The 139,345-nt window shown below is 43.0% G+C and overlaps 13 protein-coding genes, 2 long non-coding RNA genes and 1 other non-coding gene across 20 annotated transcripts; 5 read left to right on the forward strand and 11 right to left on the reverse strand.

Moving 5' to 3' along the window:
- Positions 687-1,668, reverse strand: LOC110435140. The gene is made up of 2 exons (XR_002452823.1): positions 1,323-1,668; positions 687-1,217 (listed from the first exon to the last, which is right to left on the reverse strand). It is a non-coding gene; the product is annotated as an uncharacterized LOC110435140 (long non-coding RNA).
- TRNAG-GCC lies at positions 2,892-2,962 on the forward strand. The gene has a single exon. It is a non-coding gene; the product is annotated as a tRNA-Gly (tRNA).
- On the reverse strand, positions 3,390-24,946 carry LOC8080557 (protein SHOOT GRAVITROPISM 6). The gene is made up of 51 exons (XM_021466032.1): positions 24,744-24,946; positions 24,574-24,664; positions 24,409-24,463; positions 24,187-24,318; positions 22,926-22,997; positions 21,749-21,839; positions 21,574-21,669; positions 21,374-21,452; positions 21,231-21,294; positions 20,845-20,948; positions 20,661-20,766; positions 19,985-20,071; positions 19,578-19,655; positions 19,418-19,485; positions 19,238-19,337; positions 18,890-19,042; positions 18,709-18,798; positions 18,523-18,588; positions 18,300-18,398; positions 18,137-18,211; positions 17,211-17,270; positions 16,822-16,911; positions 16,155-16,276; positions 15,080-15,209; positions 14,925-15,004; positions 14,447-14,582; positions 14,096-14,177; positions 11,483-11,628; positions 11,190-11,270; positions 10,986-11,086; positions 10,261-10,499; positions 10,072-10,181; positions 9,725-9,853; positions 9,568-9,642; positions 9,360-9,493; positions 8,800-8,872; positions 8,553-8,684; positions 7,757-7,929; positions 7,531-7,653; positions 7,379-7,439; positions 7,206-7,301; positions 7,023-7,123; positions 6,704-6,809; positions 6,339-6,452; positions 6,189-6,263; positions 5,145-5,243; positions 4,695-4,766; positions 4,521-4,606; positions 4,342-4,435; positions 3,938-4,045; positions 3,390-3,859 (listed from the first exon to the last, which is right to left on the reverse strand). Exons 1-51 carry the CDS (start codon positions 24,781-24,783, stop codon positions 3,620-3,622), a joined length of 5,214 nt encoding a protein of 1,737 aa, XP_021321707.1. The 5' UTR covers positions 24,784-24,946; the 3' UTR covers positions 3,390-3,619.
- On the reverse strand, positions 27,022-29,927 carry LOC110431929 (uncharacterized protein SYNPCC7002_A1590). 3 transcript variants are annotated; one of them, XM_021451753.1, is made up of 7 exons: positions 29,536-29,927; positions 29,239-29,429; positions 29,079-29,124; positions 28,391-28,473; positions 28,190-28,306; positions 27,542-27,641; positions 27,022-27,403 (listed from the first exon to the last, which is right to left on the reverse strand). In XM_021451753.1, the coding sequence occupies exons 1-6, from the start codon at positions 29,726-29,728 to the stop codon at positions 27,570-27,572; spliced, it is 702 nt and encodes a 233-aa protein (XP_021307428.1). In that variant the 5' UTR covers positions 29,729-29,927; the 3' UTR covers positions 27,022-27,403; positions 27,542-27,569. The 3 variants fall into 3 exon arrangements, with proteins under 3 accessions (XP_021307428.1, XP_021307427.1, XP_021307426.1); XM_021451752.1 differs by having other exon boundaries at positions 27,533-27,641; XM_021451751.1 differs by having other exon boundaries at positions 27,051-27,641.
- On the reverse strand, positions 34,765-37,235 carry LOC8080559. Its single transcript, XM_021461963.1, has 5 exons — positions 36,703-37,235; positions 36,531-36,618; positions 35,776-35,977; positions 35,392-35,454; positions 34,765-35,278 (listed from the first exon to the last, which is right to left on the reverse strand). Exons 1-5 carry the CDS (start codon positions 37,023-37,025, stop codon positions 35,079-35,081), a joined length of 876 nt encoding a protein of 291 aa, XP_021317638.1. The 5' UTR covers positions 37,026-37,235; the 3' UTR covers positions 34,765-35,078.
- Positions 45,870-55,121, reverse strand: LOC8080561. Its single transcript, XM_002468463.2, has 4 exons — positions 54,490-55,121; positions 52,015-52,535; positions 47,108-51,934; positions 45,870-46,964 (listed from the first exon to the last, which is right to left on the reverse strand). The coding sequence occupies exons 1-3, from the start codon at positions 55,119-55,121 to the stop codon at positions 51,813-51,815; spliced, it is 1,275 nt and encodes a 424-aa protein (XP_002468508.2). The 3' UTR covers positions 45,870-46,964; positions 47,108-51,812.
- On the forward strand, positions 59,445-61,277 carry LOC8080562. Its single transcript, XR_002449189.1, has 3 exons — positions 59,445-59,719; positions 59,851-59,950; positions 60,080-61,277. It is a non-coding gene; the product is annotated as an uncharacterized LOC8080562 (long non-coding RNA).
- LOC8085484 (pheophorbide a oxygenase, chloroplastic) lies at positions 61,478-65,125 on the reverse strand. The gene is made up of 7 exons (XM_002468464.2): positions 64,402-65,125; positions 64,074-64,309; positions 63,859-63,985; positions 63,260-63,396; positions 62,955-63,114; positions 62,457-62,735; positions 61,478-61,963 (listed from the first exon to the last, which is right to left on the reverse strand). The coding sequence occupies exons 1-7, from the start codon at positions 64,780-64,782 to the stop codon at positions 61,709-61,711; spliced, it is 1,575 nt and encodes a 524-aa protein (XP_002468509.1). The 5' UTR covers positions 64,783-65,125; the 3' UTR covers positions 61,478-61,708.
- Positions 69,479-70,574, reverse strand: LOC8080563 (cyclin-dependent kinases regulatory subunit 1). 2 transcript variants are annotated; one of them, XM_002468465.2, is made up of 4 exons: positions 70,421-70,574; positions 70,192-70,272; positions 70,031-70,091; positions 69,479-69,919 (listed from the first exon to the last, which is right to left on the reverse strand). In XM_002468465.2, exons 2-4 carry the CDS (start codon positions 70,242-70,244, stop codon positions 69,770-69,772), a joined length of 264 nt encoding a protein of 87 aa, XP_002468510.1. In that variant the 5' UTR covers positions 70,245-70,272; positions 70,421-70,574; the 3' UTR covers positions 69,479-69,769. The 2 variants fall into 2 exon arrangements, with proteins under 2 accessions (XP_002468510.1, XP_021313674.1); XM_021457999.1 differs by having other exon boundaries at positions 70,192-70,267; positions 70,421-70,559.
- LOC8080564 (aquaporin TIP1-1) lies at positions 75,959-78,190 on the forward strand. Its single transcript, XM_002465814.2, has 2 exons — positions 75,959-76,279; positions 77,285-78,190. The coding sequence occupies exons 1-2, from the start codon at positions 76,147-76,149 to the stop codon at positions 77,902-77,904; spliced, it is 753 nt and encodes a 250-aa protein (XP_002465859.1). The 5' UTR covers positions 75,959-76,146; the 3' UTR covers positions 77,905-78,190.
- On the reverse strand, positions 83,058-89,735 carry LOC8085485 (ras-related protein RABC2a). The gene is made up of 6 exons (XM_002468466.2): positions 89,336-89,735; positions 88,316-88,384; positions 88,123-88,188; positions 86,989-87,110; positions 86,581-86,709; positions 83,058-83,629 (listed from the first exon to the last, which is right to left on the reverse strand). The coding sequence occupies exons 1-6, from the start codon at positions 89,472-89,474 to the stop codon at positions 83,522-83,524; spliced, it is 633 nt and encodes a 210-aa protein (XP_002468511.1). The 5' UTR covers positions 89,475-89,735; the 3' UTR covers positions 83,058-83,521.
- On the reverse strand, positions 94,288-97,325 carry LOC8085486 (E3 ubiquitin-protein ligase MIEL1). 2 transcript variants are annotated; one of them, XM_021458875.1, is made up of 13 exons: positions 96,801-97,325; positions 96,631-96,703; positions 96,443-96,530; positions 96,266-96,325; positions 95,918-95,950; positions 95,761-95,838; positions 95,592-95,690; positions 95,481-95,521; positions 95,266-95,348; positions 95,076-95,167; positions 94,908-94,977; positions 94,787-94,828; positions 94,288-94,690 (listed from the first exon to the last, which is right to left on the reverse strand). In XM_021458875.1, coding segments are annotated over exons 5-13 (642 nt in total). In that variant the 5' UTR covers positions 95,920-95,950; positions 96,266-96,325; positions 96,443-96,530; positions 96,631-96,703; positions 96,801-97,325; the 3' UTR covers positions 94,288-94,555. The 2 variants fall into 2 exon arrangements, with proteins under 2 accessions (XP_021314550.1, XP_002468512.1); XM_002468467.2 differs by having other exon boundaries at positions 95,592-95,635; positions 96,809-97,324.
- LOC8080566 (protein PYRICULARIA ORYZAE RESISTANCE 21) lies at positions 105,951-107,034 on the reverse strand. Its single transcript, XM_002468468.2, has 3 exons — positions 106,990-107,034; positions 106,657-106,738; positions 105,951-106,562 (listed from the first exon to the last, which is right to left on the reverse strand). The coding sequence occupies exons 1-3, from the start codon at positions 106,999-107,001 to the stop codon at positions 106,171-106,173; spliced, it is 486 nt and encodes a 161-aa protein (XP_002468513.1). The 5' UTR covers positions 107,002-107,034; the 3' UTR covers positions 105,951-106,170.
- LOC8080567 (tankyrase) lies at positions 111,357-113,905 on the forward strand. The gene is made up of 5 exons (XM_002465816.2): positions 111,357-111,671; positions 113,001-113,092; positions 113,162-113,240; positions 113,327-113,424; positions 113,517-113,905. Exons 1-5 carry the CDS (start codon positions 111,503-111,505, stop codon positions 113,703-113,705), a joined length of 627 nt encoding a protein of 208 aa, XP_002465861.1. The 5' UTR covers positions 111,357-111,502; the 3' UTR covers positions 113,706-113,905.
- On the reverse strand, positions 119,126-120,861 carry LOC8085487. Its single transcript, XM_021453560.1, has 3 exons — positions 119,805-120,861; positions 119,587-119,705; positions 119,126-119,518 (listed from the first exon to the last, which is right to left on the reverse strand). Exons 1-3 carry the CDS (start codon positions 120,859-120,861, stop codon positions 119,126-119,128), a joined length of 1,569 nt encoding a protein of 522 aa, XP_021309235.1.
- On the forward strand, positions 124,357-138,753 carry LOC8080568. Its single transcript, XM_021453564.1, has 17 exons — positions 124,357-125,264; positions 125,569-125,766; positions 126,466-126,549; positions 127,013-127,072; positions 128,092-128,136; positions 128,532-128,731; positions 128,828-129,328; positions 129,452-129,545; positions 129,868-129,957; positions 130,867-130,929; positions 131,026-131,100; positions 132,940-132,990; positions 133,573-133,707; positions 133,869-133,976; positions 134,080-134,145; positions 136,916-138,181; positions 138,301-138,753. The coding sequence occupies exons 1-17, from the start codon at positions 124,479-124,481 to the stop codon at positions 138,751-138,753; spliced, it is 4,275 nt and encodes a 1,424-aa protein (XP_021309239.1). The 5' UTR covers positions 124,357-124,478.

Here is a 139,345-nt window from a genome sequence, read left to right on the forward strand (position 1 = left end):
GCAAGAGAGACAGTAAATGCAAATCCAACAACACTGGGGCAGGGGCGTCCCAGCCAAATGTGAGGCCCGGTTCAAAACAATAAATGGAGGCATAGCATCTATTGTTAAAATCTAAAAAAGATAATAATATATTACAAAGTCAATGTACAAAAGATTAACTAAATAAAAATATGGATTATGCATGGAATTTAATTATATCAGGCAATGATCTCTCTCTGGCGTCTTAATCTGGGTCCGGCCGTCTAGGATTGCTACTAGGTCTCGACTCTTGAGCGACGAACAACACCAAGGGCAAGGAACAAGTCTAAGGGACGAAGCCACAAACTCACGAATGGTTACAAACTTATGTGAAGAAGAATTACCGGCCATAGACTTTTCTAGCTCACAATTATGGACTCAATGTGCTTTCTCTCGAAGGGAATAGCATACCACATTTATTGGATCTATGTGACTAATTTACTAATTAAAATAAACCTAAAATTATTATATATACTTAGAACATTTAGTAAAATTTGGGGTCCATGAATTTTAGGAGCCCAGTTCGGTCGCACAGCCCGCACGGGCTCCGGGACGCCCCTGATTGGGGATGGGAGCATATGCCCTCCAACGCATATTTATCTTTTCAACTTCACATGGCGATAGATGCACGTATTACATGAAGGAAATCAACATTTGCACACCACATATACTATATATCAAATTCATTCATATTATTCATTCATGACATCTGTGCTCAACACGACAACACAGTGTAACAAAGGAGAGCAGTAGCACAACTCCAAGACCATCGACTATAACTATTAGAACACGCGATAAACATGTATACAAACACCAAAGGTCAATTATAGCATCATACATACCACGCACTTCCATCATAACCTTCCAAGAACAAGAACACAAGGTTACTCACCCTCTCCCTGTCCTACCATCACCGACCGTACCGTCATCAAGAGACACCCGGCCCGGCCCCCAGATAGATGAGAACAATTGCCAAAGGATACAAGTTGCCCTACCTTAGTAGAGAGGTAAATAAAACTCGCCGCCGCTGTCGTCCTCGACGGCGATCGAAGCCATGGCCATCCATCACTCCTCATCAACAAGGTGAGCAGCAGCAGGCAGCTCCATGGCGACGATGAGCCCACGCCGCCCTACAGCTAGGCGCCGCGCCGTCCCGTCGAGGTGCGCGCAGCTTCCCATTGCCAAGACCAAGACACGCGCTGCGCTCCAGAATAAGACGATGACCAGACCATGCATATGATGACGACATAATAATAAGCTGGTAGATAGATAGTAGATCATTGCGTGCGTGCGTCCGTGCTTACATGTATGGTGTCATGGAGCAACTAGCTAGTCTGCCGTGCCGGCTGCCGGCCCCCTGCCGCCCTGGGCATACGTACGTGGGCTTAAGAGGGGGGAGAAGAGGGAGCTCCCATTGGGCGCTTTTATGTGGAACCATTGCTGCCTCTTTGAGGATTCGAGGGGGCTTTAATTTCCTTCCCAAAGCCAAATTAAAGCCACCCTTTGCCAATGCCACCTAAAATAAAATCCGTCGCCCCGGATTTTGCACCGAACCCCATCGCCTTCGCGTGACCCACGATCTGGTCCCAACTCCCAAGAGGCACAGCTCAAAGGACGGAGCTTTTCGCCTGCTGCTTTGGCGCCCCTGATCTCAGTGAAGCAGCTTTGCAATTCCTGGAGAAACGAAGGTGCGGGCGCGCAATAATCTCTGCCGGTGCCTGCGCAACGTGGGAAGGGGTATCTTCCGGCGGATATGCGGCGAGCATTAGCGCTTTCTCGGGGTGATGCTGATGCCACCAACTCAACTGCAACTTTGGCGTGGCTTTCTCGTTCGTTCGGTCTTTAGTTTTGCTGCCTGCGCGCGTGGTGCACTTTACCCCGGGGCGTCCACATGCATGAGCATGACATATGAGGCCGGCCGTGGCGGCATCTTGGGGATATCCGACGCGAGGTGCCCTCTCCGGGTCCCGGGGTCCGGCAGCGCGAGTGAGTGCATGCGCGAGTGTTCCTCGCTCGATCGCCTGGGTGTCCTGGCCTGCCTGGCTGCCTGCCTGCCTTTTCGGTGATGCGTGCACGTTTGTTAGGGAGGAGCACAGGCGAGCAGTAGCGGCGGCTTTGGCTGGCCGGCTAGTTCTCGTGTTGTCATGGCTGTCATCATCATCAGGCTCTGCAGTGCTCGACGATCGGCTCTTTTGTTTGCCAGAGTGACAAATGTATGCTCAAAATCCAAATCAGATCTCGCTGAGAGATGATGCGTTGCATGGTGGAGGGAGTGGTATGAGCTAGTCTGATGAGGCTCTTGAGCTATATGGATTTATTGGTTTGGTTTGGAATTATTCGTGAGGGAGACTGTTGGATGGATGGATTGAGCCGTCAGTGTCCTCGCCTGCTTTATGTACCAAGCATTTGCTCGACAAACTAAAGAGAAATGATGAGCTTCGGCAACTTGTGCAGTTCAGTTTTCGACATGTGCCTCGCTCTCCATTAAGGCGCTGAGGTTGGGTTGGTAATTAAACCCGACCGGAGCACAGTAGTTCTGCAGCATGCATGTAGTGATTTTGTAGAGTGAGATCAGATCATCAGATGGAAACTAAACACAGTTCGCTTGCCTATTTACAAAATATACTGCCACTGTACTGTATGTTTGTATACGTCACATGCATGACATGTATCAGGCTACTAGTATGAGTAAAATTATCCATCAGATCGACTGAGGTTTGTCCCTCCTGATCCTTAAAAGAAAATACAAGAAGTACTATCATACATACAGGAGAGATGGAAAGGTCAAATACGATAACATGATTCCACTGATACACTAATATCCGTAACGATTTGAATATGAATAAGCCTCTGCCAAACCAAGCTCGTAAAAAGCACCAGTGGTCTAGTGGTAGAATAGTACCCTGCCACGGTACAGACCCGGGTTCGATTCCCGGCTGGTGCAACGTTTTTGTTTCAACTTTTTTATTGAAACAACATTAGAGCAAACAATGCACGCTCTTTTTGTATACTTGTGTCATGTTTTTTTCTTCTTCTTGGGCATAGTTATGACCCAAACTCGGCATATGCTGCCAATGCGGAAGTGGTTCACTAGAATACAACATGTTGCCCTAAATACAACCGGTTACCGGTCAGATGCTTCCACCTTCCAGAAAGGAAAACTCGGTGTAACTCCTGAACTATTGAATAGCCGCTGCTCGTGGAAGGCTAAAACTATGGACTCATCAGCGTGCTACGCGGCTCTCAATGCCCTAGAGGCAACAACGTCGCTTGGCTCAGAGGCGAGTAGGAATGAAGGCAGGCAGCTTGTTCGCAAATTCGCAAAGAGGTTTAATTTTTTTGGATGACAGGTGAATATCCCACCGTATTGATTGAAGGCATATATTCGACATGTTACATGGTTATGTTAAAGAAAATTCAATAAATAATCGTCGAAACGTGAGCTTTACAGGTGTACTGAAGATCTATTGACATGACATAATAAATTTGCTGTACTATTCCTATTTGCAAGGGGAGTACAACATATACACAAGCCTGCACAGCTAGAACACTGTACATATACAAGTAAATTTACATGATTGATCGGCTTCAGTCAGCTTTATTATTGCTCTACTTGCGCATCATTTGGACTTCCTTCTGTCTGTTCTTGAAATTCAGATGGTGTCTTGCTATTAGAATCGCCACTCTGGGAATTGCGTGACAAATCTGCTCGGTCATATCGTGAAACCAATGACTTCAGCATGTTAGATCTCTTAATCAGAATGCCCAGTGCAGATGATGCTGCCGCTCGAACGATTGCGTCTGGCGATTGGCTCATTCTACCAACTAACGTAGCAAACACCTGACACAGAAGAATGTTAATCAATTCATTGAGAACTACGACTAAATAAACCACCAGAGTCTAGTCTAGTATTAATACCTGGGAGAAATAAGGAGCGATGAATCGCTGATCATCCAAAAAGGATAGCATGCAACTCACCAAACAAACCGCGTTTGCTCTTATGACTGGCCAAGGTGCATCAAATGCCTAAAACGCAAAAACAAGAGTCGGCTTAAATTAGCAGTCTCAATTGTAACTTAAAATTAAGTTGAGCAAACTAAGAGTAGATTTTTGGGTTTGCTTTAGTAGTCTCATTGTACAACTCAAAACTTGAGCAACCTAAGAGTAGGCCGTTTTCCAAGTAAGAAGATATAGGCACCCAAATTTGAGTCGAAGAAGACTCACACCTCAATAATGGAAGTGTACACCAACACCTCACACCAGCTGATCTAGGCTCGGTTCCCAACTTCCAAATGTATGTACGACTAATAAGAAAACTTTACCTGGATAGCAGATTCTAGGTAGCTGTCAACTCTGCCATGAGACAACTGACAAAGTTGTCTTGTTAAGTCCCTAATGAAGTCCTCATAATCGGAACTGACGGCAAAAACATACTGGAAATGTCACTTTTAAATAAAACATCAAATTACAGAACAAGAAGGTAGGAAAGCTCAAAACAAACCGGCGATCAGAAGCAAAATACTGCTTGCTGAGGAGCAAAGACAAGCCCTCTACTTCCATCAATGGTGCAAGGAGCTGGAATGTGTTCTGTTTTTGACAAACCAACAAAGAGTAACATATGCAAGTTCAAACAAAAGTGTGGTAAGGGGAATGTTGTAGACCATAGTGTATATACCCGACAGGCTAGACGAACACTTAGGTCATCATCATGAAGATGAAGGATCAAACGGGGAAGGGTGGCATGTATCTGTGTTGGGGGTAATAAAGTTAATACCTGGAGTGGCATAAAAAAAAACAACAGTAGAGGGCACATAATCGCACATCAAATTGTAAATTCTACCTTGTAGTTTCCAAAAGTTAATAAATTAAAGAAAATCACAAGTATGGATGGCAGAACATTATGACATATTGTAACTGCCTTGACACTTCATGTACCAGCAGGGGCGGAGCCAGAACTTAACCAAGAGGGGTGCTAAGTACACTGGCTTTATACATGATTAAAACATTTGATTCCATATATAAATATAGTTGCATTGATCTACAAAAAATAACATATCATTGAACATTTTATGCTCTATAGGGCCGGTGCTGCAGCCCTGGCAGCACCTGCCCTGTCTCCGCTCACCTGCTCAATAAAAGCAGTGCGCTGCAAACCAACACCATATGCACTTAAAGCACCATAAGCTGCAAATGCATTGGACCTCATTTTCGTATTCATTGAGACCTGTGGAACAACAATTGCAGAATAGGTTAAGTCATAAGCTGTCAATTTCAAAGCATAAAATTGCATAAATATACCACCTGAGTGCTTTTCCCTAAAAACTAAAACACATGATCAATTTTTTTTAAAAAAATAATCTAGAAAGAACAAAGAAGGGTCCAAAAGAAACATCAGTGGAATGTGATTTCGTCATGCAACATGTAAGATGATAAATTTCCATGGACCATAGAGAACTACAACAATCATCTTGCATTACCAAAACCTTATTTAAGAAATACTAGTGTCTTAAAAATCACGGAATATAAAAAATTGAGTGTTCTTTGAACAGAGATCAACCCAAAAATTTATGAAGGACTCCATTATAGGCTACTACAGGAAAACAGACAAAAAATATAAGGAGTGCTTTGGTCTCGATGATATTGGCAACTAATACAACAGAAGCGCAATTTGCTACATGGCTCATTGCTATTATGTGCAAACCTTATGGTTCTTCCATATTAATATGGATTGTAATTCCACACCATCTCACAGATCCATCAACACACGTACAGAATTGGAGGAAGTGCATGGATTATTCTGTATGAGTGTTGATGGATCTGTGAGTTGATAGCATGCATATTGGCCTGCATCATGGCATTAGAACTAGGGATGAAAACGGTATGGAAATTTTCCGACCGTATTCGAGACCAAATTTGTTTAGAGGGGTTCAGATCTGTCCGTATCCGAGTCCAAATATTCAACACCCGATACCGTATCCGTATCCGAATACTTAAATCATATATTTATGATGTCGATATCCAATCGTATCTTATCCGACATGATTGACATTATCCGAATTCGACCAGAAATATGAAAACAAATATGATATCGATGATATCCGTCCATATCCGATCCGTTTTCATCCCTAATTAGAACAGCAAAACCAAAAAGCTTGTTCCAGATAGTTACCTGAAGATTCCGCAGCCTTACTAAGAGATTTATTAAGATGGGACCAACAGCATCTTGTTCTGACAAATTAAGAACCTGAAACCGGTGTGTGATTTTCAATTATTCTGTTAATACTGATAAAAAATGGAATTACATTAAATAAGAACTCACAGTTAACAAGCATTGGACAGCAGTCAATTGAACAGACTCATTGGGGTCTTCAAGTAGCGCTAATATTACTCCTAACACTTGCTGGATGTATTTAAGCATGTGTCTCTCAGGAATCTGAAAGAGATCAAGGATGATTAAGCACATATGGATCTCATGATTTCACTCAGCGATTAGATTGGGTCAGTGTTCAATCCATAAAGCCATACGATTCATCAGGGGGAAAAGCAGGATCTGATAGGTAGACAAAATAACATTACCTTCAACTCTATGTTAGTCAAACAATATAATCAAACCTATATTACTGAAATAACAAAACCAGATGTAATGAAAAGAACAGGTATTCATGCTGTGCTTAGAATGATGACCTGCACAAGTCCACGCAAACAGAGACTCCTAACAGTTGGTGAATCATCAGAAACATGTTGACACAATTCCTCAACCATTTGTTCAAGCAATGTAGGTTCTTTTTCACTGCACAAGTAAGCAGCGAAGGTTATTAGTAAGTTTATTAGTGGTGTAGGGAATAGAAGTGAGCCATGCTTGCTTTGCATCCCATGCAAAACTGAGCACTGATTCTGATTATGAAACTAGAATCTAAGCATACCAGAGGCGCAGAGAGCATCTCCAGATACGATTAGGTTAGAGAAAGAAGCATAAATTAAAGGTAGGGAGTTATTCAATTACATGTGGTGGATAAATTCTGATAGTGCAGCAGCAGCAGCCTCCCTTTCAGCCCTCTGATTTCTGTTGAGAGCTTTACACAAGATAACACAAGTTGGCAGAACCTATGGTAACATCATATATAATTATTTTGCATCGACAATTTCACCAAAATTATATAAGGATACTCTAGAATCAAGAACATACATCTTTTGGTCGTTTTACTGAGGAACTGCATGCGATTTCCTGAACAACATCGATCCATTTCTCCTTCTCAGTTTGTTCCCCATCTCGAGCTAATATCTATTGATGGTAGATACCTTTTACATAGTCAGAATCACTTCACATATTTGGCAAGAAATACAAGTTAAGAAAAGCACCTTTCCCATTTCTACATCGCCAACACATTCGCAAAATGACTGAAATGCAATTAACAATGATCTGCATAATATCCCCCCCAAAAAATACAGTCCTTCAGTTAACAAACAGCCTTGATATGTTGAGTTACAAAAGCTATAAGTCTAATTATCACCGTAGAAGTTCATTTCGGCCCAATTCAGCAAGACCATGAAGACTTCCAAGCTTCAGTATAAGGCCCGAAAGAACTGAAGGGTAACTTTGCTCAACTGCTTGTTTCCCGATCTTCCCACCGCCTCTGTAAAGTTCGAATGTTTTTAAGTATGTAAAATCAGCAGAAGAAAAGGTGTCTACCATTGTCAACATCAACAGTGAGCCATCAAATGGTGACCAATATATACCTCATAAATGCATTGAGAGCAAACATAGTTGCCTGTAGAATACAGTCATCAGCTGATGACTCAGAGGTACTCTCCCCCTTCTCAGAACTGTTTATTATGACAGGTTCTTTGTGAAGTATAGATAAAGTGTATTCCAGGAATAGAAGTGCAAGCTCCTTGTGCTGGGAAAATGACTGAAATGGAGGCCGAACAATCAAACAAGCAGTAAGAAGTGTATCTCCTGGGTTTATAAAGCCAAATTCTGCTAAGTCTTCAGGTGACAATAATTCTAAAATATTTAAGAGGAAGGGAAATGTAATTCAACATGCATTGCCATACAGGTGTAAGTATAGACAGTGTAGTAAATCATGAAGAAAACCATGCTGATCCTGGTCTTACAAATAATTGCAGGAAGAGTTAAAATTTCTTTTTCGAAAAAGGAACAATTACAATTGCATAACTGTAAACTATGGTCGTTTAAACATAAGAAAGAAAATTTTCATTCTTGGTACATGAGAGTTCTAAAATTTTGAATAATATGTTCTCAATCTTTTTACTTAATATAAAATGCTCAATAATTCAAGTAATAAAGGATACAGTGTGCATGAATGCATCTCAGACAGGATTATACAACTACTTCCATGAATATATATCCTGTTGCACAGCTCAATAAATATACATGAACACCATATAATGCATAACTGAATGCAATAAAGACAATATAGCAAAGCATAACTATAGTATTGATACGTAACTGAATCAGTTCCTAATGCAATTCTTGCATAATACAGGTGTTCAGCTTCCGCCCAGCACTTACATAAAAAACATCCTGTATGGCCCAACCTCCACGAATCCTTGGTATGTCTTTTGTACAGATATCTCTTCCAGCCACAGATAGAACCTCATCAAAGACCACAATGTGATTGGTGTTTTCTGCTAGGGATGATATCTGTCTTAAATTAAGGTGAAAGCTGCTTGAAGGCATAATCATAGTCCGCAATATTGATAATTTGGTATTGGAAAATTTAACCAAACACATGATAGATAAAACTAACAATGGATACAGCATTCAGAACCTCTTGGCGTGAGTGCTTGTCGGTAAGAGAAACAGCAGATGAGAGCAAAGATTGAGTTGTCCTACAGCATCAACAATAGGATCATAAAGTTAATAGATTCTTGCAATGAAGAAAAGGATACATTATGCACTATGCTGAAACTTAGGTTGACACCTACCTGAAAAAAGGTTGTAACTTATATCACACATTCACATCACAAAAACAGTATGTCTACGCTGGTAAATGACACAGTGCCATGCACTTTTTTAAAATGAACATAATTTTCCTCTTTGGTGTCATTCTTTTGGATGGTAATCGGTATATCTTTGAGATTTGTAAGGGCCCTCTAGAAATTGTCTCCTGCAGCCCCACTCTGGTAAATGTGAGGCCATGGCACCCTAAAGCGATGGTGGTCTGTGCCTCCCTCTACATCCTCAACTTAGACATAGGGGTAACTAGAATTTCCCAGATAGAGATCTTATTTTTCACACACATATGTGTTTCTAGTGTCATGTAGCATAATAATTTTTAAAATCTTAATGCACTAATTTCATCCTTTATAAACTAACCTCGAGACATCAGCTTCACGTAGCTCCTTGCCTCTTCTGATAATAAACATGATAATAGCTTGAATGGAAGCATCTGCTGACTGCTTTACCTTGTCACATGTTGCCAACGTACAAGAGTGTAGCAAGATGACCAGCTATCCAAGTATACAGATGTTAATACGACCATACCATTGTACAACTTCCATTTAAGTTTAATTGAATTGGTTACCTCATCCTTTGACAATAGAATACACAATGAGGAGACAACCCTCTGAAATAGTTCAGTTTGATCAACAGATGCCTCCTGAGGACAATACAAACATAACCTCGATAAGTTGCTCGACTAAGTGGATCGAACAGATAGTAAACTAAGACATCATACTCACTCTTCTGACAATAGAGACTAACTCCTCAAGGGAGGACAAAGCACTATATGAGGATTCCAGATCAATATCATTAGAATATGCCTTCTGCTTTGGAAGTGACAATGAAATGTTGAAGAAAAGTGCAATGATCTAGAAGGAAAAAAGAGAGCATATGATCAAAATAATTTGGTGAAATCAGTTACAACATAAGATGAAAACATTAAACAATTCTTCTCTTCTGCAAACCATAGCTATTTTATAGCAGAATCATACAGCATATGTGGAAATAGAAAATTGCACATTAGGTAAAAGGGCAGAAACATGCTGTGACAAACAAAATAATGCAAAGCAGTCCTTTTTGCACAAACCTGAATTGCAACTTTCATAACTTCTGTGTCTGTATCAGCACAACGAGGAAGGTATGCCATTGTCCTCTCTCCCAAGCTTAATGAATCTCGACTAGGCAACACAAATGCAGCTGTGATAAAACAATAGCCATCTTATACAGGGATGATACCTACACTTACTAAGCAGTTTAAGAAAATCATTAAACATACATGGCAAACTTGACAAGCTCCTAGTCCCTCCTTGATCGATTTGCTTATTCATTATGAAAGCTGGATAGGAGCCCAATGCACCAAATCCACCAGAACAAAGATTGCGAAACTTTATTAGCACCTCCTGTACAGCAACGCATCCTCTTCTTCTTTGGTGTTCCAAAGATGACGATACATATGGATCAAGCTGCCTAAGAATATGCAGCAACTGCTCTGCTCGACTTCGACCATCTTCACCACTGACAAAGGGAATATAAGGTAGGCGATGAGCATTGCAGAATACAAATGAGAGGTACTAGAATGTACTCTCTCTCCCTCCTAAAATATAATGGATTTTTGGTTGTCCTAAGTCAAACCATTCTAAGTTTAACCAAATATGTAGAAAAGAACAATAATGTTTACAATATCAAATGAGCTTCATTAACACAATCATATGTATTTTCATAATTTACCTCTTTGATGTGGTAGATTTTAATACTCTTTTCTACAAACTTGATCAAACTTACAATGATTTGACTTAGGACAGCTGAAAATACATTAAATTACAGGGTGGAAGGAGCACTAGGCTAAAACAAAGACGATCAAGCTGCCCAAGATACCAGGAACTAATATGTTGCCTATTATGTGTACTTAGGATCACTTCCTTGTATTTATCTTGTTCACCTCATGTTATTTCAACACTAAATTAGAAATAATACAATTGAACTACAAATTCACAACATTACCTTGTAAGCAGGATGGCACCTAACAGAATAATGAGGTTTGTTATGAGACTCTCAACAATGCTTGAGGGCTCTGTTGGCAATGCAAAAAAACCTAATGTTGCCTGAAAGTGGAACATCAACCAAGTAAAAACAATATAAAGATTCTTAAAGTAGTAGACAAACTATTAGCAAAGTTTTGTGGTGTTGCAACGTAGCCATGCAGACCTTCATGACACGGTTTCTTGTTTCCATTGGCAATCTTGGTTCTAGCGAGACCAAAGTAGTACAGGCACTTAAAGCAAGACTCTGCATATGTAAGAATGATTTAGAAAAGAGTAAAAAAAATGTTATAAAACTTGAATTGAATAAGTAGCTACACCATTATATAGTGAGCAGAAGTGAAATAAATATAAAGAAATACTGTAGATGTAAGCTAATTTAAAAGTGAAGCTTCAACTAAACAAAAAGTTTATTCTACATCTGGAAACAAAAACAAGGGTCAAAACTTGAGCATATACCTGCGTGTGCAAAAGCTCAGTGTTGAAATCATTGAGATCATTACTTTGATCCCTACCCATTAGAGTTAAAACGTACTCCAGTAACTGGTCTCTTCGTTTCAGTGGGAATGAGATCCCCATTTCAGCAGCACTAATAACAGCTCGACCTAAACACCAAAACTGATCACATATGATAGTGCAGAAAGTACATAACTGTGAAGTAAAAATTGTAAATGCATAAACTTTGCTGTTGCTATATGAAAATCAATGCCACTCTGATTAAACCAAGATCACACATAATAACTTGGTTATGATATATGGCTCCATGATATTCAGAATTAAATAAAGATAGCATAAAAGAGCAAGTACTGCCTACATCTAAATAAGAAGACAATAGTCACATGGGGGGGGGGGGGGGGGTATCTAGAGCAAAATCAACTCAAAACTCCTACGTGTTATACTGTTGTGAAATTGTATCAGGGTCCCACACCCTTGAGGGTCAGGACCAGCTTGGTTTTATGAACCCATATATAGATATATATCGCCTAGCACTCTACATGTGAAACGGTAAGTGCATTTTGTATGTTCTCATAAAAAAAATTAAGCATTTGCTCATTGGAACTTCATGACCTCATCTCAACATGATAAAATTGCTAAATATGCATAAGACCCTGAACCCAAAGGAGTACTGAACTAAAAGGTGTGTGAAAATTAATATTACTAATATGCAATATAAGTATGGATCTTTTGCGTCTACGTGGACCTCATGTCATGGGCATAAAGAGAGGCGCCGTAGGGCGCAAGTGTCCTAGTTGGGCCTTAAGCCCATTAGTGTTAATTAGTGTCTCTCTTAGTTATTTGTCTATAGGAATAGTACCATATTGTCTAGGCACAAGAGGTGTTAGTCCTATGTACCTTTTATATTCAGCCCATGGGGCACAATGGAAAGCAATTGTCTAGGCACAAGAGGTGTTAGTCCTATGTACCTTTTATATTCAGCCCATGGGGCACAATGAATATAAAAGGTACATAGGACTAACACCTCTTGTGCCTAGACAATATGGTACTATTCCTATAGACAAATAACTAAGAGAGACACTAATTAACACTAATGGGCTTAAGGCCCAACTAGGACACTTGCGCCCTACGGCGCCTCTCTTTATGCCCATGACACCTCAATACTCATGTTATAGAGGATGCATTCCTATGTTTGCTGCTCCACGTACCTATTTAATTCCAAATGGTGCAGCAGAAATATCAGTGCTTAATGGGGTGGATATACCAATATATGCAATGTGCACATGTGCCCATAGAGGCAGATTTGCCAGGGACCTCCCCTAATATTCTCATGTGACAAAAATATATTATGAAAGCAACTGACGTATAAATTTGGAAGTGTACAAAGTTCAACAACAGGAATTGGAGGATATGCAATCTTCCGAGGGAAAAAAAAGAGAGATAATAAATTAATGCACAAACATTGTTCTCTGTATATTAACTATCAATCAAAGGTATAAAAAATCATATTCCATACAAATCTATCAAATACAAACTGTCAATTAAATGCCGTGTGAGTGATATAAGTGATAGAGAACAGCAAATGATCAAATAATGTACCAAACCATTTACAATGGAAACATCTATACTCGTTCTTCTTTTTTCTAGAATGCACAGGAGATTTGTGTCAAGGAAGGGTCCAATACTCTCTTAGTACTAGTTTGTCTTGATAAGCTTTAAGTTAATTCTCAACTCAATCATAAATCACCAGAATCAAATGTTTTGCTTAATCTTTTTTTCTCAAACTACACAGGAGAACTGTGTGTCATTTCATTAAGAAGAGAGAATACAAAAGAAAAAGGTGAAGTGCCTTTTCAAGACCAAAAACACACACAAAAGCGCACCACACAAAACTTAAAACAGTCACCAGCAGCCTCTCAGTTAAATAAGAGGTATAATGGCCAAGGCAAGTGACCTCAGGAGCAACTCTTGGAGCCCTGAAGCACCAGCAGAACACCACAGGCTTACACTTCTTTCCATAATATTCTTGCATGATGTATTCATGTAGTGAAACAAAACAAAAATCATGCAGGAGTACGTGGGAATTATTAATATCTCAATGAAATCCCAGGGATATTTGACAAGGCTTCTTTCTAACCAATATTCCCTCCATTCTTCAATATTTCATGTTGATTATTAGTTCAATTTTGAACTAACCGATGTCAAATATCAAAGAATAGATGATGTATTTCTCAAAAAATTGAGATGAACAGTCAAACAGTTTTGAAAGAATAGATACCATACCAACTATCAATAGACGTGCATAAAAAAGATAAGTATAGATAACTAAAATACAGAATGAAGACACAATGGTGTGAATGGGTGTGTCTTGTTTGTATGGTTCCTTTCTCGTTATTTCTTCTTAATATAATGATGCACAGTTCCCTTGTGTGTTCGAGAAAAAAAAATACAGAATGAAGACTACCAAGCCCACTGTAATAACTGAATAGTAAAAGATTGCTCATGAAAAAACAAGAACAGCAAAGGTATGTGTCTATACTCTCAAAAGTAAATCCATGGCCAAGAAGCATATAGTGAAACTAAGATATGATTTGTGCATATTATGAAGGGAATCACCTAAAAGATCGATTGCAGTAATCACAGCTTGCTTTGCAGTAGGATGCTGAACATGAAGAAACCTTCCAAGCATATTAGTCCCCTGAATTCAAGAGAATCATATTCATCAAGCTAAAATGTAGTAACCATTTCTGAAGATTCCATTGACCAGATACGAAGACACTGAGGTGACTTAATTCAAGTGTTCAAAAATACAACAGTGTAAAATGTGGTCAACATAAATACAATGTAAAATAAATAAACTGCCTGCAATGTAATAGATGTGGCAGATGAGAAGGCCAGATTAGGGGATGGCATTTTGGGTTAAAATTGAAATAATGGTGACAGATTGGTTTGAATTGGATATCATACCACAAGTGCATTAATTCTGGCTTCAATAACAGTTGATGGAGCATATCTTGCGGCATAACCATACATCAACGCCAATGCTGCATATGTGTCATCAACATCTTCCACTTTTGGACCGAATGAGAAAAATGAGAGAAACCTGCAGAATTGGATGTCATAAATTCATTAATACTGAAACAACAGGATATGACCTACATAAATGAATTACACCAGCTAAATGGTAGTTTCTTGATACAAGATGGGATATGGAATGAAGTATTACAAAATGTGCCAAACCAAGCCTAGGTAACTGAAAAGAAGGGAAACAAATTGGTACATTAAGTTAAGAACAAAGTACAGGATTCCATTTCAGCACAAAGTTGGCCACAGGAGTGTATGTGAAGCAACACAGCCTAGTTTTGGTTTAGGTTATATTGCTGCTAGACAGGACTGGCACCGAGATGAGCAACAGATGTCTCCTGCCAAAAGATCATGTAAGTACCTTTGGAGAGCGTTTTGCCCTGCATTATCTAGTATGTTCTTCAGTTTCTCTAACACTGTATCCAAATGAGAAGCAGCAACCTGCAACGGAGACTTTAGTGCTGAAAGGGGTTCAAAATAAGACCAAATAAAAGGCTTCAATGATGGCAACCTTACCAGCCCGATGCCTTGAGCAAGTCCCAGGCGATTAATAGGAATGGACATACTTGAGTGTCTACACATCCAATCAATCTTCTCGCTGACATAAATCCTATCATCAACCTTCTGAAGAAGCATTCCTAAGCATCTGCAAACAAAAAGGTAAAACAAAGCCAGTATGTGGAGTCATTTTCATGTAGCTTCCATAATCCATAACAAGTCACTAATATCATCAAGGAAGGGTAGCATAAACCTATCGCTTATTGTCTTTGCTCTGCAGCATTTAACAAAAATAACTACAGCAAAGGGTAAAATCTATAACTGGCGATCAGACAAATCATTGAACTTGTGTCATGTGAAGCATTAAACATGTTTTTGCAGCATGATCCACTTGTCATGGCAGATTTTGACAGATCTAGCACAACAATTGATGGACAAATGTACAGAGTCTAATGTGAAATGACAATGCCAACTTATAGTATCCTTGCTCACTTTGCTCACTCTGTCACTCTGATATAGAAATACTCCCAAATATCTGACAGAAGACCAGCCTTTCCTAGTTTGTTTGGTTGTTGGTATCTTAGCTTTCTCTAGCCATGTTGGTGCGCTTGTGTAAGCAGGTAACACCAGCATCTCAAAAACAGTTTATTGTTTATATATATAAGCAGGGTTGAACCTTTGTCCAAAAGAAACTGATAGAATAAAGAAGACCTCTTAATCAAGCTACTGAGCTCCAAATATATAAGGGCACAAACTTCTTATAGGATTATTTAAAGAGTAATAACTTAGCTGTTGCTCAAGAGAAACAGAAAGAACTGATGTCGCAACAAAATGAATGGCATGCAGCACATGTTCAGAAAATATTTTGTATGCAATGAAACCAAAAGCATAGTTTCCATCTAGTAACCTATGTTTCATGATACGCAATAAAAGTCGCTGATACGGGGATACGAAATTTCTCAAAAAACCAAGGATATGCCATTACATATCGTCGTATCCCTCCATATCAGATACAGGTTCAGCAACCTTCCTGACATATCAGTGTGTCATGCAGTATGGACAAAATGCCCAAGAACAGCACAAATTTAATTACCTGTGCAGCAAAGCAGCATGTCCATCAGATATAGAATACAGATCATACTGTCGTGCAAATGCATCACCCAAAGAAATGACCCACTCAGTATCATTCACAACATCCAAAGATTCTGCCAAAAACTGAAAGACGACACAAGATTAGTTCTCAGCGAAACAGCACATCATCTGAATACTTGATCCAAGAAAATACAGAGAAAAATGTTCTTAATATATACTTATAGAGATTCTTCATACTTTAAAGCCTGATAAGGAACTAGCAAATTGAAGTATCAAACACAAACAAAAGGCCTACAGTGTACAAGGAACCATCACAGGCCTGGGCTGCAGCCCCTATTCGCATAAGAGACTGGATGCAGCAATAAGGAAATACATTCTTCTAAACATGCACCACCCACAGGCTCCTTGAATAACAAATACTACACAATAACCCAGAGAAAAAATGAACACAGTAAGCCATCATTTTTTTCCTTGTATTTTTATTTCGCTCAGCTTCTTAACACAATTTGACTAGAGCATATATCAATACAAAGTATCATGGTTGTAACTGCTAATATGATAGTTGTAGGCTCTCTTGTTACAACATGAATACAATACTGAACAGCTTAACCCATTTCAAAAAAAAAACAAAAAAACAAAAAAAAAACCAACAGGGATAAGATACTTACGCTTATTATCATGTCGTCCCATTTTTCCTGGTATGTGCTATCTTGCTTTAGGTCTTCAGGATCACTGACGTAAGCTTTCATCTTAGGGACCTAATACTTGCCGAAAGATGCATTTTGTAAGGTACTTTAACAGTATGATGAGTTGATGACCACAAATGAACTCTTTATTTTTCAGGTAAATTGTCACAAGAATCATGTAATAGGGTGCATTATACAAACAACTCAAGCACAGGGCAAGTATCAAATGAATTACCAGACACGGATAGGATTTGCATGTTGCACTAGATCAACTTTATTTTGAGGATTAATAATTAAAAAGCAAAAGAAACAAAACTTGAAAACATGTACTATTCATATTCAAACAATACTGGATATGTTTAGTTCTATACCTCATCTTGCCAAAATAAAGAAAGGTTTCTGGGGAAAAGTGGACCCAAGTAGCACAGAACCTACACAGGCATAAAGGTAAAGTGAATATCAATGGCAAATATAAACATCTTAAAGTTGTTTCTTTTAATCAGCAATCTTCATGAACCCAAAGAGTATAAACAAGACAAGATTGATTTAATTAGCCTTTAATCAGCAATTACTGGAATTACTTAAATTGAGGATAAGAGAAGGTTACAAATACAATCAGTTGTAGCAACAGTGCAGTTGCAATGACAACATTGACAAGCAAGCATGCAACAATGCCCAAGTATCCGATAGTGGAGATGTAAGAGTAAGCAAACAGTATTAGACTCCCATCAAAAGGACAAATAACAGCAGGCAAACCTATCACTTAGGGCTCGGAGGCTATTCTAGCGCTTTCACAATATAACCTTTTTCCTAATAAAATAATGCCTCGTCTTCCACACATAAGAAATCCAACATAACCAAAATCATTGATAATTCCCACCTGAAGACAGAACTCAGCAATGATACAGATAAGAGATAACATGTTCACACGTCTAGATAGATAGATATATGCAGAATTGATGACGTACAATACAAAGTCACATATAATAAGGACAAAAAAAGGTCATGCTCATGTTAGAGTAATTCATGGATCTGGAAGGCTATCTGATTGCTATGGTAAGATAGGATTAGTTTTCATCTCTATCTCTATGACTGCTTGAGATCTACGAGGCTCAATATATAGAGTACATCATGGCTTGGATCTCAAGCAGTCTTAGAGATAGAGATGGAAACAAATGCTATCCTACCATAGCAATCGGAACCTCTGGATCCATGCCTAACAGCCCAAAACAGTTGTCAAGACTGCCCATTGAAATCTTATTTAAAACATTTATTTTAAATCAGTAAGAAGACAAACCGTTAGGATCTGGGTGGCCAGTTGACCCCTAGCAAGTGGATTATGCAGAAGCACAACCAAACGAGCAAACAAATCCTGCATGATCCGTGTTATCATGAGAAATAACTAGCCAACTAATGAAAAGATTTAGTAGATAAAAGACATCTGAGATCAAGTAAGCTACCTCGGGATTGGGTGTTTCGTTGGAGGCATTAAATTCAGTATATAGTGGGTTTGTATGTGACAATTTATGCCTACACAATTCAGTTATGCATTTGCAGACCTGCAGATACCTCCATGTTAATGATATCCACAGAACATGAAGTGATAGATATGTAGTATTTATTCACTGGAAACATGATGCCCTGCAGAGTATTTGCAAGAGTACCATGTACCAAAATGCTCACCGTAGCTACTGCACCAGTATACTTCCTTGGGATTATCAACTTCAAGATGAATGGCCACAGAACAAGCTGAAAAATAGGAAAATTAAAGTGGATTGCGTATTTAGCTATGATGAAAGTGACTTACAGAAATTATTTGTACACAAACTGATGTTCTGATTCAATGAGCATAATGCAAAGAGCTTTTACCTCCATTTCAGGAACGGTGATTGCTAGTAAAAGAAGGCCCTTTTCACACACAGATCTTAGTTCTGATAAGCCAGCAAGACTTACTTTCATCTGATAAATGGAAGTATAATTAGAATAAACATCATACTAAAGCAGTCGCCCTTAAGAAGTAAATCACACATAATCAGAAATTAAGTACAACCTCAAATCTTTTGTCCTGGAAGTACTCGTTTCTAAGAGTGCCGAGGTCATTTAGATCTTCATCAGTTATAGCACTATGCCGCACCAGGAACTCAACTGCCAACTCAGCAGGATGTCCACTTAAATAGCAGTGTGAAGCCATAACAACAATTAGCTGCACACAATTTATAACTAATATAAAAAAAGGAAAAATTGGATGCATAAAGACCAGAAATCAGTATTATCTATACTATTGCATGTATCAAGCATTAAGAAAGAATTTGGCCGTAATAAGAATTGTGTGACGCAACTCTGATTCATGCAAGTTAAAATGACTATCTCCACCAAAAGTTTAGGTGGAATGCATTACCTCAGCTAGCGCCATGCGAATGCCCAAGCTCTGTTGCTCTAAAAGTGATTTCATGATTTCAACCAGTGGTGCTTGTTTAGTGTGCCATGATTCCAACAATCTATAAAAAAATAGATCATAGAAGTGGTAACAAACAGTTTTACAAGCAGACACAGAACGAGACAGAGAGAAATAGAGAACCTGGGCAATAGGTGTTTTATTGTGCTAAGCGCTCCAACAATAGATGCTTCATCTTTTGATTTGCATTTCTGTATAGCAATAGACAGTCACTAATTACAAACCTACATAAACTATCTTGTGCAAACTTGGAATTTTCATGACGTGTGCAAAAATGACTTACACTCAAAAGGAACATGCAAAGATCCTCGGGATATGCTAAACCAATTACCAAAAAGCAATGCTGGAGCTCATTGTATGTCTACAAGCAGATAAATCTAAGACATGAGTATCTTTATAAACAGCAGTATACATATATTACAATGCAATGGAAGTTTACAGAAAAATTGTACAGAAACATTGCTTAAAAATAGACAGTAATAACTAATAAGGTCTCACAGAAATACTGGAGAAACAGTCTCTTCATCATTTCCACTAAAAGGGTGTTACAATTTTTTGATTTTTTGAGCCCTTGAATTGCCATTTCTATTTGTCACATCAAAATGTGGCATTATTGGGTTGAACCAATAAAAAGTATCTAGTTAGTTGATATAACAATGAAACGAGAAACGCCACGAATGAGACAGCCACCTTCAGTCCCTTTGAAACATAATGCTCATCTTTGTTGTTATTGGCAGATACTAATGGAAGAAGCGTAACTAAGGTAACAGTAAGCTCCTGCAAAACAAGAAACAACAGACTGAGTGATCAAAGATCATGCTTGACATATATTTAGAACTTTATATAGTATCTTCAATTCTTCATGCTTGATATTTCATGAAGGAATACGATGCAAGAGTTAGAAACATATGGTAGTGACAGGACAGGGCATAAACATTTAATAAAGGCAACATTTGTTGAGGGGTGGGGAGATCGCTAGTGTGTGATCTGATCCCATGGTCAATGTTCATAATCCGAAATCTAAAACCAAAAATAGAACTAGTTTCTAGCAATGAAAATATGCAACCTCTGCTCATTGTGACCCAGCTAATGTGAACATATCATGTTTAAACTGAATGTTCAAACTTTTAACCACGTGTATCATATGAACAGTGCCAGTGAATTTTTAAACTGAATGTTTAGACTTTTAACCATGTGTATCATATGAACAGTGCCAGTGAAGTTCTGTAGCATGCCTCTACAACAGCAGTGCCACACAGCTTTAGCTTCTCATAGTTTCAATAAGTGAAAAAGCGAAAAGGTAAAATAGTATATATTCAAAATGTGAAGAAACATGTCTTAAATCTTAAGCATGTTCTTCATTTACCTCAAAATCAAGTAAAGGGGGGCCACTTTGAGACAACAACGATGCATTAAGAAGGTTGTGAAGACTGTGGGACGCAACAAAAGCAACTTCTTGATCTTTCTTACATCTAGATGAGAAGAAGAAATTAATATCTGAGGGGAAACTATAAAACATATTCAATAAATATACAAAATAGATCACATACAGATCCAGCATTGTTGGTATAATCCTTGGCAGTGCTGATTTCAACTGTGACCTAGTGACCAGGCCAACCATTTCACCCAAAGCCTCCACAGAGGATGACCTCACCTGGTAATAAAAATACTAAGCATACAATCAGCAGTATCTAGCAGTTGATATTATCAAGCAGCATAATGTTATCATATGAAAGAAATGAATATTCTACAAGAACAGTGCACTAAACCACTAACATTCAACGTTCCAACAAACTATAGCAATTTTAGAACAGCCTGAAGTGTACGGTATATATATTTTCTCCACTTCTCTACTTCTAACACTCCTATCAGTTGAGACATTATATTGTTCTAAGGTGTGTGAAAAAAACAAGTCAAAGCCAAAACTAAGACCCACCTTTAGATCACGTGAACCTGTCCATACTTTTATAAGTAATTCAAATACTGAATTCATGAAGGACCTGTCATTAAAATATTAGATAAATGCCATGCCAACTTCCATTACCTCCAAAAACAAGTTTTGACAAACTGAAAGCTTACATAACATCGTTATCAAAAGGAAGCTCGGAGGGGGCATCTCCTAGGTACTGCCATGCAGCCTGGCACCAACACTTGAATGCTGCAAAATGGAAGAGAAAAAATTGTAATAATTGATGAAAAAGAATGTTTTCTAAATGTTTTGAAGTTTTCAGAAACACCAGAGGAATCACTGATGATTTCGGGAAATTCCATAGCAATACCATTCGCAAAAACAGGCCGTTGGCCATCTCGTACACTTCCTAGGATAGGTAAAACACGCAAAAGCACGTCCTTTAACCGTGGGGTGAACTGCAAAGCTTCAAAGAAACAAACACATGTTGCAAATTCAGTAGTCCAATTCAATCAGATGGAAATGAAATTATAAATGTGATTAACCTTCAGCAGACGCAAAATCTGCAAGTATCTGTAACATGGCTGGCAGAGCAGAAGTTGGTCCAGAGAAGTGAAGAAATATTTCCTCCATCATCTAAAAACCGGTAGGGTGACAGATTGAAATCAGTGAAATGCTGAACTACTACTCTACTAATAAAGAGTAACTACCACACAAGAACAACCGAACAATGGAGAAACAGATCAAGCTGGCAATTCCTCAAAGTCAGTTAAAGGTGTACCGGAGTTCTATTTTCCATGAAACAGGGAATATATGATCAATGCATGAGGAACACTTGCACATTTCTATTGAGAACGTAATCAATTTGTGGTGTTCATCCAAGACAGGAATCGACTCTTCTTACTTAGCAGAAAGACATCTCGCTTTATAGAACTTAGTGCAGACTTCAAAAGAGCTTTGAAGTATACATTTAAAACCCTAACTTTAACCAGAGAATTATCAGAAGATGATCCTGAAGCAACATGGATTGTGGCTACTAGAAAGTCTTTTAAGTTATAGATTAGTCCATAGGCAACTAGAAAATCTTGGAACTAGAGCTTCTTGTTGAATTCATGTTATACAAAAATGTTCGATTGTTGTATAATGCAAACTACACAACCAAAATCAGGCTGCATCTATTACAGAACCCCTCAATGAAACATCTTCCATAAAAATCAAAAGGATGGTTCCTGCTAGATTATGCATTGATGTTGAAAAGTGCAAATTGTGTATGTGCTGGATCAAAACTACAAATGGTATGCTCTTCATAACAAAAAATATACAACAAACACCTTCAGTTTCCTTTTACATTGCTTCTTATCCAGTCAAGATGGCATCTGTTAAAATACTTGCAGCTCCTCTAGAAATCAATCTAACCATGTGATGATACGACACTCCTAAAGTACCTTGCACTTCCCAAGGCTCTATGTCATCATCAATAGATATGGACTACTTGATCTTTTTTCCAACAAGTAATGCAATTTGACCATTTTATAATCCACATCTGTCAGCAACAACTTTTCCACTACTTAGTAACAAAACCTCTTTAGTTGGTATTGAGCATATTACCACTGTGACATGTGATCTTAAGTAAACATGCATCATATTAAATGGTATTAAATCATTAAATTATCTAATAGCCATCTCCACGAACAAAAGGGATAACGTTGAGAAAAGGCATACCAAGTCTGGATCATGTGAACCTATAGCAACCAGAAGACAAGCAGCTGCTCTTTGCCAATCAACATTGAATTCCTGTTCGCCAAAGAACAACAATTTAGAGTTGAAACAAAGATAGGCAGATGAAACAAGAAAATAACATAAGTATAAACAAAGACAAAATAATGCATCATTGACATTAATGTTCGCCTAGGATAGCCCACACTATCAGTACGCAGCATTCTCTAATGCTCATAACCATTATAAGAGCAATTTTTGTATGCCTCTCAATATCGTATTGCAAACCTGAAATCCATTTTACAAATTAACTATTCTAAAACCAACATGTGATAACCAGCACTTTAAAAGTAACTCCTTACGATTCAGGAATCACCTTGATTGAAAAAAAAATAGTAATTACTACTATTAAAGGTCTCTTTAGCCTAGTTTTAACTTTAGGCTATTTGGCTAATAAGTTCAGAAAACTACTCAATCTGGTTATTTCTGGGATTATTGGTTAAATTTGCACTTTGAGCATGATACAGAGAGAAACTAAATAAAGTATTAGATAAAGTACTGCACTGCATGCTATGATTAAATCTTGAAGGTTCAACCTAATTCGGATAGTTGTAGAGTTTGACATTTCAAATTATATGTCCTCGACAGAGTTGAAGTATCTAACAGCCAAGCAAACTATAATGCACAAATCTCCTTGCTTATGAGAAGATAGGGAAATGTTTTAACTTCACATCAGTCCGTTCTTATATTTGTATCATATTGTTATAGCAGCTACTATAAGTTTCGTTTTCTAATTCATCAGCCTAATGTTAATATACAGAAAAATCATAGCAGGTTATCATAAATCTAGCTTGCCTTTCTTTTTCTTCCATATCTATGTGGATGATATTCCTTCCCTTCAAAAATATAAGGTGAGCATGTACTTCTAACAATTAGGCTAACCATATATGGGTTTAGTGACACAAAAGTGGTACCATTACATTTGTATTTCAATGTACATTTGTATGCTCATGATTTCGAGTTGTAAAATTGTTATATATAAGGGGGATTCGTGATTGAAATTACATTTATATGCTAGTAACTGGATGTGATAAGCTTAGAAATTCTCATAATGTTGTGCGTAGTTGTGCAAATTGGTACCAGAATGAAAGCATTAGTCTGGGCCTGCATACATCCCTTAGTTTCCAGCTCAAAGATCATCATCCAGCATTGAGCTCAAAAACACAAGGAGAGTGGAGACTGGAGAGATATTGACAGTATCAGATACCTTGGAGGTAACAATCTCAGCAGTTGCAATCTTCGCAATTTTCCCAAGGAACTCGCGGTCAGCATCAGAGTGATCGAGAGCCCTGACTGCAGAAGCCATGACGAGAAAAACCCCAGCCATGTTGCCAAACCGCTGCATTCCACAAACCAAAAAATAATTCAAGCACAGACAATCCAAAAAAAACGAACAAGCATTTTTCATCTCAGAGGCTCATGAACGCACCCGACGTCCGCCCCGGGAGACGGTGGCGCAGCAGTCGAGGACGAGCATCGGGTTCCTGCACCCAACAAGCAACGAATTTCACGGAGCCGCTTCACACGGAAGTGAAATATACTCAACAGGAAGGATGATGGAAGGGAGCGAGCGCATGGAAGAATGGTCCCTTACAGTGGCGCGATGTCGCAGAGCGCATCGAGCGCGGCGTCACGGGCGACCGGGGAGTCGTCGGCGAGCGAGGCGACGAGCACCTGCACGGCCTCTGGAGCGAAGAGAGGGAACCAGTGAGGAAAAGAGACTGGGGAGCGAGCGGAGGGGAGTGAGAGGCGATGAGACGTCACCTAGGGCGGCGGCCGACGCCGCGGCGGACGAGGAGGCCATCGTGACGGCCGCCGCAGGAGATCCGCGGCGACAGCAGAGAGAGAGAGAGAGAGAGAGAGAGAGAGAGGGAGGCGGGGGGATCCGACGGACAGCTCAGAACGGCGCGAGGCCGAGGCCGAGACCGAGAAGGCGTGACACGATGTGAGGAGGTGGTGGGGTCATGGGGGCGGCGGCGCTGTGCTGGCGGGTCCGCGCAGCAGGAAGATGATGACGAGGAGAAAAGGAAGGACGCGTGGAGAAAGGAATGTCTGGTTAAACAAACCGTCGGGTTCGTTCGGGTCTTCTGCTCGCCTTCTGGGCTGGGCTTTGATAAGCTGGCTCACCTCGGTTATCCGTCCGGCTATATCCAATTTATGGATTACTACTCGGTTTCTTAGGCCTTGTTTAGTTTGGGAAATTTTTTGGATTTCGCTACTGTAGCACTTTCGTTTGTTTGTGGCAAATATTATTCAATCATAGACTAACTAGGATTAAAAGATTCGTCTCGCGATTTACAGGTAAACTGCGTAATTAGTTTTTATTTTCGTCTATATTTAATGCTTCATGCATGTGCCGCAAGATTCGATGTGACGGGGAATCTTGAAAAATTTTGGAAACTAAACAAGGCCATAGTTGAATTTAGCTGTTCCTCTAAAAAAAAGAGTCCCTCCATCACAAATTATAAGTCATTCTATGAATCTTGAAGAATCAAAGTATCTTAAATTTAACCAAATTTATATGATAACATAATAACATTTATGATATCATTTAAAAATCATTAGATTCTTCATTAGTTATATTTTTATAGTAATATCTATTTAATGTCATAAATCTATCTAATTTTTTCATAATGTTGATCTAACTTAAGATGCTTTGATTTTCTAAGATTCTTAAAATGACTTATAAATTGGAATGGAGGGAGTAGTTGAATTTAGCTATTGGAAACCTAAGGCTTTGTTTAGTTCGCAAAAATTTTCAAAATTCCTCGTCACATCGAATCTATGATCGTATGCAGGGAGTATTAAATATAGATGAAAATAAAAACTAATTATAGAGTTTACCTGTAATTTGTGAGATGAATCTTTTGAGCCTAGTTACTCCGTGATTGGATAATGTTTGTCAAATAAAAACGAAAATGCTATAGTAGGCAAAAAATGAAATTTTTTGCGAACTAAACAAGGCCTGCGTTCTGACAAGACTTGCTGACAACTGGCAATGAGCTGTGTACATAGCTCTCTTTACCTTTAGGACCTTGTTTAGGTCATGTGAAATTTTTTTGGATTTTATTATTGTAGCACTTTCGTTTGTTTGTGACAAATATTATCCAATCATAGATTAACTAGGGTCAAAAGATTCGTCTTGCGATTTACATGCAAACTGTGTAATTAGTTTTTTTTCGTCTATATTTAATGCTTCATGCATGTGCCGTAAGATTCAATGTGACGAGGAATATTGAAAACTTTTTGGTTTTGGGTGTGAACTAAACAAGGCCTTAGTTCACCCAAAAAACAAACATTTTTTAAGATTTTCCGTCACATCTAATCTTGCGGCACATGCATGGTACATTAAATATAGATGAAAATAAAAACTAATTACATAGTTTGCCTGTAAAATCACAAGATAAATTTTTTAAGCCTAGTTACTCCATGATTGGACAATGTTTGTCAAATAAAAACGAAAGTGCTACAGTGTCGTTTTTCCAAACCTAAACCTTATTTAGTTCCAAAAATTTTTGGTTTTCGATACTATAGCATTTTATTTTTATTTGACAATTATTATTCAATCATAAACTAACTAGGCACAAAAAATTCATCTCGTGATTTACAAACATAGGCCTTGTTTAGTTCACCTTGAAAACCAAAAAGTTTTCAAGATTCTCCGTCACATCGAATCTTGTGGCACATGCATGAAACATTAAATATAAACAAAAACAAAAACTAATTATACTGTAAATCACGAGACGAATCTTTTGATACTAGTTAGTTTATGATTGGATAATATTTGTCACAAACAAACGAAAGTGCTACCGTACCGAAAACTTTTCACTTTTCGAAACTAAACAAGGCCATACTGTGCAATTAGTTTTTTTTCCGTCTAGATTTAATGTTTCATACATTTACCGCAAGATTCAATGTGACGGAAAATCTTGAAAAGTTTTTGGTTTGAACTAAACAAGCCCTCAGTGGCATGCGACTTGCGTTCTTAAAGCTCAGAAAATAAACTGGTCCATCTCTCCCATTATATTCCTTGCGCCCATCATTTGATCATCAAATGCAACATGATCCATAAATGAAATGTACAGCCTACACAGGAGTATTAGTGTCGTTTTACGAGACAGCGTTTATTCGACGGCAAATGCTGACGGAGGCAACACCGCGCCCCAGATCAAAGTACCATAACCATCACAGGGGTAACACTGTTTATGAAACGTTTCAGTTTATACTTCCCTCCTTGCGTGGTTACAGTAACTAGTTTCCTTACAAAACATATCACTTCACATATGGAGTTGGAGTATACGCAAATCTTCAGATACTGTAATCTTCAGTGTGAGTACAAACGCGGGCACAAATGCCAGATCAGATACTGTAATTTCCAGTGTGAGTGCTCGATCAGCCATCTTCAGACCAAGGCTGCTGAATAACTGGAACCAAAAAAACAAGTGGCAATGGCTAATTTCAACAAGTTAAAGAACTGTCATGAGTGAAGTGGATAACGTTTGGGCAGGATTGCTATACAAACAAGGAGGTGATAACTGAATTCAACGAATAACCTATCATGCCTAGTGCTAGTGGAGCCACTGGGCAGCTTCAGATTTCCCCAGTGCCAAGTGGTTTCCTCGAAGCATCACCAGAAGCCCAAGCTTGGTAGTCTTTAACAAGCTGAAACAACGAAAAAGGAAATCATTTGAAAAAATATATAAAATTTAAAGACAATATTTATGGAAAATGTTGCTCATGAGTCGCGACCATCCCTAGACTCAACGTAGTTCCATATGGCAATTAAACATATATCTTTCATCATATATGGCTCTTCTTTTTAGGTCATGTAGTTCATCATGTATTAGATAGCAAGTAGAACTGAAAACTGAATCATTGATTGGCCAGTAAAAATAGATAAATTGTGCACGAACAAATGCTATAGGTAAAATAGAGCAACCTTGGCTTAATAGGAATCCTTTTAAAAATGGAGAACTGTTCAATTTACAATAAAGTGAGAGGTAATTCTAGAAATATAATTTCATCTCAAATTCCTATATCAGTATTTTATCTTATAAACCAACTCATTCTTTACTGCTCTAACACAAATTCTTCTAGAGTTGTAATCCGAAAGAAACATGTACTGCTGCTTGGAAGAAAGAATGAAGGCTGAACTGAAGAAAATGTTAATAAAAAAGTAGATATAGCACGTCAAGTAAAATTAAACCAACCTGCTTTAGAAATCTTGGAAGCATGACTCTGAGTAACTGTTCAAGCACTTGCCTGCCACTTGATTCAATGGCTTCAACTGGTATTGCTCGAAATGGAAAAGGTATATCGATTGCAACCTGAAGATTATCAAAATAAGCTGACTATTGTGTTCAAATCAATGATGATTAAACTATGTAAGCTGGGAACTTGAGAGTGCCTACCTCTATTGTAGTATCTGATGTAAGCTGTTGAATGGTCGAATCTTGCGACCTGCTGCTGCAGAAAACCCTATTCGCCATGGAAGCTGCATCCCACAGCAAATCAAGTTAATGATATACTGGAACCAGGGTTAAATAGTAGAATGACGCTTTTTAAACCAAAACAGAATGCCGGGGTGGAGGAGATGAGACCCTGCAATGCCTCGGTCGTCCTCCTCAATGCCCTCAACAGCTCCTCGGTCCTCCTCGCGGGACACATCTCCGTCCTTCGTCATGCCAGGAGCAGCAGTGGCTCACCAGAAAGAAAATGTCCGCGCGTGTTGGAAGCCGTTGGGATGCAGGTGAGGTTTCGTGGGAGCTCCATCTCCCCCTCTATTTGGGTAGGTTGGGTTGATTTCTGGTGGCCACCAATAGTTTGGGATGGGAAAGGGGATCTGCTGGAGCAACATTTTTGGGATATTGGGGATCTGCTAGAGATGCTCTAAAAACCTACCATATTGGGGGAGTTGGCTCAAATAGTAGAATGACGCCTTTTAGCAAATCAAGTTAATGATATACTGAAACCAGACATGTCAATGATCGTTTTCAGCTTCTTTGAGCAGTGATTAGGTTATATTATTTAGAATCCATCGACTGGGCCAGTGATTAACAAGAATCAATCAGACAAGTATACAGTAAGAACGAACCTTACCTGAGAATTTATCATTTTGGGCCTCCACGAGCGGTGACCCCTCCAGCTGCAACCAAAACCAAATAACCATATCAGCCAGACACTAATCGGCTAATCGCTGCTCACAAAATAAACAATCGCAGCCATTATTGAAGCGTGAAGTTTGTATGGCGAAAGGTGCCTTGCAGGAGAGGAGGCGAATGCAACAGCCGTCGGGTTCCTCATCGACGCGGACGAGGAGGACGGGGCAGACCTCAAGCGCGAAGAAGCGGAAGCGGTACACATAGCACCGGAAGGTGGAGTCGTCGACGCGCTCGATGCGCTCGGCGTCCAGCACCGAGTACTGGCTGGCCGGCAAGCTCATGTACTCCGCTGCAGGAGGCAAACAGATATGCATCTCAAGCGACCACTCAACCAGCGAGCAAGTAGAGACCATGAAGTCTGGGGAGAGCTCGGGAGGGGGGAAGGCTCCGGGTACCGAGCGGGCGGGCCAGCTGCTGGACGGGGACGGACTCGGAGCGGCGGGCAACAAACCGCGCCTTGGGGGCGGACGATGACGACGAGACGGCGGATGATGACGAAGAGGAGGAGGAGGAGGAGGCGCGGACGACGACGCGGGAGCGGCGGAAGGCGGCGGCGAGCGGAGGCGGCGAGCGGAGTGACGCAGCCATTGGGCGCCTGCGTGCGTAACTGTGCCGTGCGCGGCCGCGGTGAGTGGCTGCGGGCTGTTGCGTGCGACTGCGTCCCCCACGGCCACGGGAGGAGACGATCGAGGAGGGAGGGAACTGGGCTGAGCCAGGACCAGGAGAAATGGAGGGGAATTTCTCGGTCGGGCTCGTGATTCCCCCCACCCCCCTGGACGACGGATAAGATGGATGGAGGGAGCGGATGTGGCGAGGCGTCATGTTCTCATTGGAGTGGACCTCGCGACTCCCAAGTTATTGGGTGGGGAGGGTGTCACTTGTGTTTAACCCAACGTGATAAAAAATAACTCTCGTATAAAAGCAATTCTAATTCAGAAATTAATTTCTATATATATATATTAATTACATTGTTACATAAATAATTTACTGATGTAACATACTATTTATTCATGAGAGAAACGAGAAAAGAAAGAAACCGAGTGTTATCAAGAAACGACATCTACTTAAGCATCAAGGCAAAAGAAACTATTCGTGATCGCAATAGGGAAGAGGTTTGTCATTTCAATGGATCTGGTGCGCCTTCAGTTCCCCCTCCATCGCCACCACCCCTCGCTCCTCGCACGCATCCCCAACCTCACTTCCACATGCACCTAAAATGATCTTGATGTCGCATAAAAGGGGTGAATAGGCGTTTATAAAAAATATCAACAAATAAAACTTGCAGCGGACTAGCAGACTGCGGAGCCTTCGGGCTGAAACACGGAACCTCCGAGACGCGGAACCTCCGAGAAGCACAGAGTACTCAGCAGCTGCTACAACTAGAGATCAAAAACTCAAATCAAACTTAAAGGTGTGTTTAGTGATGCCCAGTGGCAAGTCCACGAAGTACCTGCACTTATAAACACGTACAACCAAGTAGATCGAGTGGAACACAAATAATGCAATTCAAAACACAAAGAGCAAGACACACAATTTATCCCGTGGTGTAGCTCACCACCAAGGCTAGCTTAGTCCACGTTGTTGAGGAAGCCACGAAGACTTTGGGTCTCTTCCAATCCTATCCTCTTCTTAAGTTCAATATCGAGGTTAGCTTGAGGTTTCCACTATGATCTTTGGGTAATACAAACTTCTCGCGGCTCACCACAAGCACGAGAGCTCGACGAGCAACACGTAGCCATCTAGGAGGCTTCACCTCCAAGAATAACAAATGCGCAACGAATGCTTGACGCAGCCCAACAAGTGTTCAAGGGTTGATTTGCTCTTAATTGCTCTCAGACACTTGATTAACCACTAATCACTTACTCTCACAAAGAGAGGGGTTAGAGAGAGCTCTCACAAGGCTTAGAATAGGTTGGGAGTGAAATGGGAGTTAGCAACACGGCTAGGAGACGTGAGATGGGTATAAATACTCACCCCATAAAAATTAGCCGTTAGAGGTCAAAACTAGCTGTTATGACCTACAGACCCCGAAACCTCCACGTATAGGCGTGGAGCCTCCGTGGCCTGGAGCCTCGTGGGTCTCCAGGACATCAGAAGTCACCATACGAAAAAGTCATGACTTTTTACTCCGAACTTCATTTTTAGTAAATTTAGACTTTCCGAAAAGCTTGTTTCGAGGGCTTTCCAGCCTAGAAAAGAACAAGCCCTAAAACCAACAAGCGCAAGTGTTGTGCAATTGTATTTATCTCATGTTAGCACTTGGGTTTAATTAGTTTGAGCACTTGAGGCTTGTCTATGATTCATATTGCATTCCCCCTTGATAGTACGACATAACTATACTCAAGATAAAGAGAATATAACTATTTCAACCACTTGAGTCTTTAATGTCTTCATATGCCATTTCTTCTTAATATCTCTTCATAAGGGGTTGCAATTACCTTTGTCTCATTTCTTTGAGCAAATTCATCTTGAGCATGTGACTTGAACTATTTCCATACATATGAGTTCAATTCATGGCTTCAAATCACTTAAACAAATGATTTGGTTCTCAGCATAACATGATTCTTCATAGCTTGATTAGTTCCTCGACTCAATGCAAGTACTCTCTTCTTTACCTTAACCATGGTACCTCGGTGCCCAAGACATCGCTTTCCCTTCACCTTCGCTTAGTCTCTCGAAGCCCTTTCCCTGCTATTTTTCACCTTATCAAGGCATACTCAAGTCACATCATATTAAGCATCCATTGAAAAATATTTCTTTAATATTATGATCCTTGCTTGAATTAGATTGTTTCTATAATCTTCCAACACAATGATACTCAATTTTGGCTTTCATTTCAACATTATGTAGAGTACCATCAAGCTTGTCTTCTTGTTGAACCTTTGATATATCTTGTTATGCAATATACTTAATTTTCTGTTTAACACTTAGCAAACTTATTAGACTTTCAATGGTGTTGTCATTCAATTCACCAAAACCCACTAAATGGCTAGATGCACTTACAGCACCCCTGACCCTGCTCGCGCTGCCGCCATCGCCGCCACATGCGGAGCTTGCGAAGCACCATGGCTCCCACGCCCCACCACGAAACTAGAACGTCGTCGCTTTGAGCTCGCACGAGTGCTATGTTTTTTGGTAGATAGGGAGGATGGGATGCTTGTCGTAGAGTTTGTTCGTTTGTCGAAAAAGTTATGGTTGAAAGTACTATTTGTTGATTTATTATAAGAGAAAAATACTGCTGAATAGATGACAGATTTGGCAGATAAGATTAAGCGAAACAGTAGTCCACTGGGGCAGCGTGCTATGTCATCAGCCTCTGTGCTTTCCACTGAGCCTCGGCACTTGCCAAATCATTGTGTTGAGCCTCAGTTGTTCCCCGACGAGGCCGCATGCCATGCTCCATCCTCTTACATGCTGCAATTCATCTCGTGGTACAGAAGATAGACATGACATAGAAAGCAGGAAGACAACGGGAAGAGTGTTGGTTGTATCATCTCATGATGAGTTATAAAAAAATGAAACCATACACATCAATAGTGCATCTCTAGATGTGCATTATCACAAAATTTAAGAATCAAACTCGTTTCGAAAAAACATATAAAAATAATAAATTTATTTCCATATGCACTAGAAGGCGAATTGAATTTTTGCAAAACGAGTTTAAATCTTAAAAATTTGTGACAATGCACACATATTGTTGCACTATTGGCGTACATAGTTTCAAATCTTTTAAAAACTCCTAAGTATGGTTTTTGCAAGAGTTTTCACGATTAGACTACCGAAGATGTGATTTACAACGAATATTGTCAGTCATGTTTGGACCTGAAGGTTCTTGAGTGCTTCATGTGCTATTCGTACCATTCCTCCAAATCATTCAGTTATCTAGCACCAAGGATCCAACAACATGAAAGATGAATGCATGTCTAATCTAATGTTGTTGCAAGATTCATAAAATCTGTACCTAATATATCTTGCACTGTATAAATCAAACATCTATCTTTTATCTACAAAAAGTACTTGGAATATATATTATTCATATAATGATCTCTACCATTTACCAATCTATAAATTTGTGCCATATATATTATTTATTCCCTCTATCCCAGATTATAAGTCATTCTAAGAATCTTGGAGAGTCAAACCATCTCAAGTTTAACCAATTTATATGGTAAGATATACTCCCTCCATCCCAAATTGTAAGTCATTCCAATAAATTTGGAGAGTCAAAGCATTTCAAGTTTGACCAAATTTATATAGTAGGATAATAACATTTATGATATCAACTAAGTATCGTTTGGTTCTTTATTAATTATATTTTTATAGTATATCTATTTGATGCCATAAAACTTTATAATTTTTTCTATAATTTTGCTCAAACTTTAGATGCTTTGACTCTCCAAGATTCTTGTAATGACTTACAATTTAGGATGGAGGGAGTAATATTTATGGTGTCAACTTAGTATTATTACATTGTTCATTAATTATATTTTTATATTATACCAATTTGATGTTATAAATATTTGTAATTCTCTCTATAATTTTGGTCAAAGTTGAGATGTTTTTACTCTCCAACATTCTTGGAATGACTTACAATTTGGGATGGAGGGAGTATTAATTATTTTCAAATATTTTACAACCCTTAAGATAACATATATTTCTGTAAAACCTTTGTCAGCTATAAGGCCAATCTCACTAGGGATTTCATGTCATATATTCTAATACATTCAAATTTTGAAAACAGTGCAGAAGATTTTTATCCTCATAAAACTCTTTCTACTCATATGAAACTTTTTATCATCCCTTCCTTTATTAATAATGTATCACATCAACATAATTAATGCTCATAAAACTCCAAAACTTTGTTGAAACTGATCTAACATGCTCACTTTCCCTTGCGCGATAGCGCGCACTTTGTACTAGTGTTGCCAATAAAATGAGGAGCATCAGATGTTCTTGCGTCGGTGCCCAACTGTACTCGTCCTCCTCGGCTCATCTTCATTGGCTGCAGTGATATTGTTGGAGTCAACGTGTTGAAGGTAGATGTTGGCGGAGAGGGTATATGGCCTTTTTTAGTTGCGAATTTTTTAATTGACTATTATAGTATTTTTGTTTTATTTAACAATTAATATTAAATGATGAATTAATTAAGCTTAAAAGATTCGTCTCGTAAATTATATATAAACTATGCAATTAGTTTTATTAATCTATATTTAATACTCAGTGTATGTGTCTAAACATTTGATGGAATGAGAGAAAAAGAAAATTTTTGGAAACTAAGCAGAGCCTATCCGCCTATGTAATTTCAATTTTCGTTCAAATGTGAAGGGGGACAGTCCAACAGACAACTTCCTGCTCTGGTTCCTTTCCCTTAAGGTTGCAGTAGATGCTAGATGTTGGATCGAAGAAGAGCTTGGTGATGGTCGATGCGTCAGCATAGATATCGCCAGCCAACCTCTTCTTCAATTAGCGTTTTTCCATGTCTTCAGCAGAAGCATACAAACGGTTTTCCAAGTTACATAGAAACTTGGCAACTTTATATAGCTTTGAAGTAACTCATTATAGGGAAAGCGGCCATCACAATAAGTTCCTTGAAAACACAATCATTCCAACCAGCAACCCAAATATACAAGAGAATACCGACAAGTCCATCTTATACCAAATAAGTAGCAAGCTAAGAAGCCAGTTCCCCATCCACTGGGGTCGGTAATATCAGTGCTTATCAGCAGAAGCATACAAACGGTTTTCCAAGTTATATAGAAACCTGGCAAATTTATATAGCTTTGAAGTAACTCAGTATAGGGAAAGCGGCCATCACAATAAGTTCCTTGAAAACATAGTCATTCCAACCAGCAACCCAAATATACAAGAGAATACCGACAAGTCCATCTTATACCAAATAAGTAGCAAGCTAAGAAGCCATCCACTTGGGTCGGTAATATCAGTGCTTATTAGGGTAGGGGCGGTAAGGATGGTGATAGCCAAACGCAAATTCTCCAGGGTCTGGATGCAGCGCATCGGAGCGACAATAGCACATTTCACAGACTTCCGCCATATTGTTATGTCCACAAGCAAATATCTTCTGTACGCCAGGACGTGGAATACCAAATCGACAGTAGCATGTCTTGCAAAAGGAATCCACTGCAAGAAAACACAGGAAGGCAAGCAATATCTAAAAATGAGTATAGTGAACGATCCTGAGGTCTCTGGTGTGTGAGAGGATGGGGAGGAAGAGGGAGGGGCGGGGTTCATACATTTGCCACTAGTACGTCTAGCCCACCAAAGAGGGTACCCCAAGACACTGTAGGCTGGTTCCTCTGAAAACAGAAGGATCAGCAGAAATTAATTTAAACAGAAAACATTAATGTCACTAATGAGGTTTATATATACCAAATAAATACATTGAATGCATCATCATATTCATTCATGACCTATGATAGCACGGGTCCTAAAATATACACAAAGGTGGATCCGGGGCATTCAGCGGTAGCTTTTTTCTGCAAAGGCAGGAGGGTGCTATGGTATTTGCCAGTTTTTACCTACACTTGGCACTAGCAAACAGATGCATGATCTTCCAGCAAATACATACGAGAAACTAGAAGAGAAGATGCATCAAGCTGTAGAGAAGTAGAACATACCTACGGGGGTGCATGTGACAACTCCATGGAAACTATTCATGTAAGCAAGCTCGTAGAAGAAGACAGACCGTGGAGCAGTAAGGAATGAGAAGACACCAGATCCCTTCTTCCGAGCCACGAAGTTCCCATGGGTCCAGCAAATGCCATTGTGCAAATGGGGATTCCGGGACGCGTTACCAAGAACAGGCTCATATTCATTGCCCTGACTCAAAACCAATCCAATCATTCACAGAGTAAGGAGGAAGTGTATATAGCAAGATAAAAGGGGAAAAAAATGCAAGTATACAAATAAGAAGTATATTCCCTGGAAAATCCACTAACTGGTTTTCATGTGTCAAACTGAAATAATTACTATGGTACTCCCTCTCCTTTCAAAACTAAGATAAAATGCTTTGGCTTTTCTAGATACATTGTTTTTGCTATGTATCAAGATATACTGTATATCCAAGTTCATAGCAAAGTTTTATGTATCCAGAAAAGCCAAAATGCATTATAATTTGGAATGGAGCGAGTATAAACCAAATTCAGAGCGGCAGTTTATCGTACATTGACACATTGTTTTTGTTATGTATAAGATATAGTGTATATCCAAGTTCATAGCGAAGTTTTATGTATCCAGACAAGCCAAAATGCATTATAATTTGGAATGGAGGGAGTATAAACCAATTTCAGAGCCGCAGTTTATCGTATATTGACACATTTAATGATCCGTGCACGCGATGCATATGCGGAGTAGGGTTAGACAAGGCACGAACCGGATGCTGACGGTTGTAGAGGTCCAGACAATCCTTGACAAGCTGGCGATCAATAGCTAATGTCTCGAAGCAGCCCGGCCATCCTTGTCTTCAATAGAAGAGAACGACATTGAAGAACACAAGCAAAATCGAAAACAGGATTCAGATGGAGGGCGGTGGAACGAGGAGTTACCGTTGAAGAATGTCGATATCTTCGAAATCCATCGGCTGATTGGGGCGGATGCGGATGAAGTTGGGATTTAATCGAACCAAGAATAGGCGCCACAGCCGCGCGAGGCGCGAGAAACACCCAGCGAGGCCCGAGAACCACCGCTTGGGTGGTGGCCGCGAGGGTATCAGTCCAAGGCTGGTCATCTTCTCGGTGTAGTCGATCATGTTGCGGCGGAACTCCTCCATCTTCACGGACGCCGCGGCGAGGGCGGCGGCGGCGTGCGGGTCCTTGGCATCCGGCGCTGGCACGACTGAAGACGCCGCGGCGGTGGCGCGGGGGGCCATGGCATCCGGCGCTGGCACGACTACGAAGAGGGGAGCAGTCTCCGTCTCCGTCTCCGTCTCCGTGAACGTGGCGCTATGCCGGTGCGACCGTGCGAGTCGACGACTCCGGGAGTCCGGGTGGGGGATGACGACGGTTCTTTTTCTTCCTTTCCCTACCTTTTATTTATAATAGAGGTTTCTATATGTATATCATTATAAAAATACAACGGATCTAGTATAAATTTATCTCCCGTGTAAACTATGCAAACTTTAATTTGGACTACAAGATATCCTAGGGGCACGGAGAGATTTGGTAATTTTACACTTAACCGTCCGCTCTTAATCACACTTTTACAAATCCCTCCTTACACCTCTCTCATGTCCTTCCTTGGATCAACATCCTACGGTCCAGATTAGAGTTTGCACAGTTTGTACGGGATATGAGTTTGCACTAGATCCGTTGCCTATAAAAATTGGTAATTATCTATAAGTCATAAAAAAAAGTTGAGTTTTTATAGGTGTCACTGCTCTAAACTATTTTGCCCTTTATATCATTTTTGTTAGATTTGGCTCTAACGCTGTCAAACCGCGAGTGTGAAAAGTCAAAAAATACCCTCAAGGCTGAATATATAATTACTTTTTTGAGCATCTCAATGATCTTAGGTCTTGTTTAGTTTGCAAAAATTTTTGTTTTTGGCTACTGTAGCACTTTCGTTTTTATTTGACAAACATTGTCCAATCACGGAGTAACTAGGCTCAAAAGATTCATCTCACAAATTACAAGTAAACTGTGTAATTAGTTTTTATTTTCGTCTATATCTAATACTCCATGCATGCGACCAAAGATTCGATGTGACGGGGAATCTTGAAAATTTTTGCGAACTAAACAAGGCCTTAAATGAAAAAACTCAGAACTCCGAAGTTATAGATATCGATAATATCTACAAGTTTTGTATAAAAAATATTTTTATTAAATTTTATAAAAGAAAATATGATTTTATAGATATTTAGACATGAGAGTATTTTTGACTTTTCATATCTGGCTGCTTTTAGTTCTAAGATCATGTACTCCGCTTCAGGAGGCAAACATACATGCATCTCAAGCGACCCCCTCAACCACACTACTAGAATCAACAGGTTTTCCTAAGATTTTTATCTTTTCCTAGGAAAATTTAGAGCACTCTAATGTAACGTCCTCTAGGAATATGATGTTTCCTTGGCACAAATCTGAAGATGGACCATCGAATGTGCGGTGCTTTCAAGTTTCCCTAGAAAATTTTAGGAACTTTAAGCATCTCAAAGAGACTTTGTATATTCTTTTTAAATGCTAGGAATAGCAATTTTTGTGAAAAACTACCCTCCAACAGCTTCTCTAAATGGTCATCCAAATATAGGCATTGTCTATTCCGGATTTTTCGCTAGCCAAATATAGAAGACGAGAATGACTCTCTAGAGTGCGTATGAGATTTACCAAAACTGTTGGAAAGTAAAAAAAATATAGAAAGCGATTTTTATGCAAATGGTTCTCTAAATGATGATTTAGAAAGTGAGATTTAGAAAGGCTCTTGGAGATGCTATTAGCAAAGTAAGCAATGTGCTGGACTTCTAAAATTTCAACGATTAAAAAATATACCGCCTCTCCCAAATTTCTCTCTCCTCTTCGTACCAAGCCTTGTTTAGTTTCCAATATATTTTGCAAAATTTTTCACATTCTCCATCACATCAATCTTACAGCATATGCATAGAGCATTAAATATAGACAAAATAAATAACTAATTACATAGTTTACCTGTAATTTGCGAGACGAATCTTTTGAGTCTAATTAGTCTATGATTGGACAATATTTGTCAAATACAAACGAAAGTGGTACTATTCTTATTTTGCAAAAAATTTTACAAGTAAATAATGCCAAACCTCTTTATCTTCTTCCCCATCCTCACAGTTGCATCTCACCCTCCTCTACCTTGTTCTCTCCTTTTTCCTATGCATCCAAAAATCCCCACAAACAAGCTCAAGTTAGGCCTTGTTTAGTTCAAAATTTTTTGGGAAATTGACACGGTAGCACTTTCGTTTGTATTTGAAAAATATTATCCAATTATGAACTAACTATACTCAAAAGATTCGTCTCGTCAATTCCGACCAAACTGTGCAATTAGTTTTTATTTTCGTCTATATTTAATACTCTATACATACGTCTACAGATTCGATGTAACGAGAAATGTAAAAAAAAATTGCAAAATTTTCTGGGAACTAAACAAGGCCTAGGTGCCCTGGCGTGAGGAGGAGGTGGTGCTTGGGTACAGGCTTGTCACCACAGCTGCATTCCGTGGTGGACGCGGAGGCACCGCACTTGCGGAGGTTGCGCTGCCTTGAGGCGGCGACGCGGCGTTCCTCTCGGCGGCGGAGGTAGCGGCGTCCACAGCACTAAGCATGGTCACGACAGCCTCCTCTCTTGCCGTGGTGAGCCTGCTACTTCCTGTCGCGACCTTGACGCTCTCCTCCGCTAGTTCCTCTTCGTCAAACGAACTTGCGCTGAGGATTCGATTCCAGAAGCAGAGAGCGGCAGCCGGAGGTGGAGAACTGAGTCCGCTTGCAGCTAGCTTTCTACTGTCCTCCCACCGCATGATTTTTTTATTTGTTCTGATATATTATGTGTGCTTCTGATTTTTTTCTTAATTTTAGTGTAAATGCCTAGGGTGCCATCGGATTGCTCCATCTGTTGGTCTTTGTGTAGCTTTGTAAAAAACAAATTGATTGTACTAATGCTTGTAACAAAGAATGATGTGTAATTTCAGTCCAAAGGAATAAATTTTGTTCATCATAAATGATTTTGTTGTGAGAATGGAATAATTGAAAAAAAGAAATAAAATAAGTATAAAAATAAAACTTATTGTATGTCTTTCCCTAGGATGAAGAAATGTAGGGAAACAACCTTTCCCCGTCATCAGCTGAGTCAGGTTCCCTATGGTTCAGACTTCATACGGAAAGTTTGTTTCCATAGGGTTTTATCAAAAACTGTAGGGCACTCTCTCTTTCACGTCGAATTCATCCCTAAGAAACTTTTCCTACCAAAAATCCTAGGGAACTGGTTTCCCTACCATTTTATAGATATTTCCCTAGGGTTTCAACTCGAAGGAAAACATGGAGATTCAGAGCCTGTTTGGTACAGCTCACAACAGCTTCATGAGCTGTTGTGAGCTGTTTTTTTTTGCCAAACACTTATTTCCAAAACAGCTTTATGGGTGAAGCTGTTTTTCCTCTCCTCTCACAAAGACATAAGTTGAATGAAGCTGGAAAAAAGTAGCTTATTGCAGCTTCTTCCTCATTTCTCTCTCTCAACTATGCATGAAGTAGTTGGTGAAGCTATTTTGCCAAACACTTTTTCTAAAACAACTCAGCTTCATCTAGAAAGTCACTTATGAAGCTATTTTCTAAAAAACAGCTTTTTTAGTGAAGTTGAGCTGTGCCAAACAAGCCCTCAGTAGTGCCAGCGAGCAAGTAGAGACTATGAAGTCTGGGGAGAGCTTGGGAGGGGGGAAGGCTCCAGGTACCTAGCGGGCGGGCTAGCTGCTGAACGGGGACAGACTCGAAGCGGCGGGCGACGAACCGCGCCTTGGGGGCGGACGACGACAACGAGACGACGGATGATGACGAAGAGGAAGAGGAGGAGGCGCGGACGACGGCGCGGGAGCGGCGGAAGGCGGTGGCGAGCGGAGGCAGCGAGCGGAGTGACATAGCCATTGGGCGCCTGCGTGCGTGACTGTGTCGTGCGTGGCCGCGTCGGTCGCCTCGCGAGTGGGTGGCTGCGGGAGGTTGCATGGCGTCCCCCACGAGAGGAGACGAGGAGGGAGGGAACTGGGCTAAGCCAGGAAAATGGAGGAGAATTTCTCGGTCGAGCTCGTGATTTTCCTTTCCCCCTCGTTGGACGCCTAGACGGATAAGACTGTCTCCAACAAGGATCTAAAAACAGCACCTATTCTATGGTTTGCATCACACACAAGAAAGGGTCACGGACCCAAAAGCTTGTCTTCTCCAACAGCCAAGAGGGCCGCGACCTTTGCTCGCCCTCAACCCCGTTGCACTCGGTCGCACCGTCGCCGCGAGATGGGGCAGCGATCTCCCTTTCCTCTTCAAGGTCCCTATCGTCGCCTCCAGCATCTCTCCCCGTCGCGGGCCCACCGTCGTCGTCCGTGGGCAGCGCGCCTTCCTCATCTCGTCGCCCGAACAAGCAGCAGCTCGCAGCCGTCGGCGCTAGGGACTTCTCTCGGTCCTGCGGCGGCCACTTCTAGAGCAGACGCGACCGACGGTGGGACCTTTCCTGGTCGTGGATCTAGAGCAAGCATGGGCTGTCCTTGTTCGACGGCAATTGGGGTGCTCGTGTCTTCACCTTCCTTGGCGACGCAGGAGCAGGTTCTTCAGGTCGCGTGCTGCCCTCGATGCTGGTCACGGCGAGGCAGAGCAGTCGCGCGGTCACCGCGTGGAGCCGGCTCCGATCATGTTGGTGGGTCTCGCGCTGCGTGGAGATGCAAACAGACAGATAGACAATTCATATTTGCGTTCCGCCTAGTCTCCGACACAAAATGTGTAATGCAATTGTCTGCTCCGTTGGAGCGTGTTTTCTTGCCACTAAACCACTATAGACTACCCATTTTGAGGATGGGTCGCGGTATGTGTTCGTTGTTGGAGTTAGTGTAATGGAGTAGGAAGGAGACCTGGCATCATGGAGTGGACCTCGCGACTCCAAAGTACCTAGGTGGGTCATATAGCTAGGCAATGAGTTTGTCTTGTTTAGATTCAAAATATTTTTTTATTTTAACACTGTAGCACTTTTATTTTTATTTGATAAACATTGTTCAATTATGGAGTAACTAGGCTTAAAAGATCCGTCTCACGATTTATAGCCAAACTGTATAATTAGATTTTGTTTTTAAATATATTTAATGCTCCATGCATATGCCGCAAGATTCGATGTGACGATGAATTTTAAAAAAAAATTTGGTTTTTGGGTGAACTAAACAAGGCCAGGTTTCTAAAAATTTTAGTTTCAGAGGCCAACAAGTAAAAACCGAACCTAAATAAACGAAAAAATTGGTTTGGTTTATTCCTTTTTTTGGTTTTTAATTTAATGTGAACAAATTGTGATGCTCAACCTCTCATCCAAGCAAACATTACTGATACAACGACAACGATATAAAGATGGTATTATTACTTGTTTAGTAGTATTCTCTTTAGTACTCTACTATTGGACCAATTCTGAATGTCATGGTCACTTGCTGCTTGAGGCTTTGTTAAGTTCTCCCACTTTTTATCCATCTTATTGATAGTTTTTATAGAATATTTTTTTATCCAACTATATGTATTCTCTCTCTGTTCTTTACCAATCACATCCATTTATGTCTTAATTCTCATGTAGGCATGGTTTCTAATTTTGATCTTTTTTATGATTTTAAATATTTCTCTTTAATAGTTACCTTGACACATTAGAAAAACACTTACGTGGTAGTACAATTAATATCCATATAAATTATGGTGCCCTCGAGAGCAGCCGCATGCGTGCTCCAGCCGAACCCAAACGCAAAGTCACCTGTCGGCGTCTCACCTCGGCAGCACTGGTCATGTGCATGGCCAGGCCTCACTCGCCTTCGTTTAGTTTCACCTTGTTGTCAATTTGGTTTGGTTCCTTTTCCTCGTCCTCTGATAATCTGATTTACTGATCGGTCGACGGAGCCATGTCATGAAAAGCTGCAAATTTTGTAGGAGCCGCAAGTTCCTGTTTGAGCCACGACGCTACGATTAGGGACGATGTTGCATTGGCCTCATCGGCCGGCCTTTGAGTTCTCCTTGTCACACCACATCTTTTGTCTCGTTTGCGTCTTCTTCTCCTGTGTTACCCGTCAGCCCAACCCGCAAGTAATCTTCCCAAGGAAGATCGCACGTATCTCGATCTCGATCCCACAGTCCGCTCAGTTAAGCGGTGGAGCTTCGGCAAGGGCCCTCTATCCTGATGAGAAGCAATCACAAACTCAACCAAAAAAAAGCAAGATCGAGCAGCTTAATTCGAACATGGTACTTAGTTAACTCTGCAAAACTGGCACGAAGATACATAAAATTGGTAAATCTACAAAACTGGCACGAAGATACATAAAATTTATGGGAGGCTTCTTTCGGTGGTTGAAAGATACTACCAGTACTTTTGAGCACTTTGTATTTTCATTTATAAACAATTAATTTAAGAAAGAAACCTAGTAAAAAATATTTTTTGGTGAATAGTAAATCAAATAAAAAATAAGATAGAATTGGATTTCATGGGATGTGAGTTAGCAGGTCTGAGTCCGCGTAGGCCTAGCTTGTCCCCGTTTGCCAGCAGCATCTCTCGTGCACATGCCTTGAGCATCTTCATGGGGAAATAAATTGGATGGGCATAGAGAAAAGAGCTTGCACATGACTCTAGTTTATACAAGTGCTAACTCAAGAAGCTACTCACTCCAAGTGCCTCAATGTCGATCTCCTCGATATCTTCATATCTAGCCTTTGGCTTCCTCAGCTGCTTCTATGATGACATGGATTGTTAGCTTCACTCGACCATAGGTCGTCTTTGCCTTTGGGACCTTCTTAGCATGCAAATCTTTGCCTCTAGGACCTTCTCGTTGCATAGATCTTCATTTCCGGGACATTATTGGTGTGCAGATCTTCAGAAGTCATCGACCCTCGAGCCAAAGTTGCCAAGGAAGGTGAAGTAGTCCTCGGTGCCAAATGAGTTGATGTAGCCCCTCGAACTGGCAACGAAGGCTAGTTGTCGTAAACATTGATGCCAAAGGTATTGACAAAGACTCTTGAGCCATTGTACTGGCAAAGAGTAGAGGGAATCCTTTTGTTGATACCGTTTTTGGGCACGTGTCCATGATCGGTAAAAGTATAGATCAGCAGAATAAGGCGGTGGTGTTTTATCTACAGGATGAGTTGCCGATGAGGATGGTTGCCGATGAAGGAGGGGTTGAACGTGACTAAGTCCATAGCTGGTGATGTGTCTGTACCGATGGCTACGACAAGGGAGTCTGCCGATGATATAAAGGGAGAGCCTGGAGGCTGCCGATCGGTTTGTGGGGTTGTTCGAGTTTGTCACGGAAGGATAATTTTATGTTTCCTTAGTTATTTAAGTCGTTTTGTATACGGATTCTGTGTAATTTGGAATTCGAGTTTTAGTCGTGTCTGGTTGTAGCTCTTTGAGCAGGGTATAAATATAGACCCTAGGACTTTGTAATGAGATATCTATCAATCAATCAAACACAAGTTTTTACTCATATTCCAGCATCTATTTTTCGACGACTTCGTCACACTTTTCCTTTTTATTACGAGTTCTTAGGAATTCGTCGACTTAAGCTCGGCGTGTTCTCAAGTTCCGCGTGAATACCTCTTGGCCGTGACATCCGGGCGCATCGCTGTTGTCAGGACCAAAGTATTCGAGTTACCACCTTTGCCGATAGAAAGGTCAAATCGGCTGGCACGCCTTAACATTTGAATCGGGTATTAGCCCTTTGTGTTTGCAGATTAGCTTTTGCACCAACACCTTTCCTAGCAAAGTGTTGGTGGAGAAGAATCGTCACAATCGTCGAAGATGTTGGCGAAGCCCTCATGCCAAAGTGTTGGAAGAGGTGAGTTGTTGTGGACATCGAAGATTTTTGTGAAGGCCCTTGTGCCAAATGCGCTGACAAAGGCGATGTTAGTGTAGATGCCGAAGATGTTAGCAGAGCCCCTCGTGCAAAAGTTTTGGCAGAGGCAAGTTGTTGTAGCCTCCGATGATATCATTGAAGAGATGTTGTCAGTGTTGGCATCAAAGTTTAGTCATTACCATTGCTGAAGATGATGGCGAGGCCCATCGCTTCTAAGCGTTGGCGTGGGTGAGTCGTAGTTGTTGAAGTGTTGGCGAAGCCCTTCCTACTCAAGTGTTTGCCTTGAGTAATGTTACGGGAGGTTATGAGGTGTATGGGCCAAGTCTCCTCCCAGAACAGGCCCAACTAGTAGCTATAGGAGTGTCATTTGAAATCCAACGCCACCAAGGTGTTCCTCATAAATAACCATTACCTATATAAATGCCCAAGAGCATAAGGGCAAGGGACGTCACCTCCTACTCATTTCCACTTGTTTAAAGCTAGTGTGTTTCTCTACATTGTCAAGCTTTCTCCTTCCTCCCTCTTATCTCTCCTATTCGGAACCATTAGTTAAAACATATTATTTAACATTTATCACAGCGATTGAAGTACATCATTCAATAGGTGTTAGTTCCAACATATTATTTAATTATTAGTTTCAATATTTTATTTAACCATTAGGTCCAGCATATTATTTAACCATTAGTTTCAACATATTATTTAACAAGTACATTGTCTGGCCTTAAATGGTGTCATATGATACAACACCCCTGCTACCTCTCGCCATGAAGAAGGCAAAGCAAATGATTATCACTTACATTGCTCCGGTGTTCCTCTTTAATCACGGAGAGTCGAGACAAATGCCCAAATAATCTTTCTATTTTGTAACAATGCAATCATATTAAGAAGGCTACGTAATGTAACTATCTCTTGGATGCAATAGGTGCTGGTGTTCAATATAATTGACAACATCTACAATGTTGTGAATAGTGACATCGATGTTATGATTTCTAATGCTTCTCATGTTTAATTAGACTAGAACATTGGACGCCCTTCGGGCACCCTAACATGACTACTCTACCACAACTTCACAATTTCAGCAGGCTCAAGTTATTCATCTATAGTGCCAAGTAGTTAAGCCCTACGTAACCATAATCACTTAGAAAGCAAGATGAAATATACATCCGTTGTACCTCAAGGAACTCGACTATAGCACTTCTACCACTGTTAATCTATTGAGTCATCGTCTCAATCTCTACGGTAGGTAATACTAAACAAAGAAAAAATTAGTCAAGAAATTATGTCAGCTCATTTTATACAAATAATAACATTCTAGAGCCATTTACATCATTTGGTGAAAATAATCCTACCTACATTTTGCCTCAAACAAGTCAAGAAGCTTTTCCTCAGCTTTTCCTAGATTTTTGCCATTTGAAAATATTCCAATAACTGCACCCAGCGCCTAATGGAATGCAAGTGCCTAAAACAAAAGTACCAGTGTAAGGTTTACATAAATAATGCATTTGACAAAAATTATACCATGTTAAATAAAATATTTTTGAAGTGGGTTTAGCGTATGAGAAGTAGAATGACCATTACACAAAGTTATGTCACACCGAAATCTACTTGGTCTTGGATCATCTAAAGACTATGACCGCAACACATTAAACATTTCGCTTAGTTTTTACCCGTACACACAAAAAGCAATAGTCCAGCAGCAGAATTTGAGAAAGTGGACACTGCAAAATAACTTGATGGTTATTATTAGCTTTCTTTATATAGTGCGCAAATAAATAATGCTAATAAACTCCAAACAACTTTTTTTATCTCCCGGTAAACATGACTTTGTGAATTGTGTAGCTATGATAATTAGATGGTAACACTAAGATCCAAGCACATACATCTACAAATATTGCTGGATATTCATAGAGCCACAGTTTTAGACAGTAAAGGCAACAATAAAAAAACCACATCCATTGTGCAGTTCTATTTTCAGGCCACTCGTGCTAAAGTTTTTGCGCTTAGCATCAAAAGAGACAATGATAAAGAAAATAAACGGTAATATACATAACCAGGATGTAAGAGCCACAAATGATAGCTCGTTGCACAGAATCATGTATATAATATGTAAAAAAGCTTTCGAAGTCTATATAATTTAAAACAATGCCCTGCTACATCAAATTGAAAAGGTAGTTGCAGAATTCATGCGTACTAAGGTTAGCATAATCATATCCACAAGAAGACCCGTTTTCAAAATTTCCTGGTGCATCTTTTTACAAAAACCACTCAAAGGTTGATGATCTGTGTGTACCTGCAGAGAATGCACCAAATCAGTAGTAATTTTAATATATTCTGAATGAAAGCATATACAGCAACCACACCGATCTTGGATAGAATCATAAATTTCCAACTCAAGAGCAAGACTGTTATAGAAAATTTAATCTTATAGCTAACCTTGAAAAGTGACATCTTACAAGATGTGCAAATTAGCTTTTCTGCAATCTACTCCAACAAGGCCCATGCTTTAAGCAAAGGATGCAAAAAAACACAAAGGAAAATATCAAAGAATTACCCAAGTGATGCCACTTCTGAAATATCTAGGAAAAAATAAAAAAAGTATTGGATTACTCGTTCATGTGGCCACAAGGAACAAAAACCTAGAACCTAATATCAGTACACCAGATACAAAATATGAGAACACAAGCAAATTCTTAAATTAGAAGGGCACAAGTTCAAGCATAATCCACCAAACTGTATGTTACATAGATCTCCATTGTTTGAAAAATATCTAACCCATCTCAACAGCATGTGCTCCTCCTCAATAATTTATCTCAACTCAGCATGTGCAGCCTGAGTCAGTAACCAGACTGGAGCATACCTGATTTTTAAGTCTTAACTGATCGGGAGTACCACAACATCCAAATTAGCGTACCTATGTGTTTGCTATGCGATGCCAGAATAAAATTAAATATGTAGATTGAATTGTCATATATACCTCAAGCCTAGTCCAAATTAATCCTTTTCTTTTGGATAGGTCATAGACCCTTGATAGAAATCAGAAGTTACCTGGTTACTAAAACAATAACATTATCTGAAAAGTGGATCTGAATCTTTACGATGAAAATAGTAATATGTCATACCAATACGACCCACATATAAAGAAAATTAATCTCATAAGTGTAACTTAAACCTTAGCCCCCTTATTATCAAAGCGAATCCAAATTTGTATGTATAGCAGATTTCTTTAGAAACGCAGCAATAACCAAAAGAACACGCCTTCGGAAATCCTGGATAGGAAGCTCAGAGCAGTGAGCAAAGACACCAATCCGACCTTGCACTATCCTTCACTAATGAGTAATGACCTAAGAGAGCAGGATATCAAAACAAAAATTAAACTAATCAGTAGGTACATATAGGTAAAAATCATAGATCCACTTAAAAAATCACTATATAGCGATCCTTTTTGCAGCCTCTCAGTCATGTGGAGTACGATCATTCAGAGTAGACATAATCTTGAATGGAGATGATTGATGGAGCAATTCAGCCTCTCATGGGCGGCAGACTGGGACTGCTTGCCAATAGGCAAACACAGTATATAATTAAGTGGGTGAATGGATTTGTTGACATATCAATGCATAAGAAAAGCATCATATGTCATAGCGACAATGACAGAGTAGTAGGGCATGAAGCAACATTGAAAAAGTAATTAAACCCCACAAAAAGTTATAGTGGCATTATTACTAATGTTAACAGAAAAAATTAGCTCTGAACTAAAGGATCAAAGCGACATGTGATATCTTAATAGGAAATTGCACCTATTCCAATCTAAATAGGGGTTTATTTATTGCCCAGCAGAGCTTAGAACTCCAGTAATGGAAGGCAGTACTTGGAGATAACGGTTAAATTAGATTATAGTAGGCATCTATAGCAGTTTATTGAACCTAGATAGAGGAATCACAATCTTGTAGTTTTTTCTGTAGGAACAGAAGAATGTAGAACTATTTTTAATATCATTTCCTCCTTTTAGTCGCTCCAAACATTATTAGGATAAAAACAGATATACCTAGAAAGGGACATGACTCCATCAAACCTTTTACAGGAGGGTGTAATAGCTTAGCAACAATGTGTAAGGTAAGAAGCCTTCAAGTGGATATCACTGTTTGTCTGTTTCAAAAAATGAAAAGGGGGTTAGAAGTGATCAAACCTTCTCATATGTCCTGTCCTAAATTTAGAATTCTCTCTTTACTCTATTATTTCAAATCAATCACAGCATGTATGTCAAATCATAACAGTTCAAGTAGGGGTTTATTTTCTGTGATCTAACCACTACTCTCACTCACTTCACATACACTTCACATAAGGCAAAATAACTATAGGCTTAACCTTCAAGAATTAGATACTCAATTTTTACTGACAGAACTATGCATCAGATCCACTCAAACCAAACTCTCAGCTGCATTCTATAGCAGAAAATACAAAGGACACAATTTTAAAATCCCTACAATGAATTAAAGAAATCAAGCCATTATTCACACTTCATTATATGGATTGTGATAGCTAAAATCTAAATACATATATTTATACGTAGAGACATGCATATTACGCAAAAAAGGAGCAACCAAGTATCTTACATGTCTTAATTTTCAAAGGAAATGAAAAATCCCATTTTTTTACCCTAGGACAATATTTAACCACGGATGCCATGAAGCGGGTGTCATTTAGATAGTTCACCAAAATATCTGGTTGACTAATATAGTAATAAGTTTTTTCACTGCCAAACAGAGATTATGGCAATAAGCAATCCGAGACTTTCATGTTGCGTCCAGAATGTTTGTTTATGCTGCAGATGAGAAATATATGAGACATCCATAACTAAGCATGCAACTTAAACACACAAACTGAAAAAGCCCAACAACCGACCAAACCAACATCCAGAAGAGATTTCAGGATCTTGGCCATCAAATGGCGAGGAGAATTTGTATTGATGCTTGCATCTGTAGTCGTGGGCTGCAATGAAACATGGTAAAAATGTCACTACTATTATGCTTCAAACACTCAAAGAAAGACGCCAGATCAGTACCACCGCAGTCACTGCATCTCTAGTGCTGAGAGCCTACTTACAACTCCATGACCGAGGCATAAGGACAGATCAGGCGATGGATCTGGCCACCTAGGCGACGGATCCAACCATGCAACCAGTGGATTCGACCGAGGAGTTATCGGAGTTGCAACTGGCTAGAAGTTAACCATTGAATCAGAGAAAGTAAAGGGAGCTGAGGAGAGGTGGTAAGGCATGGTTGTCGCTGGAGACGGTGGGATGCTGCCTTCCTTCATGGATTGAGGGGAAGGCCGGAGCTAGGGTTGCTTTCCTCGTTGATATGGCGTAGCATGCTGCCACCTCCACAGTCCAGATGCGCTCCACCAACATGGCAAGGTAGAGTGGTGAGGAGGAAAGAGGCGGCGGCGGCAGCAGCGGCGGCGGGTAGGGTTTTGGGTGCCGCCCAAGACGCTGGTGCGGGAACACGGCGAGGCGGATGGGAGCTTAGGGAAGATGTTGTGGCGGCTAGGGTTTGGGGCGCCACCCAAACGCCGATGTGGGAGCGAGGAGAGGAGAGAAAGGAGAGAGGGATCGGGAGGTTGGGGGCAGGCTGCAGTGCAAGGTGGGAGCGGGGGTTTCTGCAAAATTGCAAGGTTTAGCATAGACCGCAGGTTGATTTTCTAAAAGGTAGAGGACCTTTTTGTAAAAGATGCAGCGACGCGTGTTAGCACGTAGATGAGCCGCCAATGCTTCGAATTCTGTGGTGCGAGCGAAGCCAAGTGACTTTTAATCAACCCCAATTTGCCATGCCATCAAGCTTGTGTTTGCCATTGCAAATCGGTGTATGATCCTGCTTTGTTTTACTTTGGTGTCATTCTAGTAGCTGTTATAGCTTAGTCATCTATTTGTCGTACTGTACTACTGGCGATTTTTTTTTAATTTAGCAAACTATACTTTCTGTTTGTTTCATGCAGTACTTGTGTTATTCACTGTTGGATTATTAGTCAAATAGTTTTATAAATCAGTGTTATTATCATAAAATCTTTCAGTTTTCCTCTAATGTCTCTTTTTATATATGGCTAAGATGCATTGCTACGGGCAAAAACAAATTAACTCTAAGCATTGTTCTCATCATATGAAATATTTGACATGTCATAATGAAAGCATTCACTTTGCCTTAATATAGAAGTACAAATTGTAGTTTGTACAAAGTCCGGAGTTTCTGAGAGGGTCACGTTTCAAATATAATTCTTTACAACAGCCAACACAACCTTCACGGTTATACTTAGCAAATCACAAATTTGTTCAAAAAAAAGTAACTATGTAAAATAGCATAGTGTGTACATATACAAATTCCATCAATTACCAAACTTGCTAAAAGTTGAGGAAAATGTGTACACATAAACAAAAGTGAACAATATAAAATTTAGCAAACAATTGAAATATGAATTTTGATATCTAACTTTGTAATATAACATGAATTTTGAAACATGATCTTTCCACCAGTTAAGCATCTCTAATAGTTTGCTAAAATTTGTTTGCCATATTTTGAGTTTTGGCAACTTGGTTAAAGATTTGGCAAGTGAAAAAAATAACCATCTCCAATAGTTTGTCATTTGGACTTGCCAATTTTTTTTTAAAAAAAAAGAAGGCCCACACCCCAACTACCAATGATCCATCTATCCCCGTGTCCTGTGCGTGAAGCCGCCGCGTTCTCCCGACGTCTCAACGCTGCCGCGGCTCCATGCGAGACGCTGGCCACCGGTCGCAGGAACTCCCAGCGATTTCGTCAGCAGCAGCTCCGTACGTGACGCCTGGCCGTCTCCACGAAGGTTAGCAGGACATTGTCATCAGCTTGACAGCAGCTTGAAGTTTTCTATGTCTCTTGATGCATCAAACTCAGAAGTAGATAGTCGATTGAAGTTTGTGTACTCACTATAAACTCAGCCTTCTACAACTTTGCCATCACAGTAGTAAATGCGTACATACTTAATCATACTTGCAAATGAGTAAATCTGTACTGTATGGCCTTTCATACTTAGATTCATCACCACTCACCAATCTATCAACTGGAGCACAGACTAATCCGCAATGACACAAACAAATGCATCAAAACGATGTTTAGTGAATGGAGATATTTGATGATGAGAAAACCTTGACTGTCAAGAGGACAAGTGTGGCATGCCTGTTCAGATCCTGACGCACATTCGATACCGTTGGCACATCAGACATCTCCGGCTCATCTACAGAACCAAAAGTCCAGTCAGATGAGGATTGCAAGCCTGGAATTCCCTAAACCCAACCACGAAAACGTCACTCGCACCTTGCAGTGGGAAGTCGCGGAAGGTGCTTATGGTCATGCCCTTGACGAACTCGCAGAGGTCGTCGGTGATGCCGTAGCGCTCAAGCTCGGCGGCGTCGGGCTCCGACGAGGCGGCGGCGGTGATAGGCGGGACCGCGGGGACGGGCCGGATCGAGGGCACGGGGAGGTCGGAGGCGAGGTGCTTGATCTGGCCGGCGAGGAGGTCGGCCTGCTTGGTGGCTTCGGCGGCGATCTCCCGCGACTTGGAGGCGGTCTCGGAGAAGATCTCCTTGGATTTCTTCGCCGTCTCCGAGACCAGCGCCGACGAGCGCTTGGCCGCCTCCGCAGGAAGGACTGATGAACGACGGTGGGAGGGGATAACACGGGGAAGTTTCACGCAACTCGCGGGAACGAAGAGAGACGGCGCGGGGGGCAGATGCGCGACGGAGTACGCGCGTGTAGAAGTAAGCGCGCGGATCAAGTCGATGACAACTCCAGATTTTTGGAAAACATATTTAGTAAATTGTTGAAGAGAGTTTTTTCTATTGATTTGTCAAAATTTATGGGATGGCAAGTGTTTTAGCAAACTGTTGGAGATGCTAAGGAAAGTTGCAGATTCATCGACTTCCACTTGCCTTGACTTTTCGCCACCCCACAGCCTCCTATCTGCCACCTCCCACAGCTGACATCTCCACCGTCACCCTCCACATAATCCTGCCTACAAACTTGGTGCTTAAGTGAACTTAACACATGTGTCATAACTATATTTTTTCAAAAGATAGCCACCTCTAAATCAATAAAAACTTTGTCATGTAAATCTTCATACCATAAAAGTGAGACCCTTGACCCGCCGAGATCCCCCTCACGATCTCTACTTCAGGATTCAACATAGTTTATTGAAACAAGAAAATATTTTTGGTTATCTTGCAACCCCACTGAATACCGTCATCACCCTGACAATTATTTCTCTCCTCAACCACTGCTCATCGTGTATCTCCTCTTCCTCTTTACTATTTCTCCACAAACTAGTAAGGATTAAGCAGCGGCGCCGGCTATTGGATTGCAAGGGGTTGCATGATCCGCAGAAGGTCCTAGACCAACAAGTATTGGTAGAGCACCGGCGCCGTTAGACTGTCTCCAACAGACGCAACCTAAAAATGGATTGCAAAGGGTTGCATGATCCGCAGAAGGTCCTAGACCAACAAGTATTGGTAGAGCACCGGCGCCGTTAGACTGTCTCCAACAGACGCAACCTAAAAACAAGACCTATTCGACAATATAGGTCGCGCACAGTAAAAGAGTAAACACCCAAATCTTGCCCTTCTCCAACAGAGCCGACCAAGCCCCAAATCCTGTTGCGCGCACATACACATGAAGCACAGTGCTACCCCACCACGGAAGAAGCACAGTGTCGCTGCCATGCCAAGGTCGCCTTCGTCCCCGTCGAGGCGCCGAACGTCGAGCCGAGGTTGTCGGCAACTCTGTTCGCGGGCCTACCTGGCCAAGCACCCCCGTCTGCAGGCCTGCCTGGATACGCCAGTCACGCCCCGCCAGAGCCGGGCCGGTCGTGCCCTGCCAAAGCCGTCGTCCAGCCTCGGCGTCTTCGTTCGCGTGCTCTCGCCGGAGCCGCGCCAGCCGCACCTCGCCAGAGCCGCAGTCCAGCCTCGCCGTCTTTGTCCGCACGCTCCCCCCGAAGCCGCAGCACCTCGCCGTCTTCGCCCGCGCGCTCCCGCCAGAGCCGTGCCAGTCGCGCCCCGTCGAAGCCGCCGTCCAGTCTCGCCGTCTTCGTCCATGCGCTCCCACTGGAACCACAGTCCAGCCTCGCCGTCTTCGTCCGCGTGCTCCCGCTACGGCCGGCCCTCCTCGACTTGCTCCTCCTCTCCTCCCTCCACTCCGACCTCGTCCACGAACGGTTGAAGGAGAGAGAGAGGCCGGAGATTTGCGTCGGCAAGAGAGAGGAGACGCTTTTTTGCGTTCTGCATCGCTCGCTATGCAAAATGAGTGCTCCCTCTGCGTCTTCCGTTGGAGGCGTGTGTTTGGTCTAAAAAACATTGTAGACGACGCATTTTGCGTATACGTCTGGGTTTGCCAACTCTGTTGGAGTTAGTCTTAACACTCCAGCGATCTCCCTCGCCCAGCGGCTGAGGTGGAGTCCCTCCTTGAGGGTTATGGATTTCCCGCTCCCGCCCATGTGAGTGCAGCAAATAGCTCCAGGGCGAAGCGGCAGAGGGGGCCAACCAAAGCCCAAGAATATATCCAAAGTTTGGTGGTTGCGCCATCGCCAACTTGGACAGACATACTGACCACACTCATGGCTGTAGCCGACTTCTCGACGTGTTCTCCCAAAGCTATACCCAGGCTATACCCAGAGCAACCTCAAGGCGAAGCCGAAGTAGTGCAGGTCCAAAATGCCAAGGCCGCTAAGATACGTGGGTCTGCACACTGTAGTCCAGGCGACCTTGCACTTACCCCTAGTGCCCGCCCAAATGAAAGCACGTCATCGTGGTGAGGCGAGGGATCTTCTCCCAGCCCCCGCGTCGTCGCACAGGCGAGTCGGGGGCGATACACCACCGGTGGCCGGAAAACTCCCTCGACGGAGCAAGCCCTCGGCCGCCGTCGCTGCTCACTGGAGAGCGGCGGCGGCGGCCCGCGGCGGCGCCCAACAAGGCTGCTGTCTGCAATCCCCTGCTCCCTCCACTCTCTTCCCCTTTCCTCCTTCCGAGCTTGCTCTCTCCATGGTGGTCGGCGGCCGGTGTGGCCGGAATGGGCAGATCCACGCCCTCCATGGCCGGATCCGGGTCCTGCCTACCTGGATCCGTGCTCAGGGAGCCGGTGCGGTGGAGGCCTCTCGTGCGTGGTGGCCTGCCGCGGCAGCAGCTGGGCAGCCGCCTTTGTGGCTGTTCCAGGGCGCGGCGCGCGGTGGCGTGTCCTGGTGGCGCCGCTGCTCCGGGCGTCGTCCTCTCGCGCTGGGCCTCGATGGACGGCGTGTGACGACGCGGCTTCTCCGCCATGTGCGTCTCAACCTTCCCCGTCAGCTCCGTTTCCCCTCCAACGACACCTCCGGCACAGGGGCGGATGCGGCTCCAACGGGAGCTGATCCAGTGCTCAACCACTGGCGTGAACGACATCTACAACAACGGCGCTCTTCCTCCCCTTCGTCTTCGGCGGGCTGGGGGCTGTGGCTGGCCCGTCGTGCGGTCCTAGCCAGCAGCCGTGGCAGGCTGGGACCGGGCGTATGGCTGGTCATGGTGCGCGCCTTCCACTAGTGCGGGCGAGTCCGGCAATGGCTCCGCGTAGTGTGGCGGCGACCGGCGACCCTCTCTGTCTGGGCATGATATCTTGCCGGTGCGCGCCTTCCACTATCGCGGGCGAGTCCGGTAACGGCTCCGTGAGGTGTGGCGGCGGCTGGCAAGCTCCCTAGCCCCCGTCTCAGCGTAACTTGTCAGTGCGTGCCTCCCACTTCTGTGGGCGAGTACGGTAACAGCTCCGCGAGGTGGGGCGTCGGCTAGCAAGCACTCCGGCCCCCGTCCAGCTAGGTGTGGATGTTGTCGATGCGTGTCTACTGCTGTTGCGGGCGAATCCGGCTTCGGCTCCGCGCAGTTTGGCGGCAACCGGTCTTTCCACTCCCTCCCCGTCCACGTGTCTTTGCTTGTCTGTGTAGGTGTCAATGTCGTTTTGGGCGTGTTAACGGGGAGTACTTGCAATGGTTCTGGGCGAAAGCTTAGCTCAGATGTTTTTGGGCCAGTGACGAGATCTCACTCCTAAAGGCGTCACTGAAGAACCTCAGCTTTGGCTACAGTCTCCTCGTTTCGACCTGCTCAACACCTCTAGCACATTACTTGGGCGAAAGCCCTGCCAATGCCCATGTGGAGCTCCTCTTCATGCTTGGCTGACGATGACTACGTTGCGACGTCGTTCACCTCTCTGGAGGCATCGTCAATGAGTTCATGTGTCTTGGTGTTTGTGGTAGTGCGGTTGTTGTTCTTGCTCTTCTTCTTTTCTCTCTCCTCTTCTCTTCTCTCCTTTGGTTGTTGGCACTTTTCACCCCTCCTTGGGCGTGTGCTGTTATAGAAAAATGTATAATTTTATCCGGCCATTTTGGACCACTATATTTATAAAATTCAGGTGGGGAACGCCCCCCCCCGTGACCTTTTAAAAAAACACGTCATCGTTTGTCGATCTGGCCAACCCATTGGGAGAGGCAACAGGCGATGCTCAGATGGACCAGAATGGTAGAAAGCGTGACCTTAATGAGTAAGATGTGACCGACGTTACTTATGATCAGGTAGAGAAAAGAATGAAATGAACTACTTACCTTTGGTCTGAACATTTTGTCAGAATAGTTACTTATGATCAGGTAGAGAAAAGAATGAAATGAACTACTTACCTTTGGTCTGAACATTTTGTCAGAATAGTGGTCACTCAGTTCCAACAAATTCAATAAAGATGGATTATATTGACAATGAAATTCAGAGAAAGCTCCTGATTCCAGTTATTAGCTTCTATTAGTCAACTTGGCCTTCTTCTTTTTTGCTTTCTTCTTTTTATTTTCACCAGGATTTCAACGCTGTATTAGCAATTGCTTTTAGTGCAATTCAGTGTAGAAGGTCTAGAATTGGTAGTTGTTCTGAACTTTCCTGGCAAATACATAACTGAGTGTCAGTTCCAACAACAAAGAAAATGTCTGAATATCATGGCATATATTGTAACACGGGAGAGCATCAGTTAAAAGCAATGCAAGTATCAGAAATTTAAACAAGAAAACACCTCTGTTGCAAGATTGAACACAAGGATCTTTTTTAAACAAGAAAGCTTGAACAAATAACAGTGCATTATGAGAGGGGTCCACCAAATTAGGAACTAGTAATTCACAAAGTCACAAATGATGTTACAAGATATCACAAGGATCCTCGTGGCCTAACATGGACTTAGGTTCAAAACCAAAACCACGTGAAAAACAAACAGTCTTTCCCAAATTTACAGGATGATGATCAATGAATCCCGGTTTCAGCCGGCTCGGTGAAGCGGTGAAACTTGCTTTCGTCGAGGGACTCCCTGTTCTCCCCCGTTCAAAGATTACTCTCACGCGCTCTCCTCGAGCATGCGCTAATTAATTGCCCCGTCTCACGGCAATCAGTTGGGCTCCGCAACCGTATGCTTGAGTCCAACTCACGATCTAGAGACATTCATGCGTGAAGACCGGGCATAACCTGCCAAATTAAAACCAATCTGCTCCAACCTTCTTCTTCTATGTCTTCTCCGACAACAAAAAGGCGGCGCCACCCTCCGAAACTCGACAACACGACGAAGCAACATATACTGACTCATGCCGCTCCCGCTCTGCGCCTCCTGGTTTCCTCCGGCGGCCGTTGCCGCCGTCGCGTCTCATGGCGCGTGGCCGACCAGTAGGGCCGTGCGCCTCCATCCGTTGAGCCGACGATGAGGCCCCTCGCCGGCGCCGCTGAGGGTTCAAGACCGCACGCGTGTCCCGTTCCACTCCCGCTGTCATCGACACCCTATGCGTGAGCCAGAGCCGATGTCAGATGACGACGAACCTTACGAGGTAAGCCCTAAAATCTCATCCAATCCATGTTTTATGTAGTGAGACTAATGTTTTCCACTTGGTACTTCAGGAACCAAGCATCGACATCCCCTTTGTCAACGCTGAGGACGCCCAAGACGAGGAGATACGCAAGGAACATGGGGATTTTTGTGCTTCGATGGGCTTGGTAAGTTTTGGTCACTTTAAAACAACTTCATCTCGACGAGTGAGAAACCATAGTAACAAAGTCTGTTCGCTTATCAAGTCATGATTAAAAATATTGTTCATTGATTTGTTGTTTGACAAATACAGTAGATAAGTGAATAGAGCCCTAATCATAGTTGAGACAATTTATTTTGAAATTTTTCCAAATAAATTTATTCTAACTCAATGTCAATTTTACTGGTCAAACAAAAATATTTCACTATCAAATAGTATATCAAAATATTTAGTTTATTAAAAAACCTACATATGTTGATATATCTTCAAAGGTACTTTCACAACCTCACAAGTTTATTGGATTCTATAAATAGATTTAGCTCGAAACTTGATACCAAGCATTATCTATAATAGGTGAAAACTATTAGGAATAATTGGGCCTCTGCAATCGCTGTTGCAGCCCCATTATTTATATGTCGCTCCACTTGCATTGAATAGGAAATAATAGTCAAGGATATATTGAAAACCATGTTATGTTTTACTTTTAGTTTGTTTGGTGTGGGTTTAAATCTTAAGGCGATTCTACAAAGACAAGTAGTGTCGCAGTGGAGCTCAACGAATGAAATGCAGGCCTTGTGACATTTTAAGATGTATTGCAACGATACCAAGGGCACATTTATAGCTAGTATTAACAACTATATTCCAATCAGGCTCTCACCTATAATCATCCTAATTTTAATCAATTAGCTTGTTATCATTATAAAGCTTTTGTATTGTTTTATTTAACTTTATTATTTCTTATGCACAACTTTTTGTTTCTGAAGCGCGAGGCCCCTGATATGTTCTCCATCGAAAGGGGCAAAATTTCTGACTACATGATAAGGATCGCTTCTTCACGTGCTAATGATCAGGTTAAAGTTAAACTCATTTTTATTATGTCAGTAGCTGATTTGAAAAAAAAAATATTGCTGTGCCAGAAATCTCCAAACTAATTAATTGCCCGTATATTGTTAAATGACTCATGTATTTTATTACTACGAGGACAGCATGCTCTATAGTACAAATATATCGATCACCATGCCTCAACAATCACCGTCAATAAACACTCGAAAATATTGGAGCATGGCCGATGAAATTGAATTAGAACAAGACTTGCAAACGATCGCTGAAAACACCTTCTGTGATTTTATACAATTATTATGTTCTTCGTATACTTTAATTTTCTTATTATTTATTATGATTATTTCAATATTAAATTTTGTGGGATCCACTAATACATTTGAAATGAAGATCTTATAGTAATTTTTGTTGTTTCCAACAATAGTTATGTAGTCCCATACTCTCTTTTTAACAAGAGCACACGAGTTGGTTCAACCAATCGATGGTTTCATTTACTTGTTTTCATCTTTGTTTGGCAAATGTAGGACGTGAACAACAAGGTAATGGCCCTAATTGTTTGCGCAGAAGCACAAAAAGCTCTAGATTTAGCTTCCAGGGTCATGGTACGTGGCAGTGACTATGTTGTTTGTCTCCTTTATTTATATATATGTTGTTTGCATTCATTTTTTACTTGTCTTTACTTTCCACATTGTGCTAAACTATCCAGGATCTTATGAATATGGCAAGCTTAGACCTTGACACTCCTGAATTTTCCCAAGATACAATAAACCTGGTAATTTTCATGATGATCAAGCCCATGACTCTTTTTAGAAACATATTGATCTGACATGATCTAAACCATAGATGGTTAGGACATACGCGCCTATCTTTCTTAACGTTGCAGAGGATGCATACAATAAGAGAATCGAGATAGACATTGTTGTCTCGTTTCTTGATGCTCTAAGAGGCTTGGGGGCAATCTGTCATATATTGGTTCAAGATACAGTGGCTATGCTGAAAGATGCTCCTATGGAGAACAGTATCAATAGACGTACCGGTACACATTCCTCTAAGTTTGAGAAGAGACTGAACAACTTGAAAGAAGAATTCATGGCGTCTGCAGAAGCTACAGGAATCAAACACACGGTACATCTCGGTTCTCCATAATTCTGCTGTAATTTGCCTTCACGATGATATGATCTGCGTCCCCTGCCCATGTTCTCAGCAAAAGTACGTAAAGAATCTCTTCAACTCCTAACTCTACCTCCCTTTAACAGTTGGTGATGGGTATGCTCTTTGATGGAATGAAACGTGCACAATTGTATATACTCAAGCTGATCCAGGAGCGCAGGGAAGCTCTAGGCTGTCTTTTCTTAGGTAGGTTCGTTAAACTGCCCAAGTTGTGTCCTTATTTTGTACAGTATTTGATGTCTTTGTTCATGCGCTTGGTAATGATTTACGTCCATTGTGATAGATAATACTGATATATATCCTCCTTTGTTGTAGCACAAGCAGCATCCGCATTTAGAGAAGCGCGAATGAAGAATTGTTGAAGATCATCTGCGCGGTCATGACTCGTGTACGCTTGTCTCCTTTTGATCTTGATATTAAAAAGAGATCGTTTGCTTGCTTAGCGTACCGCCAGTTCCATTCTTCAACTTCGATTGGTCGTTTCTTTGGTATTAAAAGAAGTCTCTTTGTACTCTCATCTGCGCGAGTGTGTGGCATCTTCATTTTTTTTAATCGTCCGCGTGTGTGCTTATTTGTCTGAACTGCACGTTGAATTTGCTTGTGTCGTCGTCATACAATGAGGTAGGTTGATAGCTAGCACCGAAATGGCAATGGCAAGCAAAACTAACAGAATCGGGGACAGGTGTCAAACATTTGCTAAACGGAAATAAAACACAAGCTTTGCAACTTTATTATTATTAGATCATGATTCATGAAACGAAAACAGAGAAGAGGCGTCCGGTTCTCATTAAAAAAAAAGTTACAAGCCTCCACAGAACTGGGGAGTAAACACAGTTGAAATCAAAGCAAAGTGAAACGCAACCGTAGATATGCAACTGAAATTACTTTGAATGAACCTAAACAAGATACACAGTTTGGCACAGGCACGGTTTGCTACCAGAAGCAGCACTCGAGCATCACTATATATTGTGTATAAAGGATATTACCATAACGGGACTCCTAACTTAAGGAAGATCGACATCACTATAGTAGTATCTCTAACCAATTTGAACTTGAGGATAAGTTTTTTTTCAATAGGGGCAGAATGATAAGGCTATGTGAAGCATGCAACATTACTCCTATATTTTGTGGCTTGCTGGTACTAATATTCATGATTTTAGCATTCATATGTTATATGATTGGAAAGATATATGCGTTTAGTTTCCAACGCAACCTTAGGAGCTAGGAGTTATGACCATTTTAGTGGAAGCTACACATGCAGTTTTATGGCTGCGACTGCGTCTGCGAGAGAAACAGAGGACTCTTCAATTTCTCCACCAAGACGATCTTCCATTTTTATTTTTTATGCTTATTATGTTCACAACCAATTAGAAGGGATGTTCCTAGTATAAATAATTTATCTAATCTATTATTTGAAGGAGAGTTGATATTGGTACGATATGAGAATTGAGTTGATCTTATTGAGTCGATCCTATCTATTATTTGAAGGAGAATTGAGTTGATCTTATTGATATACTTCCGAATAATTCTAACTTTATCCTACCCATCACCATGTACTCTACGAGTCGATCCTCATCACCGTTGCTGGTAGTGTGTGTTAGTACGTTTTAAGATACTAATCCTAGCCATGAAATCGGCATATAACCTAACATTTAACACAATGATGTGAAATTCGTTGTGTTTGAGGGGGAAAAAAGTATGCTCCCACGTAGATTTTACATGCTAAAGGATTTGGAGATATTTTAATCCAATATATAATACAGTAAGATACAAAATTATATCTCCGCATTACATCGGATACAATTGAGTGCCTACTATTATATACACATATATATGAGCTATATATCCGGCAAAAAAGTTACTACTTTCCCTAGCTACACGCCAAGAGCCCTAGACTACAGACACGAGCGTGCGATGTCGACACAACAGATCCTCACAAAGTTTTCAATCAATGTCAGCATGCACGTAATCCACGAATACAAAATTCTTCTGGAGCTCATGGAATGCATATGCTACAGCGGCACTAATCAAAGCAGCTGCACCAATTAATAGTCTGAGCTGAACATCTGCAGGAATCCCAGCGGTAGCACAGCCCACTACTGTCGCTCCCATGAATACCTTCTGCAGAGTCTGGAATGCATGATATGCTCCTTTGCAAGACGAGCATTTCAATGTGTGTTGCTCGTATCTGTCTAGCATCTGCATAACACAAAGTCAGTCATAAGAATATGAGTTACTGGAACGCAGAAACACAGCTGACGAAAGTTTACGTGTGTCTACTTCAAGTAGATGATACTGTTTCCAGATTCAGTCAGTAGAAGGTGAACCTTTACTGTCAGTTAAGCAACTATTCTCAAATGTTTTACTGTCAATCATAAGCAGTACGAGTGGTTCGAGGCTACTATCTTTCCAAATGTTTCACTGAATTTGGCCCTTTGTGATACTAAGCACTTAAGCAGATTGCTGTAAATACATTAGTTCATATGACAACCGATAATGTATAACATAAATCTGTGTGTTATAGAAACAGTGTGTGCCAACAATGAAGACATGATAATACATTCTGCACAGAGCATTAAGGATGTAGGCAAAACAGATCCTTGACCACCAAAAAATTATTGTTATATTCAAACATTTTAAGTCTGAAGCAAAAGTTATACTGAGATTCTTTGGTGACCCAGATTGCTTTTACCTCACGTTTTGAAAGAACCGTGGAAGGCAATGCTTCCTGGCTAGGATTTCCAAACCACTCAGGCTGACTATTGCCAAATTTCCTTAGCCATGCCCGGAATGCTAAAACAAATCGATCAGCCTGTGTGGGTGTGAATGTGATCTTTGTGTACTGTTGATTAACATCTGTAGAAGTCTCCTTCGTTGCAGCTAGGAAAATCTTTTCTTGGCCTTGAAGAACAATCATATCACCATCATAGACCAAATTTGAAGTCCAATGTTCATACCATCGAGGGACAAGCTACACCACAAAGAGAGAAAGAAGGTATCAGCATTTGACTGCACACAATATGATCAAGTAATAAACTCTGCCAATAATATGTGCATACAGTAGGGACTAGGGACCTTTGCCTTGTTTCCCCACAAAAATATGAGAACAAGTTCATTTTAGCAGTTATAAGATTATTTTGACAAAACAAATAGGAAAACAAAGTAAAGGAATCACTAAACAAGCATGTACCTGCCACCATGCTTTTCCTGGCATTGTAAACTGGAAAAAGTTTCGAGCGCTACAGACAATAGAACGAGTCTTTCCTGGGGCCATCGGAATGTTGAAAGAGCAAATCCATATGACCCATTTCTGGTCTCCAAAAATGGGTAACTTTGTGTCTATCTCTATTCTGTAGAAACCAGTTAACAAAAGTTCAGAGCTGTATAATGACTAAATTGCTGAAGCGATAAATAAGAACCACTCCACCACACTGAAAGACAAGCAAGACAATAAAACAAGAGGAAAGATGACCAAGGTACTTTTTTGAAACTTACTTGTTTAATGCATAGCAAGGGGCCTCAAAAGTTGCAGTAATGCGAGGATTACCAGAATTTGCCCCTGAGTAACCCCAGGCACCACTAGACTCCATCTTGAATGTCAAAGGCTTGGCTCTATCTCTTCGTCCAGTAACCTGTGAGAGGAGGAAACGGATTTGCTGAAACCATGTATCTCAAGAAAACAAAGCATTTTGTTTGTCTATGCCACTGGAACAAGTTCATACCACATAGATAGCACAATTAAGTCAGCCAGTTATTTATTGTCCATTCAGAATAAGCAAGTAGCATAAGGAAAGAGAAGAAAACTATGATGCAATAAAATATATTGGGTATATCCACAGTTAAGGTGTAACAGTTAGTTAAACTTGCACACTAGCAATCAGAAAAGATAAGAGGCTGGACTCAGACCATTCTGCGCCTTTTATCATTATAAGTCATTTCTGAGGAATTTCAATGTATGTATATACTTAAACAGCATTGAGGTGGTGACTTTTGGGCAAACGATCAAAATTGAATACAACAAAACATCTTTCCTCGAATCAAACTTTCAACTGCAAAATACTATCATGGTGTTCCAACTACCCTTTACTAATTACCTTGTGGTGAGCAAATTCTATATGGGATGGATCAGAGACGTTCTCCATCAACGTATCATAACCATAGAACAAGTCCCTCTGGATTGTCACCGTGGAGAAGGCCGGGTCGTCAAACTCTTTCGGCAACCTGAAACCAAACAAGATGGAATTCAGTGACCTGAATGCACAACCGAATTCAACCAATTAGCCGCAGTCCAAACCCTGACTCTACGCACATTGGAGGCTTGGTGGCAGTGGCTTTCTCCCACCCATTCTCATCGGGCCACACGAACAGCAAGCCCTGGGAGACGAGGGTGGGGAACTTGATCGCGCACGCCTTCGGCGAACGCACCGCCCGGGCCTCAAGACCCTCGGGCATGGCCTGGGGGATCCTGGTGCAGGCGCCGGAGCCATCGAATGACCAGCCGTGATACGAGCACTGCAAGCACCCCGTCTCATCGATCCTGCCCTCCTGCACAGCTCAGACCCAAATTAGCCGAAACGAGGAAGAGATCCGGTAGGAAGGAACACGTTGAGGCGAGGAAGGGATGCGGGTCACCGTACCGAGAGCGGGGCAAGGCGGTGGGGGCAGCGGTCGTCGAGCGCGACCCACTCGCCGGACTTGGGTTCCTTCCAGATGACGAGGTCGCGGTTGAGGAGCTGGAACGGGGTGGGGCGGCTGGGGTCGAGGTCCTCGACGAGGGAGACCGGGTACCAGTGATCCCTCCACGAGAACTTCTCGCCGGACTCGGACTCGGGCGCCGACGTGCTCGGCTCCGCCTGCTCCGCCGCCTCCCCCGGGACGGACGTCGGCGCCGCCACGCGTAGGCGGGTCCGAGGACGACGGCCCACGCGGACGCGGCCTCCAGCCGCCGGCGCGGCGAGCGAGGGGAGCCGCGGGCGCGGCGCCACCAGGAGCGAGAGGGCCGGGATCGTCGCGCGCATTTTCTCCTCGCACGTGTCGAAGTGAAGTGAAGCCGAGAGGTGTTGGTTTTCGCGCTGGAAATTCTTCGCCGCGCCGAGTATATGCTTGGCGGCCGCAGTCGGTGGTTGGAACTCGGAAGCAGTGCAGAGCTTCTAGACTGGGCAAGAACAGAGTTCTGGCACGGCAACGGGGAGAAACCTGTTTTTGGCAGAAAAAACCAGTGGGCAGACCAAGAAAATTCCGGGATTTTCCCACGCTGGAGAGTGAACGCGAGGGAAGAACTACTGAATACGGCTAGAGAGAGTATACACTGTACAGTGTACACACGGGGAGCGCAGTGTGGTTGCGTGACGGCAGGGAAGGGAGGAAAGGCGGGGGACGGAGGACAAGTGTGCGGGAGCACGCAAGGCGTTTTGCGGAGTTTTGTGTGGTGGAGCTTGCATTGCCAGCCAGCCGCCCCCGACCAGGACGAATGCGCCCCGCCGAGGGGAGACCTGACCGGCGGTGAGAACGACACGAACCCACCCGTGGGCCGTAGCGGAACACTTCGCACTTTGCAGGGTTGCTACAAATCTGAAGAAACCAAATTCAATTTTTTAGCAATTCTATCTACTAATTTTAGTATTTGTCCAGCAGAACAGAGTATCCACATTAAATTACCACATAAACTGTAGAATGTATTAAATTATCCATCACTGCTATTATACAAAAAAATCTTATACCTCTTCCCCTTTATTTCTATGACCCAAAATATAAATACTAAATAAATAAATAACAACAACAATTATTATTATTCATTGTATTATTCTGCTTGTATGATCTATTGATAGCCCCTTTCCACAATCAAATCAGCATCCATATTCCTGTTTTTTCCCTTTATTTCTATGCTTTACATAGACATAGGAAACAATGTACTTGCGATTCAATTGTTAATCTTATCCATTTGATTTATCTTTGCATTGGACCTTAGCACAATGGTTGATAGTTTCTTTTACTTTTTCTCACTCACTTGTCAGTTTATGTGATGTTTTTGGTCCTAATTTCAGCAGACCTGCAAAATCCAAGTAGACTTTAGGTGTGGCGTCGTGACTTGGTTTGTTTGGATTATGACTACGGCCTTGTTTAGTTCCTGGAATAAAATATTTTTGGCACTGTAATATTTTCATTTATATTTGATAATTATTATTCAACCATAGACTAACTAGATTCAAAAGATTTGTCTCGTAAGTTACAGACAAATTGTACAATAAGTTATTTTTTCTATTTATATTTAATGCTTTATACATGTGCCGCAAGTTTCGATATAATGAGGAATTTTTTTAAAGAAAATAGATTTTGGGTGCAACTAAAACAAGATCTACGTGTTGCCACATTCTTGCTAATATTTACTAAATGTGTGGTTAACATTTTCATGCTCCACCTTAGGCATGATTTGGCAAAGGAATGGAGCAATCACTAGTGGGCTAGAAGTGTGACAAACTTAGGCCTTGTTTAGATGTGAAATTTTTTTAGATTTTGACACTGTAGTACTTTCGTTTTTATTTGAGAAATATTGTCCAATCATGGAGTAAGCGGGCTTAAAAAATTCGTCTCGCGATTTATAGGTAAACTGTACAATTAGTTTTTATTTTTATTTATATTTAATGTTTCATGCATGTGCCGCAAAATTCGATGTGACGGAAAATCTTGAAAATTTTTTGGTTTTTGAGGTGAACTAAGGTCTTGTTTAGTTTCAAAAAATTTTAGGAAATCGACACTGTAGCATTTTCGTTTGTATTTGACAAATATTGTCCAATTATGGACTAACTAGGCTCAAAAGATTCGTCTCGTCAATTTCGATCAAACTGTGCAATTAGTTTTTATTTTCGTCTATATTTAATACCTCATGCATGCATCTAAAGATTCGATGTAACGGGAAATCTCAAAAATTTTATAAAATTTTTTAGGAACTAGACAAGGCCTTAGTTCGGTAGTTGTGGTAGAAAGTCAAATGACAACCTAACAAACTGACGCATCTAATCTACAAAGGGTCATTGTTTGGTCCTGAGCTATAAGCCTATAACTAGTGTTGGCAATGGGTAAATCCCCGTCGGGTTTTAACTCTCCAGACCCATCCCCGTGACAACAATATGACACCACAGGTATCCCCATATACAGTGATAGGTGGGGGAATTTCCCCAGACCCATACACGGGTGGGTAAATTAGACTCGGCGGGTCACCCATACCCGCCAAACATCAGCAATTCACAAACACCAGTCACATAGTAGCAATTCACAAGCATCGTCACATAGCCATTCACAAGCATCGTCACATAGCCACCTCACCATATACCTAGCAAATAGCAACATAATAATTTCTGCTGCAACCACTAGTCACAACACCATAATAGTTCATTGGCCATACAAATCACGTAGTAGAGAGTAGTACTTTGCTAGCACTACATAGGGTTTCAATGTATGGGCTGCCGGTGGACTGGTGGGCTTCTCTAGTTTTGGGTTGGGTATTTTTCATACATGGGTAAATGGGTATGGGGACTACTAGAACGTCCCCATACCCACGTACCCAATGGGTGAAGGGGGTTTGCTCCGTTTGTGTACCCATAGATACTGGTTTCACTCTATATTAATATCCTAATAGAGTAAATACCCATCGGGTCGCGGCCCCCATTGACATCTTTACCTATAACACACGCTTTTATGGATAGACGTTCTGTTGATATACAAATGCCCGACGTCTGGCCCGGGATGGCGAGGACACGGGATACTTGACACAATAAGGACTTGTTTAGTTCACCCAAAAAACCAAAAACTTTTCAAGATTACTTGTCACATCGAATTTTGCGGTATATATATAAAGCTCTAAATATAGATAAAAATAAAAACTAATTTACCTGTAAATTATGAGATGAATTTTTTGAGTCTAGTTAGTACTACAGTATCGAAAACAAAAGGTTTTCGGAACTAAACAAGGCCTAATTGTCCGGGTAGTAGTAAGGTATTGTTTACTTCTAAAAAGGTTTTGTAAAACTTTTCAAAATCCTCATCACATCAACTATAGTTTTACAAAGGTCACGGTGACAAGAGTTGAGTTCGACAGTAATGTCAATCGAATATAGTTTCTCAAATGTCTAACCAAACATCCACCAATCTAGCACAATTGCACGAAAACCTAGCTATACTACTCCATCCACCGTGAAAAGAACGCACACCATACTCAGGCCTTGTTGGAGCATGTATGGAGCACTAAATATAGATTTCTCGTCACATCGAATTTTATGGCATATATATGGAGCACTAAATATAGATAAAAATAAAAGTTAATTGCACAGTTTATCTATAAATCGAGAGAAAAATCTTTGAAGCCTAGTTAATCTATGATTGAATCCTGAAAACCAAAAAAAATTCAGAACTAAGCAAGGCCTCGGGACATTTGAGAAATCAAACTTTTAGATTTATAGAAAATAATATCAGCATTTGTATATCATCAAACTTATTATTTATCATAGATACTGTATTAGAATTTTACTCAGTCAAGTTTAAAAAAACTTGCTCCTTAAAAAGCAAGTTATAAATTGATTTATTTTATTTATTTATTTATTTTGGGTCAGAGTAGTAGAAAGCATGTTGGCTCATTCGGTGCAACACTTGGGCCTGGCCTTGTTTAGTTCCAAATTTTTTTTGCAAAATCGACACTGTAGCATTTTCGTTTGTATTTGACAAATATTAACCAATCATAGACTAACTAGATTTAAAAGATTCGTCTCGTTAATTCCGACCAAACTGTACAATTAATTTTTATTTTCGTCAATATATTAATACTCCATGCATGCTTTAAAGATTCGATGTGATGGGGAATCTAAAAAATTTTGTAAAATTTTTTGGAACTAAACAAGGCCCTTGTTTATTTCACCCTGAAAACCAAAAAGTTTTCAAGATTCCCCGTCATATCAAATCTTGCGGCACATGCATGAAGCATTAAATATAGACGAAAACAAAAACTAATTACACAGTTTGCCTGTAAATCGCGAGATAAATCTTTTGATCCTAATTAGTCTATGATTGGACAATATTTGCCACAAACAAACGAAAGTGCTACAGTAGCGAAATCCAAAAAATTTGGCCTTGGCCTTGTTTAGTTCACTCCAAAAACCAAAAACTTTTCATCACATCAAATCTTGCGGCATATGCATAGAACACTAAATATAGACGAAAATAAAAACTAATTGCACAGTTTCTCTATAAATCGCGAGATGAATCTTTTAAGCCTAGCTACTCCATAATTGACCAATGTTTGTCAAATAAAAATAAAAGTGCTACAGTCCAAAAAACCAAAAAAAGTTTAGAACTAAACAAAGCCAAAAAGAAACAAATAGTTCACGGAACCTTCCAGATAGCATGCTAGGCGCTAACAAAAACTACACATCATCTGCACATATACGGTCTATTTTACCTCCTCTCGCGCCCACAATGACGGTCATGATTCCAGGCTAATTTCACTAGCTGATTTCTTCCATGGCACGTTTGAATTGAATTCATTAGGTGACAATTTAACCTCACAAAATGCATATCAATCACAAGGAACCATCTATTCGTCATGTGTTATCACAAGCACCATAAACAACCTGATCATCAAATAGAACAGATTAAACATGGTACCAGCACTACTAACCAGAATCACACCACCACAAAGATCACATCGCAACAGGAGTGTCATCCTGGTCACAGAATCACACCATCACACAGATCACATCACAACAGGAGTGTCATCCTGATGACATAGTAACAGATAACATTAAGAAAATGGTCATGATAACACAGCCTAACACATGGCAGTTCCTTCACAGGCATTTCCACGAACACAAGGCAGACACCACCCTAACAGCCAGATCCCAAGTTTCCAACCAACAGACACAGGAATTAATCAACAGAATAGCGACGCCCCTTTTAGAGATGAAAAGGGGACTAGGGTTTTAAACATTTCTGGTCGCCACCCTTGCCAGCAGGGGCTCACTTGGCGAGCAACTGCGCGGCAGCCGCCTCCTGCTGCTGCTGGTAGTTGATCGGGCGGCGGAACAGCATGATGTGCGGCTCCGGACGGTGGATCGCGTAGTGCATCCACCCGCGGCTCTGCTGCACGCCGATCGCGCGCCACTCGTTCTGTACAAAAGAACAGAGGAAAAATCCCCACAAAACCCAGACATCAGACAACCAAAGCAACAGGAAGAGAACGCAATCTACAGGAATGAAGGTGAAACTGCTGGCGTTTACCTCGGAGAGGAGGCGGTTCTTGGGGAGGAGCTTGGCGACCTCGGGCGGGAGGACGACGTGTCTGCGCGGAAAAAGGGGATCCGGTTAGGGTTTTGCCAACCACCGCAGAGGAAAGAGATGGGGAAAGGCGAAAATCATGACAGCGAGGGTTTCGCATCTACCTGTACTCGTAGGTATCGTCGAAGTACTTCTCGGAGTACTGGATCTGACCCATGTCCACCAACACTTCTCGATCAACTTCCCTACAGAAAAATCCCCAAAATCTCAGCGGAATCCCCACAAAAACAACCGAATCGGGCAGCAAAAAGATCAGAGCCACGATTCAGAGGAACATTTCGGGGAGAATACGAGAAATCGAAGGATTGGGGGGTGGGGAGGCGACGCGCGTACCTTGGAGCGGGTGCGGTTTTGCAGAGGAGCGCCGACACGAGTCGCAGCGAGGGGAGCGTTTTGGAGGAGACGGTGGGGGTTGCGGGGTAGGAATGGATGGGTAGCGTATTTAAATTAAGAGGAAACGGAGGGACCCGACCGTCGGTGCGGAGATGGACGGGCGAGATGGCCCGGGCGGATAGGGGAAGTAGTCGTTGCGGTTGCGGGATCACGGCCGATGGATGCGGGGATGTCGTGTGCTGCTGGATTTGCGCTCAAATTAGGGGCATCGAGAGCGCGGATGGATGCGAGGGAGTTTCAAATTTTGAAATCATGGCTTGGCGCGAGTAAAATAAAATATTGCTAGAGCCGATTTGCCCGTTGTTGTTGGATACTCCAGTACAGTACCCGACGAGCACGAATATGGAAGCATTTTTTTTATTCACTGCTTCCATTTTGTTCCCATGTAGAAATTGATTTCAACCTAGCAATTTATTTAGCATGAAACATTTCCCACTGCCCGTATCGATTTCACATGAAACGAGTCTCATATTTATTTGTTTCGATTCGAAATGAAAAGCCTACTGGTAATAAGTCCTGAGCTGAGATTTGAAAAGGGAATGGAATTCTTTGTTGCTCGTATCACTCATCCGGTGTATCTTCCACACGAAACAACCCAACTGTCACATGCACCGCGTCATGGCCCGTGGGCCCATTTCCATATAGGTTTTTGACCACTATCTTCCTCAGGAAGCTTCGATTAGGAAGGCCTTAAATTTGTTTAACAAAAACAGTTCGGAATCCAGGCCCAAATCCGAGTGGACTGAAGCCTGCCAGTGCTCGATGTGGCGTCTAACTTGCCTGTCCGAGGGCCCAAACACTCAGTTGGGCCGAGCCCGTTCATAGTCGCTCCTGTGCGTGATCTGAGAGAATCCAGTACACATCTACAGCGTCGTCTTCAAGAAAGGAACGGATTCGGAAAGACCGAAAGATAAAACATTTTTTCTCGATCGGGTGGTTAACTTCATCAGAAGGTAGAAAAAAGTTGCAAAAACTTTGCATTTCATGGTTCAAAGAAAGTGCCAAGTGAAACGAATGCTGCTACGACTGCGACTCTATCAGAAAAACAGGGAAGAAAAACATGGGACGAAGCCAGTCCAGCCAAGTGTGAGGTGAAGTAAACAACCTGACAAATGATGATATTCCTTTCCTTTTTTTTTTGTTCCTTTGCAGCACACCAGCACTGCTTCACGGACGTTTTTATTTTCCATCAAAATCAAAGGGTAAAGAAGTGGCGGCGTAGCGTGCCAATTCATGTGACTCTTATTTTAAACTCCAAAAGGGGTCTAAAAGCGGCTGTCCATGTTTCTTTTGCATGATTCTTTACAGTTTCTTGATAGCAACAAAGGACCTAATGCAGTTTCATTATCAGAAGAAAAACTAATGCTTAGCATAGTTTACAGGTAGATTTCGGTGCTGCAGGTCCGCAACCTACCACCCCGAATTGCCACATTTCTTATTTGGATGATTGGAGGACAGATTGCCACATGAACTTGTTATATATGTCCCCACAAACTAATTAAGTGCTCCAGCTCACAAATCCCATCCAAAATATTTGACCAACATCGCCAGCTCATGGACTCATGCATGGTTCCGTGGAAATTCGCAAGTTTTGGAGTTCGATCCACGCAAAAAAAAAATCGATTTATTAAATACGGTTATCATTCCCTACCAGATCGAGCTGAGAGCGAGATCGATTATTTTCGCAGAGACGAAATGGGGTTCCACTTCCAGCAAGGCAAAGCGACGACTGGATGAGATGGATGGCTACTGCTCAAACATGTTATCACGATCGGCTTTGAGATTGGATCAGGTGATGATTTAAAAGCATCTCTTGGCTCTAGACTGCCTGGTCCGCTGATCCACAAGCAAAGACAGAGCAGGCCATGTTAACCAGCCGGTTAGCAACAAAATATTGCCTTATTTTAACATGTGGCCGCTCTAATTGTAGAAAGCCGTGCATGAGGTACATACAGTAACATCCTGCATTCCAGTCAGTTCATGTGTTTAGCAGTTTGTGGTGACACTTGTAGGGCGTGCGTCGCAGATCTGAAAGGCTCTGCACCGTGATGGTGCATGTGACGAGAGGCAACGTACGGCAGCAACAGAGGGAGGAAAAGAACAAAAGGCGAAGAATAGTGGAGCAGCCATAAGATTAAAGAAACCTTGTGGATATGGTTATCCCCCGCAGATTAGTATACTCGTCGGGATAATCGTAATGTAATTAGAGGTTCTCTTAATCCTCCCAAAAAAACAAATCACTTCTCCTAATCATGGAGCTCGCATATATACAAGTACTCCTAGCAGTAGCAGCAGACCGGGTCAGTGATGACTGATGAGAGTGGGGCATGGGAGGAGCACGGAGGCATCGAGAACCCGAGGGTGGGGTGGTAATTTGCCAAGGCGCTCCAGCCAATTATGAGCACATGCCACCCGTGGCGTGCCGATCCAGCAGAGGAGCAGTTGGTCGGCGGATGGCGTGTCCACGTCCCCGTCCGGGTGGGCAGCGGGAAAACATGGAGGCGATGGTGGTTTTTGTCCACGGCCGGTGCCGGAGTGGCGCGTCGAACCATCTCACCTCGCCGTTCTTTGAGGAACCGTCGATAGGAACCATCTCACCACGGCTGGTTTTTGTGTGGCTGTCAGGCCTTGTTTAGTTGGTAAAATTTTGGTTTTTTTTGCTACTGTAGCACTTTCGTTTTTATTTGACAAACATTGTCCAATCACAGAGTAACTAGACTCAAAAGATTCATCTCACAAATTTCAGATAAACTGTGTAATTAGTTTTTATTTTTATCTTTATTTAATGCTCCATACATGTGACCAAAGATTCGATATGACGAGAAATCTTGAAAATTTTTGCGAACTAAACAAGGCCTCATTGATGATGCGCGGTGGTGGTGCCGTGCATGTTGTTATCCATCCGTCGGAAGAATCTCGAAGAGGGTCAAATGCGTTTCTTGTTCCAAGGAGATGGATTGATTGATCTATAGGCCATCAGATATCTCGGCGTTGGACCCTCCTGTGGGTTTGTTTCAATCTCAAAAGATGGTTTTTGAGTGAGACAGCTAACGAGAGTGAACAGGACAGCTGCTACAAAGAAACGTCCTTACAGGTAACTACTAGGAGTAGGAGTAACAATTGCCGAAACAATAGCTGTAATTAAGCTCTTGAAATGGTTCTAAGGCCCTGTTTAGTTACTCCTCCAAAAAATTTTCATCCATGCCATTGAATATTTGGACAAATGCATGGAACATTAAATATAGATAAAAAAAATAAACTAATTACACAGTTTGGTTGAAAATTGCGAGACGAATTTTTTAAGCCTAATTACTCTATGATTAGCCTTAAGTGCTACTGTAACTCACATATGCTAATGATAGATTAATTATACTTTATAGATTTGTCTTGCAGTTTTCTGACGAGCTATGTAATTTGTTTTTTATTAGTTTCTAAAAACTCTTTCCGACATCCTTCCGACACATCCGATGTGACACCCAAAAATTTTTCCTCCACCATCTAAACAGGGCCTAAGACTGCCGTGAGTGACACAGCTTCATCATATATAGTGATGGTTTGTTTTCTGGACAAATTCAAGCCGTGTCCGGAAAACAGATATGGGTCTTGTTTAGCTTTCAAAATATTTTGTAAAATTTTTTACGTTTTCATCACATCGAATCTTGCGGCAAATGCATATAGTACTAAATATATATAAAATAAATAACTAATTATATAATTTATCTGTAATTTACGAGACGAATTTTTTTATCTTAATTAGTCTATGATTGTATAATATTTGTCAAATATAAACAAAAATACTACTAATTTCTATTTTGTAAAAAAAATTAAAAGTAAACAAGGCCATGAACCACTGCCTGCCCTCACTGGCTGTAGAGATCTGCAGCAGCGTGGAGCACATGTTGTGATAGTAACCGGGACCCAGGGCCAGCAGCGATCGACGACGACGACTCCAGCGTCCAGCCACGCTCACGCACAGGCGGGAAGCGCGGGGCCCCGTCAGCTAATCCCGGCGGCCCAATTAGCGGCGAGGGGTCACGTCGCCGGCGCCTCCTAATCCACACGAGCCACGAGTCCCCGCCACCCTGCACGCGTGGCTCGCGGACAGCTCCCCGGCCGGCGCTTTGCCTGAGCTGGCGCCGCAAGCGACCCGCTCCACGTCGCTGTCTCCAAGCAGCGCTGGAATCTTGCAAGAATCCCCCAGCATCCCGCCGAGCTTATTACGAGGTGGTTAAAACACTCGTATTGACAACGTTGTTACCGACCATGACTCTCCAGGGAAAAATAACAAGATTTTAGCATTTTTCATGCAAGACGAAAACACAGGACAATGGAGAGACATGGCCGAAATTTTCGTCTGGAAACTGACTCGGACTCGGATAGCCCAGTATTTTATTTAATTGCTCTGGTTCTGATGACTCGCCTTGTGCGTGGCTTAAAAAATAATAGTGGCACCTACACAAGAAGCTGTACCGAGTTTTTCTTATACATTTTCTAGTGATGATCGATGATTCTTTATATTATCGTATATCGTAGCCATTCATTCCGATCTGTACCATTCCCTCGTTGATCTCCCATACTACAGAGAAACATATTGTTACATGTAATATTTTTTTTTGTTATCACTTGGAGTTTATTAATGGAGTTTCCACATTACCGTCCCAAGACACATTTAAAAAGGGATAAATAAATTACATATAAAGTCGTTTTAGACAAGATTTAATCCAAACATTGGAAATAAAAATCATAAATAATTTTTAAGTTTTTTAGTTTGAAAATGTGAAAACCACGTGAATAGATTTGTCTTAAAAATATTTTTATAAAAATATACATATACCACTTTTTGATAAATTTTTTTTTATAAAAATAAGAAGTCAAAATTAGACTTTAAATATTGTGTCGTTGTCTTAAATGACTTTCTTTATAAGTATGGAGGGAGTAATTCATAAAAAAAATTATTTAAAAGATCTAGCCATCTATTCAATACGGTCTATAATGACGATTGAATGATTAATAGAATTAGCTAGATGATATATTTTTTTCCTAGAAGAATTACTAGACTCGTTACAATAAATCAATATAAAGTAATCCCTAAATTTACATCTATTTACCGACATATGCTATTTTGAAAACATAATCTCCTACAAACTTGCATGTAGCTTATGACTTCTTCCCTCCATCCAAAATTAGATTAAAAAATACACTACAAAAGATTATTTTATATTGGTGGTACATATAAACACCAACTTATAATGTTTGTGTCGCTTAAATTTCTAGTCTGTGTAAGGCTAATACAATAATTTTAAAGAAACACAATATTCACTTGACCTCTCTAGAAACTTCACCAAGGAAAAGCAAGTTGGAGTGCGGCAAATCCGCCAACTCCGGCTGCAGATGTCACGACTCACGACAGTGTCACACTCAAACAGCTCATTTTCGCCGCTAAAGAAATATAGCCCTCGCGTTCCAACCCGATAGGCGCGGAGAGACCGGCCGCTGCCGGTGCCCGGCCCCAGTCCCAGAGCCCCATGCCTGCTCTGCTCGGCTGTATATATACCACCTCCATGGCATCTCTTCCTCACCACCGCATCTCACACCCCTAAGATTGAGCTTAGCTTAGCTCCACACTCCAGCTCCAAGCACACAGTCGTGGTTAGAGGGCCGTGAAAATGCCGATCAGCAGGATCGCCGTGGGGACCCACCATGAGGTGTACCACCCGGGCGCCCTCAAGGCGGCGTTGGCTGAGTTCATCTCCACCCTCATCTTCGTCTTCGCCGGCCAGGGTTCCGGCATGGCCTTCAGTGAGTCCTCCACTCCTACTCTTGCAACACAAGCTCGATCGGCAGCTCTCGTATGGCCTTCAGTAGTTTGTATTTTTCATTGGCTTTCCACTGACATTAAACGAGCAGCTACAGAACATGAGTACAGAGTAGAGAGTAGTACTGTATCTATTTAAGTTCAGCTTATCTGTCATGCTCTAGCACAAAGTCATGGTCGGCTCTTTTGAGTTCGTCACTGAAATGAAAGGAAAAATGAAAAGTCATTTTCGTCATAAGTACTAGCTATCAGGCTTTCAGTAGATTTTTTTTTTAATACAAAGCCAATGTTAACTAGAAGCTCAGAGAAATGTCTTTTTTAGAAAGTCAAAAGTGATGAAAGCGAAGTGTTTTATGTGAAAGTACTGATGCAAATGACAGATTTAGGCCTCACATGATTTTAGAGCTGCAGAAGATAGGAATCCTTGGCAGCATCTGTAGTACCTTCTGTTCGGGTTTTGTTTGTGATGTCAAGACCCACCCAAGGATAGTTCCCATGTGCTGCTCCTCCCCAGAACTAGCAAAATGCCCCACCTCCACTGACACGAACGCCTCTTGTATCCTGGAAAAGAAACATGCAGTAGTTTTTTCTTAATGATATGAGGAAAATTAAAGGAGAATATTACAGACAGTGCTTAACACTAGTTCAAACTGCTCCAGTTAACTGATAAAAACCTGCTGAAACCTCATCTTTATACCTGGATGAATCTCCTTTTAATTAGCTAGCGCGGTATTGAACAAATCTGTTTTATCAACATGATAATGCTACTAGCTAGGACTAGTAGATACGGAGTATACTTGTTGAAGCCTCAGCAGTAAACATCTTCAGATACTGTCGAGTGTTGAGTAGTTAAAGACTCAACAGTAGCAGTAAAATCACAGCAGAAGGCAGAAAAAAAAAATCCTGAACATGACGAAACAGCTACCTGATGAGATTTGACTGTGTCAGTTTTACTGATTCCTTGCTGGTGCTCCGGCCTCCTCGCGCAGGCAAGCTGACGAGCGGCGGCGCGACGACCCCCTCGGGCCTGATCGCGGCGGCTGTGGCGCACGCCTTCGCGCTGTTCGTGGCGGTGTCCGTGGGCGCCAACATCTCCGGCGGTCACGTGAACCCTGCCGTGACCTTCGGCGCGTTCGTGGGCGGCAACATCACCCTGTTCCGCGGCCTCCTGTACTGGGTGGCGCAGCTGCTGGGCTCCACGGTGGCGTGCTTCCTGCTCCGCTTCTCCACGGGCGGGCTGGCCACGGGCACCTTCGGCCTGACCGGCGTCTCCGTGTGGGAGGCGGTGGTGATGGAGATCGTGATGACCTTCGGGCTGGTGTACACGGTGTACGCCACCGCCGTTGACCCCAAGAAGGGCAGCCTGGGCACCATCGCCCCCATCGCCATCGGCTTCATCGTCGGCGCCAACATCCTGGTCGGCGGCGCCTTCACCGGCGCGTCCATGAACCCCGCCGTGTCCTTCGGCCCTGCCCTCGTCAGCTGGGAGTGGGGATACCAGTGGGTGTACTGGGTCGGCCCACTCATCGGCGGCGGCCTCGCTGGCGTCATCTACGAGCTGCTCTTCATCTCCCAAACCCACGAGCAGCTCCCCACCACCGACTACTAAGCCGGCCGCCGGCGACCCCCCACCAAGCTTGGGTTCCGTTCCGTGCGCAGCTAGCAGATCATCAATTCTCTCGATCTCTGGATCTCCCCCTCGCCGTTTAGTTTCTCTCGTGCATGTGCATGCATCGTCGAACATCTCAAGCTGCTACTGCTGCTGCTGCGCCGGCCGCCGCTCGATCGTCGCATCGTTTGCTTTCTTGGACAAGTCTGTAACCGTGAATTCCGGACCCGTTTGCTTCTGTAAAATTTGTGCATTTGCCTGAGTATTCACCGAGTTCCACGTAGTAGCAGTAGCTCTCTTTATGATCGTGGAGTACCTGACCATGTGATGAAAATCCGGGATGCTTGTACTGCTGGATCGCGATGATTTCGACGGGGATCGTCGTCCGTCGTCTACTCGATCGTCGCCGCGCGGCGGGCGTGCAGTGCAGCGCCAATAATGCAGCGCCATGTGCGGACAAGCGGGGTGGTACGCGCGCCACGTCGGAATGGTGTGGCATAGCGATAAGGCTGACCTGTAGCTGTCGGCTCGTGTTGCATGCATCGCGATGCGGAGTGTGCGCAGTCCTCCGGACCTGGTGGTCGCTCGTAGTACCCGTGTACCCGTGCTCATGAAAATTGAAATGACGACCGATCGATGGCGAGTGGTACGGTGGTGCCAGTAGGTATCAATGCGTTGTGGGCACCGATGGTCCTCCATCTCCATGGATGGCAATGGCATCTACTCCGAGCAGTAGCTACAAGGACGGTGTGGTTGGCAACTTGAACTTGACAAAGGCAATGGCATTGCTATGACCCGATCAATCCCGACCAAGAGCCATGTCCATGCTAGCTACACGTAGCAGTAGCGTGCACTCCCTAGTGTATCCAGTAACATACGGTGTGTTCAGTGTTGGTGATCGTCAACTCGTCATTCACAGTCAGCAGCGAGCCAAGCAACAACTCCATCAAAAAGGAAGGGAATGACGACGCAGGATTTGACGCAGCACTCGGGTCCCCTCTCGCGCGGAATATGCCTTTCGGGCGGGCTCCTACAAGGCACTGGCGCTGTGCGCGCGCGGCGCCGGGGAATGGGGATGCGTGATGCGTGATGCGAATGCGATGCGTCCGGAGTCCGGACTCTTCTGCCAGCTTGGCCGGCAGGCCCACCACTAAACTCTGAGACAGACAAGAGCAGATACCCTTAAAGATAAGAGAAGGTGTCGGCGATCGGCTACCGGACACCTTCTCTTATCTTCTTCTATCCTTAATTATAATCCGGTAATCCCGAATCTCCTAACCAGCGTTTATTCCCTGAAAAAGAAACTGACGCCGAGAGACTGCCGTGGCACATGGATAGAAATTCCATGTGGATAGAAATTCAAGTCAACCCTGTTCGTGCCCTTGTGGTAGCTGGACAAAATTGACATGAAACATTCTACTCTTAACTGCTGATGTCCAGATACTGTAATAGTTAAGGACCAGTGATGAGTATACTAGATACAAATAGAGATCTTTCGCGAGGGGGAGTAGATAAAAACAGCTAGTAATTCTGTCTTGTTTTCTTGTCTTTGTGCGTCCACATACAATTCGGATTTGGGACACCCGAAATCAACAAGCCAGCCTGAACTTTGTTTGGAATATTGTCGAGCAGAATGATCCTTTCTAGCTTGTCACCGAATTATTCGAGTCCTAACCACTGATGGATGGAACAAAGCCAACACCCTTTGGGATACCACACCAGGCGCGTCGCTGTCTGCATAGCCTAGCATTGTTTGGAAACCGTCCTTTCCTGGGCTACCTTACCACTCGATTGAAACGCGCTCAGATCGATCGGTTGGCGTGTTGGGTACATCCCTTTTGCTCAAGTTCTGGACTCTTCCTGACTTAACTGTGCCTTTTCCGTAGACAATTATGATGTGATTGTTGGCAAATGAGGGTTGATTAGGATGCGCGACCACGCATCACGCAAGTACAGTACGCCGACGAGGAGACTCTGGCGCTGATTTGGCGTGACGTCCTGGCAGCAGCCTGCCAGCGCCAGGAGAGCAGTGCAGGAAACGAGTGGCTCCGGCCTCGGCCACGGGGTCGCTCCCGTGTGGACTGGACGGCGCTGGCTGATTTGCTCTGGAGAGCCGGCCGGGCCTTTCGCGGTCAGCCGGCCCGTCGATCCTGTTGCCGTTTCGCTGCGAAAGAGAAGGAATCGGTCTCGCTACACGCTACTGGCTACCGCAGCCTCGCGCATGGGCATGGGCATGACGGCCCGGCCGAACCAACCCCCGCCGCTTATGGAAGTATGCAACGCCCGTGAGTGCCGCCGCCGCCGCCTTGGATCGATTTGTCACTGGAAACACCAAAGTGCCGCCGCCCTGTCTACATTGACGGAGCGATGAGGACGTGCAACGCCTGGCGAAACGTTGGACCAGTCAGGCTCAGGCAGCGACTTGCAATGGATGTCGATACGTTTCCCGATCTGTTTGTTTATCAAGGTAAGAAGGTATTTATAGTGTGCCGTCTGAAGAGAACGGGAGACGATCATGATCCGTATATCTAACAGGTGAATTCACATGGATATGCCTGTTTATAGGCCGGCAGCTTTGTTCCCTGTAGTATTTCCCTCCATTTTTATGGGCGGGTACGTTTGGAGCGGATGGAGATTGCAAAACGGAGTAGACGAAGACAACATTAGAATAGTAAACGAGTGTAGGGCCTTGTTTAGTTGCCTAAAAATTTTGCAAAAATTTTCAGATTCTTTGTTACATCGAATCTTTAGACGTATGCACGGAGTTCTAAATATAGATGAAAATAAAAATTAATTGCACAGTTTAGTCGGAATTGACGAGACGAATCTTTTGAGCCTAGTTAGTCCATAATTGGATAATATTTGTCAAATACAAACGAAAGTGCTACTATTCATATTTTACAAAAAAAATTTGGAAGTAAACAAAGCCCTAGGTAGAAATCAGAGAATTGAAAAACATAGGAGTCTTAAAGGAATATAGGTGTTTTTAGAACACAGGAATATGATAATTAAGTACAATACATGTTTATTCCTCTGTTCTTGTGAAAATAAAGACATGTCCATCTCTTGATTCACGCGTAGGGAAATTTTACAAGAGCATGAAGTGGATATTTTATTTTCTCTATTGCATACTATAGAACAAGTACAAGTATTTTTCATAAAAAGGGAAAAATCTCATTCCTCTGGTCGAAACAAGCCCTGAATTGGTCTGAAAACATAGGGGTCAGATCGATCATAGCGCCCAAATGCATGTATACATCGATTACTGTCAACAACTTATTACAGGAGGACTACATGTTGAATTCCCATGTCGGACAAGCCACTTTTCCAAATTAATCTGCCCACTGGCATCTTGCGAGTTTAAAAACCGGGTGTCCCAACGTACTGTAGGTGCCTGGCATTGCACACTGTCTTCACCACATGGGCGATGCAGCATGCATGCTCCATGCTCTACCCCCGAACTCTGAGACGACCGTGCTAGCTAGCGTCGCGTGCCGCCGCTGGACCAGGAAATTATGGGCGGGCCACCAGCGTGGCCACAGGCCCACCCACTTCCCTGCCGCGACGCTTCAGATCGGTGTCCATTGTCCAAGCAGGCAGAAGCCAAGCGTCGCCATGAACTCTGCTTCGCCTTCCGGGGTACACCCGCGCGTGGCGCGCCCATCAGCCCTGATCGGTGAACCGTGAACCTGAACCTCTTCTGTTCCGTTGTGCAACGGGGACGCCGGGACGGGGCGGCTGTTTGGGCGTGTCTCTCTCTACTTGGAGCTTTCCTGTCCCTTCAGTTTTGGCTAGGTGCGGGCTAGCGCATTTTGCGAACAGAAAGCGGTTTTGTGGCGACGTTCCTTTTTTTTGCATCGAAGTGATTTCAGCAACAGGAACATGAACAGGTCACGCATCACGGACGGCATCACTCCTCTGCCTACTGCTCTTGCCCATGTTTGCACGGTCCAGTTGATTTAAAAATCATTTCTTCAGATCAGAGAACGAAAGAAGGCCACGGAGTATTCTTTTTCCCTGCCCCGCCCATGGGTTTCTTGCCGGGAACCCTGAAAAATAAGTTTACCCCGAAAATCAAAAACTTTTTTTAAGATTCTCCGTCACATTAAATTTTGAAGCACATGCATGAAGCATTAGATATAGATGAAAATAAAAACTTACTGCACAGTTTGCCTGTAAATCACGAGATGAATCTTTTGAGCATAGTTATATTCTATGATTGGATAATATTTGTCAAATAAAAACAAAAATGTTACAGTGCCGAAATCTATTTTTTTTCGGAACTAAACAAGGCCTAAGTGAATGATCTCAGGGTGTTGAATTTTTTTTTCAGGCGAAGCGAAGGCACGCACACATCCACTGGTGTATTCATAACTGTTGTTATGGTGGTGAGGATCAACTTGATCCGGTGAAAGGGTACCGGGCCGTCCTTTTTCAGGGCGCGTCCGTGCAAAAGAAAAAAAAATTGAATTGGACGACATCGTTTGCGTCACATGCATTTCCTTGGGTGCCCCATCATGCCCTGTCATGTTGGTTGCTCACGAGAACAAGCAACGCACGTAGTGGACGGAAAGCCAGAAACATTACTAGTACGTTGAGCATACGCACAGTTGAGATGACTTGAAAATGAAATCCAAATGATCGGTAGCAGAGACAAAGCTGCTGTAGCTTCGAGTCGAGGATCTCAGGCCTGGTTTAGTTAAAAAAAAAACTTCAGATTTTTCGTTGTGAATCTTTAAACGCATATATGAAGCATTAAATATAGATTAATTGCACAGTTTGTCTGTAATTTACGAGAAATTTTTTTTAAATCTAGTTAGTCTATAATTAGATAATAATTACTAAATACAAACGAAAAGTACTATGATAGCCAAAACCATTTTTTTTCTCCAACTAAACAAAGCCTTAGTGATCCTGGAAAGGAATCATTTTTCAGTGCAGGAAGAGCGCCTGAGAAAGCATGTGGTGCAGCCCTATCAACCACTGTGTCGTACAGTAGGATACTATTCAAACCTAAAATGATCCTCTCAAAGAAAAAAAAATGTCTACGTGCTAAGGCACGGAAAAAAAATTAAAAAATACCGGCATACTAAACCAATGATCCAGTTTCAATCACCACAGATAATGGTACAGCTAGCACGAATTGGACATGCTAAACTCAAAGCCCAGCTGAGACAAGGAGCCGACTGTACATTCAGAATGCGGATCAATGAAGTGATCAGCTGATTGGATCTCATTACAAGCAGCAAACCAAATTGCCACGTCAGGGAACAGAAAAAAGAAAAAAAAAGGTCTTTCTTCTTTCTTCTGTACAGATCAATTCACACCAAAACCTCAACTGGTTAATTCTCCCTTCACTAGCATTGGCTGTGCCGCTGAGCATTTAGATACAACTTATCTACCAGCTATACACTTCCACACATACAATCAATGAAGTGATCAGCTGATTGCATCTCGTTACAAGCAGCAAACCAAATTACCACGTCAGGCAACAGAAAAAAAAGGACTTCTGTACAGACCAATTCACACCAAAACCTCAAGTGGTTAGTTCTCCCTTCACTCGCATTGCTTGTGCCGCTGAGCATTCCAACACAACTTACAACAAGAACTGGCCGATCTACTGACAGCATCCTCCACTTTGGTTTGAATTCTCCTGCTTCTGTTTCAGAGTGTTCCTCTTAACAACCGAAGAACCTTCCTCCAAGAGACTGGGAACCTCAAGAATCTGTAGACCACCCAAAAAAGAAAATCATTTTGCGTAAAGTAGGGAAGATAATTTGTTATATAAACAAAAGACATAACAGAGACTATTTCCACCACCAAGTAAATGATGTGAAAATATGTTTTGAGCAAATGCTAATCTGACATTTAAGCTGCTAATAAGATTGTAAATAAAATTGAATAAACTAATGGTTTCTGATGAGAAGAGGATATGTTGAGGAGCTAAATGAGTTTCCTAGCATAACTCTTTTCACGTATTGGAGCTGTTTTCCTGTGTGCATGGCACAGAAGAACCTTGTTGACCAATGCAACAAATCTGTGGGTTCTCTCAAACAATGCTGTGGGCAGAAAGCAGTTCACTTCCATGCTTCAAAGCATGCACCCATGTGTCTGTGCAGCATAACTCACATTTTTAATATGCAAATGGTACTTTGTGTAGCTGAAGGCATAAGCAAAGCACCAGCAATCATGTGGAAGGTTTTGCGCACTGGCACTAGCACCCACAAGAAACAATTATAGCACATCTAGTCAAATCATCTGGCAGGTCTGGGCATCAAAGACTTGGGAACACAAAACATCTGCCTCCTTCTGAAGCTTCTTCACAGACTGCACTGTCCTGAATCCTCGGCCTGTGCTCAATATCCACGGGGAGCACTGGGAGGTGCTCCGTTCTCTGCTGCCTTTATACAAAGCGATTACCTCAGTTCAGCTTGGTGATGGGAGATCTTGCTCCTTCTGGACGGACGTGTGGATCGGCGACAAGGCCCTAGCTGATGTGTACCCTGCACTTTTCAGCCACTGCACCAACCAGGAGATCATGGTGAGCGGGTTGATGGTGGCTGGCCTGCAACACTCACTTGTCCCTAGGCTCTCCGAAGAGCAACGCAGGAATTACAGCTGGTTCGATCCATGATCGCCAACACAGCGCTGTCGGCTGAACGCCTGAACCTGACCGTAGGGTGTCGCCATTCAGTAATGGAATGAATGGGCTGGACAGTCGAGCCATCTACTCTCTACTGAAGGCCCAGGGACATCAGCGGGATGAAAGATCGACCTTTGTTTGGAAAAACTCGGCACCACCAAGAGTGCAGCTATTCATGTGGCTGCTTCTCAAGAAACGAATTCAATGTCACACGATTCTGCAAAGGAAACATGTACTCCACAACAGTACTTGTGAGATCTGTAGTGAGGAAGATGAGACCCCAGAACACATAATCAGCGGCTGTGCTTTGGGCAAAGCGTTCTGGGAAAGGCTAAGTATGAGTGCCATGGTTGGCTGGGATGTTAGCAGCTTGCACAATCTGGCTCCACAGGGAGGAGTACCAGCTGAAGAATTCTCGGCATTCATTGCTCTGTTGTTGACAACTTAGGAAAGCGCGGAATGCTGCAGTATTCAGAAATGAACCACAATCAATCTTCCAGTTGCTAGTGTCTTGCAAGTCGACTGCTGAACTTTGGCGCTCAAGATTCAAAATGAAGAAGCACATCGCTGATAAATGGTGTGAGTTTTTTGAAATGGCTAGGCTTGGCTAGAGCTTGTACACAGTTGGTGTTTTATAACCCCTGTCACACCATCGTGACATCGAAATTGTAATTTCTTACTTGGGGCCGTTTTGGTCCATCTTATTTATATAAATTCAGGTGGGGAACGACTCCCCCCCCCCCCCCTGGTGACTTTCAAAAAAAAAATCATCTGGCAGGTTCCTTAAGTATGGCCCTTGTTGGTGCAACAGTGCTGCCCAGTGCCGACATAAGTAGTGCACAATTAATTGGCTGCTAGAACCTAGGTGAGAAACATTTGATACACAACAAATAAATAAATGAGCAAGCTCTGAGAGATATCTTTTAAAAAATTATGAGAAATGGATTTTCCCCCCTAAAAAACAAGGTGGAGAAGAAAAAGGAAAAGTTTTAAACACGTTGATTTGCTTCTAAAAAACACATTGATTTGCTTCTAAAAAAACACATTGATTTTGTATACATCAATACAGATGACTGGACTTACTGTTAATCAAAATGGACCTACTTAATTATGCAGACTTGGAGATATCAAGTTACAGTTCATCAAGCATAGGAGTTAGGACTTTAATACTCAAAAACAGACCTACTCCCTTCGTCCCAAAATAACTGCTCATCGTTTTTAAGGAGTCAAAGTTTTTTATAGTTTGATCAAATATATAACACAAGTATTATTATGTATTATGCCATGACATATATTTTTTTAATGAACTTATTTAGGGATAAGAATGCTGATACTGTTTTCTATAAAATTAGTTAAACTTAGAAAAGTTTAACTTCTCAAGAAGCAAGATGTGCAGTTAATTTGGGATGGAGGGAGTATGTCCCGTGCAATCTTGGGCCACCTAAGGTCACCCTGCTCCTAAAATAACAAAGGAATAGATAACCAGCAAATACGACAATTATGCAATGAGCATATAAGACAAATGTCACAAGCAACGAAAATTTTAGAAATCACACAACTTTGGGAATAATATTTGATAACAGAAACGTATGCAGCTAAATCACTACAGGAGTATTTGTTCATTTTCCTGACTTAACAATAGGATCAATAGGTAGCATGTCAGTATCTCATAAGCCAAAAGGCTGCTAATCAAAACAGGAGTATTTGTTTATTTTTCCTGACTTAACAATAGGATCAATAGGTAGCATGTCAGTATCTGATAAGCCAGAAGGCTGCTACTCAAAACAGGAGTATTTGTTTATTTTCCTAACTTAACAATAGGATCAATAGGTACCATATTGGTATCTGATAAGCCAGAAGGTTGCTACTCAAAACATTAGAAATATTAAGCTTTAGCTTCACCAGTGCTACTGCACATAATTGATTCATAACTTTACAATTTTCTGGAGCTATTGGACGGTGTATCTGAATGGTATGAAAGGAAAAGAGATAAGCTTTTGATATAAGTATCGCTGTGGTTTGTGAAGATATACCTTTAACGCAAGCTCTTCGAAACATTTCTCCACGTTTTCTCTTGTTTTAGCACTACTCTCGACAAAGAGACATCCACATTCTTGTGCAAATGCAAGGCCTTCTTCTTTTGTCACCATTCTGTCCTCATCCTATACAAGATAAAATCATCAAACCCACAGAGCTATGTGCACTTGTTTCATCTAACAAATATTACCTATCAGTGGTTTCATCTACAAAGACCAACAATATGTTACAACAGTCAACAAATATTACCTATCAGGCTCAAGTGATTCATGCAGCAGATCATAAAAAGATCAAACATGCGATCATAATGAAATACTTTCACTTTGGTAAGGAAGTGTTAAATACATGAATGGAACAATGTTCAAGCAAAAAAAAGAATTTGACTTAGGAAATAAATAATATACCTTGTCCACTTTATTTCCAACAAGCATTTTGACGCATTCCTTATTTGTTGAGTGTAACTCTATTTCCTTGGTCCACACCTCAGCCAAATTTGTGAAACTCTCCCTTTTTGTAACATCATAAACTATCAAAACAAGACATTACCAAGTTAATATTCTTTTTTAAGTCACCCTGCAACATTTTCTGAATCGCAGAAATGAATGATGATACAAGGATCATACACACTAAAATGCTTCCTTCAAATTTTGTTGATACTATTCATAACATTGCATTTCAGCATTAATCAAAAGTTAACCACATATTCAGTTCCCAAATACAACCACAAATGGTTAGTTTTTTCCCTGAGACAAAGCTCAAACCCATTCCATTATCCTTAATAATGGAAATACATGAGTTTAGTTTACCAAGAGCTAGATAAGTGAGGGGGCAGACAGAAGATATGTAAATTTGACCAGGTAGCTACCCAAGGCTAATCTACTTGATTCAAGTGAGAAGCATATGCAATGACCTGCAGATACCGACTGTAAACCCCAGACTACCACTTGCAACAAAAGTACCACACAAGACGTGAGATTATTTAATAATCCGGCGAAGACATAGGAAAGTTTACAATACTCCATGAAATGGGTTGTTTACAAGTCTTTTTATGGTCTTGTTTACAGGTTATAGGTAATCAGAGAGAGTATCACTATTAAGCTATTACTATACTGGAAAGTATGCACCCATACGGTGGGTAACCTTGACGAGTTCAGACAACAGGGATCAAGTAAATTGAGGTGATCAAAACAAATAAAATTATGGTACAAAGCCACTAAGATGTGGCACAGCAAGATCCTAGATAGCAACATGCTTTAAGGGATCATCTTGAAATTTGATAGCCTCGTCAGTTACATGTATATCAAAAAACAGCAAAAATGACCATAAAAATTCCACCAGATTGGAGCATGAACGCAATCCAAAAGGTAAACCTGATTAGCATTTTATGGCATGACCTGAGCTCAACAGACAATACCATTGGCTAGAAAGTGGGCATAAAAATACTTTGAACTCTAAGGTAAAAAATGATAAATGGTTCAACTTCTTAATCCACAATGAAATTGTCATATATATATATATCTTGAAAGAGATCAAGTCACCTAGAATAATCCCATGAGCACCCCTGTAGTAAGAGCTGGTAATTGTTCTGAACCTCTCCTGGCCGGCTGCAAAATAGTGAAAAAAAAAATATAGAGAGAGCACTTGAATAGTGAAACAGTTGCCCCTGCTGCACAAGGCAGCAACTAACAAACATGTTAGAACCATTATCAGAAACAGGAAAAAAAACCTTACCAGTGTCCCATATTGTGAGTTTCAGTTTCTTCCCACCCACACTGAGGAATTTGATTTTAAAATCCACCCCTACCAAAACAGCAAAAAAAAGTTAAATTAAGAAAAGTAGGTATTTGGTTGATAAAGTACAGGTTATGTAATAATTATGTCAGAATTCAAGTGCCTCTTTGAGAACAAAATGATCAGGGGCTGCTATGACTGATCTTAAAGGCTAAAATTGTATTGTTATATCAAATCCAAAGGGCTTTTCTAACACAGTGTTTTGAGCTATACATTATAAAGAGCATTTATTCAACTACGTTGACTATGTTGATTTATTGATTATTTACTAGATACTTAAGGAGTAACCACAGCTTGAATTGACAGGATAAAAAAAAGTTAGGACGGAAGGAAGCCAACCTATTATCTTAATAAAAGGTAGATTAAAAGTTAGGGGAAGGTCAAAGGCTGTTAAAAACAATAATTATAAACCTTAAATGATAAGCCTCTATGCAAAGTGAAGATACAGTAGGTTTGCAGCTAAGTAGCTACAAGATGCATTTCAAAGTTTTTATTACCATGGGTAAAAAAAAGGCATCAAACATGCACTCTCGTGTTTTCCACAGTGCTTGCTTCCGGTTGTGACATAAAGAGTTGCCCCCAATGATATCACTGGAAACACAGGCGCAGATGCAACCAGAGAAGTATCCTAGCCTTAGTTTCTGCTAGTGGGCAACGCCTGGGCACGTTACAGTGTGTGGTGATCCCTTCACCCCGTCCCAAAAAATTGCAAGAGCATTCGACAACGAACGTAATTACGTTACTGTATTATTACTGTACTCTACTAACAGCAACGCGGCCCAGTAGTAGTAACCCCCAGTTCTCCGCTTGGGACAAAAACAAAAAATCTATTGCTGTCGTATCGTGTTCCGTTAATGGAGACGGACAAGGAAGCCGCCACGCTTGTCAGTACTCAGTACGCACAGGAGTCACGCAGCGGCGAGATCCACCAGGGTATAGGAGGAGTGGATGCGCACATACCTATGGTTGGCGCGATGTCGTCGTCGATGTGGGCGGCGGAGACGAAGCTGACGAGGAGGCTGCTCTTGCCGACGGCCGAGTCCCCGATGAGCAGGACCTTGAAGGAGCAGTCGTAGCTGCTCGCGGGCGACGAGGCCATGCCTGCCTGCAGCCAAAGCCTGGATCGAATCGCGCGCAAAGCGAAGCGAGGCACCCGGGAATGCGGGGGCGGGTGGGTTGGTGCGAGGTGGTGGCCGAGCGCCGATAGGAATAAAGGGAGAGCGAGGAAGGAGGGAGGGGAAGGCGAAGCGAAACGTGAAAGCGAAACGGGGTGACGAGGAGGCGGCGCGCGGCGTCAGGTGGACGACTCCTTTCAGTTACGGGGACCTACGGTTGACGGCAGGCTAGCGCGGGCGCGGGCTGCGTGGCGGGCTGCGGCGAGGGGCCACGGCCACATGGCGCGCGTGGGGTGTTGGAGCGGAGCGGAGCGCCGCGCCGCGCAGCCTCGCTCGCGCTTCGGCGCTTGTCCTGGCGTGGCGGTGGCGCCGGCCGAATTGCCGAAACACGCGGGGCATATGTGTGCGTGTCCCTCCATTCGTATATGAAACTCACAGCACACTTTCGAAATTCGAATGGGAGATTTTCTCTGTCCTTTTTTTTTGTCTTTTTTTCATTTTATTCCTCATCTTTTTGTTTACACAAGACATGACCAAAATTGCCATGGCACCAATATCATCGGATGGCTCCTCCCGGCTTATACCCAACTAACGCTGTTTGTTTGAGTTTATCGATTGAATTTGTCAACCGTTCAGTAGTGTTTTTCTCTTACAATAAATCAATAAACAGTATTTTTAGCCATAACTTTTCTACCAAGCGAATAAGTTTTAGGGTGATCGGACAACTACGCGGTCTATCCTCGTCCAAAGTTGCACCTTCCGTGATGAGAGATCTCTCTATTCAATGTCAGCATTTGGATGTCATAAGGCTACGGGAAGAAGCAAGCCGAGCCACCGCAGATGCTTTTTGGTCGAAGTTCTCTCCTCTAGGCCAGAGGCGCTATCATCGGGCCGGCAACATGGGTGAGTGGAGTGTCGAGACTGACAATATTCGGTGTGCCGTGGCGTCAGGCATACGACACTGTTGGACTTCAGCATCGGAGTCGGTTGAGGGCCACTTCAGCAAGCGCACCCAAATCAGATCCTCTATTTAGAGTTTAGGTGCTTACCCCTTTTTTTATTAGTCCAACAAATTTCTTTCACTCCAACAACAACCCCCAAATAGAGCCTCAAAGTCCATATCAACAAACAATGACATGGGGACCCACACATCATTGACTCAACTCTTTTTCCCCTCATCCTATCTCCACACATAGGGTAGGAGACGAGCAGAGGAGGTTGTGCCCGCTCCTTCAGCAACGAGCAGACCGGGTCTGCTCCTCCTAGTTGCTAGAGCAGGATCCTCCCGACGGCAAGCTGGTCGGGCCGCTCCTTCCCATGACCAAAGCAAGTCGGGGACGCACCTCCCAACGATGACGGCGAGCAGGTCAGGGTTGCTCTGAGCTAGGGCAGCATGGAGGGAGTGCACCATGGCTGCGAGCAAGTGCACCGCGAGCAAGTGCGCCATGGCTATCCGGCCATTCGGGGAGCAGATCAAGTGGACGAGGAGGAAATCGAGCAGAGAAGAACCATAGTTTCGTATGCGCGAGCAGGATAGAGGCCAGGGTGACCCAACAGGAATTGAGTTGGTGGTAGGATTTTGTTGGCTCAACAAATTTGTGGTCTGTAATAGAGGTCTTGCTGGATTTAGATTTTTATCTAAATACCTATATTTAGCTATTGAGGCTCAAGCAGGGGCCTGCTGGAGTTGTCCTGAGGCGGCCAAGCCTAGTGGCGAATCTGGCATGTGATTGCGACTACAACAGCGTCAGACATGGGTTGTCGTCACGCTGGGAACTGGAGTCGAGTAGGGCGGCATTAGGCCCTATTTAGTTTTCACCCAAAAACTTTTCACCCCGTCCTATTAAATGTTTAGACACATACATAAAACATTAAATATAGATAAAAATAACTAATTATACAATTTACATGAAAACCGCAAGATGGGTCCTTTAAGCTTAATTAGTCCATTATTAGCTATAATTACTATAGTAACACACATGTGCTAATGACATATTAATTAAGTTTAATAAATTTGATCCACAGTTTTCAGACGAGTTATATAATTAGTTTTTAAATTAATATCCAAACACCCACTTGTGACATCCTATGAAAAATCTAATATGATATCCAAAAACTTTTCACTCACGAACGCTTTAGAGCCAGCGTTGGAGCAGTGGTGCGCGTGGCGCTGGAGTCAGAGGTGACGAGGAGTTCAGCGGCGGGACATGTTTCAATCATCATGTAATTGCCAACAGAAAACATGTAAGTATGTTATCAGGTAATTTTGGTCTTCTCAAATGCCTTGTGTAAAAAAATAGAAAAAATATGGGACTTGCTGTTTTTTTAATGAAAACTTGCTATATTTTAGGTATGTGAAAGATAGAGAAAGAAGATAGACAATCAAAAGAAACTGCAGGTCCATATGTATATTTTGAAAAGCATCCGTATTGTAGGCGCCATCACGATTGAGGTTAAAAAGTTGCGAGGCATGCAAATTGAGGTTAAATATCGAAAATTTTCATATCCAAGGCTCGTTTAGAAAAGGTCTTAGCGGCTATGCCTCTAACTCCTACACAGTTTATGGTATTGTTCATTGAAATTTTCGTACTCTCCTTTCTCTAGCCGTGGTGTGGTTCCTGCTGAAGGCGATGTGCGCCTCCTTGGCGAGGAGAATCGGCACTGGTGAAGGGGAGACGATCCCGGCGTCGCTCGATCTGGACGCCATCACGATTTCAGTCTGGTTTTGGGGGATTGAATCGAAGGAAGCGATCGAGGATTTGGGTTTAGGGTTAGGACACCATCATGTATTTTTCCTTTTCAATCTTGTTTTTTCTGTCCGGAGTTGCTCATGAAGGAATATATATAAATCACACTAAAAAGAGTAAATCTTTTTAGGGGCTCTTCTTCTGTAATAACCGTCTAATCATAACGTTGTCTCGTATTAGCCTTCCGTCATCTAAGATTTTATTCTCAGAGGATGGGATTCTAAGTCCGTTGCGTGGTAGGTACGCTGAGCTGAGATTGTCACTATATGCTGATGATGCTATCATTTTCCTTAATCCGGTACAAGAAGAAGTCCGTGCACACCTCAGCATCCTGGAGCAGTTTGGAAATACGAGTGGCCTTAAGCTAAATCTCGCGAAATGTATGGTTGCGCCCATCAGATGTCTGGGAATTGATGTGGACCACATTCTTGAGCCATTTGCAGGTCAAAAAGTATCCTTCCCAATAAGGTACTTAGGACTGGCAATTACATTAGGCCGCCGGTGCACCTACATAGTGTCTTGGACAGAGCAAAAACGAAGCTGACAGGATGGCAAGGTCGTCTCCTTAATATAGCTGGACGGCGTGAGCTGGTGCGTTCAGTCCTGAGTGCAATCCCAATCTATCTTCTTTCAGCACTCAAGGTTCCAAAAGAATTTCTGAAAGATATAGACAAAGCACGTCGCCGATTTCTGTGGGCTGGTGACAGTGAATTAATATGCAGCAAATGTAAGGTGGCCTGGAGTCTAGCCATGAAGCCTATTGAATTTGGAGGGTTAGGCATCCTAGACCTGGAGAAATTCAGCCAGGCACTTCGTCTCCGGTGGTTATGGTATGCTTGGGCAGAGCCCCATAAAGCATGGCTGGGAACGACACTTCCGATCGACGATGTCGACGCTGCCCTTTTTGCGGCAGCAACCACAGTCTCTCTACGGAATGGACAAAAAGTTTTGTTCTGGCACTCTAGCTGGGCACATGGTCGACCTCTGCTGCTCCGTTTCCCGCTGTTGTACGGTCATAGCAGAAGGAAGAACAGAATAGTGCGTGATGCTCTACAGAATGGCAAATGGATCAAAGACATCGCCTACAGTCTGAACAATGACCTTCTTGCTGAATTCTTTGGGCTCTGGAATGTGTTGCAACCCTTGGAACTTAACCTGGACACCCCTGAGGAAGATCAAATTTGTTGGAAGCTCGACCCTTCCGGGAAGTATACTGCAAAATCTGCATATAACATCCAATTCAGCGGCTGCATACTCTCCAATTTTCCCAGGCTGATATGGAAGGCATGGGCACCTCCAAAATGCAAATTTTTTCTCTGGCTACTATTACAGGATCGCCTATGGACAGCGGCAAGACTGCAGGTGCGCGGCTTGGAAAACAATTACTTCTGTGGCTTATGCGTTGGGAACTTGGAGACTGCCACACACCTATTCATCGACTGCCCCTTCTCCCGGACTGTATGGGACCGGGTAGCTACCTGGAGTAACTGCAACAATCTACAACCGGTACAGTGGGGCGAAACAAGAGACGTCGAAGATTGGTTCCTAGCGATGATTGATCGCGGGAGCAAAAAGGGCCACACACTGGCCATCCTCACGCTATGGTGCATCTGGAATCGGCGAAATGCTGCTGTCTTCAACAACAAGACTTGCACGGCGGCGCAGGTCTTTGGCCAAATCAGCGAAGAAGCCTTCTTATGGGCTAATGCTGGTGGAAAAGCCCTTAGATCCCTCTTTGTTGCTCATAACTTTGAGAGAATATAGCTAATTGTATTTTTTTGCCCCGGTAGCAGTCTGCTGCTGTGGGCTGCGCCTCTCGCGCCTATGCTGTAAAACTCTTATCCCCTCTTATCAATATATGGCCGGGTAACCGGACCTTTTAAAAAAAACCGTTCTATCTATCTAGCAACGGATCTAGTGCAAACTCATCTCGCGTACAGACTGCAAACTCCCTCTCGGTCACCTTTGTCTGTGACTCCCTCTCGGTGTTACCTCATACCTTTTTTTCACCCGCCTGTACCCGTCTGAGATTTGGGCACCTCACTCCTACTTAGCAAAAGAAAAAGAGAGATATTCCATATTTCCATCTCAAATAAAAAAAACTAAAGAAATTTGTATTGTGTCCGATGCGGCAAATGCTTATTTGCTCGGAGCATATACATATCAGCTAACAATATAAATGACCGGCACCGATCGTGTTCATGTGCAGGGCCTTCTTCCCTTCCTACAGCTACTACGGGCCTAGAGCTTATTGATCGATCACACACGAGCGCCTCTGCGCACTGCAGTCTCGTTTCTTTGCTTTTCGTGACTTGTTCTTAAACTCTGGAGCATGCAGCTGGATCGCCCCTCGTCTGCCGGGTGTTGTAAGAGCTGCATCCAGGGCACTTGTGCGCCAATATGTGGAACTGCACGTTCGCCGTCATGCCACAGTCGTTGCACAGGATCCATATCTGGACGTGAACCCAGGAACAAAACATTAGCACAAGGCTGAAGGCTGCCAATCTGACAGAGGAACCCAAGGGAGACAGACAGAAACGTGTCCTTACCATCTTCTTCTGATAGATCGCCGGCATCGGGGACGCTGCAACCTGAAGGAATGAACAGTTACTTGGATTGGTACCTGAAGTTGCAGGATAAGAGGCGTGGTTTTTGGAGAGGAAGCTGTACCTCTTGATCCAGCTTTTGCCATATGTCGGACATGTTGCAGGCAGACCTCAGGCAAACCGGGCATGAGAACCTGAGGAAAATGGCAGGTTAGCTAGCATCGGATTAGCTGTGATGGCCACGGCCTGGAAACAGAGCAGATGAAAGTCCCTGTGTCAAGTGGAGGCTTACTGCTGATGCGCTCTCATCTCGTACAGGCATTCCAGGTGAATCGTGTGTCCACAATGAAGCACACTGATAGCTTTCGTCGAGTCGAATAGATACTGTGGCAGAAGCTGGTTAGGACATGAGTTATCTATCTACTGAATTTTAAGAGACGTAGAGATGCTCATGCTCTCTTTGAGAAGCCTATAATACTCACCTCAATGCATACGGGGCAGTTGTTATGCATAGCTCTGTCCACGCAACGGTGAGAATCCTTCAATAGAGAGGTATAGCAGCAACCTGTAATAGAATAGAACAAACCCACAGATGGTACAAACTTTCGTAGGGACAATTAAACTAGGAATTAATAGAAAAAAATACTTAGTTCTTGCTCGAAGAATGAACGAAATAATGAGCTAAAAACAAGCATACCGCATTTATCACAGTGATAGAAATTTTCTGCACCACCAGTTCTGTAAAAATAATAATAACTTAGGACTCATAGGAAATAAAAAAGAAGGATAATGAAGATTTAATACTTGCCTACATATGCCGCATCCATCACAGTGAAATTGGTTCTTTGATACCTGAAATGTCAGGGAACACGACACAAAACCGGAGAAAACAGAAGATGGAATACTTCTGAAATTATGTCCAAATTAGCGCGTAAAATCATCAGCTACTTCGCTTAATGCTTCAAAAACGAGCTTACATCATCATCGAAGAAGTTGCATTTCGCGCAGAAGTATTTACCGAGACATGCTCCACAATTTGAACAATCTTGCTGTACCTGTCAACAAAGAATGTGATTTTCATGTGACACCAACAACAGCTGAAAAACACCAACTCTGATTCATCAGGAAACTTACATCCTGTTCTTTATTGCAGAGAGAGCAGATAACCTGTGATGTTCAGAAAAAAAAATGTAGAAAGGTAGGAGTAGTATCACTATATGCCACTGCCAGAGGAGGCTCATAATGATTCAGACGATTTATATAAATTAAGTAGAAAAGAAAGGGACAGTGACTGATATCCGTATCTGCAGAACTGAAGAAGTGAAAAGCAAGCTAATCTGTATCTCGTGCAAAGTGTCCTATGCTAAGGTACTTATGCCATATAATTTATTTTGTTGTGCGAATGTGAATATAGGTTCTTTTGCAGTTTCATGCATGTAGGGTGTACAGCAGGCCAATAAAACAACGCCTCCTGTCACTGACCAGCTTGATGTCGTGACGTGGAACCACGTGGCGGTCTTGGATGCTGACCTCGAGTGAATCCTGCAAAGAGGAAATCAGGCTAAATACCACTGGCCCAAAAATTTGAATCCTATTCCTGCATGAACCAACTCCAAATTAAACATGCGAAATTCAGAGGATACATTCCGAGGTCCTGACCTTAGCTTCGTTGTGGCAGTGCCTGCAATCAAATACCTCGCCGCAGCACGGCGCCCGTATCTTGCATTTCCTCCTGTAGTGCACGCACCTGGCGTCCCGGGACCGGGAGTGTTTGATTATTCCGACAAGAAAATGATCGCAGAGAAAGAGAGAAGCTTAAGCCATGGCCATGAGAAAATGGTGGTTACCCGTATCGCTCTGGTCCGGCGTCAGCGTCCATTGCTCGCACCTTTCCCCTTCGTTGTTGTGCTGTGCATGCACCTGAATTGACAAAAAGACGCAGTGGGTGAAAAGTGTTCGTGAAAGAAATTTCAGAGCCTGCTTCTCGTCGCAGAGGCAGGCCAGAGCTTAGCTTCACCTAATCACCTTCTATGCGTCAGCTTCAGGACCTCGCCGGGCGTCGCCGCCGACCAGACGTGAGACACCGTCGCACCGACGGAAGGACACGGAAGACGCGAGCAGAGAAAAGATAGAGAGATGACAGGAGGAGGATAGACGCCGACCGGGAGGAGGCGAGGAGCAGAGAAAGATAGCAGAGCGGCCGTCCACCGCTCGAAAAGCCGGCGAGGGAGAGGAACACGACGGCAACAAGAAAATAAAGCCGTCTCCGTGCTACGACTACGACGAGCTCTTGCCGACCCGTACGGGGGCGTACCTGCGTGAGCGCACCGGCGAAGCAGGGGGGGCAGCGCCGCGCGCGCCCGGCCCGCCGGACGGCGGCTGCTCGCTCGCTTCCCGTGCCGCGCCGTGTGTGTGCAGCTGAGCAGGCAGGGACGTGCTGCCGAATAATGCCACTCCGCCGGCACGTACGGCACGGCTGCCGCGGGCTATATAGGCAGGCAGGTGGGCGGGCGTGCAGTGCAGTGTGTGCCGTGCGTGCGTTCAACAAGGACACAAGGTAGGCATCGCATCGGCACCTCAAACACAAAGAAAGAAGCAGCGGGGGCGTTGCGGTTGCGTCGTATTCGGTGGCGCTTGACCTTTATGTGACGCACTAAATTAAAGTGGTGGCAAGGCAAAGGCCGTCGTTCATTTTCCTGGGCGGCGGCGGCCTCGGCCTCGCGCACGCCGAGCGCCATGTCCTGTGGCCCTGTGGGGGGACGCACGGTTGGGGCGTCAGCGTCGGGGCGGGGCGTGCACGGGTGCGGGTGCCGGGGTCAGGTGCGGCGGCCTGCGTCTGCGAGTACGCGTCGCCGGCTCGCGGGATTGCTTGGTGTGCCTCGTGTCGTGCGAGTCCACTGATCAGTGGACACACACGGCACCTGATCCGCGTCTTGGCAGCCGAACCGAACGCACGGACGTGCATGCATGTGATTGCCTTTCCTCTAATCGTCCATCGATGGATCAGAACTTTAGCCAGTAGGAGTGAGTATACGCTATCTTCTTGAGCGCTCTTTAGATTTTCCAGAATTATTTAACCTGCAAGTTTGCTCGAAACAACAGTGCAGGACATTATTCTTCTTAGATTAGACTCCATACGTGTGGTACAACATGTGGTTTCTTGTCAAGAGAGGCCATTCTTGCTTTCCCGGACCGGAAGCGACAGGCCTACGGAAGTGCATGCGCGTACGTTTCTTTTGGTAAACTTTTTTTTTATCAACCAAACCTGAAAACCTGACATGCTATCTGATCAATTATCGAGAGGCTATGCGTGCGACGTACTCGTCACACCCCAGTTCCGGGTCGTCACGGATTGCAGACAGCGTGAAAGGAATGCGTTGCCTGCTCGCATTTCCCTCGTCCTCGTGTTAATAAAAATAAATGAGACGATGCTAGTACTAGCTCATGTTTGATCGTGTATCCAACACGCATTGTTTGACTCAAAAGTTAAGAGACATGCATGCATCATGCATGAGACCTTCTTCAAATTCCAGTTGGTGCCGGTTCTGTTCACCCTATAAACAACCAACGAGAGTTGCAGGGTGGTTTTCTCTGGGTAAACATTACCTTGACGACGGCGTGGGTGTGGAGCACAATGGTTCTTCTAAGGTCATTCTTAGTGGAGATGTCACAAAAGATTTATGAGTAATCACTACTATAGAATCGATTTGCTCGATTATGATTCTAAGTTGTTGCTAATATGCACTCACCCACCAGTGTGTGGTGGATGCAATTTTTGCTCGTACCTTAAATTCACTATTACACTAGGGTCATATTTAGCAACAATTGTAAAACACTCCCCGCAATCATAAAATCACGAGTGCTAGATCTTCACAACTCTAGACCATGCTTTTACACGTACAAATACATAAGAAAACTAATTACTCTCTCTAGCCCATTTTATCTGACATAAGTTACTAGAGTGTCACGGTCTTCTAAATTACACTTATCATTCATTTCATCATTTGTTTTATATTATATTATTTATGAAGTTTATAACCATTGGATAGTATAATTTCTTACAAACCTTATCATATGAAGTTTGTATTATAATAGTTAAAAAATTATTAGTCTAACAAATAGTTAAAGTTTTTAAAATTTGAATTTTAATATAAGTGTGTGCCAGATAAAATAAACCAGAGATAGTACTTTCCATTATTTCTATATACATATATGCTATTATGCAGTCTGCACTATAATTCTACTCCATGAAGCAACCGACCAGCCAGCTTCTTAGCTTCCTGCCGCGGGCAGACCACCATCCCACTTCCTAAACCATGCCTTCCATCTAAGGCCTTATTTAGTTCACCCCAAAAACTAAAAAGTTTTTAAGATTCTCCGTCATATCGAATCTTGTGACACATGTATGAAGCATTAAATATAGACAAAAACAAAAACTAATTGAACAGTTTGCCTGTAAATCGCGAGATGAATCTTTTGATCCTAATCAGTCCATGATTGGACAATATTTGCCACAAACAAAAGTGCTACAATGCCAAAATCTAAAAACTTTTCACAACTAAACAAGGCCTAATATGTGTTTCTGCGGCCAATCATGGAACTCCCTTCTCGTCCCAAACAATTACACATCTCATATTTTTAAAAGTCACAAATATTTTTAAATTTGACTGCATTAATAAAAACATCGGTGATACATTTCAGTAAAATATTGATTTTATAAATCTAGTCAATTTTCTCAAAAAACAAAACCTAAACTTAGTAGTATTTTGAAAGATGGAGGAGTAGCCTCGGATGGGACTGCCAACAAACTGCCCTATCCAAAAACCAAAAAGTTTTCAATATTCTCCGTCACATCGAATCTTGCGGCACATGTACGAAGCATTAAATATAGACGAAAACAAAAACTAATTACACAGTTTAGCTGTAAATCGCGAGACGAATCTATTGATCCTAGTTAGTCCATAATTGAATAATATTTGTCACAAACAAACGAAAGTACTACAGCACCAAAATCCAAAATCTTTTCGCAGCTGAACAAGGCCCTAGCCGAGCTGCCCTTCCACCCGTCGCCGACTCGCCGCCTTGAATCCCGATCAAATCGCAGTTTCTGTCAAGAACCTACGATATACCTGTAGTGCTGCCGCCCCTTTATTATCGACTAGCTTTTCTATTAAATTCGTAGAGCGTTCCATGTCCAACTTTTAGCATTTCTATTGGAAGCACACCACCATCCCTCTGCTTCATCTCGCTCGCAGAACCTTTCATGGGTACTGCAGAAAAGAAGGAAGCACGCATGACCTGCAATCGGTAGCGGTGAAAAGAAAATGATCTGGTGCTTATGTGAGGACAGAACCCATTTTGGTGGTAGCTTGGATTTTTTGTGGTAAGCTGAGGGGTAGCTCCAAAACGGTTTTTGATGGTTGTGTTCTAGTACTAAAAATCCTTACCTTCAGCTAGGCTTGCATTAATTCTGTACTACGGACTTGTGTCCTGAAAGACTATCGAATCAACGTACCTAGACTATGAAATGTGGAACAATTGTAGAAATGTTATGACTTTGAAACTATACTGAACATGAAATAGAAGTTAATAGACATAGTATCGACTGAAAACTAGAAAATTTACTATCAATCGGAAAAAGGTGATGTTTCTGAAAACACTAAAAAGTTATTAGAAGTATCTTGCAATTCTTCAAAAATATTAAAATTGTGCACACAACTATAGATCTCACGTGTCAATGCTTCCCTTTAGGTGTAAGTATTTCTTTGTTGCAGTATTCGTGAGTCGTCCCAAATTAAATTAACTTCTAGAACAAACTATTTTAAATTTAACCAACTTTATATAAAATGACACTATTATTTGTGCCACCATATTTTTTATGACTATTTTAAGACACTATATTAGTAGCACGAATGGGTAATGAAATATTTTTGTTTTTACTTGGTGTTATAGATGTTGTTACACTTTCATGTGAAGTTGAGTAAATTTAAGATAGTTTAACTTAGGATGATTTTAGGAGTTGGTTTATGTATTCTTTGGCGAGGCTCTCTGACATCTAAAAAAATGAGAGGAGCCGAAAAAGCTGCATATTGGTGGTTTTGGCTTTCCAACCCTAAATCGACTCTGACTTCACCATCTTTAGCTTGTTTGTGGCTTTAGAGGCTTTCTTGTATGTGTTTGTTTGGTAGAACTTTTAATTAAGCTGATGGAGAAGCCTGACAAATACTCCCTCCATATAAAAAAGAAGGTCGTTTAGGACATGATTTAGCATATCAAGGAGTGATTAATTAGGGTGAAGTTTTTCCTGTTTGCCCTAATAAATACAGCTTCACATGCATTCTTTTAGAAAAAGTTTCAGAGACCAACTGGCTAGCACCTCAAGGTTTGCATGGCACTTGCAGAGTTCGACTCCCTTGGACCCCAAATATTTTTGGCTGAATATTGCATGGCGAGTTTTTGCATGGCACTGTTTCATCGTGGAGCCTCGTCGTGGAGCCTGAGCGCGTATACTTCGCGCGTATATTTACCGCAGCGAGAACATGGCCAAAACAGCGAGTGCACACGATCCCATGATTCGCGGTTCTCATGAACGCGATGACAGCGAGGGCATAGAAAAGCTCCCGGAGGCAAGGTTTCCGGCACCATCTCAGAGTCCGTCGCGACGGAGTCCGGCACCATCTCTGAGTCCAGCGCGACGGAGTCCGGCACCTCTTGCGATGCGATGGAGTCTGTCACGGACTCGAGCAGTGAGTCTGGGGCGATCTCCATGGCCGGCGAGCGGCGTGACGAGCGTGACGAGCGCGATGAAGCCATGCGCGCGATGGACTGGCGAGCGCAAGCGGCGGCACGGCGAGTACGACGGCGAGCACGCGATGGAGTTGCGGCGCAGCGTGCAGCGATGGAGCGGCGTGGAGCGCGGCTTTAAGACGCGGAGGATCGGCGCACGCGCTGCCGAGAATCGAGTCATCTGTCCATACGCGCCGCTCTGAGTCGTAAATGCACACGGGGATCGAAGCGACAGGGGCAAACGAGTCCAAGGAACAGCCTCCGGTGATAGAACGACATCTTTTACGCAAACCACGTACTGAGCCGACGTTTTTTTAAGATACGGAAGGAGTACCTTGTTGAAAAGGATTTTTTTTGAAACAGAGGGTGTAGTTGTTAGTATGAGTAGTTCTCACATGTCAATATTTTCTGTTTTTGATGGGTTGGGGGAGGGAGGGGGGGGGGGTCGGTAGCACCATGGGGGAGACTGCACGCGACACGCGCACTGCCATGCCAGCTTCTAGGATTTCAAGGTGACAGGAATGAGTGACTGTCATACTCCTTTTATATCTGTAAAAAAAGTCATTTAGAACAACAATACAGTCTCTAAAACTGAATTTTTGAATCCTTATTTTTATAAAAATATTTATCAAAAAAAGGTATATGTATGTTTTTATGAAAGTTTTTTTCAAGACAAATCTATTTATATGGTTTTTATATTTTCAAACTCAACAACTTAAAAATTATTCATGATTTATGTTTAACTCAAATCTTATCTAAAGTGACTTTTTTTACGAGTACGGAGAGAGTATTTACGACACGTTTGTGTTCAGAGGAGATCTTGGGTCATTAGGGACAGCAAGTGAACAGACGGAGGGATGCTTGCGCCAAGGACCACGTGAAGGAGAGCATGCGCTAGAGGTGCAGTTGTGGGTATGCAGCACGAGAGAAGTGAGCCTTGATAACGTGTATATCACCAAATTGGAGAGAAATCTGCTAATGCGGATCTCCTACTAAGTACAAAAGATATATGAAGAAGAATTAATGAAAAAATACAATAAGCATAAGTGTTTTGTTAATTTGAAAAATAAAAAGTACAACAATAGTTAAGATCAAATTTTAGATTCATGATATCATAAAGGCTATTATTTCTAAGATTTTAGCCCACGTGGGAGTATGGACTATGGATTGATGGACTAATTGACTATAAGGGCTTTGTTTGACACGACCACTAGTCAGCTAGTGGCTCCGGCTCTTTCTACATTATGCATTGTAGCAATACTGCTCATAAGAGTCGTTTTCTCTCTCCTGACAAAATAAACATGGAGCCATGATTTGTGGCTCCTATAGCTCCAGTTTTTGCTTCTTTAGTACTATAGCGAGGAGCTAAAGAAAAGAAACCTTCTTAGGCCACTCACAATGCAGACTCTATCATAGAGTCTAAAGTTATTTATTACCTCGTACAATGTGGACTTGGAGTCTAAATAAGACTTGCAGTCTTATTTTTTCTACCTCTTTCTTCAATAAATATGCTGCCACATCAGCAAAATACCATAAATAATATGTAATTAAATGTATTGGACTCTGTGATAGAGTCTTGCATTGTGAGTGCCCTTAGACCGAGCCTAAAATAAATTCACATCATCACACAACAATTAAGAGAGGGAAAAATAATGACAAAAAATATGCATCATAAGGGCACTCACAATGCAGACTCTATCGTAGAGTCTAAAGTTATTTATTACCTCGAACAATGTGGCCTTAGAGTCTAAATAAGACTTAGAGTCTTATTTTTTCTACATCTTTATTCAATAAATATGCTGCCACATCAGCAAAATACCATAAATAATATATAATTAATTGTATTGACTCTATGATAGAGTCTTGCATTGTGAGTGCTCTCCCAACCACGTTTTTGCTATGTCGGTCACCGTCTCCCGTCGACATGTTGCGTGCTGGCTAGCTCAACTCAGCTAGGGTGGCTCCAATAATAAGTTATGAGCTAGCTCTAAGCATATTATTTTATATTTCAATAGAAAAAGAGAAAGACTATCTTTTGATTAAAAGCTAGTGTCATATACATATTTAAATATTATGTGAGTATCATTGTGGGGCTATTTAATTATGTACGAATATGTATTACTCCCTCCGTCTCAAATTATAAGTCATTCCAAGAATCTTGGAGAGTCAAAGTTTTTCAAGTTTGACCAAATTTATATAGCAAAATAATAATATTTTTAGTACCAACCAAGTATTATTAGATTCTTTGTTAGTTATATTTTTATAATGTACCTATTTTATGACATAAATATTTATATTTTTCTCTATATTTTTGGTCAAATTTGAAAATATTTTGACTCTCCAAAATTATTGGAATGACTTATAATTTGGAAGTAAAAGCTAACACTATTAGAAAAAATGTCACCCGTATTATTGAGTGTCCTTAGCAAAGAGGCCCATAGTTGTTGGCGTGAACGGCCCATTACCGTTTGTTGCTCTGGTGCTCCGAGATCATCATTCATACTTTCGTTTTTAGCACCACCTCGTATATGCATTGGGGAGGAAGAACCAGACGTCCACATAAAACACCCAAAGCGTCTGCTGTCCAGAACACAATGGCTAATAGCTTCTGTCCTGAAATTGGAAAAGTCTCAAATACTGGTGTTTGAACCCGCTAAAAAAGAGGAACTAGTGGAAATTTTGGACTTTCTGTTTTCATCCAGCAGTTTTATCCTGTTTTCCCCGTTTGGAATTCTTTTCGTTCTATACGTTTTCATACGGTTTCCTCTGGTTTTTATTTTTTTCTTTTTTATTGTCAGGAGTGCCAGTGGAGGTCACCTCCTCGCTCGGCGAGCCTTTTACCTCTCTGTCATCCGATCCTCCTCTCCGTCATCCGAGCCTTTTACTGCCTGCATCTGCTGTGTCGTGTGCTTCCAACTTTCCATGGCACATACGGATACGAAAGCATCATCTCACTTTTTCCTCCGACGCGCCACGGACTGCATCCTCGCTCATTACGGAAGCATCACCTCAGCGACGCCACCCGCGTTCTCGACACCAACAGGATCAGTTGTTCCTATATATTCTGATCAGTGACTAAATCAAAACAGGCCAGCTGCAGTTGTCGAACTAAGAAAAACAGATGAGAGGAAACAGACTGAACCCCTTATCAGAATAGCAGCACAAAGGTAGAAACTCAATCACAATTGCTCTTGCAGAAATAATATTCGTCTCAATTAGAGAAGTCTCTCGAGTGGCACGCAAGCTTCAGTTCTGTTTGGCGTACTATATCGACAAAAGAGCATAAATGGTATGAACCAGATTCTTGAACAACTGCAAAAATTAGTAAACAAACAATCGGCACAACAGTTCACTCGCGTGTAGTGTAGAGCTAGACTGCTAGAGTTAGCCCATGAAGCTTTTTCTATCAAAAGCCAAGCTCTGCCATTGACATAGGGTAACAAAGATGCAGAATAATAGGATTCACTTTGGGTCTGTCCAAGTGTTTCCTTTAGCTTATCCAGAGCAGCCTTCGGTTCTGAGCTATCTCCTTCTTTTGACCATAAGTAGCACTTGCAACTAGCTCACCATCAATCAACACCTCAACCTTCAAACTCTTAAACCATTCATATTTCACAAATTTCGCCCCTCGTGAGTCTTTTGGCAAAACTCAAAAAGCTCAGTTGCCGGATGCTTGCCTAATGTCTCTAAGCCAACAAGTGGATCAGCCAAAGTTCTAAAGACATAACATAAGAAATTGAATATCAGCAAAATATTGACTCAAAAGCAATGACTATTTCTATATACCCGCCAAACCTCCTTGGTCGAAGTTGGAGTCCCAGTATATGGCACCAATAAGAGATTCCACAATGTCACACAGAACTTTTCAACTTTATTTGAGTGAACTGCATATTTATGGCATTTCTTCTATGAAAGAAATCTGTAAACGCCAGAACATGAAGGATGAAAAAAAAAGTTATCACTGAAAACAGAACACGGTAACGAGGACTGCTCATCGGTCACTCGCGTGTAGAGCTAGCTCATATACTTATCATTATGGGATTTCATCTATCTATACTATAAAGGAGCAAACAAATTGGAAAATATGTCACCTAAAACCATCTTACCCAGCTTATTCTTCAAAATAGCAGGACCAGTTCATTCTGGGAATTCTTCTTCTTCGAAATAGCAGGACACTTATCTTATACACTACGATTTCTCATTCTATATGAAAGTCAAACTCGGCCATTGATAGTCCGTAATGAGCGAGGATACAGAACAGTCTCGGCCATTGATACACTGTAAGTCTGTAACGAGCGAGGATGCAGAACAGTATGCATATATGAACTAATACGAGATTCAATTCTTAAACTAAACAAGGATGCATGCGTTATCCCTTTCATTAAGAACCACAGTAACTCTTTGATCACCCTTCCATGTTGCTCGGTGCTTTCCACTATAAACTACAGATTACAGGACCACAGTAACAACGTTCTTTCCACAAAAGACTAAAACCACAGTAACAACTCGAAACACGAGATGACAAACTAATAACTAGCAATAGCAAGTCCTTTCACGCTGGACTGCTGGAGACGACGACGTCTCCTCAAGACAAGCAAACATCACATGATCATGCACGCCGGAGACGACACCTCCTCGCAGGCGACTACCATCTTTGGGTACTGCCCCAACGGCAGCCCATAGCACGGCGGGTGGTTCACGAAGCAGGCGCAGGGCTGGCAACCGCAGTAGCAGCAGCCGTAGTTCCTGCACCAGCAGATGCCGCAGCAGCACGAGCACGACGGATTTGGTAGTAGCATGGCTGGTCGCTGCGCCGGACGCGGTGGTGGCTGCGGTGTGAGCCGCAGTTCTGCCGCCACGAGCTGGATGTCCCTGATCACACAGCCCGCCTTGCGCCGGAGCTTGCAGGGGAGCACCAGCGGGTCGAAGGCGCCAGAGATCGTCACCGTCCCGGACACCTCGTCGTAGGAAATCACCCGGATGTCCTCGGTTTCTGCCACCACGCAAGAAATTCCGATCACAAGGACCGGACGACAATATAAGGCGCACGCTACTGAATCGGGAGGGCAACAAGTGATTATTATTACCTTGCAGCTTGCAGACAGTTTTCCGGATCTTGGTGAAGCAGCGGCAGCAGCCATGGTTGAGTGTCACGACCAACGTGGACACCTGCATGATACTATAACAAATTACTCTGCGTGCGTGTGTCACTGCAAGTGGTGCTAGCTAGCTAGTAGCCAAATAAACCAAAATCATGGAAACACAGATGAATAGATGATCATCAAATCAAGTAGATAAAAACATGCAGGTGAGGAGACATTTATTTAGCAACAACAAGAAACGCACAGAGATCAGAGATCATGCAGGAGACATTCAGCAACAAGAAAAGCAGAGTGATCGGAGATAGAAGAAGGCAGCACCTTCTCAGCCATGTGTGCTCTTCCTGGAGAACGCTGATGATGTACTGCGAGGGGAGGAGTACAGCTGCAATACCGTGTACTGTAGTATTTATAGTACCTCCACTGCTCCACTAGCGCCCATGGGCCGTGGTCCGGAAGGATAGCACTGTGCATGCGCCGGAATTTATGTGTGGCTGCACATACTTGGACCGAACGGAACCGAATCTTGTTGTCACGATACTTGGGCCGAATCATGTTAGGGCTTGGCTAAGTAAACTTCAGATAGCAAGGTTGGCAAATTTTGGATCCATATATAAACTTAGTTCTTGCTTAGTTTACGACTAAATTTTGCCATGCTAGTCAAAAAAATTTGCCATAGATTTGCAAGACCAATGTAAAAGGTTGGCAAATTTTGGTAGCAAACCAAATGATAACTAAAATCATGGCTTGCCAAATGTTTGGCTTAGCATATTTTAGAGCCCAAGCAAGCAGGCCTTTAATTGAATTTTTTAGATTAATAACTAGTATATTACTCGTGGTAACACTACGGATCACATTAAGTTCAAAATTAATTCTATCAAATATATTCTAGGCAAGAAAAAAAAAGCAAAAAAAGAGTGTAAAAAAGTATTGAGGCTACCTCTCGGTTGTGTACAAAGGTATTCGGTCACTAAATTTTCAATCTTCATAGGTTTGTGTTTTAGGACAGGAGGCATATAAAAGTCAAACAAAGTTAAAGTCTTATGACTAGTCTTGTTTAGTTTCTCCCCAAAAAGTTTCCACTTTTAAGTCTAATTAGTCCATGGTTTGACAATAAAGTGCTACAGTAACACATGTGCTAATGACAAATTAATTAGATTTAATAATTCATCTTGCGGTTAATTTGTTTTTTATTACTATCCAAACACTCTATGCGACACCCCTATGTAACATATGATGTGATATCCAAAACTTTACACCATGAAACTAAACAAGGCCTAAGCTTAGACTCTAACCTCCACAATTGTATTAGTGCATACTCCCTCTACCACTAGCATATCTATCCATATTTGCTTTGCTTTGTCAATATCAAATTTCCTCGCTTTCAAAAATCTACAGACCAGATTTAGTTAGGGCTGAGCTATGCACTTGTGCTTTGGAAAAATGAGAACTAATGCAAGCTAAATAAAAGGCACATCATATTTACTGGATACATACCTCAGTATCATATGATAGTCATCATGTCTTGCATGCAACAACTCATCCAAAGAGTAGTGCTTTCTCTAAATGCTTCAACAGTTCATCCTCCAAGAGTAATACTTCAAAGTCTGACTTAGGGTCTCTACGTTCAACGTGACTTGAGCACCCTTCAAACCTGAAGGTGCTCCTTGTTCTACCCAAATAAAAAAAACTTTGAAGTCAACTCAGTCAAACTTACGTCAACAGAAAATGGAACAAAATGTTGACCCAAATGCCAACCAACCATATATAGTAGCTCCCCAGCTAGTAATCTAACACGACAAAGAGATTAATACTCATAGAGAGAAAAATACATGCCAACGCTTCTCAGAAATTCACATCCCCTAGTAATCTAACATGACAAAGAGATTAATACTCATAGAGAGAAAAATACATGCCAACGCTTCTCAACAATTCAGATCTTAGATAGTTTTCAGTAGCCCCGAAATATAGGTCTTCTAGTACTAACGTTTTGCACGAAATTATAAGTTTTCTATGTTTCTTAAGTGATCCCAAAATATAGTTATTCTAGTAGTCTCCTTTTTCTAGATGTTGGAACACATGTCCGATGGACATCATGGAAGAGTAAGAATCAACTTCCAAAATTTGCCATGCTAAAGATTTAGCAAGCAAAAGTTAGTCAAAAAAATTTGTCATGGATTTGCAAAACCAATGTAAAAGGTTGGCAAGTTTTGCTAACAAACTAAATAACAACTAAAATCATAGTTTGCCAGATTTGGGTTGGCATATTTTACAAGCCAAGCCAAATTTGGCAAACCATGATTTTAGTGAGTTTACCCCTTCTTTCTCTTGCATCATAATATGGCGGCGTTACCCCTTCTTTCTCTTGTTGGCATTCCATCAAGCACTTACTTGGCACCGGCTTCAATAGGGGCTACAACACGGACACAACTAAGTGGCAAGCTCGACGGCAACAACGGCGCTCGCACGCGTAGCCTAGCTTGGCGACTGTGGCAGTGTCCAGTTGAGCGTTGGAAGGTGTTGCAGTCGCACTCCTTGGGCTACGCCAACAACTTCGCAGGAGACCTCTTGGAGCGCCACTGGCTTCGGCGACTGCACGCTTTGGCGCAACGAGTCCCATCGTGAACCTAAGCCCATGGCTGCGAGCATGCTAGGCCACCTAGGCGTCGGTGAGGAACACGAGTAGGACTAGCATCACTGCGATAGAGTTTGGGGTTGGCAACAATAGAGGCAAGTTTGATGGTTGTAGAGGCGAGCTTGGTGGTAGAGAAGGTGCTTGGTCTTAAGCTACGCTCAATGCAGGGCAGAGTGGGTGGTCGCGCAGTTGTAGCCTAGTTCGATAGCATGGCGACGGCAAACGCGCATCGCAAGTCGCCTCAGCTTCGCATTGGCTAAGCACCGGGTGCCATCACGCTCACCTTCGCCATGGCCGTAGAGAGACAACATGGCTTCTCACCATCGTCCTCCGCGACCACAACGGCGGCCATGATGCGCACACTCGCCAGGATGTGACCACACCTTATGTCACACTTGAGCACGCGTGCTCCTTACTACCTTAGCTGATGGCCGCTCACTAGGATGAAGAGAAGAGGAGGTGGAAGTCGGAGGCATGGTGAATAGCATGATAAGCGGATGGTGAGAAGAGTCTGTGTGAGTTTTTTTAATGCTTAAATGCTTCTAGTTTTTGAACTTGAACACAAACTCACACTACACACAAATAAACACACACTATGCACAAGTTAGATGTACACCTATACCTAAATACCTAAAGGCAAATGGCTAAGAGGTACTTTAAGATCATTCTTAGGGTCCCTTTGGTTGGGCTTTTGGTTGTGGCTTTTGCCCCTCATAAGCCAAAAGCCAACCAAAGGGGTTAGCTTTCATCTAAAGCCAAAAGCAGCTTTTGCGTAGTACAAATTTCACAACACCTTCACCCCTACTTTCATCTGCTTTTGGTCACAAAAATTACCCACCTGCCACTGGTTACACATGTGCCGTTTCGATCTTTCTTTCTCTCGTCTTCCTCCGCGAGTCCTCCCATCGGCGCTGCCCGCGAGTGGCCTCCCTCCCTCCAGCGTGCACTGCTCCGCCCCGGTCCCCTCCTTCCCCGCCCCCCATCCCTCCCTCCGACGTGCTCTGCTCCGCCCCGATCCTCTATTATCCTCCCTCCGGCGTGCGCCGCTCCGCGACCTCCCTCCCTCCAGCACGTTGCGGCCTCACGGGATGCGAGCCACACGGCGAACGCGGGCCGGAGCGGCTCCTTGTGCATCTCCAGGCGCGCCCGGACCTCCCTCCCTCCGGTGCGGGCGCGGGCGGAGGCTACTCCGCCACATGGCCTCGTGGGCTCGGGCATCCGGCGGCTACCCTCCCCACTCCTCTCCTCCGACACGCCTCGACTTCCCTCCCTCCGGCGCGCCCCGACCTTCCTCCCTCCGGCACGAGCAACTGGCACCCCGACCTCCCTCCCCTCCCCTGCGCGGCCGCTGGCAGCCCCCACCCGTGCGCGGCCCCAGGCGGCCAGGGCAGCGGTGTGCCCTCCTGTCAAGAGGATGAAGAAGAGGGAGTTTCTATCTATGACACGTGGGGTCCGCTTGTAAGGGAGTGAAGCGTTTCCAAAAGCCGCACGTGTCGAACCAAACGGGCTTTCAAACTTCATTAAAAAGTAGCTTTTCCAAAAGCCACAGCCCACAACAGCTTTTCCAAAAGCCACAGCTCAACCAAAGGCACCCTTAAGCGTGATGAGCACGACACCTTTACCATTGTGAAGCATCCGTGCTTGAGGGAAAATAAAAAAAACCAGTTAAGGACTTGTTCGTTTCTAGGCTGAAATGACATGGAACTCATTGTTGTATATAAAATCATTTGATATTTTGTATAGAGCTAGAAATGTTGTAGACCGTTCCAGACCGGGAAGGGTCTCGAACTCAAGCAATGTAGTCGGATTCACATCAATCCACATGTGTTGAAATGAATTAGAGTAAAATTTGAACTAAATTCTACTTCAATCCACATCAACACACATGGATTGAAAGTAAATCCGACAAGCCCAGAACGAGCTCCATTTCCCCAGAGCCAGACGGTTGGTGCTTTCTGCTTTGTCCACCTACCGGGCCGGGCTTGGTGATGGGCCCAAGCAATCAGCCGGCAGCTATTTCAGAGCACGATGTTCACCCATTTCAGCCGGCAGCTATTTTTTTTTCGCCCCGCCAGACCTCTAGAAGGCTAGGAGCCCTTGACCCAAAGTCCCAAAGCCGCCGCCAAAAGGGTTTCCATTCTGCTCACCATCCCAAACGCTCGCCGAACCAATCCCAAGCAGTCCTCGCAGTCGCAGCAGATGGCAGTTCCCGGCGGCCGCAACGGCCTCAGGGACGAGGACGACGAGATGGCCGAACACGCCGAGGCCTTCGCCGGCGCCTCGGACGACGAGGATGTGCCTCCCCACCTTCGCGCCCTCGCCAACGCCGCCCAGACCGGCGACGTCGCCGCCCTCGTGGCCGCCCTGGGTACTAGCTTGATCCGTCTCATCCTCTTGCGATCCTCGTTTATTGGAGCACTACTAGGGCTCTGTGAGATCACATGATTAGATAAGTGTACGCATATTGCAAAATTTGGTTGAGTTTTTATGGTCGAATAGATGGCGCCTTCAGATTCGAACTACCGTCCGTGAATTGTACTGAATTTCACTTGTTAGTTGCTACTTTCTGTCGTATTGCTGCAAATATGTTGCTATTTCTGTTCGAACATCTAGCTTAGTGGCTTAGTGCAGTATGAACTTATATCCCTGTACAGACGCGAATCCGGCTTGTGTGTGGAAATTAATCCATGTGGTCATGTGGATCAGCTTGTGTGTTGCCCTGTGAGCAGAATAAGCGCACATTTGTGTGCAGTCCAAAATGAATTTCTTTGGTTCTTCCTAATCTCAGTCTCGCAACCAGCAGGGCAGCCACTAGCTTAGCATGGTCATGAGGGAGCAGCCACAGGCCAGCGATGTGTGGGCACGGTCCAGGTTGGACTGATGTGTGGCTCTGACATTGAGCTGCTTATGGCAACTGTTTTCTGTTCTCTTGTTCATTCAGTGTTCCTTTTGTTTTCATCTCAGAGCAAAATGCTGTTGCAGTTCCATGGCACTTTAATTCCGCTATGGATATAGAAACACTAGATGGTACATGCTTAGTGCAATGCAGGAAAAGATAATCATGCCTCCTCTTTATCTTTTTTTTATCATCACGAACATCCTATGCTGGAGAAAAATAGACCTTTGTTTTATATTCAAAGGGCCCTTGTGACTGGTTTAGTTTCTTTTCCAACCAATAGAAAGTTTGAAGGGATATCTTGTTTGTGTGTCTGTTAGCTTGTTTGTTAAGTACTTGCTTGGTACACATGCTGTGTGCATCCATGAACCTTTTTTTTTTTGTCTCAGTAGGATAGTCCGATTGTTCAGTTCTTCAACCTTTGTAAGCAATCTTTGGGAATATCTACGAATGCATGATTAGTCCTGGTTTGGTAATTCAATATATTTGCCCATGTACCCATCTTAACATAGTTTTATACTGATCTAATATTTAATGATCAAATCTATCAATTTGAGTTACCATACTTTACATATAAGCTAACCAGCAGAATGTGTCAGTACATGTTAATTTAAATCTTGTTCCTATATATACTTGATGACTTTCTACACTGAACTTTCCTTCAATGTTGCCCTTGAACTTTATTTTCCCCCTTTTGTCTCTTTAATTTCAAGTGCATGCTTGGCAGTGGGAAAGAAAGTTGTGCATATTTGGTTATCTGTTGAACTCTTAACTTATGCTCTGCTGTTTTTATTTATGCAGATAATCATGATGGCAGTATTGATGTTCCAGTTGAAGATGGTGATACTTTGCTCCACCTGGCATGCTTATATGGTCATCTTCCTTGTGTTCAGGTTGAAGTTGTTTTCTTACTGTTTTCCCTTATTCTCTTTATTTGTAACTAACTATGTCCACCTCGTCAGCTATTGTTGGAACGTGGAGCTAGCTTGGAATGCAAAGATGAAGAAGGTGCTATTCCTCTTCACGATGCTTGTGCTGGAGGTATGTATTTTTGGACATACAATAGCTTTATCCCTTTAGTGTTTTTTTTCTTTTTTATTTTCTTGCCCTAACATTTTTTGGTGCAGGCTTCACTGAGATGGTCCAATATATTCTCAACTTTGCTGCCAACAAGGATGGTTGCGTAGCGAGAATGCTCGACACTGTTGATTCTGAAGGCGATACAGTAAGCTCACAAATCTTTCCATCGTTCTCAAACTGATATATTTTCAGCTATATGCTGCAAGAAAATTAAAATTCTGCATCTGACTTGTGCAGCCGCTCCATCATGCTGCTAGAGGAGAACATTTGGATGTTGTCAAGCTTCTTATCGAGGCTGGGGCATCCCCCAAGAAGGAGAACACTTATGGGCAGACACCTGCTGATATGGCTGACCAAGACACCGAAGTTCGAACCCTGTTGACTGCCAAGCAAATTGAGGCAAGCACACACATGAGTGGTAATTAAGCGGCAGTGGAATCCTTGGTAATGTGAGAGAAGTAGCCGTAATATCTTATCTGCCATCCAAAATTCATTTGAACTAAAGTAATATTGTAATCAGAATAGTATGGAGGGGTTAGCTCAGCTACATGATCGATGCTCCTTTTCCTTATCGCTGCATTATATAAAAGATAAAGTTGAACACCCATCGGTCTTTCTTGTTCTCCCACGAAAAATCTTCTGCTTGCTTGATCACAGAAGCTGATTTGATTTGTAGTTTGTTGATCTGTCACCAAAGGTGCAATAGGTTAGATTACACTGATCTGAAGTAGTGTAATGTTTACTGCACTTGATTTGAACCCCTGTTTACTGCATGGACTGGTGTAGCGTGATATACCTTTTAGATTACAATGATTTGAAGTTTTGAACCCTGCTTACTGCATGGACTGGTGCAGCTGGTAGGTAGTTGCTTTTGCCATCGCGATTGCTCATAGGAATTTTGCTCTTATATTTACTGAAATTAGTCTACAGTGCAGACGTGCAGTATGAGTTGAAGAGTCGTTTGGATATTTTTCTCCTCTATCAAAACTTGCATAATTTTCCTCGTAAGTTCATCTGGGGTCCCTTTCAAATGCAGCATTGAGAAAATACAGGGATATGAAAGAAATACATATATTATATACTCAATCCATCCTAAATTATAAGATGTTTGATTTTTTTAACATCAAATTTGACCACTCGTCTTATTCAAAAATTTATACAAAATATCACTTCTTTTGTCTTGGTTTGGTTTATTAATAAAGGATCTTCAAGAATGACTTAAATTGGACTATATTTGTACGATTTTTTTGAATAAGACGAGTGGTCAAATTTAGGGTCAAAAAAGTCAAACGTCTTATACTTTGGGATGAAGGGAGTCTAAAATAGAGGAATAAAAAAATGCAAGAATTTTATAGATATAGCTAGGTGTTTGGATGAATTGTAGAAAAATATAACTTATTCCATGTTTTTTTCTATGAAATCAAACATAACCCTATGTTTTTCTTACAAGCAATTCATGCCAACCAAAGGGCACTACAGTAACTTGATCCATAGGCATGGTAATCGTAAATTATCATCCATTGTTCGCTCCTAGAGCATCTTATCAATGGGGCTATATGTTTGGATCCTATGGTCCAAGTTTAATTGACTAAAGTTAAGAGCTAAATTTTTTTGGTTAGCCAAACTTTAGACACAACTTTAGACCACTTGTTTTTGAGCCAAAAGAGTTAAAGTGATATAAAGTTTATTAAGGTTTAGACTATAGAATCCAAATAGATCTAAGTAAGTCTTCTCTAAAGTCGCGGTGAAGTCGTAACTTTGTCACTGGTTGGTGACCGTGGCTATCGGCTCAATCGCCACCTCCTAATAAGGGCACACGCAATAGTGTGAGCTAGTTACTAGTTCTAAGCCAACTTCTTCAATAGTGCTAACTTTTAGCATATAATTCATAACATGGATATGATTGATTTCAAACAGACTAAGCACTAGACTGCAAAGCAGGTGCAGGAGAAAGGACGTGTAGCATAGCTGGGTGTGCAATGGCCGAATTATAGGATGCATGCTAGACTTACACTTACTTTGAGAAAAGTGGTAGCATGCATATGGCTTTGTGCATGTAACCTGTCGGCGCTAGACTCGTCGTCTAGACACTAACGAGTTGCGTGTCCTCTTAAACCCGAATGGTGATGCAAGGGGAACACAGGGAGTTATATTGGTTCGGGCTAAGAGTATCCTACGTCCAGTGTGAGAGTCGGAGTCTGTATTGCCTTGCACCCGAGAGTGCTTGTAGTAGGGGTGTACAAGCTGATTGCGAGAAAGGACTAAGTCCCAAGTCTCGGCTTTGCGGGGTGGACAGAGTAGTGTTGGCTACTCTGGAGCGTGTGTGTTATTATCTTGCCTTATATTCTCGTCTTGTGAGCCTGTTTTGGATGTGTGCTCTGGCTCCTCTTTTATAGCCACAAGGGGTCGCAGGGCTTTTACATGTGTTGACTGGTGATCTATTTCTAGTAAATGGTGAAGTAACAGTGCCGACCCTGCGAGAGCTTGCCCATCTCGTCCTTGGGGTATGGTTGACGGTGTGGCAACTCCTGTGGAGGATTGCCGAGCTCTGTTGAGGTCGTGGTGGTCGGGTCGGTGGCACTGCCGCATGTCCTGCAATAGTAGGGAAAAGAGCCACAGTGACAAGGGTTAACTCCTTCCATACCTTCTTTTACTGTGAGACGGTACTTCACAGTGAAAGAGGTAAGGCTACAGAGTGGCTAGGGTGGTTGGAATAGTTGTCGTCGTGCCCTGCCGCAGCATGGGGGTCATGGCGAGTGTCACATCAAAGGTACGACCGTCGTGCTTTGGAAGCCTGGCTCCGAGATGGAGGCTCGGACGAGGCGGAACTTGCGTCCGAGGCCCTGCGCCCGAGGCCAAGGGGTCGGGCGAGACGGAGCCTGCGTCCGAGGCCAAGGGGTCAGGCGAGACGGAGCCTGCGCCCGAGGCCAAGGGGCCGGGTGAGACAGAGCTTGCGCTCGTGCCCCGGTACTCTCAGGTGTTCGCTTTATCCCTTTTTTACGATTTTTTTTCCTTGATTTGGATATTCTTTTTATGGTACCCAACATAACCAAACAGTAACAAATTACACTAAGGAAGACCTGAAACAAAGGGTTATGTAAGCAACTAATTAAATCCAATGAGACTAGTGCAACGCTAGCTCTAGCTTATGAGGTGGTCTCATTGTGCCACATCATATGAAAAATGCCGTGGAGGAGAGAGATAAAAGAAGTTATGTAACAATTCTTGCAAAGGTACCGATAGCTTCAGGAGAGACAAACACTATAAGAAATAGTGCTTTACATGACGTTTTTTTTTTGTGATCTTACGAGAAATCATCGCAGAATATGTGTGAAATAGGCATCAGCAAAATGTGAGTGGTAATTTCCAACCTCTCGCATTTGATACGCGTGAAATAGGCATCAGCTGACGTCAAGCCAAGGTGAGAAGCCAACAGTGGACGGCGCTGGGGTTTTTTTGGTCGCCACAAGGACGGCAGAAAGTGAGATGTAAACTATTTCGGAAAAGAAAGTGGTGAGATGTACGTAGCTCGCTAGAAAGAATACTTAGTAGCCGTTAAAGAAACCTGAAGTGGACGGTGTCGAAGTCCCCAGTACGCTAACTTTTTTTGTCTTTTTTTTTTTTTGGCAAATCTAGCTAGAAGATGCTCCTCCGGAGCAAGGCAAGATTCCCCATGGTTTGCTGTTGCTGTCGCTTGCATCCTGCCGGGCGCGGGGTGCGCTAGCTAATGCTCCAACTTTTGCCTATGATCACAATTGGCCATTGGTCTGGTCACGATCGGACGGTAATTCGTCTGATCTCGTCTTGTTTGTTTAACTGATACTGACTGATTTATTGTGAAAGTTAACTGCTTGCTCCTGCATCTGCATATCCTTTGCCCTTGCGATTCATCAATCGGGTCAGACAAATAGAGCGGCAGCAACGCACTGCAGCCTGCCTGGTGCCTGCCAATTTGACATGCCCTTGACGGTGACCCTCCGAGGACGAGAGCCGGCCGGCCCTAGTCTTGTGTCTTGTCGGTCATGGTGGCCGTCGGCACGAAGCGTTACAGCCTTTACAGGTTCGCCCGGGCCGCGCCCTGCAGGACGCGCGCGGCTGTAACTGTAACCCTGTAGCCTGGCTCGAACCTTCCAGTTCTGATTTCTCCGCCCGTGACCGTGAAGTCCACGCCACGCCAGCCAGCCGCCCGCGCGCGGCAACGGCAGGGGCCAGGGAGATCGGGAGAACGGTTTGGTGCGGAACTTGCGGACGCTGTTTCATTTCACGTGATCCAGCCAGTCACCCATAGTCTAGCACAAACACCCCAAGTAATCCTTCGTCGGCAATCAGCTTTCGTACGTCCTACCACGTAATCTATCTTGAGATCATCAAAATGGTCTTAAAAAGTGGTCATCGCTTTCTACCTCGTTATTGTTGCTCCCCAATACCCATGAGCCTCCGTTGGTTTACTTTTAGACCTCTACTTACCAAATGTCTTATTTGGATGTATTCGTGTTTGCCTCAATCCCCATCTATTGTAATAGATTGAGGTAAAATATTAACTAATTTTGATTTCAACAGATTGATTTTAATATAAGTGCATTCAAATAAGTTCTTGTTTGATTCATCTCAAAAATCAAAAACCTTTTAAGATTCCTCATCATATCAAATTTTGTGGCACATGCAAAGAGCATTAAATATAGATAAAAAATAATTAATTGCATAGTTTGCCTGTAATTTACTAGAGAAATCTTTTGAGCCTAGTTAGTTTATGATTAAACAATAATTATCAAATACAATTAAAATTATTACCATACCCAACTCAGAGAACTAAATAAGACCTAAACCCTAAAGACATGTACAGTGGTGATCACAGAAGGGAATATACGGGAGAGTGAAAATGTGTCGTCTAGTAATTAATGGAGACCTAGAGTATGAAAATCTCCTATAAACATTATTTTTACATTTTAATATCATGTCATTCAACAATTACATGTTATTTAGATTGCTCCTAGATAATTTATTTAATAGTGGCTCATCTATGTCTCCCTCGTCCCGAAATAATAATCATATGAAAAGTTAACTTATATAATTTTTGAACAACAATTATAAAATCACATACAAGTTTATTAAATGGAATTTAAATCAATGGATTTGTATATAGAGTGCCTCTGAGATTATATTATTTTTTAGCAAATGGCAACATAGTTTTGCTCAAAGTTCAGCTAGGCGCTAGGCGCTATCTAGGCGATGACCGTCCGACTAGGGACTAGGCGCGCCTAATCCAGCCTAGGCCTTTCTAGGCGATTTGCTAGGCGTTTTGCCAATTTACTTAATAATATATATATATATATACTAATATATATATACAGCAGAAATTGCTGAATAAATAAGTTATATACTGGCATATACTTGCTGAATGTATATAGAAGAGAGGGTAGTAGACATACCTTTGTGGCTTAGGTTCAATAATCAGTAGACAGGTTGTTCTTAGTCCTACAACAAGGATTGACAGCTTGCAAAACTCAATAGACAACAAGTAGTTCATCAAATAAATAGAAAATAGGAAGTTGTTACTTATCTGATCACCAGCCATCCTCCATCCATTCAATGAACAAACCGTAGCAGACTAGCAGACCAGCAACAACTAGTAATTGCAAATTTTAAATCACGGACAAGTGCACAACACAATTGATAAATAAAGGTCTTGTTCAAACAACACATAATTCTCAGAAAGAAGAAAAACAGTCACACAGGCACACAACAACAGCAGTTCACAAGTTTAACACACACATAAATGCATGAATGCACCACAAAAGATAAGCCATGACATGAGAAAAGGCCCAGGACCATTCAATCTTCCTTCTTCAATAGGGCTCCAAATAGTCATCCTCATCCTCATCAAACTCTTCCTTGTCAGATTCAAACTCTTCTCCTTCATAAAGCTCTCTCACTCTAGCACTCCTACGCAGCTGAAGTTGTTCTTCTGCTCCCACTGCATCTCCAAGAACAGACCAAGGAATTCCAGTACCTTCCATCTCTTCTTCCTCCTCCTCATCTCTATAGACCACTAATGCACAATCATCTCCATTCTCATGCAGAAATCCTTGAACTTCAGTTGTTTCATTAGACAAAAGAACATCATTGATCTTTTTTGACTTGATTTTTTCTCTCCTATTAAGCAGCTTGGAGTTGAATTGAATGTAGACTAATTTGTTGAGACGTGTTGTAGTAAGCCTATTTCTCCTCTTAGTGTGTATCTATAAAACAAGAACAAGTTAAGGTCTGCAATTTAATTGAAAAACTCCTGAAATGCTTAGCTACTTACCGCTTCAAAACCGCTCCAGTTTCTTTCACAGCCAGATGCACTTGATGTTAAAGAAAGGATCCTTGTTGCCATCTTTTGTAAGGCTGGTACTTCAGTTCCATACAGGCGCCACCATGATGCTGCAATGAATGAAAACAAAAATTTTAGTTAGTAGCTACAATAACTTTTGGGCTGAAAACAACAAACATTGAGATGGCTGAGATCACCATAAATAAAACCTGGATTGTAATCAAAATTTTGGAAAGTCCTTGCAAGCTTCTTGTTAAATGGTCCTTCCCTATTCTGAAACTTTCTTAGTTCAACATGAGCAGCCTGATCTTGCTTATCCTCATCATGATAATAAAAGGTCTCCACACAACTAATGAATCCTTCTGTTATTGTGGGCTCATCAAAGATTGATGGATTAGCATAGCTATAGTGTGGATTCAGCAAATAAGCTGTCAAATGCAATGGTGAATCAAGTCTCCCCTTCATCTTCTTGTCAACAACAGCAATTACCTCCTTGAACCGAGACTCAATATTTCCTAAGGCCTCCTTCACCTCTCTCTTGGCCTTTAGTATTTCTCCATAAATGAAACCCATGGATGGTTTTACATCCCCATCAACCAAACGGAGAACTCTAAACAATGGCTCAAAAACACTCACTGTTTGCTTCACATCCTTCCAGAAGGTAGGATTCAATATAATTGCTGTGGCATCTTTTCCTTTCTTCGATTTCACATCTCTCAGTGAGTCCCACCTACTATGAACCACCATCTTTCTTAGCTGATCCTTCTTCTCTAGTATGCTACTCAAAGTGAGAAAGGTTGAAGCAAACCTAGTCACTCCTGGCCTTACTATTTCTTTCCCCTCAGTGAAGTGTCTCATGCATTCCAATGTTCTAGTGTGCCCATACACAAATATGGTGAATGCCTTTGCTTGCTCAATTACCTTCTTGAACCGAGCAAGATTGCCAATTCCTTGGAGCATCAGATTAATTGTGTGAGTTGCACATGAGGTCCAAAATATATTTGGTCTCTTCTCAAACAATAGCTTCTTTGCTCCCATGTTGTTAGAGGCATTATCTGTTACTACTTGCACAACATTTTCTGGACCAATGTTTTCTATTGCTTTGTCCACTAGTTCAAATATTACCTCACTTGTGTGTGACACATCTGACATCTCTTTTGAGCTGATAAAGCTTGTTCCATCAGCAGAATTTGTGCACAGGTTCATTATGCTTCTCCTCTTCCTATCTGTCCAGGCATCAGTCATAATGGAGCACCCATTCTTCATCTTCTCGGCTTCACGTTCTTGCAGTAAGCTCTTGGTTCTTGCATACTCTTCTTCCAGCAATTTCTCTCGTAAAGAATCCTGAGTAGGAGGTTCAAGTCCAGGTCCAAACTGGCCAATGGCTTCACACATCTGCTTGAACTCATCATTGTCACATGAATTGAATGAAATTCCTGCCAACAGCCAAAGTATATTACTCAAACATTCTGAAATGTAAGTACAGAATCATAGATTAGTGAATTACCATGTGTATACACCCATCTTGCAATAAATTTGTGCACCTCATGTGTTCTTTCTTTCCACAATTCCTTGTTCAATCTCTGTTGCTGCAAAGACTCACTTTTAGTTGCTTTAGGATCAATAGCCTTTGTCCATTTGTCAATGGGCCCTAACTTATGAGGCTCTGAACTGCCAACACAGGTGACCTCCTCTGACTCTGATCCAACACGTGATACATTCACTTCCTCTCTAATTTGTAACTCACGAACCACCTTCTCTGCCCTCTTCCTTTTTGCACCTTCTAGTGATTTCTGACACTTTTCTTTAGCTTCATCTGTGCACTTTGGGCATTTCGTCGTATTCTTTCCATCATGGGCCACATGCTGCTTCAACCGATAAATCCCCCCACTCATCTCCTTGTTACAGAACTTGCACTTGACCTTGTCCTTGTTGTTAGGATCAACAAGAAATCCATACTCCCAGCCCACATCATCGGAATTTCTTTTCAGGAGATTTACTCCCTCAGCCCCAGGTGTAGGTGCAGCATCACTTCCTGTTGTTGACATCCTATTTCTAGCTATAGATCAACAAGCAAGTTCACTCAGATTTAGCCACAGAAACACAGAACAATAAGCAAGTTCACTCAGATTTAGCCACAATACACAGAATAATAAAGCAGCAAGCAGCAAGAAAACAGGGCATCACATGCAGGCAATACATACACATCCATACATTCAGCTGTTCAGAGAAGACATACACAATAGGCATACATTCAGAGCAGAGAACATAGAACAGGGCATCAGGCTCTCAGGCAATACAAACATGCAGGGGAGGGGAGTAGCGAGCAAGAGCAAGAGAGCGAACAGGGGAGGGGAGGGACTCACCTTGGGGCCTGACAGCGGCGACGGTAGGGAGGATGTGCGCGACTGCGAAGAGCTCCAGGCGGGGATGAGCAAGACTGGCGGCCAGGGACGAGCTCCAGGCGAGGTAGCAGATTCGTGCCTTCGTGGAGTCACGGGGACGAGCTCCAGGCGGGGTCGCGGTCACGCGGACGAGCTCCGGCGGGAGGAGCACGACCGTCGGGGAGAGCCGAGACCGAGAGCAGCGACGGCGGGAAGGACCAAATGACGAGCGGGAAGGGCGTCCGCTCCTCTTATCCTCCCGCAATTTTGGCGCGGGCGAAGCCAGCTGCACGCGCGCGCAAGCGGGAAGCGTTCGCGCGCCCGCCCGCGGCGGAAATTTCCGCGCGCTCCCGACGTTCGTCCGCCTCGGCGTCGCCTAATCGCGTCTGCGCCCGCCTCGGCGACGCTTACCAGCGCCTAGTCGCTCCTCCGCGCCGCCTAGCGCCTACACGCCGCCTAAGGCCGTAGTCGAGGCGGTCACCCCCCGACTACCGCTTAATCGCGCCTAGGCGGCGCCTAATCGGCGCCTAGCGGAACCTTGGTTTTGCTAGGCGTTAGGCGGAATCTAGGCGATGACCCCTAGCCTAGGGACTAGGCGAGCCTAGGCGACGCTAGACGTTTTTCTAGGCGTTTTGCCAATTTATATATAAATATATAATATATACATTTATAGCACAAATAATGAATAATTTAGATAAAAAACAGGAAGGGGAGGCGGAGGTCAATAAATTACAAACATACACAGGCAATCAAAGCAATCAGCCAATCAGTCAACACATTACAAGTGGAGCAAAGCTATTGATCCACTGCTTCAAGCAATCAATCAACACATTACAAACATATAACATGCAGTCAACAATTTCATTGTCAGATAAATAAAAGTGGAGCAAAGCTTCAGATTTCAGAGCAATCTCAAATTCAGGAGAAAAGGGGACAGAGAATAGAAGCAGGGAAAGGAAAAAGAGGAGAGGAGCAGGGGAGAACATACATACCTTCATCCTTGGCCCTTGGAGCAGAGGAGCACGAGAGAAGCAGAGAGGTGGAGGTTAGAGCAGGGAGGAGGACACACTTGGCAGGGCACTGCAGGCAGGGCGGCGTCACAGGGAGGTGGAGGTGGGGAGGAGGATGTGCTGGGCGAGGCACTACAGGCGAGGAGGACGGTTGCCGGTGGGAACTCCTTCCCTGCGGGCGGTGTTGTAGGGAGGCGGAGGTCGAGGCGTGGACGAGCTTTGCCGGGCGAAGGTGCTTCCCTGCGGGCGGCGTCGCAGGGAGGTGGAGGTCGAGGTGGGGAGGAGGACGAGCTCGGAGGCGCACTGCAGGCAGGGACGAGCGTCGCCGGTGGAAACTGCTTCCCTGCGGGCGTCGTCGCAGGGAGGCGGAGGTCAAGGCGAGCACGAGCGGGCGCATGACTGAGTTTGCCCCTTCCCGGCCTTATCCTCCTCCTGCGCGCGCTCGCCTGAAACTTCTTATTTCACGCCGCCATGCCCGAATCGCTCGATTCCTCGCCGCCTCAGGCTCCTGGGCGCCGCTGAATCGCGCGGATTCAACGCCTGGCTTCGCCCGCTCCACCCGCCTAGGGGGGCGATTACCCCCCTAGTCAAGGCGCCAGGCCTTAGCCTAGCGACTAGTCGCGAGTAGGCGAGATGTAATCGACGATTTTCAAAACTATGAATGGCAATATACAATAAGAAAAATCAACAGTCAAAACTTATTTTATTTGATTTTTTAACCAAAATCGGACATATATAATAGTTAGGCCTTGTTTAGTTCACAAAAATTTTTAAGATTCTCCGTCACATCGAATTTTTGGTCGCATGCATGGAGTATTAAACATAGACAAAAATAAAAACTAATTGTACAGTTTAACTGTAATTTGTGAGATGAATCTTTTGAGCCTAGTTACTCCATAATTAGATAATGTTTGTCAAATAAAAACGAAAGTGCTACAGTAGCCAAAAACAAAAAAATTTTGCAAACTAAACAAGGCCTTATACAGACAACTGTTGTCTGAATAATTGTACATACATGTCCTAACACGGTCTATCATATATATATTTTTTTTTTCAAAAAATGAAGTATCTTGTCAGTCAAGCAACTCAAATCCTATGTGATCGTGGATCCAAACTTATGCCAATAGTCACATTCAGACCTTTTCATCTATATTTCAAGAACGTCTAGAGATTTGATATGATAGATTTTTTTTAAAAAAATTCAAACTAAACCAGGCCTCATACCAAAAATTACAACTGCCAGGTGGTCCTAGGCCCTGCACCTTCCTACCACGTGCCCTTTTCCGAGTTCCCTCTTGACCGTACTCTCATTTTTTTTTAAAAAAAAACGATCGCTAAAATTTGCGCTCACTTTTAGCCATTTATTATTCTCAACGATCTCGGTCGCCTCCTCTTCCCCTTCCGTTCCGTTGGTGTTTCTATTCAAGAATGCTAGACGATTGACGCTAGATTGCAGCGACCCTCGGAATTACGGTTCCCGGTTGCGGGCATGGAGGAACTCACCTCCGGCGACGCCGCAGCGGCGTCGCTGGCGCCGGAGCCGCGCGGACAGGCGGACGAGGAGAGGAGGTCACCGCAAGAGGCGGATGCGTTCGAGGACGCGGTGGAAGAGGCGTCCACCACCTCCGCGTCGCCGGTGGCGTGCTGCGATGGCGATGGCGAGGCCGCCGCGGAGGCTTCGTCACAGTCAGCGTGGAAGTCGCAGGGCGACGGGCCGTCGGCCGCGGAGGAAGCGGAAACGTACGGGTCACCGTCGTCTTCGTCCTCGAGGTGTGCGGCGATGGAAGGGGAGGAGTCTCCGTCGGTTTCTGAATCGCGGCAGGAGCCAGGGAGAGTGCATACTGGAATCGCCGCGTCGCCGTCGGGGCAGCGCGCGGGAGGCGCGGAGGAGCACGAGAATTCGATGGCCACGCCGGGGGCAGGATCGCCGTCCAGGGAGGAGACGGAGTCGTGTATGCATTCGGCGCCATCGTCCCCGTCGCGCTCAGCCTCGTCGACGTCGTCTCCACCGCGCTCAGCCTCGTCGACGTCGTCTCCGCCGCTGTCGCAGATCAAGCAGCAGTCGCGGCATGTGCGAACCGGCAGCTTCCAGCGGTTCCGTGAGCAGATGCAGCGCGCTTGGAAGTGGGGGCCAATTGGAGGCGGAGGAGGTGCCGAGAGGAGCCCCAGGGACCTACGGACGACTTTGAACATTGAGGCTATGGCGAATCAGAAGCGGCAGTGGTATCAAGTCCGCTCCAAGTCCCAGGTATGGAACGCACCTGTTTTGTCAACGGTTCTTATGATAATTATTATGCATCAGTATGCAACCTTTCGTTAGAGGGACCTGACTCAAAGTTTGTGAACGGATATCTGAAAAGTGAGGGATAAATCAGTGCAAATAGCTTGAGAGTTTTAGCTTCACCTTGAAATACAGTCAGATTTTCTATTTGGTGCCGTTTAATACCGATTCATTATGCAGGCAGAGTTTTCATAAATGGTACTACTGTTTTAGTTTCTGATGTTCATCATTTAGCTTCTCTTGCAATATTTGATATGTTCTAATATCAAGTTGCCCTTGCCAATTTCATCTTCTGCAGGATAATTTGCAATATAGGGAACCAACATCACTCTTTGAGCATTTTTTCGTGGTTGGTCTCCACTCTTATGCAAATGTCGGAGTAATTGAGGATGCTTTTGCAAAAAAGAAAGCTTGGGAATCTAAAGTAGCACGATCAGAGATAGTAGATCGTAGAAAAATCCGATATCATGGACCTATACCATCTATGGAACCCCAGGTAAGAACTTGAAAAAAAATTTAGTTATACTAGTTCAGGTTACTTAGTTGTTCTAGTTTACATTGTTGATTTCCCTTTCATCTGTATGGCAAACCTTATAGAGAGCCTGTACTGTCAGCAGATTGAGCACAGAAGGCTCGCTTTGGTGCTTTTATTGACTCTATGCTTAAGCCTTGTGAAACACTGAGGACAAGTTTCATAGAAACATTGGAATTTCTCCATAAATTTAGTTACAGTTCGCTGTAAATTTGGCATTTAGTATATTCATCTGATCTCATGTTAAAGTCCTTTGTTTAGTTCCCATCTGGTGAACCCTAGCTAGACATTGAAATGCGGATAGTCCTAGTTTCATGGGCTTGGGTTGAATCAATTTTGTATATTATGCTGGTATGTTAGGAAAGTGTATACTTATTTTGGACTCTAGGGACTTGGCCCCAGGGCCTAGGCTGATTTGCATGTTTTGATAAATGATTTTTAATGTACATTTGTATTGTACAGTTGCATAGACTTACAATTTGGAACATACTGTCCGAGAGTCTGATAAGTAGAGGATTTAAATGTTGGTGGCACATTGTACATTATTATTTTTTACTTAGTGATCTTTGTGATGGTAGTGACAGTGACCATCTTTACTTAATCATGTTTATCCTTTCTTACTCTTTTTTATCTGATAGAAACTGATCAAAGAGCAACTTGCAGATTCTTTTCAAGTATCCACCTGGAAAGGAAGCAGAAGTTAGGGAGGCTGATTTGCCCTCATTCTGTTTTCCTGAAGGTGTAAAGGTTAGTTACATAAACTTCTTGGGTATATGAATAGGGATACACCTCTTTCTTATGTGCCACAATATGTGTTCACTGAGCTATATAAAGAGATTTGCTTCTGTCTCTCCTTACCTCGTGATAATATTGATGGGAGTTGGTTTTCTTTTAGCATAGATAACTCCTTTTATTTTAGTTGTTCTTATCTGAACTTGTTTACTAATTACTATTATTAGAGCCTGATCTAAATTCATCTTGAGCAGCGCAAGCTAATAATTTAACTGACAATAACATATCCTTTTGTGCTTTTACATGAATGTTTTCATTCGTATATTAAGTAGCCTTAGATATGGACAATCACACCAACCTGTTCCATTGGCTACTCTATATTTTTTATTCCAATTTTAGTCTTTTCTTTATTTTTTTTCTGTGTTATGATACGATCCACAACAAAATTTTTGATATTTTTAAAAACTTAAAATTTCAGGCTCGCCTAATAGAGAGGACTCCATCCATGAGTGACCTGAATGAAGTGATATTTGGGCAGGTGAGAAATCATTGCAGAATTCAGAAAACAATCATGGACTCCGGGTGTTGGTGGTTGTCTGTTTTACTCGCTAGTGGCTACCAGTGGTATTTAATAAACCAGTTTTTTAGATAGAGCAATGCTACACATACAAAGTATCCTACAAAAACTCTACCTACATGCTGAAGTGGACAACTACTGCATTGTGAAAGCTTCAATTGGTAAATTTCAAATCACCATGCATGGTTGTGGTTATCCATGTCAGCACCTTAGTATTAACCGTTCAGATAACAAGTTTAGGCTTGCAGGGCCGTCCCTGGGCATGTGCGGGATGATCGACCGTACAGGGCCTCCAATTCTCAGGGGCCTCCAAATATGGAGTATATATACTATATATGTATTCTAGACAAGCATGTACTGCTTCGGCCTTTGGCCCTTTAGCAAAGCGGTGTGCACAACAATAGCCCAATAAAAAATATCTTGTTGGCCGACCGCTAGACTAGACGTAATTCGTTTTCAGTTGGCAATTGTCGACAACACAAATACTCAGATAGACAATAACAGTGAGGACTTGAATCCTTCTTCGAATGCTGGTAATTTTTTTCAGTCTAATATATTTGATCCAAGATATTATAGGCCTCATTTTTTTAGTTTCGTACAAGGCCTCCAGTTTCGCTGGGACGGCCCTGAGGCTTGTGGTGAGCTAGTGGCTAATGACATATTTAATGACTCCAACTAACTATTTCCTTTTCTTTCTCCTGTAAACAAAAATATACTAACAGTATTCGTTTGGCAAAAAATAAATAAATAAAAGACATAAAGGAAAATAATATTTGTTGATCAAAGAATAATCTAACAGCTGGAGCTTCCTTCAGAGTCTAATGCTCATGTGGAGAACTAGGATATCTCTATTTTATCGCTGAAATGGCTATATTTCTGCTGCCTATTTCACATGGAATTCCACTTGAGCATTTAAATTTCCAGACTTGTATAACTTGTTGTATTCGACCTGCTAACTTGTATAACTATTTTTTGCATAGGAACATCTGTCTCGAGATGATCTGTCATTTATCTTCTCCCTCAAGGTTTGTTTATGTCTTCCATTTTTTTCTTGAATACGCGGTATAATTGCATTAAGAAGAATCTTCCATTTTATAATTCCTGGATGTTAGTATCTCGATGATTTTGATATTGCATTTTCCTACCTACAGGTTTGTGAGTCTTAGGGCACTCACAATGCAGACTCTATCATAGAGTCTAAAGTTATTTATTACCTCAAACAATGTGGACTTAGAGTCTAAATAAGACTTGGAGTCTTATTTTTTCTACCTCTTTCTTCAATAAATATGCTGCCACATCACCAAAATACCATAAATAATATGTAATTAATTGTCTTGGACACTGTGATAGAGTCTTGCATTGTGAGTGCCCTTATTATATCTCTTGTTTGATGTTTTTAGTATTGTTGTTTATGAACCAGGTATCAGACAATGCGACACTGTATGGTGTTTGTTTGCATGTTCAGGAAATAGTTCAAAAGGCACCTGGTATACTAGGTGCAGTTTCACCCTTAAACCCTAATTCCTATAAGCCAAGTCGTTTCTTGGTTTCTGCACCACGTTGTTACTGTCTACTTACAAAGGTGCCGTTTTTTGAGCTACACTATGAGATGTTAAACAGGTTTGTTTTCAGATCTAACATATATTTATATATTTTGATCCAAGATTTCATCAATTCAGTTCTAAGGATATGGTGCTGTGTCTATTCTATGAACAGCATTATTGCACAGGAGAGGCTTGACAGGATAACGCAGTTTGCTAGTGAAATTGCTCTGGCTGGGCCAGTTCCTCGTCCTGTGAAAGAACAAGATGGAGTAGGCGGTGATTTTGATTCCTCAAATGGGATTCCGTACATTGACTGGACAGAATATGCTGTACCTGTCAACAGTATATCAGGTCTCATTTCTTCATCAAGTGTTCCATCAGAAAGGGACATGTCTTCATATTTGTTCAGGAGCTGGGAACCTAATTCTTCCCAAAGTATATCTGCTAGTGAGATTTCAGATTCTGGTTATGTAAGAGAAGTTGAGAAGGAGGCAAGGCATAGTTTCCAGCATTATGAAGACTGTATATCAGGGAACTTGGAACCACGTTGTGATAGCTTTGGGAGAGCAAGTTACATATATGACAATGGGAATACTTCCCCAGATCTTCTGTCCATGCATTCTCCTACCTCTAGAAGATTAAAGCGCGCACAAAGCGTGGAGTCTTTAGAAAGGTGAACTTTAAAATAATGATTTCCTGGTATTGCGAAGTCGTCGAATCTTTTCTTTCTCCGAAATTGTTACTGATCATGTTGGAATACATATCATTGTGAACTGTGACACATCTTCTATGACAGTTCAGTCAAAGGTGCCGCATTATATGAAGAATATGAAGTAAATGTGAAGCATGAAATGATTGTTGATGATAAAAAAGTTATAGGATGGGCTAAGGTTTGCCTGACATATTCATGCTTCACGAATACCATCATATGGCTCTGATTCTTACTGATCATAGACATGATGGTTTTTTAGGCACACAATAACGAACCTCTACAGATTGTTTGTGGTTACCATGCTCTTCCTCTGCCACCTCGTGGTGGTGAACTTGTATTCCGCCCCCTTGAACATCTCCAACCTGTGAAATACTCCCGGCCTGGATTATCCTACAATGCTTTCATTAAGGCAGAAACAAATAAGGTAGATGCTTGACCTATCATGACTCTAGCCTGTAGTATTATTCCTCCACTTCCCTAATCTTGAAACTTGAATGTAGATCAATTCACATTTGGCGGCTGCAGAAGAAGCTCTTGCATTGTCGATATGGACTATGGCTACAGTTTGCCGTTCTCTCTCTCTGGAAAGTGTATGTTGTGCTACTCCCAGTTTTTCAGTTTATAGAAACAGTATGGGAGGCCCTACTGCTATGTATTATAAAAAAATATTAGGTTACAAAAACTAAAAGAAATAGAAATCATGTAAAAGGGTTCATAAACCCTTCACAATGGAAGCAGCCAACTAATTCAGTGCTGAATTGAGAAACAACTACAAACTTAGCCTTATACTCAAACAATAGTGATAGTTACTAAATAGAACTAATTCTTTGGCGGTACAAGGATTCAGAGTTAAGTAGTAGCTCATTTGGAAAGAATATTTTAAAATATGCTCTTGAACTCAGAACCATTTATATGGCAGGAAATTTGCTCTTCAATTACTAGGATCATCTTAGTCAAGTCTCAAGACCTTTACTCCAGATATAATATTGACAAGCAAGATTTTCTGCTATCTTTATTTTTGGCTGTTTGTGAAATTCCACAAATAAGACCTGTATGCTCTAGCATGACTTATTTTTCTCGATGTACAGGAAGAAGTGAAGTGAGAGATCTCATTAGTTCTTTATCCAACCAAACATTTTTTTGAACCATAAATACAGCAGGGGAGGCCCCCACTGTAATAAAATTTTATTAGAACCAAAGAAACAACTGTACAAACAAAAGAAAAAGGAGAGCAAACAAAAAAGATTGTACAAGCCAAAGAGGCTTAACAGGGAAACGAAAGCTGGTCTTTTTGAATCACAAAACACTACTTTTTGCTATGTAAAATATAGGTAATTAAGACCGCACTAAATAGCTATATCGATGCGATTCTGTTTGTTGAGTTCGATCATTGCTAACCCATTTTAAGATCATACATTTGGTATCATGGGGCATAATATAAATGGTAATTGCTATCTTGGCTGTTCATTTTTGCATAAAGTTATTATTTTCTCCTGAAGGTGCTAGGATTATTTACTGGAGTTCTGCTGGAGAAGCAAATTGTGGTAATATGCCCAAATCTGGTATGGTTTTATTTGAGCATTGTAACAGTGTGATTTAGTTTCATGCCATCCTTTTTCCCACTAATTTGAGTGCTTCTCCCAAATGCGTAACTGCAGGGTGTCCTGTCAGCAATTGTTTTGTCAGTTATACCGATGATAAGGCCGTTCCAGTGGCAAAGTCTGTTGCTTCCGGTAAGTCCTGTAAGATTTAAGTTTCTATCTTAAAACAGATCAACTTGGGAGGATCTAGGTGACTTTATATATAAAGGACAAACAAGCACCCAAATTTGCCTTGATAGGGACCCAAACTCGTTTCCTCAGTTTCTATCCTGTATCCATTTTTTTTATAATACTATAGTTGTAATTTCATTTGTTTCGGTATTGGATCATAAGAACATGAACTTTGATCTTCTTGGTCTTGCATTTTCCATGTTATACACTGCTCACATTTATAAAATCATATGATTTGCCATAGGCATAAGATTGTCTGTCGTGTGACTGAATAATTGTATAAACCAATGAGTATTATGTTGCCCTTCATCTAATCTTTAGAGGTGTCTATTTATTTATTTTTATCTTTGGATCTCTATAAATTGTGGCTTTTGCGGAAGGGCCTCTAGTTGAGTTAGTTAGATGGCTTGAGTAGCACTCCTTAGGTCCTGGGTTCGACTCCCTGTGGGAGCGAATTTCAGGCTAGGGTTAAAAAGACCCCCTCGTCTGCAGTGGCGGAGCCTGAACGATACAGAGAGGGGGGGGGGGGGGGAATTTGCCAATTAAAACCATAGGTCATGGAGAAATTAGTTTAGTACTCATAATTAGGTCACAGTTTACAAGATACATAGGATATATGTTCTGTACAATTAGGAGCTTAGGACAAATTAAACAGCAAAGATTTAAAGTTATCTCAAAAAAGCATCAGAAAAGATCTCAATAGGCAACAAATTATGATCTCAACAGGCAATAAATTATTACTCAATTAGTGACTTCTTTTGTTAGAAAGGACGGCAAATGCTTTGCCGCAATTTTTATTAGAAGAAGAACATAAAAAGATGACTTCTAGTAAGCATAGCCCACAGATTATACCGATTGAAGAATTTGGAAGCAAAAAATAGAAGAATCGTCAAGAACGGACATAAGAAACAGGCCAATGACTGGAATACTGCTGGTGGGTGTCGGTGCCGCGGCAGGGGTTGATCCTCGCTGGTGGCCGCCCAGTGCATGTGGACTGCAGATGCCGGGACAGACTTTCGGAGTAGACGGCGCAGAGGACATGGAAGACCAGTGGCTTGCGGACGGGGAGTTGTGCAAACCAGCACTGGGGCTACATTATGGTCTATTGGGCTGTGAATAGCATATGGACTTCAAAAAATTTATAGAGGCAGGGGGGAGGTCATGGCCTACTATGGCCCCCACGTGGCTCCGCTGTTGCTCGTCTATCCCATGCCAAATCACATGTCTAAGGCCTGGCCCTGATCGTGGTTGTTCTCACATGGGCTATGGTGCCGCTGTGTATGGGTGGGGCAGGGCCGTAGGGGTTTGGTGGTTTTCTTAACCTGCATGAGAAGGTCTTTTTCTTAGTGCAATGCCTGAGGGCTGTCTTACTCCCCGCAGGTCGAGTCTTTTTTTTTTAAATTTGTGGCTCAATATTTTTTAGAAATTAGAATAGACAGCTGCCATGAACAAGGGGCTTTCTACAATTGTTCAGTAGCCAGTAGATGTTTTCTTTATTTGTTCTGAAAGGACGGGCCTGGAATAGTGTTAAAAGTCTCCACTTATGGTCCTGGAGGTCCTGGGTTCAAGTCAGCCTCCATGCAAAAATAAGCAAGGGCAACACATCCTGGAAATTCGCTTCACCTGAGCCCACCCTGTGTGGGAGCTTTCAGCATTGGATACTTCCATTATGATAACGTATATCATAACGCAATTTCTCACAAAAAGTTGTCAAAGAAACATGCTTTGCTTTAGGTTTACTGTATGCAAAAGCTCACATGGCAATCAAATTAGCTCATTTGGATGTCTATTGCTTTGCAGGTTCTTCCGATGAAATTGATTGATTTTCTTGATGCCCCTGTACCTTTCATTGTAAGCTTGTTTGGCTCTTGAAGCTCATTTATTTGGTTGCTATTATTGAGTTAATTTACAGTGATCATAGTTGTTAAATATTAGCAATTTGAATTTATTATTAACTCTCAGTAATAGCTGAAGTGTAAACAGTAGTCCAATTTCTTTTATAGGCTGGTGTACAACATAAACCCCCTGATATCAAGATGAAAGGATCTAGTCTTGTCAGGGTCAATGTCCAGAAAGATCAGGCAAGTATACATTACATGCTATTTCCTCATAGTGAAAAAACATCTTGGGAAGGAAAAGGAATATCAAAACCTTTTTTTTATAAAACCATAATCCTTATCTTTTTGGTCTAAGTTTTATTGTGCCCCCCCCCCCCCCTGCCCGGCCACACACACACACACAAAGTGAATGGATCAGGAGTTGTAGAGACACATTTTACCCACTAGTGCTCTTTTACGTCAGCCAATCATGAATCTATTGCACCTTGCTAGATGATATCTTCCTTGTGATATTTATTGGGACATCATTTATGAGGAAATACAATCATGCACTATGGTGCAAGCTAAATGTTAGCCGTGTATAAAAAATACGCAGGTCAAGGCATGTTCATTGCCTCAACTCCCACGTTACGAGGAGCTCGTTTCTAATCTTGGTCCACTTCATGCCAGACTATCGTGTGAGAATTCTTTGGCTAAGAGACATCCCATCTATAAATGCAATGAAGTTCAGGTACTAATTTTTAACCACTCTGTAGATTCATCATTTTATTTTCTAGTTACCATTCATTTTTTCTCTAGAAGAAAATTATCTCTGCACTTGATCATTTAAACTTCTATGGATTATCCAATTTAGTTTTTGAATGATAAACGTTACATATGATATTATTGCAGGCTGACGTAGCTTGGAAGTTCTTAAATGTAATCAGAACCTACTTGGAATCACTTTGCTCTGACTTGCGCTTTCATACCATTACAGATGTACAGTCAAACAATGACAGGGTTAGCAATACGAACATTGTTCTCTACCCTTAATAATCATGTTGTTTGTTAGTTCTCTTAACAGCATAAAATCCATTGACTAATGTTGGCCCTGAATGATCAGGTTTCTTTGCTTCTGAAAGACAGTTTCATTGATTCGTTCCCCTCAAATGATCGACCATTTATAAAGGTACTTGTCTTATTTTTTTTACATTGGAGATGTGTTTATTTTCTGTAAGAAAACCACATATAGTTGATGGAACTAGCAGACTTCAGGCCTTTCTGTCTGGGCAAGGCGCAAAGTATGAACAAATAAGCAGATCCTCAGTAATAGGGTTTTTCTTGATGGAGCTCCTATGATGCTGTCACGCTATGCATGCTTCCAATGGAATCAGCTTTCTTTCTTCGTTTTTTGTCGCTGTTGTGTTTTCCCATTTTGCCTGCATTCTCATTATTCTTAACATGGTGCAGCTCTTTGTGGAGACGCAGATGTTCTCTGTTCTATCAGATTCTCGACTGTACAGTTTCGAAAATGAACAGGCATAAAGGCATTGTTTCAGCTGGATATCAAACACAGTGATACTCCCTGCTTTGGTTTTGGTGTCTGCTTCCAGGTGCTACCTTTACATGTCATTTCCAATGCAGAGTCAATTGGGAAGATAAAAACGAGGCACGCCATGTGGAGCGCAGAGGATGTGTTGATTTTGCCAAAGTCACAGCACTAACTGGAAGTGTTCTGAAAAGCATCCAGGCTCGTCTGCAATGTAAGAAGAATACTATGGACTGATAGGTTATAGGAAATAGATGCAACCCGGTCTTCTAAGTGGGATGAGGTACATATGGCACAGAAGGAAAAGAAATGATGAATATAGTTGGGTTTCTGCTTCAGGTCTTGTTTTGCTATGTAACACTAGTGTCTAGTGACTTGGTGATTGCATATAGTGAAAGAACCATGTATATAGGGTGAGGTTATTCATTGTAGTTACGCGTCCCCGATTTGATCATGTAAATCATGGTCTGATGCACAAGAAACGGGCATCAGTTTTGATAGGGGACGTTTTGCAATTTAGTGTCATTTACTTTTAAGGCCATTGAATGTAATAACTTAGACGTATGTTCGACGAGATCTCATGTTTGGACTGGACCTGCCCATCATCACTATTCACAGCATCTAGTGTTTTGCATACTACTCACTCCATCCCAAATTATGTTTGACTTTTTTGACCTCAAGTTTGACCACTTGTCTTGTTCAAAAAATTTATACAAATAGAGTCAAATTTAAGTCGTTATTTTTATTAATAAACCAAGCTACGACAAAAAATGTAAATTTTGCACAAATTTTTGAATAAGATGAATAGTCAAACTTGGTGTCAAAATAGTCAAACGTTTTGTAATTTGGGATGGTTTGAGTATTTGTGTAAATAGATTCTTGGTCGAATAGATGATCTAAATTCCCAAGGAATGACATCAACATAACGAAACACACCGCTAGCTTAGAAATTGCAACATTCTAACAGAACAATGGCCAGCTGCGAGGCCGTTGAAGCATGATGTCTCGGCTCTGCCGAAACAATGCTTGTTGTCTTGGTTCAACACACTTCCGTTCTCAGAAAGGGCTGAAAGGAGAGGCGATTGGCTAGCACAGCAAGCAAGGGCAGAAGAAGCAATATCTGCAGCGGCTGCGCAACGGTATCTAACCTCTCGCCCAACCTTTGGATCATCATTGGGCCGCTACATCCTGGTGATCATTGGAAATGACGATCGAAGTGCATGATATCATGTGGTTCTCATTCGAAATATCAACTCGAGCTTCACATGTTCTGGTTCCGAACTCCAAATCCTCCTGTTTCTGGCAGTGGCAGGCGACTATAGCAGGTTGTGCAAGCAAGCTAAGGACCAACACAAATACTACCTCCGTCCCACCAAAAAAAGATGCAACCCCAGAATAGTACTAATTTCAAACTATCCCAAATTTTTGACGAAATTTATATAAACAACTACAAGTATTTTATATGCCAAATAAATATCAAAATAGATTCATCATCCGCAGGTGTTGATATTGATCTAGGGCATCCCGCCAAGCCTGCATGCGTTTGGCGCTGTTGCCCCAGTCGGCAACCGAGTTTTGTAACAAGAAGAAAGGAGAGAGCAACTCCTTCCCGTCAAGGCCTGAAATAAACCTCCATGCACGCAAGAAATCGACCACATATATGTCAACGTGAGAGTGAGACATGCGTCAATGCCTGCCACGAACCTCCTCCAAGCTCCAATGCAAGTACTTACGTAATACCGTACGTACGCTATGAACACATCCCGCTGCCAAATGTCTGCATGCTGCACTGCACAGCTAGCTGCACTTGCCTATAAATAATCGGCAGATGCCAGAGTTTAGTGGACTCATCGTGTCAGTGCGTCACACTCACACTGCTCGCTACCCAGCTAGCTCGAGCGTGCCCAGAGCAAAGCAGCAGTCGGCAATAATAATGGATCCCCGCGTGAGCCTTGCCACCCGGAGCGTGCGCGTGTTGGTCCCCGACCAGCTGCCGACGGTGTTCGAGCCGCAGAAGTCGGTGGTGGCCCCGCACGTCCAAGCGAGCGTCGTCGACGACGAAGACGACGCGGCGCCGCCGGAGCGCCGGCTCACCATGCTGGCGCTCCAGCTCGCGGTGATCGAGAAGGCGGCCAGCCGGCTCGGCACGCTGGGCTTCATCTGGGCCACGGTCGTGCTGCTCGGCGGCTTCGCCATCACGCTGGGCCAGACCGACTTCTGGTGCATCACCATCCTGCTGCTCGTGGAGGGCGTCCGGATCCTGGGCCGCAGCCACGAGCTGGAGTGGCAGCACGAGACCGCGGGCCGCCGCGCGCCCGTGTCCTGGGCCGCCGGCCGCGTCTTCCACTGGCTGCAGCTGCTGTCCGCGTCCTCCTGCGCCGCGCTCTCGCTCGTCCGCCTCCTCCACCAGCGCTACGGCGGCAGCGAGGAGGCCCGCGTCAACCGCCACTCCGCGCTCGACATATTCTACGGCCTCGCGCTCGCCGAGGCGCTGCTGTTCCTCGTCGAGAAGGCGCTGTGGCAGTGGAGGGTGGACCACCACCGCCTGCTGGAGCGCGTCGCCACCGACTGCCACCTCGCCACCGACTGCGGCGCCGTCGCCGTCCGCCGCTTCTTCTACGACTCCTACTCCCGCTGCCTCAGCGGCAGCATCTTCGACGGCCTGCACATGGACCTCGTGTCCTACGCCGACGACCTGCTCACGGCGGGCTCGCACGACGAGCAGCGCCTGGGCGCCAGCATCCTCGCGGCGCTCGTCGAGTCCGACCGCTTCGCCGACGCCACGCTTCGCAAGATCGGCACGTCCGGGCCAACCATCGAGCGCCTCATCGAGATGCTCAGCTGGAAGAACGCCTCCGAGAAGGACGTGCGACGCGCCGCCGCGGTCGTCGTGTTCATGCTCACCAGAAGGAAGCTGAACGCGCTCCGCGTCACCGGAATTCCAGGCGCCATGGAGTCGGTGGCTTCCTTGCTCTACGCCGACCTCGACGAGCTCAACCTCCTCGGGCTGTCCATCCTCAACAAGCTGGCGCGGGACCACGACAACTGCGACAAGATCGGGAAGACCAGGGGCCTTCTCGACAGTATCATCTCCTACTCTGGCATAGTAGCAAACGGGCCGGCGACAGACATGCGCCTCAAGGCGGTGAAGCAGTCGCTCCGCGTTGTGAAAAGGCTGGCGAGCACGACGGGGAACACCGGAAAGCTGCTTCGGAGGGAGCTCTCTGGCATTGTGTTCACCGTGAGCAACGTCAGGGAGGTGCTGCAGCAGCAGCACGACGACAAGGACGTGTCCGAGCTGCACCGCCTGGCGATCGAGATACTGACGAACCTCGCCATGGACGAGGAGACGAGAGAGATGATCGGCGGCACGGGGGGTGTGGTCAGCACGCTGGTGGCCATGTTCTTGCCGGAAAAGCAGGAGGCAGCGGCCGACCGGCACAAGGACGCGGTCCGGGTGGAGGCCGGCGAGGCTCTGGCGATGCTGGCGCTTGACAGCCGCAGGAACTGCGGCGCGATCATCATGGCGTTCGGCGGAGGTGTGGAGCGGCTCGTCGAGGCGCTGAGTGATCCCGTCGTCGCCATCAGCGCCGCAAGGATCCTGCGCAACCTGTGCACCTACGCTGGGGACGAGTGGCAGCTTATACTGAGAAGAGTCACCGCCGGCGCCACCAAGGTATTAGTTTCTGGCTGTACAGTCTGTGCATGTGCATCGGCTATGGTGTCACTCACTGGTCATCAACCACATTTCCTAACCTTTTCTTTCTTCGTCGTCGTCGTCGTCGTGAAACACAGGTGCTGCGCAGTATCACGGTGGACAAGACGAAGCTCCTCAACATCTCCCTCGGCCTCGCGGCGCAGATGCTCCGGTTCATGCAGCCTGGGGAGCTCCGGGCGAGCCTCGCCACGGCGGGCGTCACGGACGCGGCGCTGGCGCGAACGCTGGTGCTGGTCCTGCGGGAGTACAGCCGCCCGTCCATGGTGGTGCCGCGCATCCGGCTGTACACGCTGGAGCTCGCCATCGCGTTGATGCGGTCGGACGCGCGCTTCGTGGCGCTCTTCGTGGAGCTCGGGATGGAGGCCGAGCAGAGGCGCGTCGCGGAGACCACCTCCGGCCTCGAGTGCTTCAACGTGTTCTCGGGCAGCGTCGGGCTCAGCCGCCGCGCCGTCAGCGTCGGCTGTCTCGTCGACTCCGCCATGGAGCTCATGAGGCAGAAGGCCTGCACATCACAGTCACAGATACGCTGAAAAGTGATTTATTTTTTATTCTGTATTCGGTTTGTTGTGCGGAATTTGCGTGGCTTTATTCTAAAATTATTTAAAATTAAAGCACTATTATTATAGCAACCTCTTTATTCTATTTGACCCAGCAGATCGAAGTTGTAGAATTCCATTTCAACGGACGTTCACTCATTTTAAATCCAACTAACGATCCGGTCTAACATGGTCCTAGTCCTCATGTACTTGCCACTGCTATAGATATACAACGGACCGGGCCGGCACGGCACGGGGCGGGCCACGTCGGGCCACGGGCCGAAGTTGTAGAATTCCATTTCAACGGACGTTCACTCATTTTAAATCCAACTAACGATCCGGTCTAACATGGTCCTAGTCCTCATGTACTTGCCACTGCTATAGATATACAACGGACCGGGCCGGCACGGCACGGGGCGGGCCACGTCGGGCCACGGGCCGACCGGGCCGGGCCACCACCGTGCTGCGGGCCGAGGGTGCGGCCCATGGTCCGGCCCGTGGGCCATTTTCCCGGGCCGTGCTGCCCGTTCAGCCCGGTCGGGCCGGGCCGGCCCACGGCCCGACAAGCATCTCATGTCTTAATTTA

This window comes from Sorghum bicolor, chromosome 1, assembly GCF_000003195.3.
Source record: "Sorghum bicolor cultivar BTx623 chromosome 1, Sorghum_bicolor_NCBIv3, whole genome shotgun sequence".
Classification (NCBI taxonomy): Eukaryota; Viridiplantae; Streptophyta; class Magnoliopsida; order Poales; family Poaceae; genus Sorghum; species Sorghum bicolor.

What these genes read in the sequence shown, in the direction of transcription:
- LOC8080568 (XM_021453564.1), top strand. Translation starts at nt 124,479, where the DNA reads ATGGAGGAACTCACCTCCGGCGACGCCGCAGCGGCGTCGCTGGCGCCG. An exon ending in AGCGTGGAGTCTTTAGAAAG is followed by an intron (nt 129,329 to 129,451) that starts GTGAACTTTAAA and finishes CTTCTATGACAG; the next exon opens with TTCAGTCAAAGGTGCCGCAT. An exon ending in ATGCCCCTGTACCTTTCATT is followed by an intron (nt 132,991 to 133,572) that starts GTAAGCTTGTTT and finishes AAAAATACGCAG; the next exon opens with GTCAAGGCATGTTCATTGCC.
- LOC8080561 (XM_002468463.2), bottom strand. Translation starts at nt 55,121, where the DNA reads ATGTCGTTCACGCCAGTGGTTGAGCACTGGATCAGCTCCCGTTGGAGC. An exon ending in CCTCGCCTCACCACGATGAC is followed by an intron (nt 52,536 to 54,489) that starts GTGCTTTCATTT and finishes ACAAATCAATAG; the next exon opens with AAAAAACTCTCTTCAACAAT. An exon ending in CCGCGACTTCCCACTGCAAG is followed by an intron (nt 51,935 to 52,014) that starts GTGCGAGTGACG and finishes TTGGTTCTGTAG; the next exon opens with ATGAGCCGGAGATGTCTGAT.
- LOC8080557 (XM_021466032.1), bottom strand. Translation starts at nt 24,783, where the DNA reads ATGGCCTCCTCGTCCGCCGCGGCGTCGGCCGCCGCCCTAG. An exon ending in ACGAAACACCCAATCCCGAG is followed by an intron (nt 18,212 to 18,299) that starts GTAGCTTACTTG and finishes CGGATCATGCAG; the next exon opens with GATTTGTTTGCTCGTTTGGT. An exon ending in TTGCTCAAGGCATCGGGCTG is followed by an intron (nt 15,005 to 15,079) that starts GTAAGGTTGCCA and finishes TCTCCGTTGCAG; the next exon opens with GTTGCTGCTTCTCATTTGGA.
- LOC8080564 (XM_002465814.2), top strand. Translation starts at nt 76,147, where the DNA reads ATGCCGATCAGCAGGATCGCCGTGGGGACCCACCATGAGGTGTACCAC. An exon ending in GGGTTCCGGCATGGCCTTCA is followed by an intron (nt 76,280 to 77,284) that starts GTGAGTCCTCCA and finishes CTCCTCGCGCAG; the next exon opens with GCAAGCTGACGAGCGGCGGC.
- LOC8085487 (XM_021453560.1), bottom strand. Translation starts at nt 120,861, where the DNA reads ATGAAGAATGGGTGCTCCATTATGACTGATGCCTGGACAGATAGGAAG. An exon ending in AAATTTTGATTACAATCCAG is followed by an intron (nt 119,706 to 119,804) that starts GTTTTATTTATG and finishes CATTCATTGCAG; the next exon opens with CATCATGGTGGCGCCTGTAT. An exon ending in ACTGGAGCGGTTTTGAAGCG is followed by an intron (nt 119,519 to 119,586) that starts GTAAGTAGCTAA and finishes CTTGTTTTATAG; the next exon opens with ATACACACTAAGAGGAGAAA.
- LOC8085485 (XM_002468466.2), bottom strand. Translation starts at nt 89,474, where the DNA reads ATGGCCTCGTCGCCCGCGAGCAGCTACGACTGCTCCTTCAAGGTCCTG. An exon ending in TGCTCATGGGATTATTCTAG is followed by an intron (nt 87,111 to 88,122) that starts GTGACTTGATCT and finishes TTGTTTTGATAG; the next exon opens with TTTATGATGTTACAAAAAGG. An exon ending in TTGGAAATAAAGTGGACAAG is followed by an intron (nt 86,710 to 86,988) that starts GTATATTATTTA and finishes TATCTTGTATAG; the next exon opens with GATGAGGACAGAATGGTGAC.
- LOC8080566 (XM_002468468.2), bottom strand. An exon ending in AACTGTCTGCAAGCTGCAAG is followed by an intron (nt 106,563 to 106,656) that starts GTAATAATAATC and finishes GCGTGGTGGCAG; the next exon opens with AAACCGAGGACATCCGGGTG.
- LOC110431929 (XM_021451753.1), bottom strand. Translation starts at nt 29,728, where the DNA reads ATGGCTGCGTCACTCCGCTCGCCGCCTCCGCTCGCCGCCGCCTTCCGC. An exon ending in TTCGCCTCCTCTCCTGCAAG is followed by an intron (nt 29,125 to 29,238) that starts GCACCTTTCGCC and finishes TTTTGGTTGCAG; the next exon opens with CTGGAGGGGTCACCGCTCGT. An exon ending in TTCCAAGATTTCTAAAGCAG is followed by an intron (nt 27,642 to 28,189) that starts GTTGGTTTAATT and finishes TCGTTGTTTCAG; the next exon opens with CTTGTTAAAGACTACCAAGC.
- LOC8080559 (XM_021461963.1), bottom strand. Translation starts at nt 37,025, where the DNA reads ATGGCCCCCCGCGCCACCGCCGCGGCGTCTTCAGTCGTGCCAGCGCCG. An exon ending in TCTACAACCGTCAGCATCCG is followed by an intron (nt 35,978 to 36,530) that starts GTTCGTGCCTTG and finishes GTTTTGAGTCAG; the next exon opens with GGCAATGAATATGAGCCTGT. An exon ending in TGTCACATGCACCCCCGTAG is followed by an intron (nt 35,455 to 35,775) that starts GTATGTTCTACT and finishes TTCTGTTTTCAG; the next exon opens with AGGAACCAGCCTACAGTGTC.
- LOC8085486 (XM_002468467.2), bottom strand. Translation starts at nt 96,662, where the DNA reads ATGGACGCTGACGCCGGACCAGAGCGATACGG. An exon ending in TCTGCAATAAAGAACAGGAT is followed by an intron (nt 95,839 to 95,917) that starts GTAAGTTTCCTG and finishes CTTTGTTGACAG; the next exon opens with GTACAGCAAGATTGTTCAAA. An exon ending in CGATCTATCAGAAGAAGATG is followed by an intron (nt 94,691 to 94,786) that starts GTAAGGACACGT and finishes GTTCACGTCCAG; the next exon opens with ATATGGATCCTGTGCAACGA.
- LOC8085484 (XM_002468464.2), bottom strand. Translation starts at nt 64,782, where the DNA reads ATGCGCGCGACGATCCCGGCCCTCTCGCTCCTGGTGGCGCCGCGCCCG. An exon ending in ACTGCCACCAAGCCTCCAAT is followed by an intron (nt 63,986 to 64,073) that starts GTGCGTAGAGTC and finishes GTTTGGTTTCAG; the next exon opens with GTTGCCGAAAGAGTTTGACG. An exon ending in CCTTGCTATGCATTAAACAA is followed by an intron (nt 63,115 to 63,259) that starts GTAAGTTTCAAA and finishes TGGTTTCTACAG; the next exon opens with AATAGAGATAGACACAAAGT.
- LOC8080563 (XM_002468465.2), bottom strand. Translation starts at nt 70,244, where the DNA reads ATGGGTCAGATCCAGTACTCCGAGAAGTACTTCGACGATACCTACGAG. An exon ending in GACGATACCTACGAGTACAG is followed by an intron (nt 70,092 to 70,191) that starts GTAGATGCGAAA and finishes TTTTCCGCGCAG; the next exon opens with ACACGTCGTCCTCCCGCCCG. An exon ending in AGAACCGCCTCCTCTCCGAG is followed by an intron (nt 69,920 to 70,030) that starts GTAAACGCCAGC and finishes TCTTTTGTACAG; the next exon opens with AACGAGTGGCGCGCGATCGG.
- LOC8080567 (XM_002465816.2), top strand. Translation starts at nt 111,503, where the DNA reads ATGGCAGTTCCCGGCGGCCGCAACGGCCTCAGGGACGAGGACGACGAG. An exon ending in CGCCCTCGTGGCCGCCCTGG is followed by an intron (nt 111,672 to 113,000) that starts GTACTAGCTTGA and finishes TTATTTATGCAG; the next exon opens with ATAATCATGATGGCAGTATT. An exon ending in TCACGATGCTTGTGCTGGAG is followed by an intron (nt 113,241 to 113,326) that starts GTATGTATTTTT and finishes TTTTTGGTGCAG; the next exon opens with GCTTCACTGAGATGGTCCAA.